The 144,179-nt window shown below is 41.5% G+C and overlaps 4 protein-coding genes across 5 annotated transcripts; 3 read left to right on the top strand and 1 right to left on the bottom strand.

Annotated features, from left to right (window-relative positions):
• Positions 1–61,891: 61,891 nt before the first annotated feature.
• On the top strand, positions 61,892–110,251 carry LOC117488625. The gene is made up of 26 exons (XM_034137631.1): positions 61,892–62,171; positions 69,355–69,494; positions 72,552–72,650; positions 74,648–74,779; positions 76,610–76,729; positions 77,119–77,157; positions 80,665–80,730; positions 83,171–83,230; positions 85,031–85,078; positions 85,407–85,518; positions 86,682–87,314; positions 88,593–88,720; positions 89,071–89,157; positions 90,672–90,737; positions 94,267–94,373; positions 95,430–95,553; positions 106,048–106,195; positions 106,732–106,873; positions 106,988–107,120; positions 107,243–107,440; positions 107,625–107,865; positions 108,385–108,513; positions 108,612–108,775; positions 109,173–109,326; positions 109,862–109,933; positions 110,038–110,251. Exons 1-26 carry the CDS (start codon positions 62,102–62,104, stop codon positions 110,190–110,192), a joined length of 3,567 nt encoding a protein of 1,188 aa, XP_033993522.1. The 5' UTR covers positions 61,892–62,101; the 3' UTR covers positions 110,193–110,251.
• A 350-nt stretch (positions 110,252–110,601) lies between these two features.
• Positions 110,602–117,350, bottom strand: c8a (complement component 8, alpha polypeptide). The gene is made up of 11 exons (XM_034137230.1): positions 117,139–117,350; positions 116,908–117,016; positions 115,705–115,852; positions 115,457–115,604; positions 114,785–114,974; positions 114,506–114,688; positions 113,789–114,029; positions 113,561–113,692; positions 113,291–113,448; positions 112,908–113,133; positions 110,602–110,814 (listed from the first exon to the last, which is right to left on the bottom strand). The coding sequence occupies exons 1-11, from the start codon at positions 117,246–117,248 to the stop codon at positions 110,663–110,665; spliced, it is 1,797 nt and encodes a 598-aa protein (XP_033993121.1). The 5' UTR covers positions 117,249–117,350; the 3' UTR covers positions 110,602–110,662.
• A 398-nt stretch (positions 117,351–117,748) lies between these two features.
• si:ch211-188c16.1 (uncharacterized protein LOC562677 homolog) lies at positions 117,749–127,191 on the top strand. Its single transcript, XM_034137250.1, has 20 exons — positions 117,749–117,918; positions 118,858–119,788; positions 119,902–120,090; positions 120,334–120,877; positions 120,955–121,070; positions 121,170–121,192; positions 121,286–121,326; positions 121,416–121,466; positions 121,660–121,792; positions 121,982–122,141; positions 122,407–122,530; positions 122,735–122,766; positions 123,930–123,993; positions 124,157–124,194; positions 124,428–124,491; positions 126,085–126,183; positions 126,327–126,340; positions 126,570–126,603; positions 126,739–126,829; positions 126,916–127,191. The coding sequence occupies exons 1-19, from the start codon at positions 117,910–117,912 to the stop codon at positions 126,806–126,808; spliced, it is 2,736 nt and encodes a 911-aa protein (XP_033993141.1). The 5' UTR covers positions 117,749–117,909; the 3' UTR covers positions 126,809–126,829; positions 126,916–127,191.
• A 975-nt stretch (positions 127,192–128,166) lies between these two features.
• On the top strand, positions 128,167–142,939 carry LOC117488555 (phospholipid phosphatase 3-like). Of its 2 annotated transcripts, none has more exons than XM_034137543.1 (6): positions 128,167–128,491; positions 135,016–135,173; positions 139,112–139,392; positions 139,477–139,534; positions 139,657–139,833; positions 140,527–142,939. In XM_034137543.1, exons 1-6 carry the CDS (start codon positions 128,362–128,364, stop codon positions 140,653–140,655), a joined length of 933 nt encoding a protein of 310 aa, XP_033993434.1. In that variant the 5' UTR covers positions 128,167–128,361; the 3' UTR covers positions 140,656–142,939. The 2 variants fall into 2 exon arrangements, with proteins under 2 accessions (XP_033993434.1, XP_033993435.1); XM_034137544.1 differs by lacking the exon at positions 135,016–135,173 and adding an exon at positions 133,972–134,126.
• Positions 142,940–144,179: the final 1,240 nt, after the last annotated feature.

The following is a 144,179-nucleotide window of genomic DNA, read 5'->3' as shown; positions in this document are numbered from 1 at the left end:
AAACATACCTAACATGTACGTTTTATTGGTGATCGCATGATTCCTTTTGATATTACTGCAGATCTGCTGTAAGCTAGCTAGCTAACTTAGCTAACCTAGTCATTTCAAATATACTGACAAAACTTTATAAACGTCAACAAGCGCTCTGGTCCCAGCTGTGTGATGCACCTTTCAGTGTCCCCTGGTTTCCGTTGTGTTTTAAGCATCTTGCCAGGTTTCTTTTTTTTTTGTGTTCCTAGGGTTTCGCTTATGCAGCACTTTAAATATACCTTGTCTCAAAGAGTTCGAAACATGAGTTGCTTCATTCGCATGTATTTCGGCATTTTTTGTTTTTATGTTTACATCTTTTTTTAAAGTGCAGCGCGTTTCTCCTAATGGAAGTGTTATTGGCCGTTGTAGCGCGTTTGCACTGGTCGGCCACCGTAGTAAAACACATTCACGATTCACATATAAAACAAATTCAAGTTTAAAATATGAAAACTGATCTTGAAACATTTATTTGAAATTGTGTATTTGCCCATAAGGCTGATACAAATCCAATATTCACTCTACTTTTAGCTACGTTTGGTTCTCCACCAACTCGAGGGAAATATCTGTGCCTGATTTCATAAAACCACTTAGGCTAAAGGATGCTTGGGAAAAGAATGAGTTGCATTAAATTACCATAAGCGGAGGGAAAATAAGGATGTTGTAAGTAAAAAACATTTGATCTCAGTTTTTGCCCTTAGCTACTTAAGTATTCTTTCATGTCTTGCAAAAAGGTCCCATACCCGTCTTATAAAAGAGAAATCGTTAGTGAAAAAAAAGATAATTGCAGAGTTTATGGTAATTTAAGGGAAGAACAAGATAACAAGACCTATTGTTCAGGACAGGGAAAACCAACTGGGAACTACTGTATGAACGAACTTGTAAGACTGTTTTATTGTACATATTATGATACCTACATATCATATTCTTTTCATCACTTGTTTATTGTATTGTCTTTGTGGTCCATTTTGGAGAAGCTATCTAACACTGACAATTATGCTGTCAAGTAACGTCAAAGATGCTTATTAAAAAAGATCACTATCATTTTTGCTGCCAATAGTATGAAATGATGACTTCCTGTCTCCAAAGTTTGAGTTGTCTAATTAATTTATGTTTTATTTTGCTAACATTAAAGGTCACCTTTTATGCAAAATCCACTTTGTCATGTCTCTTCTACATCAACATGTGTCCCCTCTGTGTAAAGAGATTCTGAAAGTTTCAGGAAAAAAGATTCTCTCTCTTTTTGTCCTGATCCATTTATATAAAAACCTGTCTGAAAATGAGCTGATCAGATTTTGGCCACTTTATGATGTCCTAACGATTTTTTGGCTTGTGTAACCATTAGCCAATCAGCAACCAAGGTATTCATTTCATTTCATAGCAAACCTTTATTTAACCAGGTGAATCCCACTGAGATCATCGATCTCTTGTTCAAGGGAGCAACTTTTGAACTTTTGGAAGTTGAAATGGCTGCCTGCTGTGGCTCAAAACGACTCAAGGAGAGCAGTGACACTCCGCCAGTCCTCAGGTGATGTGTGAAGCGACCCCTTCACTCACAAGCCGTCTCCATTTTATCCATTGCTAATATAAAATATTGATTATAGCAGCTTTAGAGGCATTACAGTAATGTACTGGCTTTAACGACGGCCGTTAAAACTGGGTCATCTTAGGCTATTCTCCCCATCTGTATGCTAATTACCCGTCGCAGTTACTCACATCATTGAAGTTAATGTAGAGCCATAGAAGTGGATATAGTTACTGTTTTACATGCTGTGTACTGACCCGCATGATGAAGAAAAGGGATTCTCATGTATAATCCATTTCAGCATGCCTCGGAAATCTTCATTTGAAGCGTATAACAGTTTTTTCACGTTGATTAATTTAGATTTATTACGTAAGCCAATATTTCCCACATTTGTAGTTATTTCGTGTTGGATTCAAGGATTCTTTCTATGACTTTGAAGCTTTGAACCTGTCCTACTTATTTCCAATGCTCTCCTTTGAGCATATGAATCTCCATTCCTTTAATGGAGACTAAAGATGAAAGGTGACCGGTGCTTATGCCGTGAGGGCCCCTATAGGCTCTTTCGCCTGAGGGTAATATTTAAAATGACTTCTTATACTTAATTGTACTGGTACGCCACTTTCCCACCCTTCATTTCACATTCCCGTTATGCATTTCCTCCTGTTACTTATTCATTTCTTACCCGTTTTTGTCTTAAGTTTTGAAAAGTGCTTCCCACGAATCATCGGCTTACATCATTCTTTTATATTAAATGCACAGTTAACGTTAATCCCCATAAATGCACATTATGACGCACGTTAAATGAAGATGAATCAAAAGAGATTGAAAGGATTTTATGTTTTGCCGAGGTGAGCAGAAGGCTGTAATGTATTTCGGTTCTGCTCTAACAGCTTCAGTATGTGTGTGTGATGCTCCAGGTTGTGACACTCTGTCGGCAAGAGCATATGGCAGGCTCTTACTCCGGTTTGTGGACCCTTTAATTAGCGCAGCAGTCCAAATGAGGTTACTGCAGTGAAGGAAAAGAAAACAAATCTAATGAAAAAGAGCAGGGGAGAGAGGAAATTGAGTGTGTGTGTGTGTGTTTGGGGGGGGGGGGGGGTGACGTGGGGCAGCTGTGGGGGTTGGGTATCCTAAGTGCAAAAACTGTGATGTAATTCAGTGCCTGGTTATGTAAAGGATCAATAGTGTAAGAAAACTCAAGCCCCCCCCCCCCCCCCCCCCCCCCCCCCCCCCCTACCTCTCTGCACGCTCACATGCTAATCATTGTTCTCCTCTGAAGTTCACGGCTAATTGTTTCTCAGGAGAGGAGCCTGGCATCCTCCGCCGCTCCTGCTGTGGAAACAGAGACGCTGTTACACGCTGTGTTGTCAGAGAAGCACAGGACGAGCCGCACAACTTGATTAAGAAAAGGTTTCCCCCCCCCTGTGCTTTTTTAACATGAAAGAGATATGAGTCAGTTCTTACGAAGTGACTGGCAGAAGACTTACAACTGACCGTATTAAGTGATAACACAGCACGCATGTTAGTCCTTTGTTAAATCACAAATCTAAAGGGATGCATTTATATTTCATACTTTTTGTTTCATGATTCTGCTTTTAACCGTAGAAAGACGTATGTGGACCCAAAGCAGCGTGAAGGACACTCTGCAGGCTTCCTTCATGCTTTTGCTTAAGCAGGCCCTATTATGCTTTGCTCTTCTCTGCAGTGTGTTATAGGTTTTTGTGCATGTAAATGGTCTTCAAAAGATAAAATCACAAAAATCCACTCGCACACATTCCCCCAGCCCCTCCCCCCGTCTGAAATGCCTACATTGGATCCCTTTGTTTACTCCTGTAACATAGTGACATCACTCTGTAACACTTGCAATTCTATTGGCTAGCACTCCAACACATTATATGTGATAGGCTAATGGGCGGGACATCTCTAAGCGGTTGACCAATCACAACAGAGCCGGCCAGCTAACCAATCAGAGCAGACTGGGCTCTGGTTTCAGACAGAGGGTGAAAAGAGGTGCTGCAGCACAGGCAGTATGAGACAAATAAAGAGCTTTTTGAACATTAAAGCATGGAGACATGTCACAGTAGAGGAACAGAATATAATATGAACCCTAAAATGAGTATACTAGGACCCCTTCAAATGATTAAATGTGTATACATTTTAAGGTTCAATATTGGACCAAATTAGGCAATATGGTAAATCTTGAATATGGTAGCAACAAGGGATTGGGTAATAGAGGATTATTTCGTAACAAGATAAAAAAAAAACACCTGCAAAAAGTTGGGTGCAGGGAATTTTCATCGTTGGGATAATCGTGAGTACATTCACTGAGTGACTTGAAAAGCTGTCATGGTGTAAAAGTGAAAATAGAGGCTAATTTTCTAAAAATAAAGAATTCATCATTATCATTCATCAATCCTTTATGCAGAGGGCCTTATGATTTATTACCTTTTTTAACATGGTTTGTTTTTCAATCAAAAAAGGATTTTCACTATCTGTGATTCCGTAAAAAATAGTTATCTTTTGATTTGTCTTTTTTAGATCCAGTCAATCCAGTATGTTTCCAACAATGCTAAGTCACTATTAACCCTTCATTTTGAGTCAATGGATTCATCTCAACTGACATCCAAATGGGATTTATACTGGGAAAAGAAACACTATTCAGATTTTGAGTGCTGTGAGGAACCCCAACTGAGTACAGTGCAGTGAACAATTGACATTTCCCTTGAACTGAATGTCTATATATGTGTGTTAGGAAGCCAACATCATGCACTGTGGAACTCTACATGACACCTGTCAGACCGGGAGATGGCTGTTCTCTGTTTCCAATTCCCCTGCTCCATCAGGGCGGCCTTGTTCCTTTTTCTCACTGCAGAGAGACGGATCACAGCGTTTCCTTCTTCTTACATCTCTCTTTTATTCTCACTCTCTCTTGTCTTATTTCCGCACTCTCTTTTACACCCTAACATCTTTTTCATTCCCCCTTCTCTTAAGTCTTATTTCCTATCTGTTTCCCTCCCTGCCTTTCGTCTCTTTCGGTGTTCTGCTCCCTCTTGGCTTTACCACCTGACTCTCAGTTCAGCTGCTCTGGGATTGTCCCTGATCATTCGACATCAAAATATCTTCTCCTCACTGCTGCCCTGTGTTCCCCTCATCTCGACCATGTAATATTAAAGTCAAGGTGGACATCCCCTGCTGTTTTCAATGAGTGCTTGTTCGCGGCAGAGAAGAGAAAAAGACGGAGAGTAGCAGAGGGGAAAGCGATGTCACCCACAGCCGAGCCGGCAAGATGAATGCACTCTGACTAAATCTCCCCTTTAGCCACTTATTATTATTCACAAAGTCCAGAGCCTGCTCTACCGCAGCTCTAAAGCTGCATATCAAATGTGAGGCGTGCATTTGTAGACGGTCAACAAAAGCTATTTAAAGGCGAGGCTGAGACTGAGAACAAGATCAGGCTTTTGATTAAGCACACATTACCACATTTAAATGACAAGTGTCTTTTTATTTGCAATTTCAAATTTGGGTCAGTCATTGCATTTTTGGAAAACTCTTTAAGGAAATGAACAAAAACCATAAAACGACACTACTACTTCACATTTAAAACCTTTCCTTTTACTTGTAGCAGTCCATTATTTCCAGGAGTTCACAGATCTCTTCTTTACTATTTCAGTTTTTCCATGGTAGTTTTTCCAATGTCCAACCAAGACCTGGTCCAGGAGGGTCACTTTTCAACCAGTTCCTTGTAATAGCCTTTTTACCTTCAAGTATCAAGATTTTAAAAATGAAACAAACCCAGGGTACAGTACATAGGCCGGGGTCACTAGGAATCTTGGGAACACGTAATATTTATAATATTAGTTGGGAGGTTAAACGAATGGTGTTGAAATAAAAAAATGCATGCCAAATTGGTAAAAGACATCTAACTGTGTAACGGATTACTAATTGATCACAGATGGCAACTAGACTCATTTGCTTTAGATGTGTTAGAAATGGAGGCAAAGGCATTATGCTGAAGCATGCGCAGTTTCTCCAAGTTAGGAGTAGGAGATAGCAGAAAAGATCTCCACGGTAGGAACAGATAGTGCTCGCAGCAAGAACACTACCATATGCCCTGTGTACTGTAGCGCACATTATACAGAGGGTGACCCCAGCGGATCTAGGTGACAGTTGGCTTGTCATGTCGATGCTTTAGTTAAGTGTCGGAAAATTGTCGGTCTTGATGCCATTAGTTCAGAAATCATTACATCTATTGTAAGATCTAACAATAACATTTTGCTTTATGATGTCCAGTGGTCTTCAGTCAGCTCAATACAGGTATCTTTTGCCAGTTCCTCCAGTTCCAGGGTTTCCCACACATAGACTTTACTTGGGCGACCTATTTAGGTGAGGTAAAGGACTCTCTGACGGAGCGTCTACACAGCAGCGTTAAAAAAATCTTGGAGGTGGGTGTATCTGAAGCTTGAGGATTTTTTGCGAGCAAGGCACGAACAACCAATCACATGAATCTCCCGCCCGCGACATACAAGCAAAAAAGCCCGAAGTAAACTGGATATAAACTCCCCAAAACAGGCGAAAACCTACCACTGTCTCTGCCACCTCCCTCCATGCCTGGCTCCTCCGGTTTATATCCCGGTAGGTAAATAGGGACTGGTCATAAAGCACCGGGTGATTCCCTACCGCTAATTTCTCCTCAATTTTTTGGAATATGAGGAAATGACCTGCGGTATGTCTCTCCCAGCATACATGCCGTTTGATTGGCTAGAGCTTGAACTGTCAGATTTGCGTACACGGGATTTGATTGGCTGACGCTTCCACCTCAGCCTCAAAAGTTGAACATTGTTCAACTTTGAATCCTGAAAATCCTGAAAATCTCCGCTCGCCTGCCCACAATGCAGTTCGGCGAAAAGTGAGGGAAAGTGACGTCACCCCATTCAAAGTGAATGGGCAGAAGCGTTTCAAGATTTTTTTAACGCTGCTGTGTAGACGCACCGTGAGTGTTTAGATAGTTAACTTAGTCTAAGTTCTCAGTGGGTATCAAACGGTTTGGTCACCATTTATGTAAACACATATTTCCATTTGAGGGGGTAGTGATTAGTAAAAAACGGCATGAATAAAGTTAACTAGGTGAAAAAAGGTAAGATACACTTTTAAAACTTGTTGAGAGCTAAAACTAGTCTTTGCTGCTGCCTCAAAGAGGAGCAGGAGGGAGAGGAGGGAGACGGGAGAGGCTGATTCAGGAGCCCAGACACACTCACAACTATAAATGAACCAAAAATAAATAGACAAGTTTCAGTGTTTTTTCATATTGGAAATGGTATGTTATTGGTTATGGCCATGATTTTATGATTATTGAAATGTATACAGTTCTGTTTCATATAGGAGTTCCCATAGATCTAGTCTCTTTATTTTCCCCTCAAAGTGCACCAGATTGATGCATTTAACTCCAAAATAAAAATCTTACCGGGGGAGCATGCCCCCGGACCCCCCTAGAGGATTTGAGGTCCACCCCCACTTAAAATCACATGGATAGGTTCCTAAATACATTTACAAAACTTTAAATAGTAACCCATGTCCATATGTTTATTTGCGGGTAGCAGATTTAAACTATAGGGCTATCACTACGGGCCCTGCCTGTACCTGTTCGCTCTGCCATGGCGTGAAGGGTCTGCTAACCAACAGAAAGGTTAATGTTAATGTTGTTGCATGTCACAAAGGCACGTCAACCCCCCAGCGCTAACGCTACCCCACCCAAGTATATTTCAGATCTGTGGGAAACACTGAGTTCCTTTGCCTTTTCACTGCCATGCAATTAAAACCCACACTGGAATTATTGGAGGATATCTGAATAATCTAAATAATTTGTGCTTTTTTTGATTTATTATTAAGATTTCCATATTAATCCGGAGCTACGTTGCATTAACATTGACACCCTAGTTTTTACATGCCGGGAATAAATGAACCTTTTGCTTTCACCCATTATCAAGAAAACCATTGGTGACTGCCTGCTGGAAGAAAAAGACTTGTATCAGAGGTACCTCTGTAGTGCAGCCCACCAATGAGGCTACATGGCAACACGTGCAATTAACGCAGGACAGATGGTCCAAGTTCACATCGTATCAATGACGGGACTGACATGACAGGGAGGGAAGTCCGCCTGGCCCCGTGAGGCCGCCACGCCTTCACTGTCACTGATGCATGGTCCACGTTGACACGTTTGATCAGGTGACTCCATGCAGAGCAGATCCACTTTGAAATTGAAATGCATGCCAACAGTACTTACTTACAGAACCCCTCCGTGTTGTGTAACACAGGTGGATACGCATTACCAAATCTATAACCTTATTTTTCTCTCATACATTATGCATGTGACATGCCATTAGTGAAGACAAGAAGGGGTTGGGCCAGGCAGGGGGTTTAATGAATTTTTCAGATGATGATGATGATAGGAGGATTTGCATTTGCGGGAGGTGACATTGTGTTTGTTCTGGAAAATTGGTTGAGATTAAGGTTCATGGTCATGCCGTGCCTGTTTCAACTAATGCTGTTATAAAGAACTGGAAAACATCCGGTTGTGCTTGTGTGTCGTGTATTTGGTTACATTAATTAATCTCTGCAGTAATCCCGACCTTGTTAGGTTAATTTGCATGCCAATGAAATATGTTATACTGATTGCTGATACTGATTTAATACAAATATGATACTTCGTTTCACACGGCATTGCTTCAGAGTCCATCATGTCATATTGTTGTAGTTTTGTATTTGTTGATTATAAGTTAGAATACATTACATAACCGTCAATAAAGCACCCAATCGAAATTGGCATTGGAAATCTTAAATAGCTACCTGTTTTAACAAAAATTCAATGTAGATTTTGGCATCTTCTGTCTTGTCCACGTATCATTAAACAGTAAGATATCGGATAAGTTTGACCCCTCTTCGTTGAACTTGACAAATGTTGACAAAACTATTTCAATTTAAGGTCCAAGTACTTCCTAGTTCCAGCTCTTTCAACTGAATTACATAGGTCAAAGTGATGGACTTCTTGCTATTCTACTCCTTTTCTATTACCCCTAGGACGGCAGGACACCATTAGTCCCAAACCCTAACGATCCTCATGATACCCATGGTTCTGTAGAAAAATACAGAGATGTACCGTCATGTTTTTGGAACCCGGCATCTACTCAGTAAGGAAGTATCGGTTCTTGTGTCATCCTTACTTGTAGGTAACATTAATGTCGGTACCAAATATTAATCAGAAGTCAATCCATCCAATAATAAAGACAATGTCATTCAGAATCAGTAACCTCAAAGTCATGGTGGTGCTACAGTATGTAACAAGTCAGAAGTCAACAAGGTTTCGTCCGTTTGGAAACATGAATGTTTTTACCAAAGTTGTTGAAATATCGTCATTGAAACCAGAGAACAAGGTTGCATGGCTTAAAAAAAAAATAATATCATTATATTTTGACACTGCTTTGATTGTATTTAACAGTGAAAAAGAGGGAAAAAGTTTAAAATGGATTTAATCAGGATAATAGAGTACTATTTTATAATAACATACTGCTGAACAACTGCATAGAAAACAAGTTCAATGGTTTATTAATGCAAATGTATTTCAAAACTAACTCTAGGTGGTAAATATTTTATGTTGCCCTGCCATTGGCAGCTGAACCAAAAAGTTAATTTCAGCCTCTGTCAGTCATAGATTTGTTATACACGATAATGTTGTAGCCTGCTCCTTCCTCCGTCAATGAAAAAGACATCAGAGGTTACAAACGGGTTCCTCCATTTCCAGCAGACTGTTAATATTCTACTAGAAGCTGTAGTTCTAAATCAAACAGCCTTCACAGAGTCGAATATTTATATCTCACCCTGTGTCTGTACGGCGTCTGCGCTCACCAGCCGTGATTACAGCTGAAGTGTTGCGATAATGACCTTGCTCCGGGTACTCGACAAAATATTAATTAGAGATTGCTGTGTTTATGAGTCAGCTGGGGTCGTTACACAACCCAGGCGCGCAAAACGGCCAACTGTTTGGATGTGAATTCACACACAAAATCTGGTGTTTGTCTAAGGCTGCTGTTACAAACCACACCATCATTAGTCAGTCGTTTCTCATTTTCAACAATAATATCAAAGCTAGAAAATGAAAAATCAATACAGTAAAAAAAGAAAGGGAATCTTCTCATTGCCAGTTTTTAATTGCAAGCTTGTGTGACTGTATCATGTTGATGATTCCCTTCAGGACCTGCAGCTATTTGCACGGGAGGGGAGGTGTTTGAGTAGATAGCATTATGAGCATCCTTGCTAATGAACTGTTATTAGTTTCCTAACCAAAACCTGCACCCCCTCCCCTTTCTCTCTCTTACTCCCCCTATCATTCCTGCCCCTCCTTGTCCTCGACAGTCTAATTTGTATTCAGGTGGTCTCCCCTCCTCCCTGTGTGTGACTCTGCAGAGCAGGTGTCCGTGGCTGTGGCTCAGACAATGATAGGCCACTGATAAGCTGCCTCGCACAGACTGATAGATGGGCAGAGACCCTGTGTTTTCTGTGAGGAGAATGACATGTTTTCTGCTGCCGGTTCTGCAGCTATGGAAGGTCATTTAAATGCAGGGAACATAAACTTGCAAATCCCCATGGATGCAAAGGCCTACAATACAGTATGAATACAAACACTTGCATGTCTTAAAGGTACACGGTGCATATCACTTTGTTTATTCACTCATATAAAAAGGTTGATTATGTTTGTCAACTCTTCATAGATGAAATAAAGCCCTGTGGAATAGTTAATCATTCTCTAAATGCAAATATTCACTTTGTTTCTGAGATTTAGATTACAGGATACAATGTCCCTTCATACATACAGTACAGCCAGTTAGCTTAGCTTAGCTTAGCATAAGGACTCAAAACAAAGCTTAAATGGCCATTGAGTAAAATGTAGGTGGATTTATTGGCAACATTTGAAAAGTTTTCCTTAGTTTATCATCCGAAGCATTGTTGTGTTTTCGTTACCCTATAATGAGCCCTTAGCTACACTAGCTCAAAACCAACATGATTGTCTTGTATTGCTTTTCACATTCTTACGTTCCCTAAAGCTACCGTTGAACGCTAACAACTGCCTGAAAGAGTCCCCAGCGTTACAACAGTTTTGCGTTCTGTAGCTCAATACCACACTCATGTAAGGGTATTCAGTTGGATGCAAACTGCGACCACAAGGCTAGATGCCGCCAAATCCTACAAACTGCCCCTTTCACACATTAAATCGGAAAAAAAATTAAATACAAAAAAACATTAAATTGACTGAAATAAATGTCACTAACAAAGATTTGTACACCGAAGTTGTTGTTAAAATAGATTTTTTTTTTTTAAATGAGATGCCTTGAAGGGTGTTTGTGTTTTGGCCTTCTTCTTATTGATTTCTTACCTCAGTAACCCTGACCAGTTTATGGTTTCACTTGCTAATTCAAACAGCATCATGTTTGTGTTTTTTTTTATAGTTGTGTAGTAATGTATATAGTTTATGTGAGTAAAAAGGACAATTAGGCAGGGTATGTTTTAGGTACCTTGTGACTGTGTTGTGTTTTGGGTGCTCTGTGTTTTTGTCATTGTTTACTCTTTCACAGAGTGTTTTTTTATCTAGTTCAAGAAAGCTATTTTCGACATTTCAGTCGCCCAAAAATGTATAGTTCAGCTTTTGATTGTACTTAGCTCCACCTCCACCATCTGAGTGCAAAATAACTAATATAGTGACAGCCAAAATGGCAGACCTCTGGCTTCCAAGCCAATATAACCAATTGAGGACAATATGGTGACTTATTCCACTTCATATACTGCTTATTATTATTACATTACATGTTACTTGTTAGACGCTTTTATCCAAAGTGACTTACATACATTCAGTACTGTGGGCAATCCCCACAGGAGCAACTTGGGGTGAAGTGTCTTGCCCAGGGACGCAACGACATGCTGACTGCAGTGGGGTTTGAACCTGTGCTCCCCTGATCCAAACACCAACGCACTAATCCACTGCGCCACAGCCTCCCCACAGCTTATACTGTTTCCCCCTTTTCCAGTCATTATTCTTTTAGCTAAGCTTCTGTTAGCTGTCATATTAATCGCACACACATACGAGGGGTATTGATCTTCTCATCTATCTCAAGAAATGCTAATTTGTAATTTCCCAAGATGTTATTCCTTACAGACATTACTGCTGAGAACAAGATTTAACAGCATCAAAATCTTAAAAACAGATTTAAATGCTGTGTTTTGAATGTTGGTGGTGAGTCCGTCCTTTTGTACACATTTGTATCACAGACTGTATCTCAAAGCCCTCTATAGCCACGTCTGGCAGACAGCGCTGTGTTATCTTTTAGCAGTTGTCGGACTTATGGACAGATCCCTTATGGTCGAAGCGCTCCAGTTTTCCCGAAGTGAAATGATCTGTGTGTGATGATATTGTGCCTCCTGATCCTGGCATCCGGCAAGATACCACAGCGATTATCTCCTGTAATCTTTAATAATGTCCCAGGGAGGAAGACGGAGTGCAATAAGCTGCATCTGCTCTAACTGGCCCTGGCCAAACAATATAGCAGATAAAGTGTTAGCCTTGATTTCTCCCATAGGTTTACTGTCGTGGTTGTTGCTATTTTCTTTTGCATGATATGGGTAACTGAATGGTTCCAAAAGGTTATTTTATTAGACAAAACTTTGGGTTAACCAATGTCTACGTATATTGGTTACGGAGTGTTTTTTTATAAGCAGTATTTGTTAGATCGTAACTTAAAGATCAGTATTTCATTAAGGCAAACTTTGTGACTTTGGTCACAGGAGTCATGTTTGCGTCTAAGTTTCTTTAACAAATGAGGCCTCAGGGGCTTGTCACTCCCCGCTGAGCTGAGACATTAATGTCACTGTGTGCATCTGGGTGTATAATTGAAAAATGACTACATATAAATTAAGTCTGCCACAGCAAGGCAACGTGATGTAAATGGGAACTGAAGGAAAAGATGGAAATGCTATCGCTGAAACAGAACGTAAATTAAGACATGTAGTTTGGACCAGCCATCCATCTTTGAACAAGTTTAAAGTTGACTTTTTACTTTTTGCTACTACTAAACTCTTAATATTTGCTGCTATTATAGTTGGTGGAGACCAACATCGGAGCTAAAAAAGAGGACTTATGTGTACATGTCACCATGAAAAACTGGCGATTCATAATGTATTTAGTTTCTCAACATTCTCAATGTTGTGTGTACAATTTATCTTGCTGTCCCCAAGTGGTCAGAAATCTACGTATTGCAGACCAAGATTGAATTATCTTTTGTAAAGATGAAAAGATGTGTTTTCTAGTTTTTTTTCCTCGGCTCAGTTATACTTATTTTCTTTTTGTCCATATCATAATGCTGTACACCAATTGTTGAAAAAGTATAATTACATTTGACAGCAGATACCAGTGAAAATTAGGGCTACAACTAACATTTTCTCATTTAATATCATATATATATCATAATATAATATCACTTTAATATCACCATTTTTCAGGCCATCTCAGTTTTTCAAAGTCCTAAGTGTTGCATTTAAATATATTCACTTTAATATGACACAGAATACAATTTGTATTTAACAGGCTAAAAACAACCTTCTTATTTTTTGCTTAAAAAATTTATTAATTAACAAAATATGTTGGTTTTTCTGGTAATCGAATCAAATAAAAAAATCACAGGGCAATGCCAGACTTTTGAGTTTAGAAGGTAACTTGCAAGGCCCTTTTTTAATTGTATATTATTACTTTTCATTATCTTCTTATCTTATATGGTGCTCAAATATCAAAATGCATGCAGGTATACTGTAGAACATAATGATGTGTTTCACCGTTTCTCAGTAAACTCTGAAGAAAAGCCACCAGGAGCCAAGACAAGCTGTCTGCATTAACTTCCTGCGCAAATAGAAATGGGCAAACAATCAAGAAGAAGCACTAAACCGACAGTATTGATCATGTAGTTTGCAGAGGGGAGGGGGGAAGGAGGGGGTGGCGTTTGTGGGTGATGGCGAGGTTTTTCAGCCATGCTGATCAGCTCATGTTTTTCTGCCTCTGATCATGGATGAAGATTCATGGTGGCCATGGCGGCTCCATGTCCGTCGCAAATCCAGGAAGGATATTTATGTTGACAGCCCTCCTTCTCTCACCAAGCCCGGGAGGAGGATCACACGAGCTGTCACTCAGACTGATGTCTCCCCTGGCCGCACAAGTTAAAAGGAAAGGAGGAGAAGGTAATGAAGAGAGGGTAGAGGATGGAGAATGCTCCCAGGGTTAGAGTCGTATAAAGACGATCCCTCGCCGCTGCATATCGGTATTCAATGTATCATATCGATGTTCACATACATACAAAAATACATACAGTATCTACTGGGAGTTGCACCCAGAGCGAAGTTGTGTAGAGGATTTGTTGAATATGTCTTTGATGTGTGGCCTTTTCAAGAGAGAGAGAGGGGGGGGGGGGGGTCCTACAATATGGATCAAATGAAAATGTAATGTCATACACGTTGCATACTGTTGCAATCATTATTTGTACCTAACTGTTATCCAGTCCAATCATCTTCAAAATGGGATGCTTGTGCAGGTGCGTCATTCAACCAAGAACACATTTCCCATCTCTGCGTGCTTTCATACGAGAAATGATTTGCTCTCATCACGGCCCCGCATTGTGCAACAGGCAATGTTTTACACGGTGATGGCCTCTACATAACGATGAGAGGAAACACAATGTCATTTCTACCGTCATTTACGGGACAAATTGTTCAAATGGAGTAATAACAACCTCGTCTCCTGCCCTCGCCCTCTTCCTCATCCTCTCTTGCATCCTTTCCTCGCCTGTTCCTGCCCTATTCCTGCCCTATTCCTTCCTTGAAGAATGCATTGGAAAGCATGCAAATGAGAACAAGTGAACAAATGAATGTTTCATGAATGCTTTTATGATGAGAAAATGCAAATGAGGATGAGTGAGCGAATGAATGTTTAATGAAAAGGACTTATTAACTAGAGCGCTGACTTAGCATTGCAGGCCTGCCACGCATGAAAGGATCGCATTATATTTTGGCAAGGAGGTGATACAACACATTTAGATGAACAAGCGCCGCTAATCGGTCGGACCTGACTGACAGGGACGGAGACATATTGAATTAGCATTTAACTGTCGCTCTCCCTCGCCCGCCCTCTATTTGTTTTGGATAATGCCGCACAAACATACAATCTGATGGAGTCAAATTGGACGGGCCGTGCCAACCGAGCCACATTTGTTGGCTTCTGCGTCTGAGCTGGGGATCGAGGCCGCTCACATGAGGGAGATATATCACCTCGCCTCATTAGCTGTTGTTGTCATATTTCCCCACGTCTCACACAGAGAGGTAGAGGGACATTATTGTTTCATTTCACCCTCATGTCCTCTAGAATATGCTCAGGAGAGTGAGATGTGTTTTGTGCTTCTTCCACTGCTTTGGTGCATGATGAATGTGTGTGTATGCCTTTAAATGAGTATAACCTTGGGTGTGAGTGCCTACCTTTTGCCTGAAAGTACCTCTAATCGTAATGTTTAGAGCCGTTGTGGTGCAACTCCTCTCCCTTTATGGGATCTTCCTGCTGCCTTCATTCCTCTCTGTAGACTGACCTCATCACGAGGTAAACCCAGAAGGTACAGTTGGTTGAAACCATGGTTGAAACACTTGAGCTGAGTATTTGCTTTTTTTTAACTTAGATAAAAAGATAAAGTAGCATAACACCCATTGGGTCCTTATATTCTACTATTTAGTCGCACATGCTATTTCCAAAAAGACAGTATTTTAGGGCTGAATCCAACATTTTTTTTATTCAAATGTTGCTGTTCAACACAAAGATTCAACTCTTGACAGCGCCGGGCGATATGTACAACCGGTCAAAATTAAATATGAATTCACCAAACTAAATGTCACCATTCATCTCTATTAGACCTTGGGCCTTCCTTGGTTTTGGTGACCTCTGTTTAGAGAGGCGGAGCATCATAAAACACAGTTTATTGCAACAGATATTTTGTGGACGGGTGATTCCACTCATCGACTTTAAGGAGGCAACCCTAGACATTTCCAAAAATATGTGAGTTAAATAAAATGATCCACTCTTGCCAAAAGTATCTGACATTATGTAGACATTATTTACAATGGGTGTAATAAAGAACCAGCTAAGGCCAGAGTTGGTACTTTTTCTGGTTGTTCGTTGGTCGGTTGGTCGGTTGGTCATTGGTCCGTTGGTTCGACCAGTCTTTTCTCATGAGCATGATATTTGAGGAAAGTATTAATGGGCTTTTCCCCACATTTGGCCCCATTGTCCACTTGGACTTGATTTTGATAGTCAGAGGTGTCTCTGTGCTAAAATCTGTCCCATTATCGTGATATCTCAGGAACTCCTCAAGGGAATTTCTTCAAACGTTTACTTGTAGAGAGATCACACATCTACAGTACTTCTGAACACACAGTTGATGATTGAACCAAAACAGTAAAGTTGTGGGCCCAAAGTCCAAAACATTGGGCTGAATAGTATTACATTACATTGAATTTAGCTTTTAACCAAAGCGATTTTGTTTAAGCACAAAAATAACTCCACAGATCTGAGGGTGACTGCAATGTATGCGGATAATTCTCTGTGGGCTTATCATTAAGGTCAACGCCTTCACGTTACACATTGTTAATTCATCCATTTTCTCTCAGTAAATATTGATTAGCAGATTTAAGAGACGTTTTTTCTCTTAAGTACATAGTAATTCGTTCCATTCTGAAAGTTTCACTCGAAACAGCTTGAGGGTTCAAGAGTACATCGTGTCCTTCAGGTCGGCCACTGAGTGTAAAAAACAAAAAGGCTCATCTTCCAATGGCAGGGTGGCACTGTTTCATAATCCCTGAATGAATTTAAATCTTTCCGCTTTAAACGGGACCATATTATTCCAATAATGGTCATTATCCCTCATATTAGCTTAGCGGAGAGAACACGCCAAATGGCAAGGGCCACTCTTTCTCCTATTTGACCTTCCACTCCCACGCTAACACTCGCCGCATATGCTCTCTTTCCCCCCCGCCCTCCCTCTATCTACCCATCTCTCTTTCTCTCTCTCCCCCGTTGCTACAGTTGCGTTAGTGGGAAATGGGGCTTAACAAAAATATTGTCAAACTGCCTGGAAAGCCGAGGGGAGGAAGCCGGGCGAGCATATCCAAATAGCCTCCATTTGAATTGCTAATTTGAGCTCCGAATTTTTTTTTTTTAAAGTGTTGACAGAGCGGAGCAGAGGAGAGATGGTCCTTAAAAAGCCAATGGTGTTAACTCTTGGGTGAGCGGCTACAGATCAAAGCTTTTTAAAACAGGGCAGACTTAAGCTTCTACCGAGGACCTCACTACACACCTCTCGGTTTCCCACTAATTCTGTCCCCTCGCTCGCTAGCCTCCACAATCCCCTTTTCTCACAGCTTGGGCTTTTGGATGAGAACCGCCACTTCCTCAAAGAGCATGCAAATGTGCGAATGTACTGTATGTGCGACAGAGACAGAGGGGAGAGGGGGGGGGAAGGCGAGCTTTGTTAGAGATGTCTAAATTGGGTTGCCTTTGTGCAAATCCACTGATCTCTTTCAAATGAAAAGGGAAACATGTGTTGTCCCTCTAATAGGCAGTCCACAAAGGAGGGAGCCACACATCAAAACACATAATTACACATGTGGAATAGAGGTCACTGTTGGAGACGCACAAGCACAACAGCACATGCACCCACATGTTTACTTTACAAGTAATCCGGGCTATCAAGTAACACAGTCGGATAGGGCTGTACATTTATGTTGTTTAGTTCACATACTGTTATTCAACTTGTGCAATCAAAACATTTACAATAACTACAGACCGTTCGAACACCCTCATCCAATAGTAAATAAAAAAATAGATGGATATATTCATTTTCACATTCAGTCAAGAAGAAAATCAATTTAAAAAATAAAATACTCATCATGGTCCAGTTTGTGTCAAAGTGCCAGTTAAATACAATAATTTGTCCGAAGATTTATTTAATTTAAATTCCGGATGATGACACTTAAAAATATGTAGACCGAAGTTTCATTCAGAAAACCTCAATAGAAGCTTTGAAAGTGAAACATTCTCCCCAGTGAGGAATGTGCTTCCTTTAACACAAGTTTGACTGTAGTTATGTAACTCCAGTCAGGCTGAGTCCTGACCGCAGCAGACCAGGTTCGAATCCCACCTGCTACTGTACCTTTTGCATGTTGCCCCCTCTTTCTTCCCCTTAATATTTAATTATCTGTACGATTGAAATTGGACAAAAGAAGCCACAATAATGACCTAAGAAGAAATACAAATAGAAATGTTCCTCCTTTAGCAGCTATATATGATAACAGTATTTTTTGCGTTATAATCCTACATTATCCTGCGCAGTTAAAGGTGGGGTAGGTAAGTTTGAGAAACCGGCTCGAGATACACTTTTTGTTATATTCCATGGAATGCTCTTAACATCCCGATAGCAATGAATATCTTAAGTGCTTTGACAAAAAATCCATAAAAAAATGTCATCTGTGGAAGCCGTAGTACTGTAAAAAGCACGACCAATCATCTGAGCCGGCCCGGCTAAAATAACTGGATGGCCTACCTGCCTGTCAGCCTTCCATCTGTGCACAAACTTATCTCGTGCCCTCATTGGTCATGTGCGCGTTCGTGTGTGTTGGAGGAGGGGCTCTGTAAGGAAGTAGCAGATTTTTTCTGGCTGTGTATTTTCAAATTCTAGCGCACTCAAGCTGGTTTCTCCAAAATGATCTACCCCACCTTTAATCTAACACATCCAATAGGATAGAGCCAGACCCTTTACAATGTCAATGCAGCTTTAGAAAACGGTAATTCAAGAGTCTTAGACCCTGACCTTTGTGACAAATATTGACCTTGAAAAAGTTTATTTTCCTATTTTTAAATTGAGTTTTAGACTGAACAATAACATGCACAGACATCAAAGAAATCATGTCTGAAACCCTGTTAGAAATTGTTACTAATTGCATTAGTATGCATCTTTTGTAATCCAATCACAAGTAGACAGCTCTTAGTATCTCAGTTCACACCTGGCATTTGAACGCATCTCCACTATTGTCGATTTGGAAGGAGATGATCTGTTGAACTGTTTTTTGATTCAGTTCATGCTAAGGTTTAGCCATTCAGTTCATCTTAATCATTGTACGTCTCCTATGTGGATGTCTTATTGTTTTGTCAAGCACTTTGTGACTTTGTCTGTGAAAAGCGCTTTATAAATAAATGTTACTTACTTACTTAACTAGGAAATTGTACTTATACCAAACAAACTGCTGCTGCCACTTTAAGCTCTTTTTAAAAATGCTCCTTGGCTAACACATCCAAGAAAAGCAACAGTAAGTGAGACTTTCTTTTGGCCAATTTAATGTCAAATTCTCTAATGGAGAGAATGAAATAGCCCAAATGGACACCTGCATCTCAAACCCTATCATAAACCAGATACTTCAGTCAAAGATGAAAAGCTTCCCATTTCTGGCGTCCTCCCACATCACACTCATAATTCCTTCACTCTCCCGTATCCCACTCCTCCCCCTATGGGAACCACACATTACAACCAAGATAAATCTGTCTGCTGTGGTATCACACAGAATAAAGTGTCCAAACCACAACATGACTCGAGGCTACACTGATCTTTCCTCTGTGAATAAATAAGGCTGCTCACATCTCATTTTGGCGTGTTGCCATATTGATTTCATTTTGATCACAGCACTGATGTGAAGGAGTGTATTATATATAATTAAAAACAAAGTAGTGGGGGGAGAAGTCTTGTAAATGGTGGATTCTGCACAAAATAACTTCATCGTCATGTTATCCATCTTTGTCGGTTTTAAAGTAATAACCTTGAAGATATTTGTCTCATTCTCTTCGTTATGGTGATGCAAGGTATTTGCAGTTGTGTTTGAGTTCTCACTCAAAGAGCTTTTATTTGTCTATTGAATGTAGCCACAGCTAGTTCGTAATACTTCAAATGCAAGTACTTTCATCAATTGGCCATCGATCTCCGAACACTTTGGTTGTCAGAATGATGACGATAAGCCATTGGTGGCCAATATTTAGGGTGTCGCCAGCAGATATCCAGGCCAAGACTTACTTTCTCTTTGCTTCTCATTGTTTAGTAAAAGAGGCAATAATAGAGTCAGACTTCACAGAAGACATATAAGGATTGTTTGACAAGTAGCCAGTAGCAACTAAAAGCTACAGTATAATGTCATGAGACAATAGCCGATCGGTAGGCAATTCTTTCAGGTTTTTTTCTAGAGCCTAAACTAAAGCCTTTGCAAATGAATACAGCAAATGACCCTTCAGACACCATTTTGTCTTTCTGCCTTTTAGATTGTGTATTCATACTGTATGTATCTGTGCATATATTGGTGGGCCATTGGCTTTTTTACAACTGTGTTACCAAACTGATTTAGCACACATGATGACTTTGACACATTTTGTCAATACATGTGATGTAAACTTAAAAAAAATGTTTTATGTATCTTGTGCTTATTTGCCTACAGCTATAACTAGAAACAACACGATTCCAATAAATGCCAGGATGCTTAGAAGCTCTCATTCCTAGGGTGTTTGTTTACCCTATTCAACGATCAACATTTAAACAGTGTTTTTCTAAGAAACAGAGCGTTCTATTTCTAAATGAATTAACAAACAAGTTTAAATTCTTGAGGAATATATTATCAATATGTACAATTGTTAATGTAGTGCCTCTTGCTTGTCAATTAGGATGACATTGTAAGAGATGATTATGACAAGGTCATAGCTAACGTTAGGAGTTAGACACTTAAACCTAGTTGGCTAGCTTCAATACTTTCTGAAATGTTTCTTGAATTACAGCAGCACCATTTGCAACATCAACAAATGCAAAATACCTTGGTTGCTGATTGGCTAATGGTTACAGAAGCCAATAAATCGTTATGACATCACGAAGTGGCCAACATCTGATCAGCTCATTTTCAGACAGGTTTTTATAGAAATAGGTCAGGACACACAGAGACAAATGTTTATAAAAGACATGAAAAAGTGGATTTTGCACAATAGGTGACCTTTAACATAACATTACAATCACTGAAGACATATGTTCAAGAACTGCATGTTCCAACAGCGCTCAACAGAGTTTGTTCCAAAAGTGCAATTGGCCGCTTAAAGTGACTATTTACAAATACAACCTTAGTAGGAATTAAATGTGTTGTATGTTATTTTAATTTTTCAAAATGTGTCTTTCTAAACTTCAGTAATTTTGTATATAGCTATAGAAACAATTATATGAGCAAGTAAAGTAAAACAACAAACGAGGTACCCTCTCAGTTCAGCAGTACTGTAGCAGATCTGATGTTTGTTTTAACTCTGTCTAGAGACTCCTGTACGCTGGAGCTGATCCAGGCTACATGGAGCGTAATGTAGGTCAGATGAGTGAGCCGCGGTGCCGGTTCACAGCGCTGACCCAGTAACAAGCCCTCGGTCCTGTTCCTCTGTCAGCCCACCTTACCTAGAGGTTAGGTTAGTCCCTCTGACTGTGTCATACAGCGGCCAGAGGAGCGGCCAGGCGGAGACATCCAGCTGCTGATCATCTGCACCAGCAGCAGAGGAAGGCAGCTGCTTCTCACTGTAGGGTCTGGAAAATGGGTCGTTATTATATGCTTATTGTAAGTAATGATCCACAAGATGTCTGCAGTCTGATGGGGCGGGGCAGGGGATGTGGTGATACTGATGGTGTCATCAGTTACAGCTCTATTCAGCAGCCCACATGCTCCCAAACAATACCATGATCTTGTTTGATTAAAGGTTACAGCTAGAGAAGGGACTCATTTATCAAAAACAATGTCTTAATGTGAACAACGCTTTTGGTCTGCTTGACATACATATATCCAACTTGTTTTAATCAGCATATGTGACAGCTGTTTGGGTTAAAAATCAAATGTGACTATAACAACAATTATAATAATTCCAACCAATGCAAATACATTTGGTAAAGTAAGATATGCCAACTCTCTAACCTGATACAATTGAAGTGTTAAGTTGCATTCACATGATACACAACTTGCTCTTTGCTTATTGCTTAAGGCTGGGCGCAGAGCCTTGCTGTAAAAACAGCTAGTTAAGTTTTGTTACTAAGGTTACGTTCTCTGCTAGCTTGCAACGCTACATATAGCTGTCAGCTAAATGGTAGTGCGATGAAAGGTCAGCGGTAAATGAGGTCAAAGTTGAAATAATTTAACCTTTTGGGCGCAGTGTTTGGCAAGCATTTTGAGCGGTGCGTGGCGCAGAGGGTATCACTTTCAAATAGCTGGCAGCACGGCTTCCTCCATAAAAACGGCAACATTAGCCCAGAGCTGGTTTTTTTGTATTGAGTTTTAGAATAAACAATAACATGCACAGACATAAAATAAATCATGTCTAAAACCCTGTTAGAAATTGACATTAGTATGCATCCTTTGTAATCCAATCACAAGTAGACAGCTCTTAGTATTTCAGTTCACACCTGGCATTTGAACGCATCTCCACCATTGTAAAAAATGTGTCCACATGCATCTTAAATGGCACCTTGTGATCTGAACTTGCTCAATAAACACATTATTTCTGTTTGAAAGACCAAATGAATTGTAATTAATAGTCCTGCATTTCTAGAAGGTTTCTGCAAGTTATTGGAAGCGATCGATCCCTCTATTGTTAGAGTATTACGCATTATGCTGTAATGACCTTGGAAAAGCTAAAGAATCACCTCTAGTAGAAATCCATGTAATAATTGTGGAGACATTTCCCTATTAAACTGTTGCTTGAAGTAAACCCATCAATGGCATCATCCTTCACTTCTTGACATCATGATGTCTATTGAACATTTCCTGGGAATCCATCTCTATGGCTACAAATAAATATTTCTCTATTTGTATTTGTTTCTCAATTCCATCTTGTTTTTCTATTTGGAACGCGATGCTCTATTGGACTTGTCTCTGATTAAATTCATGCTGGGGTTTCTGGGGGGCAGGTTTAGCGAATCAGTTAATCTCAATTTGGCAATTTTACTATTCCCAACAAACTGCTGCTGCCCCTTTTTGCTCCTTCTTAAAAAGCTCCTTTGTTGTCCAACCAGAAACACAATACAGAGTAAAACATGGGGTTGTCTGATATTTGTGAAATACACTTTATTGCTATCTATCGGGAGTTAGATTAGAAAGTAAAAACCACTCTCGTGTCTTCACAGTAAATATAAAACTGCAGCCTGTTAGCTTAGCATAGAGACTGCAAACGGAGGGAAACAGCTAGCCATACTCTGCCGAAGGTCTCTGGAGTAAAAATACCTCCTCATAGAAGTTATACGAAAATAAACATCTAATCATTTGAATTCAGTACTTTGTGTATTTAAAAAATATGAAATAAAGACTTTAAATCAATATATGCATTTACTTCTTTAAACCGTATAAAACACCATTAAATCAGGATGGCAGTTTTAAAGTTACCCCTATTAGGATTTTATGGTATGCCATGTTATGATTACAACGACCTTTTCACTTTCCATTAAAACTACTGTCTGTGTCATGTGATATTTACTGCATACATGCTCTTTCCCCCCCTCACAGGGGACACAAATACTGCGCTGATATGAGCAGCAATCAAACGGAATGTCTTGAAAAAGGTCAACCTCTCCGAGCTTCACGACATCATCACCGTGAAAAGGTAAACACGGGGGGGGGGGGGGGGGTTCATGTGTGTTTTATACCATACCTGTTTTTTCTCCTGTGAAAAATGGAATTAGCAGGTGGTACATTAAGCAGCTTATGTTTATTTTACGATCATCGCCCTCCCCCCTCTTTCTACCTCCGATTCCTGCTCCCACTTTTCTGACAGATGTCGAGTCTCTCCCCGAGCTGCTCCACCTTCCTCCTGTACCTGCCTGGGAGGTCCACCATGGCTCTGTATGTTTGTCGACTTAATGCTGGAGCAGGGCTCTAATCTGCCATTAAGACAGGGGGAAGAGAGGCTTACTGGTGTTTCTCTTACAAATCCACTTCCAGAAAACCCCCGGCAGAGAGGCTGCACTGCATCCCAAAGGATTAGTGACACCGACGGGAGGAGGGAAAAAAGGTCACAAAGAAAGTCAAAGTGAGGGAATGACAGAGGTGTGAGGATGGATGGAAGGCTTCAGGGACAGTAGCCAAGCAAGGTGAGAAAATAAGTGTGTCTCTGTGTTCAAGTGCTTTTGTGCATGTGAATGGTCTGCAAAAGCCAAAATCCCAAAGTTCCCTCCAAAGGGAGTTTCTCTCCTCACCTGCCTGAAACGCCTCAATTGGACTTGGTTTGCTTCCTCAAAATAATGACATCACTATGTAACACTCGCGCTTCTATTTGCTATCACTCCAACATATTGTATGCTAAGGGAAAGGACATTTCCGAAACATCTGTAGGCGATTGGCCAATCACAACAGAGCCGGCTAGCTAACCAATCTGGTTTCAGACAGAGGGTGAAAACAGGTGCTGCAGCACAGACAGTATGAGAAACATAGAGACCTTTTTAAACATTAAAGCATGGACATAACATAACAATAGATGTACAAAATACAGATATGAACCTGAAAATGATCAGAATATGTCCTCTTGAAAAAACTGTAGGCCCTGAAAGTGGTACAATTAGCTAATCGTATTTAATTTTCAAATTAGATAGCAAATTGGAGGCGGGGCTTGATTAATACACAAGTGCACATGTTCTATTATAACAATATGATACATTATTTAGTTACAGCGTTTTTCAAGGACTCAAAGTTGCTTAATGGACCCCATGGATGGGGAATAAAGGCGTAAGATCCAGGGATGATCTGATAAATGTTATTCTCTACAGTCAGGCCATTTTGGCATTAAGTGCCACTGAGCCACAGTCATAGGAATAAAAAGCCCCCCCCCCCTCCAACGCTGTATCCAGTTCTCTTTATAAATCCATGGTTCAAACATTGAATTTGCTTACGTGGGAACACACAGAGTGAAAAGGAAAATGACACAGGAAGGCAGGGGTGTAAGAGCAAGGACAAAAGGGAGCATGGAGAGAGGCGGTGGGGCTGTGTGGGTGCGCTTGTTTGTCGAACGAGGGGCCGTGGGCTGCTACATTTAATATCTAGTATCCACACCACGTTTACTTAATGTTCTGAGCAAATATCAGTTACTGACAGGTCCCAGCTCTGCGTCTTAACCCCTTTCAACCTGTTCAAATACACAACTGATTCTCTCCCCTCCATCCTCCTCTCTTGGCTCAGCCTTAGCTTCTAACGGGAGCCAGGCTGCGCGGCCCTCATACTGTCACTGTGCTGCAGCCCAGGCATGACTAACACCTTTCTGAAGGCTGTCCATCTGTGGTGGGGACACCGGAGAGCCAGAGCACGGGGGTCTGAAACGGAGCAGTCCTGACAGGCAGATGGCTCAGCTCCTCCGTGCCAGGACTGTGCCCAGTTCCTCTCTCCATCCCCGCCACTCTCCCCCTCTTGGCTCAGCCCATCTGTGGACCGGCCTTGAGGGGAATGGTTGGACCCACCTGGGCTTGACACGGGGGGCCAGTGTCCTTTTTTTATTCCGAGTCAGAGGTCTGTGAGAGTCTAAAACGTACTTAAACTGCCCACGCTCATCCGAGGAGCTGCCCCCTTCTAAAGGTAAGTGAAGGTTGTTGTGTTTTTTTCTTCTTCTTTCTCCGCCTGCTTTCCGTGGGCAGTTGCCATGGCTACGGTAAAGTAAGCGACCACCTGTGGGCTCGCTTCTGAAGTAAAAGAGGGAAGAAAAAAAAGAGACAAATCAACAGACTGCAAAGTGATTGAACCCTGGAATAAATCCAATATTTCCGAGACTCTGCTGTATCACGCCGGCAGATGAAAACATCTTGTTCAGCAGACAGGAAAGCCTCTGGATCAGACGGATAGGGGACTGGGACACAGTGGGCATCGGCAGCAGATTTTAGCCAGGGTCAGAGCAGCCTGAACCCCCCCGAAGCTACGCTCACCACAGACTCCTCTCCTGCAGGACATCAATCTTCAGAGCTGCTGTCTTTGCAAAGAGCAGATTTGATTTCTCCACTGAACAGAACTCAACCCTTGACCTTCCTCCCCTCAAAGCCCTGGTAGCCCCAACCTGTTGCTATGGTTACTGTAAAGCGAGCGGTGGTGCTGGTAGCTGCAGCCCGGCAGGATGCAGAGCCGCTGTGAAACATTATAGGAATCTATATACATTTCTACAAGCCCCCTCGCAAAGTGTAATTGAATGTAGTCAGGGATGCGGCCCCTGTCAATAAATTACCTATTTATTTCTGGCCTTGAACAAGGTGACAACGTGTAATACAGGCAGCGCAGTGTGCAGCAGAGGTGTTTGGAAACACAGTCAAGTCCCTGCTGCCGTGTGTGTGCGTGTACTCTGTGTGTACGTACATGTGTCCAAGCGTGTGAGGATGCGTTGTCTCGGTGCCAGTGGGTTTCCTCGTGCCAGCGCCGCAGTCTGGTGAGGCAGAGCGGCGTGTCGGCTGCACAGCTGCGCGCGGGCATCTCCCATTGGTCGAGGTTAACGAGGGAGAGAGCACATCTGCATCGGAGCAGGCCACGGATGAGTGAGGCCACAGCAGAGGCTGTCATGCTCTCTCTCTCTCTCTGACTCGCCTGCATGTGCTCTTATGAGATTTTCACGGTTGTGTATTTATTTGAATCTGAGGAAGGGTGTCAGTGTGCCAGTGGAAGGGAGGTATCATGTAATCTAGCACAGGAGTTTTTGCATTAGGCTCCCTAAGCATGTACTGCTTGTGTGTGCATGTGTGTGCGTGTGTGTGCATGTGTGTGCATATGTAATATTGCCAATGTGTGGTTAGGAAATATCGTTATTTAAATGCAAATAGTAGTTAAATATAACCAAGATCTTATAAAAAGAAAACGGGAACGCCTGCGCCGGGAACCGCCTGACGTCTGTCCACACTATTTTCCAATCTCAGGAATTACATGAGACAATTTCTTCAAAATTTGGCCCGTACGTTTACGTGGACAAAAGTCAAGCTAACTGTAGCCTCACAGAACACAATTTCAGCCAAAACTTGATAAATGATTAGCATATTATCACAATTTCATCATTTCATTGGATAAAATAAGGAGGTTATGATATTTTGGATGTGAAATGCAACTTGATTGAATGTTGGAGGCAAACAACTCGAAGCAGATATTCTAGTTTAACCATAATTTGTCTGGTTTTACAAAACAATGCCAACTTAAAGTCCTTATACTAGGGTTTCCTGGTGCTTTCAACCCCATCACATGGTCTTCAAACGTAAATGTAATTTGCACGGTTGACATGAAGAAGATCTGTTAAGCTTCGTAAGTAACTCGTACATTGAACTGTTTGAACTTATTATCCATTATGGCACACAAGTAACAAGAAAATGTAATACTAGACCCTTAGACTTATTAGTTGGACAAAAAAATTCCAGCCCATAGTCCGTCTCCTAGGGTTTTTCATAGCTTTGATCACATGCATGAGCTAGCTTTTATGTTATTTTATCCATTTAACCTGGATCCAACATGCACTGCTCAAAATAACTGTATTTTGACCTTTTCAAACAACAATAGAGCTTTAAGATCCTAACATTAAAGGAAGCTGTATAAAAGATTGCATTTCAATGAACACTGCCTTCCCTGTAGGACCTGGATTTGGGAAATAAAGTCAAAAAAGCACATGGGGATATAATGAAATGAATTCTGTAGGGGCTTACTGGAATAGAACGCTGCCATTGTTGATGTTTATTAATAACGCTTGTGCTTTTCCTACTATTGCTGCATTCACGCATTGTCAACAGAAAAGGAAGACTTGGTAGCACTAAAGCATTATTTCCAATGCTATCCTTGCAGTCACATTAAATAGCCTAAATGAGCCACTTCTGTGGATTTACAGTTCAACCCAGATACAAACAGTGTAGAGCTTCTTTTAATCAACTGTATTACTGTTGATAATAGGCTCTATTCAGATGTAACTACAAGCAGATGTGGCTTTGGGACCATTTTGAAACAGGTTTGTTGACACATCTGTATTTCCTTTCTTCAAATGGGAGATAACTTCGCTGTCAAAAGTTCCTGATAGCTCCGTCTCAGTTTTTTCCAACTTTGCTGCTCATAATTCCTGTCTTGAAGATGTGAGATATAAATGCTGTATATGACATGTCAAAATGTCTCTTCGGAATAAGATCTACATGCTAGCTTTGGAGTACTCCAGTTCCTGTGATCTCCTGCACACGTTCCATGTCACGTCTGCAGTGAGTGTTGGACAGAATGTATCATCGCTCTCACTGGTAATCAGATAAAGAAGTTCCAGCAATAGCGACAGAGTCCAGGAAGTCATAAAGCTGCAGTAACTCAATCTGTAGAGGAACACCCCTGAACTGATACAGAAGATCTGGATAATGTTGGAATCATGAATGAATAAACATGGCTGCTGCATGTTCCAGATAAATGTCATTCCCCCGAAGAAGATCAAAAACAGGATATGATTCAAACTGGCAGAGTGCGTATGACAGTATCCTATATCATCTTCAGAAAAGCCCTTGGATGGATTTCCAATGCAACATGAGCCGGCAAGCAAGGAGACGCTCCTTGAATTACAGGTGGATCGCTTTGAAAATCAAAAATCTGCAAACCTTTCACGGCGAGGGGGGCAGGCAACACATCCTGGGAATAAACATGTGAGAACTGCCTTGGCAAAGAGGAAGAACTGCTGATACGCATCCATTCACGCTCATGTAGTTAAAGTGGTTTCTTGAATACCAATGCAGCTGTCGAATGCTTCTTTTAGGCTTACAGAAGGTTCTTAAATGGGTGAAATAATTCAGAAGTATAGAGGTGACAGCCATGATGGAATTTTCTAAATTATAAAGAAAGGTGCTTACCTTAATCATAGGACTCATTGGACCAACCCCTAACCAAAGAAAAGTGAATAATGCTGTCCCACAAGTCCTTGCTGCAGATTTAAACGTTCTTCTTAGTATATGTAATACTGTTGTACAGCGTTAAGTTTGGTACTGTACTCGTTTTCTATAAATCATGCTTCCTTTTAGAGCATCCGTCATGAATGCAATCAGATTATCTTAGCACTTTGGGTTTCTTTTCCTAAATCCTTTGGTATTCTTCTTCAAATCCTTCCTTGACCTCGATCAGAGTAAATGTTCATCCGCTCAAGAAGTGGAGGCTTTCACTGTGGAAATATTGTCCTATAACCCAGTAAAAATGGTCCAGGTTGACGTACCAGGAACTCTCCACATTGGGAACGTGATCTCACTGCGAGTCGATGGAACACCCTTTACCAGAGGAGATAATGGTCTCCAACAATTCCTTCCTGCAGTAACATTTAAATCACCATCACTGTTTTAATAGTACACCATGGATACTTTGAAAACAACCTTCTTAGTAGATGTAATTGTGGCGAGGTTTGAAAATAACTAAGACTAAAAAGGGTAGAATTAAAATAGTTGCCGACAACGCCACCACAAACAAATAAAGTTGACAACAGTTTATTATTTTAAAAATAGAATAAAAATGCCCCAGCCCAAAGTCTCTCGAGAGGTCTTGCGTCTCGGTCTTGTCCCTCCAGGTAGCGCTCCAAGATCCCCTGAGCGGATAAAAACAATATAATCAAGCCACTGGGTGAGACACACTCGGTTAAAAAGCCACTCCACAAAAACACTTCACTGCACATTTAAAAGTCTAGGGAGTGTGTCTCGATTATCCAGGGTCCCGTGGTTGTTATACTAAAAGTTTATAAAATAGGGCTAAAAGCAAGGACTAAAATGCTCCATTTAAAAGTGTTAAAAAGGCATTTAAAAGTGAGGGTCAAAAGGCTGAAGAGATCCAAAAGGGTACTTAGCTGAAAGAGGGGTGAATCGCAATTACACCCCTCTGTTGTTCCACGTCACTTCCCCTTACTGGAGCCGCTGGTGATAATCCTCCTTACTGCCCGCCTCTGCCCGTCACTGACAGTCCGCCTCGTCCTTCCTGGATGTTAGCGTCTCCTGCTTCCTGGCCTTGCTTGTTGCTGCTGATCTCCGTGGGCTCGTTGCTTCCTGTGTTTTCCCGTCTGCTCGTTGCCTCCTGCCTTCTCTGTTGCTCGTGCTGCGCTCTGCTGCTTAAGTCCTGTGCTCCTCTTAAGCCTCTTACACACCAAACTGACACCAAAGAACACGTCCAGACGGAACGTCGCCTCACGTCTCCTGCGTCTTGGCCATGTTTCGCACTGGAACACACCGCAAAGACTTCAGCCGACGGCCAAGTTGCACGTACGAACTGTGCATGCGTGAGTGGCAATAACTCTCCTTACCAGCAGGCGGCGGTAGTGTGTATTCGTCATTCAAAAGAGGCAACAACCGGAAGACAGACTGCGTGATACACAGAGAGAAGAAGAACAGACTGCGTGATATAAACAAACAACAAATAGCGTGTGCGTTCCATTTTCACTCTACAGCGAGAAGCTCATGGGGCTTTCCCGAACCTGTGTCGAGAGCTGGAGTTAATTCTTCTTAATAGTTTGTTTGGGTCCCTCACTTCCGTTTCGCTTCTCATGCACTGATTAGTTAAGCTGAACAGCCAATCAGAGTGATTTCTTTGGCCGACAGCCTCCCGATTCAACATGTCGAATCGGCAGCGGAAGGTGTCGGCACGGCCGGAAAGACACAGCGGTACAGTACACACCAATCTGAGTAGGGCGACACGACGCTCATCGACGGCCCGACATCTATCGACGCCGATAATCGGCTCCGTGTGTAACAGCCTTTACACGCACACCGGTTGCGCATCGCACTGATTGCTGCTGCCACCGTTCCATGGTGCTCAGTTCAGGGGCAGTGGGAAATTACATACATATTGCTACAAGCACACACACAATTAAAACACAACAATACTTAATATAAAAACACATCAGATCCCATTAAAACTGACCCCGTCACATCATACCATTTTGGACGGAACCCCTAATTGAATTATACAGCATTGAGATTGTTCTTCACTAGTTTTCTATGCGTTAAAAACTTGTTTTAAAAAAAAGAATCTGCGTAATTGCAGTCAGACTCTTTTGGCAGTACAGTTTTATTTTCCTAAGTCTCTACGAATTATGCTTCATATCTTTCCTTGACCTCACAAAAATGTTTTACATCGGCTCAAGCAAAGGCTTTTATTGTGGATACAACAACTGCTTTGGCCAATAATCGTTGCATTGTACAGCGCTGAGTTTGAAACTGTATTCGTTTTCTATGCATCTGCCAAAGTGCAAACTGATTCAGCTATTTGGTTAGTCCTTGTGAATTTTCCATGACATCCTTTCTTGATCTCTATCAGAGGACATCTTCTCAAGAAGTGGAGACTTTTGTTGTGGAAATACTATACAAGCCTCCACTGAAGGAAATACAGGAAACTCTCCACATTTGGAATTTCACCTCAATGAGAAATCGCTTGTTTATGCATGTGCCTTGGCCTCACTACGGTCTACTGCAAAGAATGAATGTGAGTGTACTCAGTCATGCATAAATATGTCTTTGTGCCTAATGTTGTCGCAATGCACAGTAGTATCTATCTAGGACAGTAGCATGTAGTGATTGTTGTTTACACTGCTTATTTACATTAGAAAGCCCCGTAACAATAGACGGTCTCACCACGTAGATCCGATAGCCGGAGGTTTTAACGTAGAAGCCAACTGGGGGGGGGGGGGGGGGGGGGGTTGTGAAGGAAGAGAACGTATGCATCTGCTGCTGTTTGATCTAGAAAAGGAAAGACAGTGGTGATTGTTTGAGCAAGCATGCATGAATGCATATGTCTATTTGAGGACAGTGACTGAATCCGTATGTACACAGGACCCGATGAATGTAAGCAGGCCTTGATAATGTGCCGAAGCAAGTGCCTCCCTTTCTCGTGTGTGTGTGTGTGTGTGTGTGTGTGTGTGTGTGTGTGTGTGTGTGTGTGTGTGTGGTGTGTGATGTGTGTGTGTGTGTGTGTGTGTGTGTGTGTGTGTGTGTGTGTGTGTGTGTGTGTGTGTGTGTGTGTGTGTGTGTGTGTGTGTGTGTGTGTGTGTGTGTGTGTGTGTTGTGTGTGTGTGTGTGTGTGTGTGTGTGTGTGTGTGTGTGTCCATGAACTGAAGCGTGTGTGGAGAGCGAGATGGGGAGACGGAGAAGCGTGGAGAGGAGAAGGAGAGAGGGCAAACATATTCCTCTTTACCTTGGATTCACTGGCTGAGTCACTGCAGATGGAGGGCATTTTTCATGCTGCATTGCAACACAGTTCTCTTTACTGCGTTATTTTTTATGACACTCCTCCTCAAGGATGTTGGAGTCTCAAGGAGGCCCCTGACTGGGATTAATATAACAGGCTGCCCATTACCGAGTGACATTTGAGTTCTTCTCCTACACCATTACGCATCTGCCTCGTTCCTCATCGGGCGGGTTACAGCGACTGACGTGCGTCACGCTACAGTACATGCAGTTAGCAGAATATTCAAACCTCCATCTGGCTCTTTCTATAGTACCTATTTCTCATTTTCACTCTTCTAACTTTGTGTATCCTTCCGTCACTCACTGCTCCCCTCAGTTTCTCACATCCTGATTTGAAGACACACCTGTCTCAATCTGGCTGATTCCTCATATCTGATATTATTTTATTCTCATGTAGGGTGAACATATGGTATTACCTTGGTGAACTCCACTTTCAAACCTCACTTGTTTATGCTGGGAAAGTTTCTACTGCAATTAAAGAGGGGATTCACTGTTTATTAGGATTTTAGAGTAGTGTTTTGAAGCGATGCAACGTCCCCCGTGGAACAAATCAAAACTGGGTCAGAGCCTCAAAATATCAGAAGAGGAGCCTTATTATAATTTCTGTGTATTGTCGAGCTCCAGATAAAAAACTCTCGAAAACAAAAGCTTGGCACATTTAGGATGGAGATGAGAAGGCGTTGGGAGGAGAGGGAAACCCAGACTGTCGATGCCAGAAAAGTCTGTATGTGTGTTTGTGTTGGTCCAAAGCAGCCTCCAGCTTCTAAATAACCCATAGTCAACATTTTGGGAGGTTGACTCCAGCATGACGATCAAAGCCTCCAATCTGGTTCCCTGCACCAGTTAAAACTCCCTCAAATCTCTAGTGATTTTCCGGGGGCAGCCCTGCACACGTGGAACAATGAGCGGAAAAGCCCCGTCTGTCTGTGTCAGTGTGCCTCAATTTGCATGTCGCGTGTCATGTAAAGCCTGTGTGGGTGGTTAAATATATATGTCAGTCAGCCACAGAGAGGTGTGCAGCAGCTGCAGCCATCAGTCTGCATGTGCACAGGAGGGTGATGATGTGTATGTAGGTGCGCCTGTCAGGGCTGTGAAGAGGGAGGTCTGAAGGCATTTGGATGCACTTGATGGAAAATCGAAGGCGCCCTCCCCCACCCCCTTCTCGACTCCCTGTGCGGAGCAACACATTCCCAAAGGACCCACATCTTGGTGCCACGCTGCAAAACACACCCATCTCAGCATGTCATTTATCCAGGATTGAGTCTTAACATCTTGTTTTCCTTTTAAAAAAGTGAAACCATGTGGCATGAATTCAGAAAAATATGAATTGTTTACAACTTCTACAGCAGTTTCTAAAATGTGCTGCATTTATGTCAAGCAGTGGAATATAATGAAGGTACTTCTACTTTTGAGTATTTACATTTTTTGTGCTTATAATTTCTTATACTCTACTTCATTTTGGAAGCTGATATTGTACTCACTTAATTTATCTGATAGCTTAAAGGTAGGGTATGTAAGTTTGAGAAACCGGCTCGAGATACACTTTTTGTTATATTCCATGGAATGCTCTTAACATCCCGATAGCAATGAATATCTTAAGTGCTTTGACAAAAAATCCATAAAAAAATATCATCTGTGGAAGCCGTAGTACTGTAAAAAGCACGACCAATCATTTTAGCCGGCCCGGCTAAAATGATTGGATGGCCTACCTGCCTGTCAGACTTCCATCTGTGCACAAACTTATCTCGTGCCCTCATTGGTCATGTGCGCGTTCGTGTGTGTTGGAGGAGGGGCTCTATAAGGAAGTGGCAGATTTTCTCCGGTTGTGTATTTTCAAATTCTAGCGATCTCGAGCCGGTTTCTCAAACTTACCTACCCTACCTTTAAGTTACTTGACACGTTCAGATTATTGGCGAATATAAAATATAAATCAACTAATAAATATGTATTGACATATTATTTTAGGTTAAGATATCCAGCATCAATATACAAAGTAATTAAAATGAGCTCCATCTTTACCAGCTGTGATAGACACATTATTGCATTCATAATCCAGTCATTATATATATGATTCTGAAATGGACCATTATGCATAAAGATTACTTACATTTTTGGTACTTAATTATATTTTGATGCCAATACTTTAGTACCATTTTACTTAAGTAAGATTTTGAAGGCTGGAATTCACTCATACGATACGACACGACACAATACGACATGATACCGTGCGACATGGTGTGACACGATATGACATGATACGATACGAAACGATACAATACGATATACTTTATTATCCCTGCAAGAAAAAATCCTGTGGAACACTGTTTTCCACAGAAGACAAAAATCTTACATTACACTGTTCACGTTAAAACACATTAACATATTAAAACATGACTTGTGTACATATACACAGTATACACATATCCAAAGACACACCTACTGACAAAAGCGACATTTTGCACAACCCTCATAGCCACATTTACATCTATACATTTGAGTGTTATGAAGCTTAATGGACATACTGTAGGCAGAGATAACTTAAGTGTGTGTAGCAGTTCAGTAACAATGAGTATTTCTACAACATAGTACTGCTACTTTTACTTGAGTGTATAATAAAAGTACTTCTTTCACCTCTGATATCAAGATAATCACTAAAGTTGATACCCTCCTGAAAAAGGCATTTCGTTTTATTACAACAATCTTGTAGAAGATTATTAAACAAAGTCATAAAATGAACATTTTAGTTTTATTTTGATTGCTACTGTCAACATTTCTCTGAAAATCTAAAGAAAGTATTGTCCTTTAGAGAAATCATTTGTAAAAAAATCGTCTTTCTGGGCTTTTCTGACAGCTTCTGTTTGTTGTTTTTTAGAATCCAAGCAAAATGTCAAGATGGATAATTTGCTGTGCAGCAGTGACAGACATGATGTACAATTTGTGAGTCTTGTTTTTGAAAGTGGAGAGAGGAGGCTGTGGTTTCCTCCTGTCCTGTATTTACTGTCTTCAATTTTTCCATCTCAAAGAACATCAGGGAAACCCATTTCTTCCTCTTTCTATAGATTAATTTTACACTTGTGTGTATGTCTTGGGAATTAATGCATTGAGATGTGCAACATACACCCACACAGCACACTGAAAACACACTCACACACGCTGAGGCGCACAGTGTGAAACGCATCCGTACATATGCACAAACACTCCCCCTCTATGCAGTGCAGTAAGTACAATCATTGTACTTTTTGGCTCCATTTTCTCCAGGGTGGTGACAAGTCTTTTTTCCACTCACATGGTTGAAATGAAATCCAATTAAATCTGTAATGGCTCTCCAACTCTTCTTCTGCTTTGAAGGAGTCAGCTTGCTTGAGTCACCACAGTTGAACCCAAATGTGCTCAGTAAATCAGTGATGCGCAATGGCGCAAATGTGCAATGCAGACAGACGTGTGTGTGTGTGTGTGTGTGTGTGTGTGTGTGTGTGTGTGTGTGTGTGTGGTGTGTGTGTGTGTGTGTGTGTGTGTGTGTGTGTGTGTGTGTGTGTGTGTGTGTGTGTGTGTGTGTGTGTGTGTGTGTGTGTGTGTGTGTGTGTGTGTGTGTGTGTGTGTGTGTGTGTGTGTGTGTGTGTGTGTGTGTGTCTCTTTTTTAGCCTGCTAATATTGGAAAGTGACTGAGCTCCCATCAAACTTATTTTACTCTGCTAACTGTGTCACATGTTTCAACAATAGCTGTCTATTTGCATATTTTAATTAATAGCTGGAATTTAGAATTAATCGCTTCCTAAATTTATGGGGTAATTATATGGTGTTTGTCCTTGACTTGGCAGCGTCACCCAACCATGAATAAATTCATCATCGCCTTGTGATGGCAGACAAAGTTACGCTGACACCTGCAAACTTTGTTTCCTCCACTTACCCCTCAATTACCCTCTTTTACTTTATTTTCTGACACAATAAATCACATACTGTCACATTGTCTTTGTCATCGGGGCCCCCTGTGACAATTTGATCACAGTGATGTGTGGGTGGATAGAGCCTGTACAATACGTGCTTGTGTGTGATGGGGTTTCTAAATACTCAGTGCACTCGCTAAAATAAAGAACCTCTTTGACAAACCGGACATAGGCAGGGTGTCCTGTGTTTCCATGGCACCCCAAAGAAGCTGTAGTGTGCTCAGAGTTGCTGATTGGGTCAAAGACAGTACTACTTCACTTTTGTACATGTGTCTTTGAGTATTCAGACTCCTGTCACTGGAAATAGATTGATCAACTTGTTGGTATGTATGCCAGATAAGTGATTAAACATCTATTGGCCTTGGACTGTATGTAAGAAGTGAAATTAGTCACCGTGACATCACTTATCGGTTTATGGATTACTGTTTTGAAGACTCAAGTGTGGCATTTTGAACGTCGCCATCTGCGTTTTAGACCTTTGTTTTTTAAAACCAGAAGTGACACGAGATGTTAGAGCAAAGACATTTTTACAAAATGTTACAATTACCTTTAAAGAACTTTAACACACTGTGTAAAACACAAATCACCCAAAGAGCCCTCCAAATGTAACAACACCATGTAGTAGACCAGTCAATAACAAGCTTACAACCCTATAACTAACACTTATTTCTGATCTATTTACAAAACTTATTTTTAAGCTGTTGTGGAAAACACTTGAAAATAGTTGATGTCAAACTATTGAGACCATTTGCCTTTTTGAAAATGTGTACCAAGGTAATACATCTAGTGAGAAGCAGGGTCATTTTTGTATAGACTTCTTCACATTCTGACTTATTTTTCCCACGAGAGGACTCGCTGGCTAAAAGAGAGAATGCAAGATTAAGACATGCTCTGCTATTAAGAACCAGAGGTTGCCTAATATTTTTTAAAGAAAGTGCACAATACTGTATATCATGCATACAATAACATATGACATCAATACATTCAACATTCCATTAACACAAAACAAAAAATGGCATTAATGACGGGGGCAAAAAATGCAGCTCTGAAAAAAATGAAGAGACCACTGCAGCATTATCAATTTCTCTGGTTTTACTATGTGTAGGTATGTGTTTAAAGGTGGGGTAGGTAATTTTGGAGAAACCAGCTCGAGTGCGCTAGAATTTGAAAATACAAAACCGGAAAAAATCTGCCACTTCCTTACAAAGCCCCTCCTCCAACACACACGAACGCGCACATGACCAATGAGGACACGAGATAAGTTTGTGCACAGATGGAAGGCTGACAGGCAGGCAGGCCATCCAGTTATTTTAGCCGGGCCGGCTAAAATGATTGGTCGTGCTTTTTACAGTATTACAGCTTCCACAGATGACATTTTTTAATGTATTTTTTGTCAAAGCACTTAAGATATTCATTGCTATCGGGATGTTAAGAGCATTCCATGGAATATAACAAAAAGTGTATCTCGAGCCGGTTTCTCAAACTTACCTACCCCACCTTTAAGTAAAATGATTTTTATTTGTATTTTATTCTTTAAACTACTGACTATTTATCTGTGTTGGAATTGAACAGACACTGGAATGGAATGGCTACCACATGTAGAGGTTATGATTTAAGAAAAATGTGGAGTGGTCTCTGTAAACAACTGTATGTAAATAGCTCATGAGGTTTGCCAAATGTCTACACAATTTAGATGTTGATGCTCCAAATAACTTGCAGAAGATATCTGTACACTATTCTGTATCCAAATACTGTGCAGATGAAATGTAGCCACATTGTGATAACGCTCCTAATTACAAATGCATCTCAGCAGATGGATATAAAAGCATTGCATTCTCCCTCCCAAAATGAAAACTGGCACCTGTCATTGTCCATCTGCTTTATTTCCTGTTCTTGTGATTTAATATCAGTAGCTAATAAACAGTGATACCCTGAGCCTCGGCTTCCTTGATGCTGCGTTTAGACTGAGGCCCTAGCCACACGGAGACGGTAACAAAAACAAACCGAATTCGATGTCAAAAAAGTCTTCTGTCCACTCGCAATCGGCACCAGAAACGTGTCCGTCCACACGAGACCGCTCGACCCGCTGGAGCCGCTGTAGTACATATGCCGGGCCTGTAAGTGGCGCTGTACTTCCGCCACAAAATACACCAAAAGCAGCGAAGAAGACTTCCCGAGCATGGATGGTTGCCATGGTCATTCTCCGCGGTGGATTTAGCAGCAGAGGTGGGGAGAGGCAGGGCTCTGGCTCTTTTTCTCCCTCCCCGAGGCAAGCGTGTGCTCCTGCTGTAAATCTCCCCGGTAGTCCACCAGCAGATGAAAAACACCCACCTCTCCGCCTCTTCCAAGGGACGGCAGAGTTTCCTTTAGAATTTTTTTTCGCCGGTCAACATGTCCGTTAAAGTTGAAATCTTCTGGACAAAATTATAAAAGTGCCGGTCAAAGGTCTTCTTTGTTATTTATTGAGCTTTAAAACAAATGAATAACGACTCTATATAATAATATAAGAATAATACACTGAGTCTCTCTTTTCCTCCCCCTCTCCTGACAGCCCGTCAGTGTTTTCGTTATCAGGAAATTATCGTATTGGGCGTAATCACGGAGCCGTTTGGCCCCCCAGAGCGTTGCGTCCGCAGATCTACCCACCTTGGGACCCGTTATCGTTATCTGCGTTTCCCTGTCGGCCTCGTGTGGCCGAACCGTCTATATGATTGAGAACTGTAGCGGATACGACCAGTTTCGTCTCCGTGTGGCTAGGGCATGAGTCTAACACACTGCACAATCAGTTTAACCCGTTACAGGAGAGTGCAGAGTTGACATAGCTATATAGGAATGGTGCATTCACACTTGACAAACATCACAGTTTAACACAGCTGATGTTGGGAAAATTCCACCACTATGTTCAGGCACATTCAATAGACCCAAGGTTAGAACAAAGACACAGATGTGAGTGTTTTCTGAAAGAAAGTAGAGTGGCTACATCGCAGTTTCCATGGTCTGATTATCCTGTGTTTTATGAGCAGGATTTTCTCCACACCTTCCTGACCTTGATAAGACAGCTGGTCTTGCTTCATGTGTTTAATGAGCTGCTGTTGTGGCTTTAACACTCACATACAAGACACAACAATGGCAGAGAGCATCACACACATAGCTAAACGAGTGCCTCCATACACAGACACATATTTAAACCTGGCGAGCATCAGCACTGCATATGTTTCAGAGCTCTTTGGTTGCATTAATCTTCTGCTTATTTAACATTTTGCTTTTTCAAAATAGACATCTAAAGTGACAACTGAGAGGGAAAAAGGAAGGCGGCTGGCAAAACATCTAGTCTTTTAAGATAGAAAGTTGCTTACAGTAGTAGAACTAGATTTTTGTTAGCAGTTAACAGCTACCAAAACACACATTAACACAAAAGGTGATATTGGGGAATGGGTTAACAAACGGCTAAGAAACAACACTACCTTCATTTGGAGACATGTTGATTAATGGGAGTCCAATATTTAGTCTGTTCTTGCCTTTTAGTTCTGAACAAACTTCAGACAGGAAATATCTGGCTTGTTAACCGCTCAATGCTCCACTATGTTGATCATGTAGAGGCTAACTTTGTCTTTCTAATATCACACTACAAATACACTATGTTTACCAGAGCTTTTACGCCCCAAAAACAGCTGTAATGTTTTGGCCTGACAACCAAGCTGAAAGATGCTAAAATGCCCAATAATGCTACCTGGGATTGTTTCTATGTTCCCTCGGATCAGAATTCCACTTTGATATTCTTACACTAACATCCCATTCATCATTCGTTAACCCAACTACCCCAACTAACAAATGCAACAAGTGCTAGCCAATCAGAGGCAGATTAGGGTGGGTCATGCCTCCACCATAGTAGAGAAAGAAATCAGGAATTCTGCATATAGTAAGCAATTTTCTTCTTTTTGTTGTAGGGATTTGGAGATATTTGGGTTCTTGGTCCAGTGGGACATTGGGCTTTCAGGATTATAGGTTTGCTCAATCAATGGGCAATCGCTACATTTCTACCAATGTGTTAATGTTTTTGTCGCTGTATGTGAGTTTTTGTTTCCATTCCAACGAAGATATTGACGGAATATTGGGCCTAATATGGATTGAAATGATCAGGGGCTCAGGGAACATTGGCCTGTCTCCGGTTATCACCTGTGGTGCGTCACTACGACCAACACTTTGCTCATTAAACATACTCATTAGATGTCCTTCCAATGTAACGATTAGTGCATCTTTAAAACTGTTTTAGGAACATGCACTATTAATCTTTCATGCTGCTACAATATTTCCAAATACTTCTCTTCACTTTACTATGTTTTCTAGGGTTAGGTTTAGCAATAAGCAATTGTTAGCATGGCATACGTTTGTGAGTGCTGTATACATGACATGACGGTTGGCTTGAACAAACTGCTTATTTCCCAACGATAAAAAAATGGGTACATTGCTTTAACACAGGTGCTTCGTCCCCCGAGGAGCTTGGCCTCCACACCTGCTGGTGTTGGAGTACATTATGCTGAGCCCTACTACAGGAAATGAAGAGACCTGGGTGAGACTGATAAAAAGAGCGGAACTTTTCAGCAGCCAGAGCGGTCTGGGTCAATGGTCGCATGTCATTTATCGATGTCAGGCTTCTCCCCACTCTGAATGCTAATCACACACTGATACGACAATACGATTAGACTTGATTAAAACAGCTCATTAGCATAGAACGTAGCACAATAGTGAGAAACCGGCCCTCTTTCGTCGATAACACGCTCATTCTGTGGCTGTTTTCTTGTGTCAAGAATACAGCTGGACGTCCTAATTGGTGGTCAAGTCTTAAGCATGTTACAAGCTTAGAAAATAGCAAATTTGTGCGTCGTGTTTCTTCATTGAGCACGTGTTCTGCCATTGTAGTACGTATGTTATGTCGTGATCACAAAGCTGCTACTCTCTCATTGAAACCAGGAACTAGTTATTGATCAGCTTTCGCTCCAAGGTTCCGCAGGGGGGTGGGGTGAACCAGTTAACCACCTCTCCTCTGGGAGATGACTAATCATTTGGCAGGGTGCAGCGATGAGAATTTTGACTGCGGTAATCTCTGGATTGAAGATTAAGCGCCATGTGGGGTGATGACTCTCCTCTTTGTCTTTTTTTTGTTGTCTGGATGGGGATCTGCTCGCCTTATCTTATCGCTCTGCCTCATTTCTCCAGGGCAGTTCCCCGCCCTTATCAACGCAGCTCCATCTACATGGAAATCAAAGCCTTTCGCAGAAGTGGAATACGATTAGGGAGGGGGAGAGAAATCTAATCTCCCCCCTCCTCCCTCCCCTCTTTATTTGTGCTATTAATGCAACCTACTAAGAGCCTGAACAACAACATACATACTCTGTTGTTGTGAAGGTGGGTGGATGGATGGATGAACAAGGTGGCACCACAGCGATGGGTTGATGTGTCACTCGTGAAACATTTCATCTGTGAGGCTTCTTTTTGTCTGTGGGCCTTGGAAATGTGGATTAACGCTCGCTTCACAGGAGCCAGCTGCCTGACACTGACCTCCTTTGTTTTTTTAATGACCAAAGAGTAGAGTCCTGTGTGTGTGTGGTGTGTGTGTGTGTGTGTGGTAGTGTGTGTGTGTGTGTGTGTGTGTGTGTGTGTGTGTGTGTGTGTGTGTGTGTGTGTGTGTGTGTGTGTGTGTGTGTGTGTGTTGTGTGTGTGTGTGTGTGTGTGTGTGTGTGTGTGTGTGTGTGTGTGTGTTGTGTGTGTGTGTGTGTGTGTGTGTGTGTGTGGTGTGTGTGTGTGTGTGTGTGTGTGTACAAAGTGTCAGGGGTGGCCGCTAAAGGGAGGGCGGGTTTCAGAGGGGATTAGAACCCACAAAGCAGCCTCCCTCCCCAGTAAACAAAACGACATGGTAGGCCTACTGTACTTTGTGTGTGTGTGTGTGTGTGTGTGTGTGTGTGTGTGTAAACGCATAATATGCTATGCCGGTCACACCAGACAAAAAGAGGAAGACCGAGTCTATCTGTGAAAGCAGCGGGATTAAGCCATGCTCAAGCCAAGAGCTACACGTCAATCAACCCGCTAAGTGTGTGTGTTGCATACACAACTGTAAACACACACTGCACTTGTCCGGCAGTGGGGGAGGGGGGCACCCCAACACTGTTGTTTTCATTTGTAATCCGTGGGATGGAGTGACGCCAGCGATGCATCAATCACACTCAGCAGCTGCAACACAAAAACAACAAAATGAAAAGAACAAACTTTACTTTTTTTTGAACACGTGTGAACTCTTTGGTGCATCATCAGATATGACAGGCATCCTTTAGTGATGCACGATGTGAAATCACTTCAAAAAAGCAACAAAAACAATCACTTATTTTGATCTGCCGGAATGTCCCAGACAGTCTGTGCACAACCCCTTTGAAAAGTGCCCCCCCTGCCACCCCCACCTCTCTTACTGGTTGCTGTCTGTTTGAGAAGCTTGTTGTTTCGCTTTCAGGACCCTCGACTGTTTCCCCATAATGCACCAGCACTTCTACGCTGCACCCCGTTGCGGCCAGTCTGAAGCCACTGGTGTGGGGCCATTCACAAAGGTCAGGGCCTTCATACAGTAGGTGTGTGTGAGGTGTGGGGGGCATGACCTGGATGTAGTAGCCCCTTCGAGGTGGGGGGTCATCATGCCCCCACGTGCCTTGTACCACAGATTGATGCCGGCTCACTCCCCTACACCTTTTCACCCCAGCTGGAGGGGGGGGGAAATTGGAATCGATACGGCCTATGATGAGGAGGCTGGGGTGGGACGGGGTGGGGGGGAGGGAGAGCGCTGGGTTGACGGATGGCTGGTTAAAGGGGGGCGATCAATTACCCTGATGGATTGCTTTTTGGGGGATTTCAGATAAGAGACTGATCCCTGCTCCTTTAAGACCTATTGTCCATTGAAGGGGAAGTAAAAGGGTCATTTTGCATAACATCCTGCGAGGCTGGAATATCACTCTCTTACATCTTTGTTGTAGTGAGAAGTGGCAACTGGTCCCTCCTCCCTCCACCCAATCCTTTATTTTTTCGAAAAATGTTTAATCCCCTCCCTCCCCCCCTCCCTGCACACATTCTCCCTCTAACGGATCCCCTCTCTCTACATTATTCTCTGTGCATTTAAAAAAAAAAAATCTGTCACCGGGGGCCCAGTTTCCCCGCCCACTCTCCTCATTTTTGCCGGAGTCTAGAATAGTGGAGCCAAGAAATAGTTAATCTCTCCGGCTGCTGCTATGATTGGTCGCTGTATGCAGCCCTCAGCCTCCTTGAATGAGAAACGGGGGTAACCAGGCAACTTCAGAGCCGGAGAGAAGGGGCAGGAAAAAAAGAAAATAGAGCTTTTTACCGGATCTTAGCATTGTGGAAGAATTTTTGAACATGTAAAAGCGAGGCAATGTGATTTCACCTTGGAAAATGGAATTAACAAATGGATTTTCTTAAGCACGCCTCTCTGCCTCTCTCTCCATCTCTCTCTCTCTCTCTCTCATTGGGGGAAAAATAGAGCGCTCAAATGAAGGGGACACAGATGTGGATTAAAACGCATAAATGGGACACTCCGGAGAAGCATCCGCTAAGAAAAGGTGAGTGCAGTTCTGCTATTAAAGGAGTGTTTTAAAAAGCGGTGAAAGTGTCAGAGCTGCTTAAGGATGCGAGGCAGCTCCGCGACATGTCAAGATTTATGGATAGGATGCGTTGGCCGCGGAATGAAAATGGGTTGCGGAGCAGTCCGCTATGGATGACTGGGAAACAGTCTCATATGTGATGAAAATGAACCTAACGAGATCAGAAATTGTGCTCGTGAGGATGACCATCGATGGTTGCTTGGTGGATGTGAACGTGGAGTCCTTTAAAGCGTAAACGCCGGTCGCCTGTCAAATAAGCTGCTGTCCCATATTGAAATTGCGCAAGAATTGGAAATATGGTTCTGAATATGATTTCGATGACTTCCCTCGGTTATGTTGCTTTTTGTGCAGATAAGTATCAGGAAAAGCTTTGAGCTTCTCCAGCCACGTCTGCCCCCCCCCCCCCCCCCCCCCCATCTCCCTCCCTCCCTCCACAAATATTCAAATGAAGAGATGTCCTGCTGCAACAGCAGTAAGTCATCTTCAATCGACTGCTTGTTAACCGGCTCTGATGCTGAGTGGATGATGACGCATTCGTTGATAAATGTATTGATCGGTGCTCAGAAACGGTTAGAAAATGTTCGGCGGGCTGCAGCGGGGGGACCTGTGGATGGGAGCGCGCGGCGGCACCGGGCTGACCGGCAGAGCAGAGCCGGGCTGCCTCAGACAGCGCACAGGGCCTGGAGTGGGCTTTGGCTCTTTATTACCGATCATGGGTCACTGTGGTGATAAAAAAAGAATCCTGTGCTAATTGTAGAGTCGTCTGATCATGGTAGAGGGGGGGTCTGAACTGCGTTAGGGCATGCAGTTGTTGCGCCCACATTTGGTTTTTGCCCGATGAGAAATGGATGGATATTGGCCATTGATTTGATTATTTAATTCACTTTTATTTAACTTTTGTAAGTATTTTATTTAGATTTCATGTAACCATATATTGACATAATTAAAGTATTTACAGTAGTGCTGTTAATTAGTCATAATTACCTCTTTGAAAAAAAATATATATATAAAGCTAAATGGATTATTTGCAAAAAAAAACTTCTTTAGGTAATCTTAAAGTTTTTCAATTTGAAATGCAGGGGATATGATTAAAGGATTGCCACACACAGCTCTAAACATGGCAACAGGCAATACCTTGGCTAGCAGCTAACGGTGCTAACAGTGAAAACATTGCAAACAACAGCACCAGTGCTATCATAACTAATGGTGTAAACCTTAGGGGGAACCAGAGGTTGGGCCATACTTTACCAGTGAAAACAATGTGGGTCACTACAGCATTATCAGTGGATCTCCTTATGACTGCAGTGCAGGTTGGCGGCTGTTAGATAGCCACAAACAGGGACTAGCGTGCAATAACATGAAAACACTAGGTTCTGTGTGGTTATAGGGTGTTTAACCCCTTCCTTCCTTTCATGATTATTATTTTTATTTTTTAAAACCTATTAGGAGTCAAATCCCCCTTGGGTTTATAAGCCAACATGACCAGTTCAAATGCACAATTCAGTGCTTGGCCATATGTCTATCAGGGTGCCCTGAGTGCTCATGTAACACCAGGCCTCAATGGAAAATGGCCTCGGCTATTGCTGTGGAAAATCACTAACAACACAGCTAGCAGCTATAAAATGAGATCCTGATGAAATTACGTGGCTCAAATGACCACATGTTGTGTTCATGTCGCTGCTCGTCGGGATGTATGCAAAGGTCGGCGTTAGCTTTTTGACATTGGTGCCAAAGTTCATTGGTGACTCCTGCCAATGGTCCAAACTGCCTATAGTAATCTCCTTATAGAGGATGTTCTGCAACAGATCCTAAGCTGCACTCACTGGCTCGATTGTAGGACACATGTGGTGAACGTGCACACACACACGCACGCAAGCATACATTACGATTTCCAGTTGTCATCCCAAGACAGTTCTTTGCAGCCCAGTGTGAGTTGGGGGGCTTAAGATGGAGCTGAACAAAACACTAGAGAGCATTAACTTCTCCAGTATGGGCTTCTTTGTTGGGTCTCAGTGGATTCAAGACACTTAATTTAGCTCCTGACAGCAGAAGCTGCGGGTGGATATGTGAGCTATATCTTATCCGATTAAAACCGTAATGCCTTTTCCCCTTTCGCAATTATTGTACAATGGTGAAAGTGGTTGGGTTATTTTGGTTTGTTGTCCCAGCACAATTGCAACAAAGCAGGGACAACATTTGGGCTGTTGTTGTCTTGAACTCTTGCGATCCTTAGGGCTGTCTCGCCCATTCGCCTTAGTATTACCTCTTGCCTTTTGTATTGCTGAAAGGCATCCGTGTTTCACATGTGTTCCTTTCATACTGCATTGGCATTACCTCAACTTGAACTCCCTTAAGATTTCCCAAGTGCTCTGAGATAATGCATCTAACGAACAGGGGGATTACACCAACCTCAATGTAGCGTTTCAGCATTAGACGCACGATTGCCGGAGTGGCCTGAATCTTTCATAAAAGTAGCTTTTAATGAGCTCACAAGATTGTGTCTGAGTTCTCATTTTGCTGGTGGCCTTATCATATCCAGTCTACTCATTAATGGAGATGTCGCCCCTGGCAGTGGCAGGTCAGAGGTGATCCGGGTTGACTCCGTTGAACAAAAGGAGAGGATTGCTCAGATAGCGGAGCATGCGGGATGCTGAATGATGCTCATGCTCCACTGGGAGTGAAATCAACATGACAGGTGCATCTGAAGTTGAGAGTGCAACGGGAGGGTGGCGGCAACCATGTGTCAGAAGCAAAGTCTCTTAACTTACAAGCTGTAAAACAAGCTCAGAGTAGTTTCACATTTTGGGGAATACTTTTATTTTTATAAGGATTTTCTTATCTAAGTCTTGTCAAGAAAGCGAATCAAAGTCAAAGAACAGTTTGCTTTAAAGAGGTTATGTGCTGGATCATTTCTTGCCTCGCCACTGATCCTGGCCAAGAAATAGTCTGGCATCTTATTGACGTAAACGTTGTTTTGTGCACTTTAGGACAGATTGAACAATGCATATAAAATGTGAGTTAATGAGCTTTAGAGGTGCTCGTAGGCAGATTTTGTTACCTTTGGACAGAGGCCAGGCGAGCTGTTTACTATTGTTTCCAGTCTTTATTCTAATAGCTCCATTTTTTGTGTAATGTCGTGAAAGCATTGTCAATTCTAACATAAAGATCTAAAGAAAGCAAATAAGTGTATGTCCAAAAATGTATTATCTTTTTTCTCAAGCATCTTCCAAGAGAATCATTCTGTCAATAATAAAGTATTCAGTTTGGACAGACCTCACACTGGGCGATAGAATGGAAACAATCCCCACTTATTACTCACTCTCTCACTGACGTGACTAAGCGGATGTGCAACATATAAAACCTAAAATTGGAAAATGTTTAAATGAGACATTTCTTTCCAATATGTTTGGTCTGGACCTGTTTTAGTAAAAACAATAATAGAAATAGGCCTACACTTGGAAATAGAACAAATATTGTCTATGATTTACATTATAATGAGGCTGTAATTCGCAACTCTCATATCCATTTATGTGTAACTTGTAAATTAAATCAATTATTTCAAATATCCCTTACTGTATGCAATTAATTGGGCTTTTTCTGTTTACAAGGATAAAACCATATCAAAGTAGACATATGTTTAAATTAGAAAAAGTGATGTGAGCAATAATAGTAATCTTTGCTAATTGTGGTCAAAGCTTAATTTATGTTTCCAGTTGATATGTAATTAAGTCAATTACCAGTATATATGTAAATTGTACCACAACAGCAGTGAGGCTCCATTGACTACCAAGTGTTTCCCCGCCTAGTGTCCCTGGCCCTGTTGAGTTGACAATGAGGCCGCGACCCCAGGACTATAGAGAGTGTTACTGGAATCAAATGGGCCAGTGAATTGCCAGCCCATCAGACAATTATTTCCATTGTGTGGAGCCGGGTTGCTAGTAATGCTTGCGCCTTGACCTGTAACATCTGGTGAGTGAGTGAAGTGTTCAGTGTGAAGCCGGCAGTGTGGGCCTGCCTCCCGCGTTCAGCCGAGCAGCCGTCACTGCCCGCTTCACTTCCAGAGGACTGGGCTTCTTCAATGCATCAATGACACCAGCCATCACAAGGGACGTGTAGCATGCCAAACCAGTGATTCATTAGGACTCAATTAGCTGGGAGGCATGGGGCGCCCTGCCATATGCCTCAAGGTTCTACGCAATCTGTACCCACTCCCTACTAGTGTACTATCAACTGTCTTTGGCACCATGCATTTGTGTCGCAACCGCCTTTCCACAGTCGTCTTTGTACTATTAAAACAAATCGGTAGTATAGATTTAGCAGCTCCCGTCTCAAGCCACCCACCTTCCAAAGCTGGGAATGAGTCACAATGACCTTCAGCTCAACTCATGTTGCGCCAGTTGGCTCCGTATGAAATGCTCATCCATTCACTGAAGTATGAGGCTGCAGAGCTCCAGATACTGTAAATCTTAGGAGGTAAGAAAGCCCCCCTCCATCCTCCCCCCGCTCAATATCGACCTCGCCTTGCTTGCCAAGAGGCGGCGTGTGCTGCAGACAAGATCTATCCGCCCTCAAATCTAGTTTGTCTTCTTATCTGTGCCAAGGTAAAGGACCCCCATCACCCCGTCACTCCCGGCCCCCCCACCGCCCAATCAGACTCTTCCACAACCCGAAACTAATGAATTAGAGCAGAGAGATGTCTTGGGGCAATGAACATGCCAAGCTCATGTGATGTAATATGATGTGGCATATACACACTCTGGCCAAACATGGAAGCTGGCATGTGATGTGTTTGTGTCAATGATTGACATTTACACATTTTCTTTAAAGGTAGATCCTGCTAATTTGCTATGAAAGCCGCTGGCATTCAAATAATGCCATTCAGTTACCTTTTAAAGGCCCATTGAAGTAAATAACAATCCAATCATTCAGGATATGAATATGGAGTTATACGGTGCTTCAGAGGACTGTCCGTCTACACCCCCTTAATACCTCCAATCCATGATGCTGCTGGATATCTTCTGTAGGTATTTGAACAGATAGGGTCAAGTGTACTTTTACTTTTAACATAATGGGATAGCTTAGCTGCTCATCCCAAATCCCATTTGATTGGATACATTTGTCCGTCTGACACCAAGGACAGGATTAGTCATCAAAAGCCTTGGAACAGGGAGCAAAAAAGGGAATGGAGACGATAAATGCAACGACACATGATAAAACCTTTTGTTTTGAATGTCAACAGGTCTTTCCTTTTTCTATCGCTGTTTTTAGGCATAAAATATAAAATATGTTGGAGGAATTAACTTCTGAAACGAAGATTGATAAAAACATGTTTAAGTATTACACATTAAAGATATGAATTTTTGTTTTTAAATATTTACCTATTAGTAAATTATTGTTGAATTTTCAAAAAACAAGTGTAAAATGTAATAATGGTCTGGACAGAGACTCTGATCAGCTATTGACAACCTGCCTTTGTACATAACAAGTTCAATTTAAATATCTACCTGATACAGCATGTATTAGTATTATTGACTATTACTATTTGCCTAAATATATTCATCAACTGCGTATAATTGTTTTTGGTCCACCATCCGCAAAAGCAGCAAAAAAGACATTTATGTGACTATTATCAAAGGAGTGTCATCGAGAAATGGAAAGAGTGAAATAGTAATAGTAAATTCAGGGTGTTTCTGCAAATTAAAAGCGTAACTTTTCAATAAAGCCAGGAGCGCGAGAGAGTGAAATGGAGAGAAGTTGGAGCGGCTCTGCCCCAGTTGTATGCACGTGCAGCCACCCAACTGCACTCCTCCAGCGCTTTCACCGCATTACCCAGAAACGCTACGTTCGTGTGACCCAATTTACCAGCGCTCTCCTCCCCATTCATCTGCTCTCACAGATGCACTGCAGGAGGCTCCATAAGCAGCAGAGCATTCATCACCTCTGAGTAGCGAGGTCCTCTCGGTTTCCTCCCGTTGGCCCGCTCTACAGCCCTATTCCCCACAGGCGGGACAGCAGCTCCATATGTGGCTGATGATTGTAATAGTGTGGCTGGCAGCAGGCACTACAGTAGCCCTGATGCATTTGTGCGTGTACTTGTGTATGTGCCCCATAAAATATGTAATCAAATATAAGCTTAGCGAGTTTTTCTTCCACTGACATTCCATTTCAATATTGTATCTGCCACGGCTCTTTACTGCAGTGCTTTTTCAAGCCCCCCCGAGGTAATTGAGATGTTTAGTTCAGCCTAGAGGATTCAAAACTCAATTCTCATGTGATTTCACATCCCCTGATTCATGTTTTTTTTCTTATTGAGCACAGCGCATTCCCCATGTTTGGATCATTTACAGGTTTGTTTAACTTGTTTTTTGGTGGGTAGGAGTTTGATGTGAAAGAAACTTCTGAAATACAATACAACTCATCCTCTGAAATGAACATACCGTTGCATCAACACCTCTTCAAAACAGTTTATAACACTATATTATTGCAGGGCTTTTGTATTACACTGCATTATTTAGCTTTGTGTACCAAATAAACCGGCAACTGAGCGAGCAGTAGGTTGTCTGCTGGCTTTACTTTCATGTGGCCAACATTGAATTCAAGCTGATGGAACCAGAAAAGTCCATTATCTTTGAATATTTAACGCATCTCTCAGGTACTCAACTCAGTAGCAATTGCTGGAATCCAAACAACAGCCTCTGGCTTTAAACACTTCCAGTCATCTCAATCTTATCCTAATTTATAACAGCAAAAAGGTTTTGAGAAAAACGTAATGACACCTAAGTAACATTTTCCACGTAGGACGTATTTGCCAAATCACAAAAAATATTTGACTACATTTACATGCACAAAATATACTTCATACTGTCATAATTCCAAGGATTCCTTCTCAGCAGTTTAACATGGCTAATGCCAATGAATATTCTTTAAATATAAGTGTTAACATGCAGCCGCAACATTTACGTATATGTGTTTATCCTTACAACTAGAAATGAGTGCTTTTATTTAGTCCTGCATCTCTGATTGTTTTAGCTGACGCACAGAGCTGGCTGTAAACAAGTGGCCATCTGTCTCAGACTTTTGATAAAAATACTCAATTAAGACACATTTTGTGAATGCGTGTATACGGGTCCAAAGAACGAACCCTCAACCTTAAAAAATCTTCGAAATAAGGCCTACTTTTATCTAAAAACAAAATGCTATTTAATAATAGCAGAATATTTCTGTCAGGCTATCATTTTTAGGTAAGGAACATATCATGAGGTTAGTTAAAAATTAAACTGGTTTGCACCATTTTGCTAACCTTAGCCAAGGTACTTTAGTTGTATAAAATAGTCTGTGTGGCATACAAAACCAAACATTTCTTTAAAAAATAACCACTGAACTAAATCCAGGGCAGCCCTCATTATGTAATGCACAAAACAATTGTAGTACATAAATTACATTTCTTTAAACAAGGGAAGGTCACCCACTTATTCACTGACTATTGGTGTTAATTAGCAGGGCAACTACAGCTGTTAAATACAAATTGTCTAGAAAATGTGTTCAATAGAAGAAAAATGTATCCCTGATCTTCAACCAGATGACCTGCTGGGGGCCCTGAGGCGAAAAGAGTCCCGTTTCGAGCCCCCCATTGCTCTTAAGCTTGAAGAATATTCACAAAATAATATACTATCTGCATAACAGAGCCTAAGGATGATAATATAACATATCGTCTTCAGATAGCCCCATTATTTCAGTTTGCTGTATTTACTAATGCTTAGCTTAATGCTCGAAATCTAGTAGTTATCTTTGATTCCAAGTTCACTTCATTTCATTTCATTTTCATTTAATCGTTTATTTGGCAGGGACAATGCAAAGTAATGAACACTTAAAACATTCAAATGTATCAAGCGTAACAGTGCCAGATTTAGCTTTGAGCTCAGATCATTATGTCAACAAAAAAGTTTAGTCCTGTTTCCATTCACTTCAAATGTTCTCTTTTCCCGTTCTCTTCTTCTGTTTCTTCTTCTGAGTTTATTTTCTGAAGAATCGATTATTGTAATTCACCTGCCTCAACAACAAAGCCTGCTCATGCCTTCAAGTTTTACAAAATTCTGCAGCAACACTATTGACTGAAAGAAATCATAAAACCTGTTTTAGTCTCCCTGTATTTGCTTCCAGATAACTTCAGGATTGATTTTAAGGTTTGAATCTTTAGTTTAAAAGTACTTCATGTTCTAGCCCCGTCTTACATCCTCATTTGTGAACTTATTGGCCCCTTTCTCAGATCTCAGAGACAAACTCTACTAACAGACCCTGGATCAGAAGGTAAAACAGTCTTAGAGCTGTCTTCAAACCTTTTTTTCTATTAAATGTGTTGGATGTGTTTATTGTTACAGGGGTTTTGCATTTGTGAAACCTTTTGTAAAGCCTGTTTTGAAAGTTGATGCATAAATATAATTCTTATAATTATTGCCACACAATGAACCCTGTTTCACCGCCTCATTTCAGTCGCTGCTTTGACCAATTGTGTCTATTTTGTTTACTGCAGTGAGAGTTGCCAAGGACATTTGGTTGTACTTTGTATGATGACAACAAAGATATATTCTATTCTAATCCATTGAGTCAGAACTTTCCCTAAAGGGAGCTGACCCTTAGATTGACCTTTATGGACGTGAATTTGGTTTGCTTTATTATTCTTCATTTATTGGTGTTATTATTAGAAACGGTGACAGAAGGCCATATGTAACTCTGTGGCAATCAACTCAGCTATAGAATCTGACATTTAAGTAAAACGTAGAATGAATCTTTCTCTCATTACGGCTGCTGACGTTTGATACTCTCTGCTCGGGGTGAGTAATTCCAGTTGCTTTTTGTTCCTTCTTGTAATTAAATGGATATCTATCATGTAGTGATGCCTGCAGGGAACAGATTCCATACTGTATTTTTGATGCCGAGCTGTGCTGAGCGACAAGCATCTGGCACAGCGACCCGGTCAGCATGACGTCTTCAGACGAGTACCTTCAGATCGCTCCTCATCAGAGCGCCACAGTCGGGGGCTGCCCTGATGTTTTGCTCTAATCAGACATCAAGTGTCATATTCAGAAGGCTTCACTCATGCTTGTACCCGCCTCCACTCTGGGTTTACTCCAAAACAACATGAACAAAAAGGGAACGCGCCTCCGAGATAGTCAACATTGGCACCGTCGCTCGTCTGTATGTTCGCGACAAGATCTTGACCTTGTGAGGCCATTGTAATGAGAGGCAGTCGAATATTTCACTTATCATTAGCAGCATGATTAGCTGCCAATGGGCTGTGCCTGGCGTGGTTTAATCCTCTCGGTCTCCGGAGTGCGATAACATATGAGATGACAACAGTTTCACACCCGGTTTCACACCTCCCGTGGTTCCATACGTCGCAGCGGCCTAATCACTCATGAGAGATTAATGAGAGACGTTTGAGGTGTGCTGGGAGATTCTCTAATTACACCCGCACATATGGTACTATAGTCAGGGGAATAGACAGTTTATGTGCGTGTGTGTAAGCTTCTACCAAAGTACCGTTTTACGAGCTACCTGTTCCCTCGTACTGGCACAAGTTGAGAAACAAAGGCGCTCTCAAGAGAAAAAGGAAGAAAACTTTGTGAAAATGGTTTTAGCTAAAGTGTAGCTGCAACATAAAAATCACAATACTGCAAAATACTACTAATTGGGATGTCAACAAGAGTTATACTTTAGTAAATATGGAGAAAAAGTATTTCTGGGCTTTGAAAAGCTCCTGCAAGAACTACTAACGCAGTGAGAAATGTTGCACATGCTAACTATCCTGTGGATGTCATGTCAATCACTTCTATATTTTCTCTAAGGCGAATTTCTGCCAGACGCAGCAGTGTGTGTTTTCATAGCAGAAGTAAAGATAGAAGGGGGATTTGTAACATCTCAATTGAGTTCAACCTTTTCCCTCTTAGACCCCATTTACACGGGAGCGCAAACGCGAACTGACCGAATTCGTTATCAAAAAAGTCTTCCGTTCACACGCATTCGGCTCATTTAACGTGTCCGTTCACACGAGACCACTGGAAACGCTGTAGTACATATGCCGGGCCTGTAAGTGGCGCTGTACTTCTGCCACAAAATACACCAAAAGCAGCGAAGAAGACCCCCGAGCATGGTTGCCATGGTTGCCCTTCTGTTTATGCCCCGCGGTGGATTGAGCAACATGTAGTAGTTCATGTAATTCTCCATGTCCACTTGTTGCTGATGGTTGTGGTAGAGGAGCTGTAGATTTTGCACTAACATCTGTAGCATGGTCAGTAGCAGTAGCTACTGACCATGCTACAGCAGTGAGCAGCAGAGGTGGGGAGAGGCGGGGCTATGGCTTCATCGTTATCAGGAAATGATCGTATAGGGCGTACACACTGAGCCGTTTGGCCCCCCATAGCGTTCCGTTTGCAGATCTATCCACCTTGGGACCTGTTATCGTTTGCGGGGTCCGTTTCAACGGTCCCGTTACGGCCTCGTGTGAACGAACAGGCTATACGCGAGAGAAAAGTAGCAGATACAACCTGTTTCCTTCTCGTGTAAACACCGCCTTATACTCAAAAAGGTTTGCTCACTTGGGACCGTATGAAAATGATTAGTGTTGGGAAGGTGGCTGAATCTTGTTGAAGTACCAAGACCCTCGACAGCTTTATAAAAAAGTTAATGGACCCTTCCACTTGACAAAAAACATATAAAGAAAAAAAGGCAATGTGTATTATAGTGATGAAACCAAGGACAAATATTAGCTGATTCTCCCCTTGGCTTTACTGAATTTTGTAGGCAGTTTAAGCTCATTGTTTTGCATCCGACTTTACTGGTTGGCTTCACTCTCTATCGTTGTTTGCACCAAATGACAGACCATTTTAGGGATTAGCTGGTTAACATATTGATGCTTTTAGCTGCTAAAAAGCCACATATTTCCTTCAGGAGTTGGTAGAGACCGACAACAGAGCTACTCACGAATGAATTTACACAATTTAAAAAAGAAAAGGTGTAGAATTCTGGGAAGAATTGTGAAGCATTTAAACTCTGTATGTTAATTCAACAAAATGTAATAAATTGCAATTTTGGTAAAGTGCAATTACAGAATTCCTGTTTATCAAACACTGGTAGTACTCCAATTAATACAATTTGAAGATGCTCATTATCGGTCGAAGCTTGCGATCACAAGGCTGATTATTTATTTATAATTGTTATTCACTAAACCAACATCACAGAAGCCCGATACACCAACATGGCTTATTTACTTATAACATATTTTTGTTGGATGGATAGATTCAGATTTCTGCTTTGGAAATGCTGTTTTTAAGACCATACACCCCTTTCTTTTTATTAAAAATGTTTAAATATCTGCGTTATATATCAGCCGCACTGCTATTTGAATATACATGACTTATTTTCACTGTATGTGAGTAACAAAACTAAGCACTGGTGGCAGCTCTATGGTCTCAAAGGAAGGCTGAAATGATTAGAAATCTCGGGAGGAAAATAACTAAACTAGCGAGAGCCCTGCTCACAAAACATTAGCCGTTTGATTCTTTTTAAACCCTCTTTCTGTCTCTCTCATCAGTCCCTTAATAGTAGCAACATGACAACAGTAATTAGGATCTGAAACTTAAGTTTGACTTTCTTAGATCCAAAATATGTCACACTGCACCTCATTTACATTGAGAGAATCTCTTCCTCAGCACTGTGTGTGTGAGCTCTGTCCCATCATGACAGCATCAAAGAGACAGTGTGACAGGAGGTAGAAAAACAAAAAGCTTCCTGTCCGGTGTTTCCCTTCAGCTTCATTAAAGCTGTCTGGCAGACTGCAGGTAATGTTTTTGTGCTCCTCGGTTTTGATCATGGCAACTTTTATCTCGGCTTCACTAAACCTCTGATATTCACATTACCTGTCCATGGTGCAGCTGAATCAAATGTGCTTCTTTTAAGACATGAATGAGTCGGAACAACAAACAGCAAAACACTTATTCACAGTGGAGTTTCATAAAGAGGCTGCTCTCTTTTCTTAATTATATCCATGACCCGTGTGCAATTAAAGAAGACACCTTTTGGCTATTTATTTAGTTCAAAGGGAACACAGAGGGAGGGAGACAACCCTAATTGTCTCATTAATTACTCTCCTCATGAAATAATGACCAAAACCAAGGTATCCACAGTTCTTTTGTAACTCACAAAAGAAAGGCAAGGGTGGGGGTGGCAGCGAAATAACACATGCTTCAACCTCTTTTCACCAATAGGCATTATGTTGGAAGAGAGGGAGACAATGAAAAAGAGGGCAGGGGGGAACAGGGGTGGGAGGGAGAGTTAAAAAAGAAGGTTAAAATGAAATTGAAAGAGTACAAAAAAAGGCTGTGTAGACTAAAAATGATAAGAGTGAATCAAAAAGAGAGGAAATAGAGACAGAAGGAGAAAAGATTGGCTGTGAGGTAACATGGTGTTTGTCCAGGCCTTTTTGGAGCTAGCCCAGTTCTCTGTCGCTCCCACTGAAAGTGGTAAATAGGCTGTTTTAACACACTGTTCAGACGCTGAGACACAGCACAACAACAAACCAAATCAACGGTGAGTTAAAGACTCCTCTGGGAAGCCATCGAGTAACATCAGAGGAGGCGTTTTGGAGAGACAGATCAACCAATTAACGATTCTGAGCGGTCCAGGATTCTCACGCCGGCTCTGTTTCCATACCCGCTGTATGTGGTGGGTGGTATTAGATAAATAAAAGCTGGAAATGTATCTTGTTTGCATGCTATTGTTTACCGTCTCCATAGGGAGCTAGTGACACTCTATTAGCCTGAATATGTCTGTTATAGAGACAGAAGCAGCCTAAGAAATGCAAACTTTCAAAATAAACCCCATTAATATTTGCATCTTGAGACCTCAGCTGTGCAAGCGAGTTGTTCATTTATGTCATGTCTCACACTTGAAGAGACCACACACACTCGCACACACATTCTGCGCTCTTCTTCCGTCTAAATTGGGCCCAGTTATCCTGCAGCTGGTAAATAGGATAATGCGGGAGCACTTCAGAGGGCAGCGTCTCACTGCCCTCTGTCCGTGCCCGGCCATGTTGGAGCCACTCCTAAGTGAGTGCACAGCTCCAAGGCCTGTACTGACATAAATCGGCACGGCAAAGCAACTGTGTGGCAACGCTTATTTAGTTTACCAGCTGTAGCCGCTGAACCCGAAGCAATGAGGCTTCTCTTTGCCTCTGAAAGTAAATGAGAACGCTTCAAATGCCCAAACCGAAAATGTTATTTGGTATGTATTTTCTTCCCTCCCCTCCTTCTCCGCTCGCACACTTGACTGTTCCGTCGTCAGAGGCCCTCCATCTTGTCAGAATGAGGTGAACTAATGGGCCGTGGCTGAACAGCCCGAGCTCAGAGGCTATCAGTTCCCCCTGGAAGGCCAGGAAGGCAAAGGAGGAGGAGGAGGAGAAGGAGAAAGGAGAGGTCCTTCTTCATCTTTGGCTACAATATTTCAGCTTTCTCTCAGATAAATCATCGCAGAAATCAAAAGGAATGGTTTGGTTTCTAGTACGATGTCCCCATTTCTTCTGCTCACATATTATTCACATGCTTGCTATAGCTAAAAGAAAGATTGGTCATTTACTCAATTTGATCACAGATTTTCATTAGGCTGTCCTCTTTACCCTGCTGCTCCCCACATCCTTTGTTCTTTTAGTCATGCTAGCAGAGGGGCTCTTTAGATGACAGAGTCAGGCCTTTTGGCCAGTCTGTTGCTCCACCACTGGCAAACATATCTTCACCACAATTGGATGGATTGCACTGATATTTGGGCAATACTAGACATGATATTTTGGAATCATTCATTTACCTAGGATTCATCTGGTTGACCAAATTCACAGCCAAGGGAATCATCAGGTCAATGTCTGACAGTTTAAACCAACATACCTACCTAGCATTAGCATGTTGGCATGGTCAACAAGTCAAACAAGGCTGTAGTTCAGTTGCTTCTACTTGTTTTCAGTTGTTAATTGTGAACATTCCTGCGATTTGGAAGCTATTGTTGCCTCAAACTATCTGCTAGCTTTTTTTTTCACTTTACAGTAGTAGTAAGTATTTTTCTTCCCAGAAAAAGCGTAACTGCTGTCCCTTCCTACGTCATTAGACACGTCAGTGTCCTGTGTTCCAAACTCTACTTTTTGACCAATAAGAGTACACCATCCGGGTTCGAAAAGTGCACTGCATTTTGCCATACTTTGTGAACACACTTGTGAATACAAATATTAGGGCAGGCACATTTGTGTTGTTGCTGTACATTTTCATATATTTAATCATTTAACCTGCTATCTCTGTGCGTAAGATGATTAACCCCTATGACATGTGGTCATAGATGTTAATACATTCCAGTGTTGCCCCACAGACCTGTATGCCAGTCAACCATTCGCTAGTCAGGAGTCTAATTAGTATAAAAAAAGAAGCAATTTAACCTTATCTTTTAATCTAATCATAGGCTATCCGACACTTGTAAGGTCGCATGAGACGACCTTATCGTTGATTGTGAGAGTGCGATAGGAGCTGAAGCCGTGGAAAAATAAGACATTTCACAAAAGAAATGATTACAGTCTTTAGGTATGGAGGCTATATAATAATAGTTGGCCGGCTTTCACTGGTGACAAAAGGTAACACAGCAGGAATATTCAGAGCAGCTCTGCTAGGCCAGGTTGTGACAGTTGTGTCCCACTCCATAAGCTGGGGGGCGATTTGTAACAAAGATGACCAGCGCGAGGTGCCAAAGCCGGTCTGTCGAGCAAATGCTCCACCAGCCCAGGGCCATGCCAGCCTTGGCCAGGAAGAGATGTAGATGGTGCAGGGGAAGGGAGGGGGCCGTCCCCGCTCCTCAGCAGTCACCGCAAACCAGAAAGCACAGACTGCACCTTCCGTCGGGACCACAGTGAATGGAGGTGTAATTGGCCATATCCAGTGATAGATGGCTGTTCAACCTTTGTTACTCATCGGTGGCAGGATGCGCGGGGACCTGTCTCACAATATGAGGTTGATTGTGCAGTCTATTAAACACCGGTCTCAGGAGGAAACGTGACTCGCAAGAATGCTGGGGCTTAGAAAAGCACCTCAAGTACTGTATGATCTGATTTAAAAATCAACGTGTGATTGCCCATTATAGTTCTGAGACAGTAAACATGATTGAAAATCTGATCATACTTTAGGAATCGTTTCCATCCATCGAGAAACTGGGAAAATTAAAATCAGTATAATTGTTGCAAATTACAACCCTTTGTCTCTGCAGCATAAATCTAAATTATGGTTTTTATTGCGACCAAATTAGCACGTCAAGAACTGAAAGGAAAAAAAACACTCGTGATTTTTGATCATGAAGCCGATTAACGATGTGACGGGTTGAGTGTTTATTTAATTACCCACACCAAGGGTTATAGGAATCTTTCTGACAAACTGAAGATAACATGGTTTCTCTTCATGGAAAAGATTCAGAACACATCTCATGCCATTGCACTGAAGCTGCACGACAAGATGTATGTTTCTGCATGATGCCCAGGGGGTCTGGTTCGCCTTGTGAAGGTATACACTCCTGAAAAATCAATGGCTTGCATGATTGATATCTTCAATGTTAAGGAAGAGAGTGTTTCCATACATCAGGTTTTCTCAAAGCATTCCTGTTTTTGTTCAATAATCCGGCGACAGGGCAAAGAATCTGACGCAAGCAGGAAACAAACGTCTAAAGACATGATTTGTGAAATGCCGGCAGACGAAAACAAAGGCAGCGGCGGGTTGATGGAAGGAAATGAACAAATGCAAGCAGAAATGAAATTGACTTCCCTCAAGGAAGTTTCCGTTTGCACTTGAGAGAGGTAGCACTAAAATGAACAAATTAATAAATAAAGGGTGGCTTTTGTCAAGGGCTTTTGACATCCTCCAACTGTAGAGAGTAGCTGGAGAAACGAGTGATGCTCGTTAACTCTGACCCAAATCACAAGAGACACTGGGAGCTGTTAAAACACAGAGCAGATTGGGGAGTCTGGGTGACCTAGATAGCATTGGTTTTGACAAGCCGCCGTACATCACATTAAATCACTCTTCCGTCTAACGCAATGAGGCATATCTCTCTCATTGGTAATGAAAATTACATTCTGATAAGGTTCATTGTGACATGGAAAATACCTCTTCCATCTGTGGCACTTCGAGGCTCTTGTCAGAGACGTACTTATGGGAAGATTGCACCCTTTTGCCCGGACCTGGGTGAAATGATCTGCCTCATAAGTACACATGAGAGGTGACACATGGTCTAGACAGCCATGCACAAAGAGAACTGGTGGTGATGAACAACCAATATGAGCTGTTGTTAAAGAAAATGAAATGTGTCTTTACATCATAGCTCATTTTGGAATAATAGAAGGGTAGATGGACTTCACTGCTGGAGGGAAATGAGGATATAGCTGGAGACAGACTATTTCCAAGATCAGTTTGTCTTACGCATACGTACAGGAATGCAAAAAGCTATCCATATACGCTACAAGAATCTCTTTACCTGACCCAAATTGAAAAAGACAACATAATCTCACTTATTTCTAGAAGTATCTTCTAGCCATACAGCCCTATTTGTAACCTCAGTACTTTGTAGATGATTCAGTGGGTATATGGAAGAGTACAACCAGGCATAAGTCAAATGCCTAAGTCAAATATGATAGGGGTAAAATAAAATGTGTTTTACATTTTGATATTAAATCAAACTTTCAGAATGAGTGCTAGGCCAAATAAACATAAATTGACACAGGAAGATAGTGTACATTTTGAGAAAAACGTTTCCACATAAGGTATTTCAAATAAATCAAACTAATAGCGTTAAGGCTGTAAACACAGGATGTGAAAGTATAGTATTCAAATCTAGATTGGATTAATGGTACAATCTTAACAAAATGCATGTTTCCCCTATGGTTTGCTTAAGTTATACTTCTGGTTGCTAGCCATGCAGATAGTTTTCAGTTTCCACATGTTGAGATATCCGAGTATTCTGCCACTAGCACAATACAATGGATATGAATGGATTTCCATGTTGGGTGCTTAAAACATTGTAAAATTACATTAAAAAAATTCAACGGCAACAACAGTGTCCCAGTTACTCTGAATAATCTACTATATTCCATGTGATAGTCCCTAGGAATAGCTTTCCTAGGGACTATTGTTTGATCTAAAAAAGCAGTTCCGATGAAAATGTCTCACATTGAGGTCGGTGGATAATAATATGTAACAGGGATACTTATTCTGAACCATTGTCTCAACCTGGCCAAAATAAACATCTAAAGTACAAGGATATATATTCTTAATGTTGACCTTTAATAAGTCATGTCTATGAGTGTTTGTTTAACACCAGAAACAGTTTCAGTAATAGGCAAATATTGAAACAAGACTCACAATGTCAAACAATGTCAGACAGGATAATGTTTGCCCGGTCTCGATGTGCAGCAGCTCTGTACAGGCCGGGGACGGCTGAAGGCCTCTTCCCCCAACAATGGCCCATCACCATGCCAACAGAAGCGGTGCCAGCCGTTGTGCCAGCTTGGCACGGACCCCAATGTTAGCAGTGGATGATTCAAGGGCATTAAAGCACAATGTGGGGGGTTCCAGTTTATGGGCAACAGTGCCAGGATTTCCACCAACAGCCCGTCATCCATCGCTCTCTGCTACTTCCCCTCACCTCGAGCTGTTTCCTTGTGCTTTGAGCATTAACAATCCATCTTCTGAAAATCTACTTTGCACACACAGAAGCACCGGTCATGCTTTAATGTTCTATATTTACTCATAAAACAAGAGCCTCAAATATTCTGCCACAGGTCTCTGTCAAGAGCGGGCATTTGTTGTACTCTCATTAAGGATTGATGAATGAATTATAACATCTTTGTTGATTTGTTAAATTGCTGCCTGCCATTTTTGTCTTTTAAATTAATGAGTGATCAAGGGGGCATGTGTTTTTCATTTGAATGTTTAACCACCTCCAGCTTAACATTAACTGTCAACCCTTTCTCTTCGCCCTGCAGTGCTCGGAGCAAGTGACTGTGATGGGCTGTCGGACTGCATCTGAAGCACTCTCCCAAAGAATAATATCCACTCCTGACCTACTCTGAAGAACAATATTTGATTCAATCAATGGTGCAGTCTTCCCCCGGAGGGAATTACTCCTGAGTAAAAGGTGGACCCTCAGAAAAGAGCAACAGTGGACCATGTGATACTTGACCTTCAAAGAGAGAACTCAGGTACACTCCAGAAGATGTCAAATTTGATCTGAGGCTGCTCTCGAGAGGATCACACATAATTCAATCATCCTTTCCATGTGTGGTTCAGCATCACTCCAACACGATGGGCCAGCAGTGACGGAGCGTACTTATCAATGACGGATCTTCATTTATCGAGGAGTACCAGACATCTCATCATGGATTTGAATGAGATTTTCCCCACCAAAGGGCGACTGTAAAACGAAAAAGACTGGAGTGGGGGGAAATCGGACTCTGGGAGTTTGTGAGGATTAGTGTGCTGCTAACCCATGGTGGATCTGCTGTGAGGGGGACGAGGGACTCAGTGGAGGATGTCAGCAGAGGCCGAGCTCCAGCCGGGTGTCAAAACCAGCCAGCGAAGGGAGTCCAGGAGGGTAAAATGTAAGTGAGACTTTACTGCATTGGTACAAATATTCTGTCAATCTAAAATGTAATAAATAAGTGGTGCGGGAATGAGTCCTAAAACCTGGAAATAAGATGGCTTTTCCAACTTCCCAGTAACTCGTCAGAAAGTCAACGTTGTTTTGGACATGATTGAAATACGGTCTGTGTTTAACAAAAGCTTAAGAGATTTTCAAATGTTGTTCTACGACACATTTTAAATGTCCAAAGCTTCTATGTGTCATAAACATATGGCAGTTGCTAACAAGTGAATAAATGAGACTAATCAAAGTAATCACGCCGAAAACGAGTCCGCTTTTGGCTTAGCGATATTGATACGCACCCATGAAACTGTGATTTAGTTCATTTTTAAGCTTTTTGTTTGAACCTTGTTGGGTTTTTCCTCTGGCAATTGCATTTATGCTTCAAATAACAAAAAGTGGTGTAAATATGTGGAGATTATCCTGCTGAACCAAATGTAACGTGTTTGCCACAGTTCTTATCTTATTCAAATTACCGAATTCTAGTGGAAAAATGTAATCACTGAATCACTTTGGACAATACATCCACCACTATATTGTGGTCGTTTTTTGAGAATTTAGATAAAAGTCTAACGTTGAAGGAAAAGGGAGTCGGGACAAAGTGTTTTACTGGCAGCTATCTTATGTTTGGCAGGCAGTGAACATAACTTTTAGTCCTGTTTGTATGGAGCTAAATAACGCTGGACTACATGGAGAGAAGGCTCGCTCAGTCAGGTCTGCCGAGAGCTCCCTGTCTCATCCCGGGGATCCAGATGTAGTAACAGCTATCGCATGTAGCCCCAGGGTCTGCTAGCTCCCATGATTTAGGTGTCATGGACAGGGTAATTCACACCCTGTCGCTTTGATGAACAGCATAAGTGATGTAATAGGACGAGGCATTCTCCGAAACTTCACCAGGAGATTGAAATGGGATTGAATTGGCTGAGAGGAGTAAAGATAGGGAAGTAGAAGGACTGAGGGGGGAATGAAGAGGATGCCGTTTTCTTTGCCCTCCCTCTCTCCATCCCTTTTTTTTTTTACTCATTTCTCCATCCATATATAAAGCCACTGCAGCTAGTCCGGTAAATCTGGCTTCTGCGGGATGGCTGAAACGAGGCCGTGGGGCCAGGTCCTCTGTGGCTGTTTCACTGTCGGCTCGCTTAGATAAATGGCCAGGAGGAGGGCCCATTGATTTGAGTTAAGTGAAAGGCGGAGTGCAGAGCTAGAGGGGGGCTTTGACACACGTGGCCATGCGACGGGCTATCAGCACAGGCTATCAGACCCTGACTTTGCCATGCTAATCACATGGGCTGCAGGGACCATTGTCGCAATCAGTAAAGGTGCTATTTAGAGCCATATAAATGGAAATGGGGCAACATAAATGCAGGCAGACTGTCAGACAGCTATGCTAGTAGTTGTTTGTGAGCAGGCTGGGGCCATTTGAAGGACTCTACTGAGGATAACGATGATGACATGTATTTAGATAAAGCACTATTCAAATTTCTGGGAAGCAACACTAAAAGTTGATGAAGAAGAACGGTTTATTTCTCATCTCGTAAACAATAGAGAACTGAAGGAAGGAGTATGAAACCCGGGATATAGAACTACCTGTTCCCTTGACTCGAAGTCTTGGTTTTTGGTTATGTGCCTGAAATATGGTCTGAGAGTCATTTAATACGAAAAGCAAATATTTCGCCGCAAAAAAAGGGAGATCATTGCCTTTCGGCCATTTTGTACCACAAATATAAAAAGGCGTTAATCAATCAATTTGTGGGGAACAGTTGGAGTTGAGTTTATATTCGTGAGGATTATAAAATGACAACATGGAGACTCCTATGTTCCACAGGAACACGGCAAACGTTATAACTTCTTTCAATCTTGAAAGAGGCGACATTATTCCAGATACCATCCTTCCGTTCTTACCTTTCACAATAAAAGCCCTATACATATGTTAAGTATTTCACATTTTAATTTTTTCAAGCCTCTCAGTATGACAAGGCCTTTGGATACTTTTGGGCAACAAACCATCGTTTCCGATTTAACATTACTGAAAACATAGCAGTAAATATTTGATTCCATCTCTGCCAATAGCTCTCCCTAAATTGTACACACTGCTGCTTTTGAAAAATATTGACTATTCTACTACTTCTACTAGACCACCTTTCTTGTGCTTTGTTTTAGGGATTTCTTAGCACTTGTCATTCCTTTCAAAATCTGTTTGGAAAATTCCAACCTCACAGCAGGCTCTGAATGCCATGGTAAAGCCAGAGCTCCCCTCCAACTATCAACATAATTGCTTTACATGCGTGACTTTGCTCTATCTCCATAGCAACTGTTGCTCTCCCACTGTAATCTGTGCGCAAAAAAAAGATTCATTTCATAAAGAAAGACAAGGAATAGAGGACAGAGAGACATTGAAAGAGAGAAGTCGGAGAACGTTGGTGATGCGGCGAACGGAAAATGAAATGCAATCGTCAGGCACTTCTCGTTCTGAATGAATGACATTGGGAAGTTTGTAAGAGACAGTACAAATAGTAACCATTTCACCCTATTCAAACACGATTACCCACATTTGACCAAATCAATCGGGTTTCATATCCAACTGCTCATTCCACTGCTTTACAATGAGTGTTATAATGGCATCGTTGTGGAGCCTCTACCTAAAAAATGATCTTGCCCATTTCCAACCACTAGAACACATCAATGTATAGTCTACTGCGATCCAATGGTCGGCCCAGTACAATGTACACAATGACCCTCATTACCTTTGTAAGTGCTTTAACGATTAGTCTTTAGACCAGGACCTCGATTTGCTGTTGAATGTCAAAGTTGGGTGGAGGAATGTTGACATTGGTGTTGGGTGAGGGGCGTCGTACTGCTGTTTGTTATGGCAAATCTGCACGTTTGCAGAGGCTTATGGAAGTTATTTCATGCACATGGGGGAGGCAGGTGGCAGGGACAGATTTGCCTTCCCTGCTCCAAAAGGATATATGTAGGATTTTCATTTTTAACACAAAATAACGGTTAACATTACAGATTTACCGAATATCTTTTTAAGCTTTTATTCTGTTCTAATATTAAAAAATCCTTGAAAAATATTTTAATAAAATTATTAATTTTGATTAAATTAGTTAGTCTCTTTATTACCATTTCTCTTTAAAAAATAACTAGTCAGTGACATGCCTCCCTCTATGTCCAACAGACGCCAGTGCACATGTTTAACCGCAATAATACATGTCGTTTTTTTCAATATTAAAAATAGTTAAATAAATAAATTATTGTACATTTAGCTTTTTGACTTTGAAAATGTTTGGAACAAGCAAGTCAGAAGCAATCATCCATTACTGGAATATATTCCATCAAATGGTATTATGCTAATAGTATTAGCATAACCTTGCTTAATCTAACACTGCATAAATAGCGGCTTTAAACACAATAAATTGAATATATGAAAAAAGAGGAACTAGTGATTGGTGATTAAGTATCTGAATGTCAACAATATGAATGAGCTGAACTATTCAGAACAGCCCTAGTTAACATTAAACATGCATGTGCGTGAACTCAGAATCAGCAGGCATTGCAATACATTCAGTCTCATTTTATCTTAATGTGGCCTTGTAACAGACGGATATTGACAGGAAGAGACGAGCAGACACAGATACACAGTCGGAGCAGTTCAAAGGTTAAGCTGCTTCGATGCCCAGATCCCCAACAAAAAGTTTCCCGCTGCCAAGTCCTTATATCTAGAGGGGCACTTCTGACTCTCCATCTGCTGCCATCTGTGCCTTCACTGTCCCCATTCTAGTGTGGCAAGGAGGAGGATGCAACACTGTGATCAGAGACAAGCCCTGTAACAGTATGGAGCAGGGCGAACAGTAATTGTTCTCTCCATGGTCCTGGTGCAGGGCCTGTGTTCAGGTGGCTGACCGCAGCATTTGTTTCGAGGCACGTCTGATGTCCCGGCTGGTAAATCTCAGCTGCAGTTTTGGAAGATTTGGCTTTTCCCGTCTTTATTAGATTTCACCAAATGAGGTCAATGGGAAATATTAATGGGTATTGTTGTTACAAAGGTCTTAGAAATAGTAGTGCAGTGATGTAATATATTTCTAGGCCAAACTGGTATGTAACATTGCATGAGCTCCCTCAACAAAAAGCAATATGATTTTTCCATTGGATTATGGAATATTGCAGAAAATAAGATTTCTGGCAAAAACACGTTTTGTGATTCTCTTTTGTTCATCAGGATAATCTCCACATATTGATGCCACTTTTATGATTTCTGATGCATAAATGCAACTGGAAGATGTAAAAAGATAACATTATGCTATAAACAAACTACATCACGGTTTCACGGCTCGCATCCCAACCAGCTAAACTAAAGGCGGCTAATGTTTGGCGTGCTAATTTTAGTAGTCTTATTTAGCAACTTGGTAGCAGCCGTCGTTTTGAGGACACGTAGAAGCTTCGGGCATTCAGCCGGACATTACCGACGTATTTCATGTTGTAGAAAAATACTTGAGGATCTCTTAAACTTGTTTTAACCGCATATCTTATTTTGGACATGTAACCATTAAAAAAAAACTGTTGATTTCGATACAAGGGAACCGGAAGTGGTAAAATGCTAACTCATTACCACATTTTAGGACTTATTTCTGCACCGTTCTATTATGACCTCTGCATCTTAGACCACCAGGGCTCCTGTATGGCAGGCATGTTGTCCGATGTGTGGGATGCACTTAGACGCAGAATAATAGTACACAATGCTTTAGGCAGCCCTCTGTCAGACAAATTATGAGCGTCAAGCTTATGGGCCAGAAATATTGTGAGGACCATTCAACCTTGGGTAATTGTAAATCCAGAAAGCCAGAGGAGTATGTATCACCCCCAACTCCCCTCACCCACACACACACACACACACACACACACACACACACACACACACACCACACACACACACACACACACACCACACACACACACCACACACACACACACACACACACACACACACACACACACACACACACACAACACACACACACACACACACACACACACACACACACACACACACACACACACACCTTCCGCCTCTCTCCTCTCCTTCCTTACAGTTAAAGTAACAACATGAAACAGCATGCCCCGCAGCTCTTTAGTTTTCAAATACAGCACACTGCTCGTCGTGATCTGAACCCAGAGCACGTAGCGTACGAGTTATGCCACTGTGTCAAGACGCTCATTCGGTATGCAAGTCCTACTTTTTTTTGAGGATCTGTGCATAAACCTCTAAATCTCTCCTGAAGTGTTATTAGGGGGAAACGGCACGCTGTATGTAAAGAAACAAATGGCACAGAACATCTGGTTAAAGCTCATCTGAGAGAGCTGCACTAAATTGGCCCGATCGTGTTTAAAATGCAACTGGAGCAGCATGCATTTTACATTACATTAGTGTATGAGTCAGTAAAAACTGGATGGAATACATAACACTGTAAGAATAGGCTCCAGTCGCTCTATGAGGTATGGTTTGGAATAAAGTACAGCAATAATGATCATCCGCCCTCTCTTCTTTCATCTATCCAGCAGGCTTTGAAACAGCACATTGTCTACAGTTTGTCGTCTTAGTGAGTTTGTTATCAATGTGGGAATGTTAATTTCTCTACATGGTAGTGACAGGCTTAATGTTCAGAGGTACGCGGTGGCTGTATATAACACTCATTATCCTCTGGCTTCGAAACAAGTCTGAATTAGACCCAGATTTGACATTCACTTGCTTAGCGACTTTAATGACTTTAGCTTCTTCAAGCCCTCCCCCCCCTTTAGAGAATTGTGCCCTGATGAATTAGTGAGAGGGTGTGCATAGCCAAGACAAGTGCTTGCATTTGACGCTTTCTTTTTTCTCGCCATTTGCACAAACCTTTTTGATTTTCCTTGGAAATTGATTAGATCTTAGATGGAATTCCATTTGTGTTTGAGTAGATGTACGGTGTGTTTCTTGGTGGGAAAGGGTCATTTTGATGTAATACGTTCTTTGAGTTATTTGGCGGTCTGAATTAGGGATATTAAACCTTCTTCCTCTCTCTCACACAGCTCAGCTATCCTCTTAAATGTGCCGTTAACGGATGTACTGTATGGGACTCTTGACCTAGAAATGAGTGAGCAAGGGGCCTGAAAACTGTTAAATTCTCAGAGGTGATGGTGACCTTGATTCTGGAATCCCGCCGTGTAAATGTGTCAGGAGACGATGTTTTGCGGATAACAAACCCAGCTATGAGGGGATGGTTTATACATTGCATATGCACAAAACTGGGCTAGAGCTCGCATGTCATAATCAAAAGAGTTTGAAGGCAGGTAGCGTGGAGACAAAATGAGAAAACTGGCGGTGTCAAGGTGATGTCAGGGCAGTTTCAGAGATGATAGACAGAATAATCAGCAAAAGGGATGGGATGGAGAAGGTGAGGAATGACATTATAAAGCCTGAGGCCGGGCCAGACACATTCACATCCCCCCCCCCCTGTCCCACACCACCAGCCCACCACCCGACGTCCATCACCCAGGGAGGGCCTGGTGGATTATGGGTGAGCACTGGACCGAGATGATTCCTCTCAATAGCAGCCATTCAAGCTGGTTTGTCACCACCAATGGCACCCATGGGAACTGTGGGTGTGGGTCAGGAGTAGGAGTGAGCCCCCCACACCGTAACCTTCCGACCGGGCGTTCTGTGTGAATGCCCCACAATGCCTTGCAATTGGCGACCGCAGAGTGTTCTCAATGTTCCGGTTGTTTTCTCATTAAGTCCACCGGCTTCATTCAACTTCATTTTCAATCTCAAATTCAATTTTGTTTAAATTTTTGCTCGCTGCTGCTAATTTGCAATTCATTTTGCATTTCCTATTCCATAAATATTTATACCGGAGCAGCCAACTCTCACAACACACACCCACACACACACACACACGCGCACGCACGCACGCACGCACGCACGCACGCACGCACGCACGCACGCACGCACGCACGCACACACACACACACACACACACACAGCAGCTCCTATACCTCAAGCAGGGGCATGATTCTAAAGTTGTGTTTTGCAGTCGCGCTCACATCCTTGTTTCATGTTTTCTCCTCCTTATCTTTCTGCCTCTCTTTTTCTTTTCCAACCACAGGTCAGGACCGCACTGAGGCGGGGCTTATTAAGCGTTTCCGTGGAGATGGCGTGCGTTACAAGGCCAAGCTGATCGGGATTGATGAGGTGACTTCGGCGCGCGGGGACAAGCTGTGCCAGGACTCCATGATGAAGCTAAAGGTTTGTGAATGTTGGGGGGGAATCAATGAGCTCCTTCACTCATCACAGTCAGATATGGAAAAGGCTTGTCCGGTCATGTCTGTATTGTCTGTTGAATGAGTCATATGAGCTGTCCTCTCCTGTAAAGGACTCACTGAAGCTCCGTAAAGAACTGACCACACGGAACAAATAAAAGTCCAACCGTGTTATTCTGCAGCTCTTTATCACGTAGCTACTGTAAGGTTGGTTTTTTATCTGTTGCAAAATGTTAGCAGCCTTTTACTTCAATATCCCTCTAATAAGCGGCTTTATTTTTAGCATTGCTCAAACTCTCCATATTTATTCACACAGCTGTTTTTGACCTTGGAGGCAAACTGGCTTCCTATGTTTAAGACGCTTAAAGCAAACACTTGAGTTAGAAATTATCACTTTTTAGAACACCCTCCCTGCCTCTTGAATGTTTTCTCATGTCAGTCCCAGCCTTCTATTTTTACAGCGATGATATACTTGTCGCACATATGCAAACTGTGATAATGTGACCTAGATAATATTTAAGCCTGTGTTCTTTAGAATGTTGCAAGTAAAATTAGGTCAAATTCAGTTAGTTGAGAAAAAGTGTTAGTAGTGGTGATCGTGGATGAAAGGGTTGAGTGTCAACCAACCTATTTTGTAGTAGTATGTGTACAAACATGTACTGTTGCTAGGCCTTTCAAGTGTTCCATTCTCGAACATGCACTGTTACCCAAAAACAGGTGTTAGTCATTCTCAAAACAATGGCTCTTTGATCTCAGTCAGTGGAATACCAAAGCAATCCTCTCATTTATAGCCGCCTACCGTTGAAAAGAGCTAGCTACCTACTTAAAATAACAACACCATTTTGCCACAAGCTCATTTATTTATGTTTTCAGCTGACTCGTTTAAAAACCGGGTCTGTTCATTATTCCAAAGGCCCGTTGTACGGAAACCCCAATGGTAAAAAAAAATTCCCATTGGTCCAAAACCCATTTGTCCCACAGTCCATTACCACAAAGCAAACACCCATTCTCAGAGCAATGAGCCTTCAGACCGATGGGTGTTTGCTTTTGGGGTAAAAGACTGTGGGACCAATTGGCTTCCGGTCCAATGGGAAATGTTTTGGACTATTGGGTTTTCGTAATGATATTCCTGTGGCACAACGGCAACAAGAATCTTGCTCCTGCTATAATACTGTACTGTTAGTATGTTAAGGAAAAATGTCAGATTTCTCCATTAGTACAAAATCCTGATCGGCTGCTTTGACATAACCTATACAGTATACGCACCAAATATTGTGGATTTGTTAAATCCCCTGGTCATGTAAGAAATTATACATTTGGTTACTTTTGGCATAATGCTAGGCAGGCCAACATTCTAAACTTTGAAGCTTATGTTAGAACTTATAAACACTTATTAAAAGTAACAAGTTCAATCCAAAGCTTTAAAGACCCACCATGCCCAATTACGCTTGCTAATTTAGGTTTGACGTTTGCTGTTCGGATAGGGGTTTAGCTAACGTGCAATTATCAATATAAAGAACATATTACTGAGAAATAGCATGCTTCCTCCTCTCAAAATGTAATTCTGTATCCTCTTAAGTACCAGCTGTGTTTGGCTCCAAAGTAAAAGGCAGGAAATACTTATCACTTTCTTTGTTGGGGGGGAAAATAGCAGCACATAAGCATCTTTGCAGTAGGTGGCTACGGGATAAACCTTCCTCTAAAAGAGGACGTATACGCCATGGCTTTTTTAAAGTATCTTCTCACACTCTTTGCTGGGGCTTAAATGTGTGGGAAGCCCCAAGAGAAGAGGAGAGCAGCCGGAAGGCAAAGCCTCTCATCGCCTATATGTCCAATAAAACAACTTTTTCCCCCGCCCCGATGACATTTCAGCAGTGCCCTCCATATGACTCCAGTATTCACCAGCTAGCAGCCATTTACAGTCTATGGGGCAGTCGATACAGACCTGCTATTATCTGGACTGGGGATAAAGGAGGGGACGTGGTCTCTATTGAGCTGCCTCTCGTTGCCTTGAGGACTAATCCACCAAATTGAGAAGCCGATAGCTGATTGACAACATCCATCGACTCGCCCGCCCGCCCGCCTCTCTCTCACTTACTTCATCTTCTCCTTATCCCCATTGCTTGTTCTGCTCTTTATCCTCACCCTATTCACACTCCCTTGATTCCGTCAGCTCCTCTGTTTCTCATATTAAAGATACATGTAAAGATGGATATGCTGCTTTAACATCTCCCTGCGGAAGTAGAGCTCAACTGTGAATTATGTAACCCGTTATGTCTTTTTGGATATTAGCTGAGCCCTAAGAGAAAAAAATCTAAAGTGGAGGATAGCTGAGGTCGACCACTCTTCAGCGTTACTGGTCCTGCAGTTTTGTCAGATGTGTTCAGCACAGCAGGCAGGGCTTTCTTCTTCTCTTATCTGCTCTGCTCTTCTCTTCTCCTGCAGGCTTTGTTATATGAAAGACATGTCAAGCACACAGGTCGCGTCAAATGGAACACGGTGGAAATGTTAATTGTTTTCTTTATTAGAGCTGAGAATGTAAGAAAGAAAATGTGAGCTGCTGAGATCCATGGGAAAAAACGTACTTCAAAGGCTGGCTGCCGTGTTCAGTCAGCACTATGCGAAGTTGTCGAAGCGAGCTGGTCGGTCAGCAGCGATCCATTCTGTCAGCAAATCTCACCTTATTGTTGTTAGCTAGCACTTGTGTATGTCACGTTGAAGTGCAGTAAACCTACTTCAAGAAAAGGGAGAGAAAAAAAGATGCTTGGGAAAAAAAGAAAAGAAAAGGCCTCAATAATAATAACTCTTGCTCACAAGTCGACGTGTGAACTCCTCTGAGAGTGAAGCTTCAAGAAACGGCACATGAAAGAACATTCTGTCCTATCACACCTTACGTAACTACTGTCACCTTACCCTACAATATCCACCCCCCCATCTCCCACTGTCACCCTCACCTGAGCCGGAAGAGGCGAGGGCTCACCATCTTTCATGCTGAGCTCATATCCTTTCATCTCCTCATGTCGTTTCCTTTCATCTCCTGCAGGGAATGGCTTCCTCGGCGCGTTCCAAAGGGGAGCACAAGCAGAGAGTGTTCTTGACGGTCTCTTTCGGCGGGATCAAGATTTACTGTGAAAGATCAGGGGTGAGTAGCATGTCAGCGAGGCCCTCGCCAGCTGCCGTACTGTGAACCTACAGTGTAGGACATCCAGAGGGCAGACGCTTGCACGCTTCAGTGCACAGCGGTTGCCAACCGACGCCATCTTGTCAGCCCGGTTGACTTATTGGTCTCACTGAAGTACCTGTGTGGAGGGAGGAGGATTCACAAGGTTGTGCTGAAATAAAAACAATTGCATATGTATTCCAAATTCCTGTCCAAATATCAATGCGGAATGTTCACATAACATTTTGCCCTTTAGCTCATAAAGATTGAACTAAGAGCTGCAACTAATTGATTAGACGACAGAGGGAAACATAATCGGTAATGCTTATGCTGATAGATTTATTATTTAGGTAATTTTGAATTTAAAAAAAATTATGTTGAGCCTCTGAAATGTGGAGGTAGTTTAATTGCTTTGTTTTATTTCATATCAAAGTGAGGCTGACAAAACAAGAAATGTAAAGACTTTAAAGAAACTAGTTTGGACATTTTTCACAGTTTTTTGACATTTAATGGACCGGACAAATAACAGATTCCTAGAAAATATTCTGCAGATGTATGGAAATGAATGTTAGTTTGAGAAAATATTGAACTTGACAGCTTTACACTGCAGGTCTTGTATTTGATGTGTAACCCTAAGTAAACTGGGTTAACCCATTAGATCTAAGGTCTACTGCAGGCCCTTTACTGTAAGATCTGTCAGGCCCTGTCTGCTTGCTAATGATAGCGCAGTGAGCAATGTTACGGTGATGTTATGAGACGGGCTGTTTCCGCCTCCGTACTAGCCTCCATCCCCCTGGCGGGCTCCGAGGCCTGCTGTTCCATTACAGGATGATCGAGGGGGCCCGGCTCTCCCCTATCCTGGGGCGTAGCGTTGGCTGGATAGGCCCACTATGCTCATCAGCGCTAACCGATAATTAGCACTCAGTTCCACCCCTTAATGATCATTGCCGCTAATGCTAATTACACCACGGCTCCACCTCAGCTGTCGTTACAGCTAAACTGATAATTACGCAACAGCGTTTGTCCCATGGCTGCGACCCCCCGCCACACCACCAACCGTCTACTCCCCCCCCCCCCCCCAAAAAACCAACCATCTTTGATAACATCTTCTTTCACTGTTAATGAAAAAGAACATTAAGCCCTGCGCCACCACCAAATAGCTCACCAGCTTTCTGACAAGCCCATTTGTTGTTTTGGAAAATGCCCCCTAATGCTCCTCATTTTATTTACTGATTACCGGCAGTAAATAACACTCCACACTTAATATCCCTCTTGAGTTATTATGGGGGAACGGGGATCAGCAGTGTCAGCAACACTGTGATGGAAATACTTTATGTAAAGCTGACTTGATTCTGTGCTGAATCCAGTAGACTAGTCGTATTAGTTTTGTATTTTACATTAATCTGAGGCGTTACCAGCGACGCTCCTTCCCAGTGCCTAAGCTTATCTCTGCTAATAGAGGAACTGCAAGTGGGTGTGCCTGAATGACAGCTGAATTACTGCGTGTGTATATCTGGGTGTGTGTTTATGTTTTGCGAGGTTTCTTATACAAAAAAGTCATTGTTTCCTGATTTTGGATATCAGAGCGTCTCAAAACCTGCTTATATAAGAGAGTATAGTAAGGAAGTCCAAGAGGTTTTACATAATCTGACACAAAGCACAGCACAAACATCATGTGACTGGATTATACATTGAATATTAACCATAGTGCCTATAGAGTACTGTGTAATATAGATTGGAACACCCTTGAGTCTCTCCTCCCTCTGTGTTGGTTGCGTTTGGCTCCACAATATGCAGAGATGTTTAAAGTAGGTCTGACCTACTTTCCCTGCCAACACAGTGTACAGTACTTGTAAAACACTATTTAAAAATGGAACAAGACATGCTTTTGCATCTGTAAGGGGAGCAAGATTGTCAGATTTTCCGTTTTCATCAAGCCAATGTTGTCCTTTCTGTAACCCTTCACGTGTGCCATGTAGGTGCTCATGCATCACCACTCAGTGCACGAGATCAGCTACATCGCCAAGGACACCAGGGACCACCGGGCCTTTGGCTATGTCTGCGGGAAGGAGAGCCACCACAAGTTTGTGGCCATCAAGACGGCACAGTCGGTATGACATTTTCTGTTTTTAGGTTACTTTAGGTTAGGTCAAGTCTCAAGCAATAATAGACCAGAGCCAACATCTTCATATTCTGCACTTACATCATCGGGTCATGTAAGTGACATGTCTGACACAAATAATTTAGTTAATACATTAAAGAAATGAAAAATCTCAAAGGTCACTCAGCATATGAATTATATAAATGTATTGATGATTATAACACGGTTAATTCAAGTTCTTGTCACCTCAGTATTTTATTTTGTGGCTGAACTTTTTTAGGTTAGGTGTCTGATTGAAATAATTCTATAAATACATTAGACATTTGTTTATTATAAAGGCTAATTGAATTGATGATACCTGAATTCCTTGTCACTAGGGATGTCCCGATCACCTTTTTTTGCTCCCGATCCGATTCCGATCATTTGATTTTGACAATCTGCCGATACCGATTTTTCCCGATCCGATCTTTATGCAATGCATTAAGAGAAAAAAAAGGAGAAAAGCATTCAAGTTGTCCCTTAAACCCCACGTTCTCCACCACAGATAACAGCTGGTCATCCAACGCGATGAATTCAGCTATCTTGGCTGTTATTGTTTTGGCCTTTTCACTGTTCTGGGGCAGTTTCTCTTTCCTTTTAAAAGTCTCTGAAAGTGTTGGTTGTTTCAGTGCCGTTACCTGAATGGCCGCTGTGTACTCGTCGTGTTGTTGTTGTTGGTGTTTGTTTCTCAGGTGGCGTATTAGATTGGTCGTGTTGAACGTAGCTATGTTCTTTCCACCACGCGGAACCTCCGCCTTGCAAACATTGCATCTGGCTGTTACACTGCCTTCGCTTTCAATTTTATAATACTTCCAAACTCCTGACATTTTCTCTGTCCCGACTCCCGAGTCACCAGCCAGAGTAGCCTCTCGTTAGCTTACTGCTACTATTAGACACTGCGCCCTGCCCACTCTGTTGCCAGATTTGAGAGAAATAAGCAACCAGGTCTATGAAAACAAGCCCAAAAGAAGCAACACATACATGATGTTGTATAATTTTAAACCAAAACTAAGGCCTCAGGATGACTTTAAGACGTGAACATGGTCATTTTTGTTTTGTAACATTAAATAAAATAAGAAAAATATTTTATTAAAAAAAAAAAAAAAAAAAAAAAGAATTCCGATCCCCGATTTTTTTCTCCCGATTCCGATCTTTTGAAAATCACGTGATCGGCTCCGATCCCCGATCACGTGATCGGATCGGGACATCTCTACTTGTCACCTTAGGATTCTGTTTAAGGGTTAGCTACCTGTAATACAAAACATCACAAAGGCCAATCCCCATTATAAATAATAATAATTAATTGAGGTTAAATAAAGTCAAGCAGTTAGATTATTTGTCACCTCAGAATTGTGTTCAGGGTTTACTATTTGTACATAAGTTGTCTGACTGAAATAACTGAAATAAATAAATAATGTTTTAACCACAAAGGTCACCAGAAGAGGATAACACAGTTAAATCAAATCCTTATTATCTCAGAATTTTGAAACTATTTTACCCTTAGAGCTTTTTCTAGTTGTATTACTAAAGCTTTCAAAGTATTTCAGCAAACAAGTTAATTATCTTCCTGCCTTGTTCATTTTCACCCAGATCTTCTGGACCATTTTAAAACTCCTCTACCTCTGTTTCTTGCTGCTTTCCTCCACATGTCCATCTTTCAAAACACTGCTCTTCATTCACCTTGATCTCTCTGAAAAAACTCTTCTTTATTTCCAAATTATTTTTATTTATTTGCCCATTTCCTTTCCTTTCTCACTTCCCTCTTGTTAATATTTACATCCCCGTCTTCCTCTTCGCCCAGGCGGAGCCTCTCATCATCGACCTGCGTGACCTCTTCACGCTCATCTACGACATTAAACAGCGGGAGGAGATGGAGAAGAAAGCGCAGAAGGACAAACAGTGTGAGCAGGCGGTCTACCAGGTAGGACATGTTTTTTTTCTCAGTTTCATTTCCCATTCGGAGGCGAGATCACACATTACATCTCGGCCAGCAATTCATTCACACAACAGAAATCTTCCTCTGAAGTGCATCCCAGACTGTGTTTGTACTGTATGCACCATTGATTTCTATATTGAATATCTAAATATAATGGAAATGCAACAGGTTTGTTTTATTGGAGTCAGGTATGTGTGACAGGAAACGCATGTGTGTTGTTATGCTCGCTTGCAGGAAAGGACACATCAAATGTATTTTTTGTTACCCGTTCTTCCTCCATTTCCTTTCTAATGACTTTCTAAATTGGGCTGCACTGTCTCACTGTTTTAAAAAACCAAAACGTGTCATCTGCCTTGTGTCCCACCCCTGCACAGACCATCCTGGAGGACGAAGTGGACGACCCGGTTTACCAGGTAGGTCCGGTGGCACGCAGCGCAGCAACCAAACACTGCTGACCGTGATGCTTTCTAGCTGTTTTTTCACTCTTAAAGCTTTGCATTTCACAAGAAAACTCAATTTAAATATCTCCTCCAGTCACTGATCTGCTTGAATTAATGATTCATGATATTCCACCATTCCAGTAATACACTGAAGACCATCCTATGGACAGTTTTGTTCAACCATTCAACTCCCATTTGCCAGTGCAGTGTTGTAAAACCATATTTTTTTCAGTTGATCTGTGTCAATGTTCTTCCAAAGACATGCCCACCCCCCAACAGACTGGTTGTTACCCCCTCCCCTTCTTTATAGCCTTGTGCATTTATTTGCCTGACATGTTTTCTTTTTTTCTGTTTGCTCACACTGAATACAGACAACACTAACTCTTACTCTGAATGCTATGTTCAGTGGTACGTCCAGCCACCCCCCAGAAGTGTGTTTTGCATAAAGTCATTCCATGTGCAGCTTTGGATTATGTTGATGTTGGTTGACAAAACTCCACACTGTGGCCAGAATCTTAAAGGAGCACTTTGACATTTTGGGAAATTCACTTTATACTTTCTTGCCGCCGATACGGTTGGATACAATTCATTTTATTCACAAATACAAGTACAATCATAAGACATAATGGGGATATGTAAAATGGGACAAACCAAAACACTATTCTAAGCTTTTAGAAGAGGGTCCCATCAAACTAAAGAAAGAGTATTTACAGTGTATATAACCCATTTAGAATTGGAGAGACTTAATTTAATATACAGAAACATTACAAGCTAAAAACACCTAACATTGACCAAATACCCTCAAACTGTATCAGCAGTCAAAACATTAGATTTCAATCTTCAATTTTGACACATTTGGTTACCAACTGCTTCCTTAAGCTCTTTTTAAAGATCAATGGAGCCAGCAGCTAATTTGCCTAGTTTAGCATAAAGACTGAAAACAGGGGGAACTTTTAACCTGGTTTTGTCCAAAGGTAAAACCAAATGTGCTTAACTACACTAAAATCAAGCTACAGTGTTAACTTTAGCATTGATTTAGTTTTTTGTCATAAACTCTAGTCTCTTTTTTGTCATGTTTTTTTCATTTTGGTATCTCCCAAGCATTTTCAAGCTACAGCTGTTGCCATTTTTGTTGTGTACAGTTACCATGGTTACAGGGGTTTGTATTATCTTTCTCAAGGTTAGTGGTGAAGGACATGTTTGTGCAAACACAGTGTCCATGTTAACTCTGTTACAAGTAGGGTAGGTAATTCACTTCAGAAACACTTTTTGTTATATTCCATGGAATGCTCTTAACATCCCGATAGAAATGAATACATTAAATGCTTTGACAATAAATACATTAAAAAATGTAATCTGTGGAAGCCGTAATACTGTAAAAAGCACGACCAATCATTTTAGCCGGCCCGGCTAAAATAACTGGATGGCCTACCTGCCTGTCAGCCTTCCATCTCGTGCACAAACTTATCTCGTGCCCTCATTGGTCATGTGCGCGTTCGTGTGTGTTGGAGGAGGGGCTCTGTAAGGAAGTCTGAAGGAAGGGGCAGAGTTTTTTCGGCTGCGTACTTTCAAATTCCTACCCTACCTTTAAGTCATGTTGACAGAAAACAGACTCTCCTCAGTAAATCAATGTATCATTTACAAACACTGGCTGATTGAACAGGAGGCTCACCTAGCATTAGCATTCAAACTAGCATTAGTTCAGAAGCTAGATTCAACCACTTCATTTAAAGGGGACCTATCATGCAAAATGCACTTTTGTACGTCTTTTATACATGAATATGTGTCCCCGGTGTTCCAGGGAACTCACCAAGTGTCAGAAAACACAACCCTCTCTATTTTCCTCCATACCCAAATCTCTAAAAAAGGGGCTGCAACGGATCTGATAAAAACTGATCCAGATTTGAACACTGTCCTGACGTCAGGACAGTGGCGCTACGGCTATTGGGCCAACTCCACCAATCAGGAGGAGACAGCCACGGCCATTGCCGTTCGAAAGCGCTGGAGACGCTGTAGTACATATGCCAGGCCTGTAGATGGTGCTGTTCTCCCAGAATCAGCCCTTGCAAAAACAGAGCTAACATTTTTCAAATTGAGCGAAATGAGGCATGGCTAAAATGCATGATCTGTTTTGGTATATATATATAAGTATAAATATGCCTTATATAGGTATGGTCCTACACTATATTATTCAAATATAGCATGATAGGTCCACTTTAAGTGCTGTGGTTTTCTGCGTTTAGATCCAGCAGAGAAGCTCAACAGTTACGTAGCGTTGGGGTATTAATATAGCATCTTGAGGACATTTAAGAGAGTTGACATCCTTCCTAGAACCTTCTCATTCCTTCCAACATGAAATACACCCAACTTAAAGTAACGTAAACATGTAATTCTCCACACAATGTTACTCTCCTTTAAAAAAAAAAATCTGTGTGCTGCCTGCATGTTTTTGTAGTCCGGCTCAACTTTTTTGAGGCACTTCTTGTCTAATGTTCACTTAATTGTAGAATAATTTAGCCCGTAAATCTGTTTTTTCAAGACCTGAAAGCATCAAGGAACATTTTGACAGAGACATCATGTTCCTGGTTGAAAATACTTCTTGCTGAAGATGGCAGTGCAGCAGCTATAATTCTGCACAGGAGATTGGTTTGTAGCAGTGGAGGATACTATTGATAATCAGAAGCTAGGCTATGTGTGTGATTCTGCTTACGTAGCAGGTTGTTTAAAATGACTTCTGTTCATCAAACAATCATTAGCTCATTTGTCTGTCTTTCATGTTGTCCTTTAGTTTCTATTTGTTGACAAAAATGTACTTTTTCTTTTCAATAGTTAATCTTCATAGTGTTTTTTATTCACAATTAGACAGTGTCCTTTGTTTCCAGTCATAATGCTAAGCTAACAAAGCTAATCCATTGCTAGCTCCAGCTACACATTTATCGTACAGATATGAAAAAGGTATCCATCTTCTCGTCTTATCTTCGGCAAAAAAGTGAACAAACATATTTCCCAAAATGTCAAAAGAAAATGTTTTATTTGAGATCCATTGAGACTTTTTTATAAATACATATCTTAAGAGGAGACACTGACCAAAGTGAGACTTCACTCAAGTTGAATATTCTGACCTCTCAAAGAGGTGGAGCATCATATCATTGATGTTAAAAGGAGACCTCTAGCCTAAACCTCCACATTGCCTTGAACTACTGCCTGACCTATTATACTTGTGCTCTTTCCTCTTCCCACCTCAATCTTTTTTTATTTTTCTCCACTTCCCCCCCACCCCCATTCACCGCCTTTTTTTATTCGCTATTCCATTTCACTCCCTGCCCGACGCCATTCTTGCTCCCCTGTGCTTTCATTTATTCTCGTCATGTATCACTCCCTCGTTGTATCTCTCTGTTTTATATGCCAACCTCTCTCTCTGTCTTCCCATCTCATTGTTCTCTGCACCTCTACGCCTTGCCCACTACTTCTGTTCTATAGTACATAGTGTTTGAGGCTGGACACGAACCCCTCCGTGGCCACCAGTCAGAGGAGAGCGTTTATCAGGTACAAAGACAAGCATTGCCCCCCTTTTCTTCTCCCTTTTCATACCCTGTGATATAACATTATGGTAACAGTACTAACATGACTGTAAAGCACCTTTCCTAAAGAAGTTACAAAGTGCACGTTGTTTTTGGAGAAAAGGTTTTCTGAGGATTCAGTAGAAGGTCAAACTAGGGTTTCAGTTTTTAACATGGCTGAAGATAAAACACCATCTAAGACAGAAGCGAATACAGATAGGATCTATTAAAAGGGTTATATTCATGTTCAAGTTACAACTGGTAGCATTAAGGTTAAATCAACACTAACCATGGGAACAAATGCATTGCATTCCATGTGGCTTCTTCACAATAAAAGCCTCTGTTTCGCCAGTTAGTCACAGCAGAAGGATATTTGATTTGCATTAGCAGTAACTCAATACAGCTCTGAGCAATGTAATGAAAGGATACACTAAACAGTGAGGTTATCAACAAATAAAATGACATGCATGCATCGTCACTTTGCATAAGAAGGCAATTTGAATCCAGCATGGGATTGGCGGACTCCGCCCACTACCAATGAAAACTCCAACAAAGAAAATGTTAATACTTTGAAAGGCCATTTCCGAGAAAAATTATGGCTTTTGGTTTGATTTTAGGAAAATCTTTAGGATTATATATTTAGAGATAATAAAAATAAGCAGTTTACGTTAAAAGTACCAAAGAGAGTTAGGGCCAGTCTTCAGAATCGGCATAGGAAGATTTTTATATACATTTGAATCTCGAGAAATAAGTCAAACCAGATTATATGTGTTTATTCTCAAGATTTCAACACTTATTTCAACATTGAAACTATCCATTTTTGAAAACTAATTCTGACATTTTGATTCGAATCAAACTCATTTGTTTCCTTTAAGCCTGACCCTAACCCCTAGATTCCACCAGGTCCGTCTGCGCCGCGGTTTTGGTCCGGCCTCCTCCGGCGTCATACCCTACCAGGCGCGTTTCAGAAGCATTTCAGAAGCGGAGAGTCTTGCCTGCCGGCTCGCAGTTTTTGTTGATTTGGGCATATTTCCTGGACAGGCTACTTTGTACAGACAAAGTTAATAATAACTGTAATATTCCAGTTATAAACGACATGAATCAAAGATGTGTTGCTGTATTTTAGTGGTAAAAAAAATGCATTCATCATCATAATTATTCTATATATATAATTTACACAGTGCCTGTAAACCGGAGGAGAACGCTGGCATTTCTCCTCCTACTTGAAAGACTACGGAGGGATAGGGTCTGCAAAATTAGTTTGTGTGTGTGTATATATATATAGGTCTATATAGCTCTGAACGTTCCACTTCCTGCCTGCCCGACCTTACGTTACGGCTGCGCCGCGACAAAAATAGGATTCGATCCTAATTTTAGAAAAGCCCTGCGCCGAGCCGCTTCTGGGACGCTTCTGGGACGCGTCTGAGCCGTAATGCGCCGCGTGTGGTGGAATAGCACCCATTGACTAGAGTGGCCGCGCTCACCTTGAGCACCGCGGCGCAGCCGTAACGCGTCCGTAACGCGTCCGTAACGCGTCCGTAACGCGTCCGTAACGCGTCCGTAACGCGTCCGTAACGCGCCGCAGACGGACCCGGTGGAATTTAGGGGTAACACTCTTTGGAATAAAACATTTCTCACGTAGCGTCTAAAACATCTAAAGAAGAGTCAAGGTCAGTTGTTCAGTCTGGATAGTTCACCCAAAGCCTTTCATATCTCCAACACTTTGACCTTTTGGCTTTAGACCAAATGAAGGACTAGCTAGGACTCCAGAGACCTGTGGTATGGTTTAATCCTACCCTCCTCCCTCCCTGTCTCTCCCTTTCTCTCCCTCCTCCTCCGCCTCTTTTTGCCTCTCTGTATCTTGCGTTCCTCTGAAGATGAAAGATGCAGAGAAGGAGATTAATCACTTGCCATGCCATTTGATCTCAGAATGAAACAAGATCAATAGGCTTGAGGAAAACGTAAGGAAAAGTTGAGGGAGCGATGGGGAGACAGACAGCGGGGATAAGAGCAACAGATAGTCGGAATAAATGTGAGAGAAATATCCAAAGGAGGCCAGAGCCGAGGCGTTTTGATATTGTCAGATGAACCAGTTGAGACACACTGTTGCAGAATAACAATAGGCTTTGTTTTAACACTCCCAGAAACAGCTCGCACCATCTCCAGCAATGTTTGCAATCAATATTGATTTAAGTAGAATTGATTTAACGAAACAGCTGTAGAATTAGCATAATCCCATTGCTCTAAAAGATCAAACTAAATCATAGAAAAATGGACTAAATGGAAATGGATTCAGAATGCTATTTCTCCTTCAATAGACATGTCGACTTCTTGTTTTTTAATAAACTAGCCTGTTAAAAAAGAAAACGTAAAGAAAGGGTGTTGCTCTGTTTCTTACGGATGAATCGACCTCCAATCCAATGCAGGTCCCAAGCAGTCAGCAGAAGGACGGGATCTATGATGTCCCAAAGCGCCATTTCATGACTGTAGGTGTTTTTTTTGTTTTGTTTATTATTTGTTTCTTTACTCTTCTTCTTGCAAACCTCTCTTTAACATCCTCTTGAAGGAGGCGCCTCTAGCCCCTCTTGACGGTGCCAATCATTGGTAATGTCAAAAACACATTTTCCAAGCCTAGAATGACTCAGACTGTGGTGATGATGAAACTAATTTCCATTGGTCATGCCCAGCCTGTCTCAAGAGATAGGACGAATTGATTGGTCAGCCAAAGTCGGACATGTCGACAATTTCACAGGACGTTAAAGACGCCGGCTACGTATCCTAAATCCAATCCTGACTATGACGCATGTCCAACCAGATGGTGGAGACCAAATCAGTTTGTTATGAGGCCCACCGATCAGATAAATAAAGGGGGGGGCTGTTCCGTCCTTCCTCGGAGGATGAGGTGGAGAGGTTTGTAGTTTGGGTTGGTGTTGGTTTGAGCTGCATGCAGTACAATCTAACACTCATTAAAGCTGTACCTGAAAAACAATATACGGAAAACAGACCCTTTTTTCCCCCCTTTTCATCAAAATGAAAGTATATCTCATCTCATCCTGCTAGGTTTTATGAGTTCTTCACCACCACGCTATTACATCCCTCAAATCGCTTGTACAAACATTCATTCAGGCCTATTTCGCCCCAACGTTCACTGGGAGACAATTTCCCCACAACTTTTGAAAACAGCCCCAGCAAAGTGCTTCTGTGCTCTCCGCTGTTTGTACGCTCAACGCTCAGCATATCAAACAGATAAACTTCCCCGGCCCCCGCGCTATCTCACCCAAACAGCCCATGCCGGTATAAGTAGCAGCGCTTCCATATCTCTAAGTGTTACTGCTTGTCTGTTCATTCAGTTGGAGCTTTTTGAGAGCCTCCGCACACCCCTGATGTGTGTCGGTGCCTGCAGGGAGAGACATCTGTGTACACTGTTTACCTTTTCCCCAAATTCAGACTCATTCTGTGACCCTGAATGGTTCCAAAGTGCCGTGCAAACTGTGCAAACGCGCCATGTCCCGGCTTATTCAAGGAGGACATAAACACCCTGTTAGCAGCAACACTGATTGCTGCTAACCTCCCTTTTTTTCTTTCTTTGATTTAAATATATGTGTTTGTATCAGTTTCTTTGCAGCATGCAAGTCCTGTGTGTTTTTGTGCTTCTTTACGGTGATTCATTGTCTGCTTGTGCATGGCCCCAGAGACATTTCATGCAACTTAGCCATTCCATAGTCTATTCCATAACCGCGTCCCCCCTCTCCTTTTTAAGTAGTGCGAGTGGAGGACATGGGGGGACTAGAGCGTCTGCCCACAGGGTGAGGTGGCCTCATTGTCTCGGTCGGGTGGTTCCAGGAGCTTCTTCTTTTCATTTATGTGATGAAATAAACACACTCCTCTGTGTATCTATCTGCTCCCGGAGAAGAATCAGCATGATAAAGCAGCCCGGGCTCTCACGGGGGCCCCGCGTCTTGATTGGCAGACATAAGAATATCTAATCAGAGTCTGTTTTATGGGACTGAATAGCCTTTTACCCACTCAATTATAGCGAGCCATGAAAGATTCATTTTAGATCCATTTTCTGATAAGGGAACGAGGGGATAGTTGTTTCTTGCCATCCACAGCACAAACCGCCTTTGTGAATAGATTTCACTCCCCACTCCTACCCACCCATGCAACCGCCATACCCTATCTGGAGACAAATTCAAGGTTTCATGAGTGTGCAAATCTCATTGTCCGGATGTATCACTGGACTTTTTCTCTTTCTCTTTCTTTTGGCCCCTCTGTTCCACTCGCAGAACATCAACCACTTTGATCTTTTCGGCGACATGTCCACCCCTCCCTCGGTAAGTACTGACCCACGAAACCAAACCCCGGTTGTGTAATGGAAACATGTTTATGGAATTCATTTTATCTGTGACATTAGGTCATTTAATTAGGACTGCCGCAGAGATCTAAATCACCCGGCAGAAGTGAGGTACAGATGAATGTGCAGCCCAGTGACTTTTAGGTGACTTTGACAGAAGTGACATCTGTGTGTGTGTGTGTGTGTGTGTGTGTGTGTGTGTGTGTGTGTGTGTGTGTGTGTGTGTGTGTGTGTGTGTGTGTGTGTGTGTGTGTGTGTGTGTGTGTGTGTGTGTGTGTGTGTGTGTGTGTGTGTGCTTCGCCTCCCAGATGCCCCCATCACCTGCCAACACACTGGACCCGAGCCGGAGCAGCCGCCAGCAGCAGCAGCAACATGCTGCCGAGTTGTACGCCCCCTTCAGCCCCACCTCCATTCCATCAGGTAGCCCCCATCTCCTGAAACGTTGCATCTTTTATCACAAAGCGGAACATAGGAGAGAATAAAGTGCTGGTGGGGATGTGTTTCTTTGATGTGCAGTTGGAGAAAAACCATGCTAAGATTTACTGTAGAACAGAGATACAGTAAAGCAATGTCTCTTCAAGGACAAATACTGGTGGGTTGTGCATATTTTAGAAAATATATTGACATTGTGGCTTCCAAAGAACGTTCAAGAACATCCCAACATCCTTCAAGAACAGCAGCCTTCTTGAATGCAGCAAACATCATCATGTCACAATGTGTCTGTCTATGATAACACAGCTTATGAAGATGATTTTTGATGACAGACTAAGACATCTCAGATGTTTTTCTGGAAGCTTTTCAAGACAGCGTTTGCTTGCAAAAGCATTGCCATGCAACAATTGTTTATATTAACACAAATATATATTTTGATGACTGATCTCAAACTGCAAGATTCTGCAGGTTTGGTAGTCCTCCCAAAAATGTGGTCCCCAATAACAATATGTTATTTTCTGCCACTAGGGGTCTATCAATCAAAACAGACAGCAATGTTAAGTAGAATGGGATCATGGGAGGTATCAATGCAGACAGCTTCTCCCCGATAGGATTCCTTTATTTATGATCAATGTCTCTCCAATTTAGTTTGGCTGCTGCACATGTTCAACTTAGATCTAGACATCTGATGACTAACATTCTTTATGAGGTTAAAAACGATCAAGATCTAAAAAGGGTATCGAAGAGGTGGCTTGAAACTGGAAAAAAGTCAATTCATGACAGCTTCATGCAGACAACCACAAAGCAATGCATGCTCCAAGGGGATATCGCCATTACAGGCGACCAAATGAAATGAACAGATACAAATAACTCGTATATATAGGTCTGATCATTGTTAGACATAAAGTTATATATTATACCTTTAAATGTTCCCTTTTGCTTTTACATTTCAGCACTGAATATCTGTCGTTGTTTGTCAAATATCAAAAGACAACATGCTGTAATTTGGAAAATCGATGTATTGAATTTTGAATCACAGGATACTAAATGTGTTCTGCGCCCATTATAATAATCTCCTCCACTTCCTCTTCCTGCCTTAATATCCTTCAATCATTTTTCCTTCTCCCCCCTCCCCTCTCTCTCTGCTGCAGGCTATATGACCATGGGTCCGGTGCAGGCTGCGCAGTGGGCTCAGCAGCCGTACCCCGGCCAGGCCCAGACCCTGGCCTTCCCGGTGCAGGGGCCCCTCCAGGTGGCCCAGGTCCTCCCCGGGGGTCAGCCGCTCATCTGGAGCCAGGCCAACATTTTCCCGGCCACTCAGCAGCAGTGGGCGGCCATGGCGGCGTACATGCCGGCCCAGACTATGGGCGTGGGGGGGCACGCCATAACAGCTGCCATGCTCCAAGGCCTGGTGCCCATTACCACCATGTGCCCGCAAGCCTGCGACTTATCGGCCCCCTCCTCGGCCATCACCAGCCCCCAGCACACGGCCGACCCCTCCCTGCTCCACAGGCAGCTGAGCCTGGGCAGGGAGGGGCTCGGCGCGGAATCAGACGCAGGCGAGGGCCCCTCTACATCAGGAGTTGGACCTGGATTTGCGTCCGCATCGGTGAGCAGGTGTGGGACCCCGGGGCCCCTTGGCGTCCCGGACACGCTGCTCTGCAGTCAGCTGCTGCCGCCTTCAGCTGCCGCCACACAGGAGGAGGAGGGCAGCTGCAGTGACCTTGATCTCTCTCGGATGACCTTGAGCCCGGGTACATCCTCATCACCGTCTACTGAATCCCGTAAGTGCTCCTTATTATCTTAACAATCTATCATCTTTGTGCCATTATATGTAAACCTTGTTTTCATCGTAAGCTTTATCCAATGTTACGGACTGGACTATTTGAACAGCTATTAGATCTAGCCTTTGTTGCATTCATTGTTCCAAGAGGATGCATCATGCTTACTTTGATGACCCCTGACTTTTGAATTATATTTCTTGAAAAGGGTTGGATTATTATTTCCTTTCAAATTGAATACAGTGCACCAATGTAGAACAAGTACACTATTGTAAAGAAGCCCTGAGGAGCAAGTGAGAAAAAAACCTGGAGGTTGATTTGTAGTTTATTTGTGAAAAAGATGGGACAAAAGGTGGCAGGATTAAAGAGTTGTTAATAATAATAATCAATTTTATTTATAAGCGCACTTTTCTTTTCTTTTTTTCAAGTGCTTGTTGTCATCCATGTTTACCTAACAACACATAGAAACAAAGAAATAAATGGTTCAAGGCCAGAAGTAAGTAAAGAATAACAGAAAGTTAAGAAAAGAAATATTACAGGCCACAACAGAGTTACACAGTGTAATGTCAGCAGGGAGGGGATTACAAAGGAAGGAAAGAGACCTTTCAGCCTGCTGCCTGACTTTCATTTTGGGAACTGTTTTCTAAAGGGGGCCGGTTAACCTTTTTCAGGTTGATGTTTGTATTGTGTGTCTCTACTGTGACATGCTTTAATGTTCAGGAAGCTCTTTACTGTTCTCCTTCTACCTCTTTTCACCCTCTGTCTGACACCGTGATTGGTCCTGCCCCGTAGCCCATCGCAAAGGAGCGCTAGTCAATAGAAGCACGATTGTTACTTAGTGATGTCATTATGTTATGGAAGTTAACAAAGGAGTCCAATGAAGGCATTTCAGGCAGAGTGTGTGTGAGAGAAACTCCCTCTGGAGGGAACTTTGGGATTTCAGCCTTTGCAGACCATTAACATGCACATAAACCTATACAACACACTAAGCATAATGGGTCATCTTTAGACAGGAGAAAAGGGGTGGAAAGAAAGGGCGTGCACATTCATAAAGTTGTTTTTTATTTGATAGTGTGACGTCAGGTACAAAATAAACTAAAGTGGAGCGGATGACATGCGTTAAAGGTCATGATGTGGATTTGAATCGACTGCTTCTCTGTTTGTGGTTCATGCTAATGTTCAGATTAGCCTTAACCAGCACACTATGGAAACTGTTAAAAAACTAAGTTGAAATATCTTCTTACTGTATTTACTGAACATTTCTCCCTTCCTCTCCTTCAGCGTCCACCCCGGCCCCTCACCAGAGCTTGTCCTCAGATTGCCCCGCCTCCCAGGCCAGTGACCCCCCCACAGATCACTCCCCTGTAGACACAGAGGGCGCCTGCAGCAACGCCAAGGAGGAACAATCGGTAAGCCCCGCCCCCTTGTCAATAACACATGGATTTGAAACAACAAGTGACCACTAATCTATTATCGTCATATGGATGATCTGTTCTCGAGTACATCTCACACAGCACACGATTCATATGGCAAAATGGGATTGATTTTACAGAAAAATGTCAAGTCAATTAAACATAAAAGGTCAAAAATGATTTAAGTGTCTTGATAAGATCGTGTATAATAAGGTGAAATCTCGGTTCGAGGTAATTACAGTCATTATCTAAATGTTTGGCTGATTTTGATGGGAGAAGTAGGAGGAAAAGGTGAACAACTTGTCACCTGCAAAATATAAACGTTGACATCCCTCTTCCGCTCTCAGGGCTCTGATGCTGCAAGGTCGAGCTCTCCGGAGCCCAGCGGAGCTCCTGACGCTCCGCAGGATCAGACCTGTCCACAGGAAGACAGCTAGAGAACAACAGACACCCAGTGGGTATTTCATGGCCCCCTCCTCTCATTTTTGTACCCTTCAGTATCAACTACCTTCACATGGTAGTCATGTCATTTTCCTGTGTTCATCCCCCCTGTTCTTTTGTCCAACAACTTCCTCCCTCTCATGTTTTCATAACATTAACTTAAGTAAAGTAAAGGCTTTATTCATATACACATTAGCAACATCTTAGTTGTTGGCAATACAAATAATAATAGTTGAAAAAGCTCTTTATTTTTCTCATACTGCTGTCTGTGCTGCAGCACCTCTTTTCACCCTCTGTCTGAAACCAGAGCCTAGTCTGCTCTGATTGGTATGCTTGCCGACTCTGTTTTAATTGGTCAACCGCTTAGAGATGTCCTCCCCTTAGCTAGCAGGTTCATTTCCAAGCGTGGTCAATTAAGTTCTAGCTTAAGGTAGCATGTAGCTAACTTAGCGTCATTATTTGTATGATATCCATTATTTTTTAACTGTTTTGTGAATTAACGTTAGCATATTTCATGTCTGTAAGCCACCAGTTGCTCATCTTCTCATTGAGGAAGATAACGATGTTGGAGCGCTAGCCAATAGAAGCGCGAGTATTACATATTGATGTCATTATGTTATGGAAGTATACAAAGGAGTCTAATGGAGGCGTTTCAGGCAGGGGGGAGGAGAGTGGTGGGAGAGAAACTCCCTCCACACAGGGAGCACAGGGATTTTAGCCTTTGCAGACCGTTTACATGCACACAAAAATAACACACTACAGGAAAGGGAAAAACGCCAAAAAGCATAATAGGGCCTCTTTAAGATATTAAACAAATAAGTCATTAAAATGTGCATTAAAATGCAATAATGGTGCAAGTAATATGCAGGAACAAGCAAACTATATACATGTTACAGTAGGTCAAATGAGATAAAGCAATATTAAATAATGTACATTGGATATGTCCGGTCTAAAGTAATAAAATATAAATAAATGTTTAGATTATAAACAGATGTATGTGTTATATACATAAGTAAAGAACCTGCTTTCTTTTAGCTGATTTAGCATAATTGTTTTCCCAGGTTGCCTTTCCACGATAACACAGCTTATGCAACTCAAGAGAGTCACTGCTTGCAAATAAGTAACATGCGATTTTATGTATTTCTATTACATTATTTTGATTACTGATGTCAAACTGCAGTCTTCTGACTATATGTTCAATCCAGGCCACCAAATGAAATGCCTGTTACCTTGATGAAAATGACTGATCTTCAGCTTTAGAAAATAGTTGGAGACATTGACCCTGGTTTCTTTATTAGCTTCATATTAACATTCATCTCCTTTATTCCCTTCCCATGTGTGCTTTGCAGCCCATTATAAAAGAGCCTTGGTTCAATGTTTCTGTCATCGTGTTTCTCTGCATCGCCCAAACTAAAGATAAGGAAGGCACAACGTTGCCCCCCTGTGGTTAGATCTGTAACCGAATGAATGCAGATTCCTGATTTAGTCAATCCGTTTGTTCTTTCAGGGAATGGAAGCTCTGAAGGCCAAGACAGAAGAAGCTCACAAGAAAAGAGAAGAAGAGAGAGTGACTGTGAGATCTCTTACACTGTTTTTTCAACCTTTTAAAGGATATTTTTGGCAGTTCTGTAACAAGCTGGCTTTCCTAGGATCTGCTTTTCCTCCAGAGGCCACACACTGTACTGTACTGTACTGAACTGAACTGAACTCCTCAGCATGACAACCAGACTTTGGCTTTATCGTCCAATCAAATTACATTTCAACCAGGAAGTGACCTTTAATCTTTGATAAACACACAGCGGGAGGCGACTTCCTGTCACGGATTAATGAGTTTACACCTGCGAGGAAGCGTTAAACAGCCATGGTGACACTGATGATGCAAATATTTTTTCACGAGGAGCAGCGTCCTACTGTATGCGGTTGACCTTGGGTTTTGTCAACCGCCACCAGCAAAGACTGTAACACAGCAGATGGATTTTGCCAAATGTTCTCATAGTGTTGCTCCACCGATTCGTCCATTTGCATGAACAGACTCGATGTGGATTCAGCTGTGAGCAAAACTGTTCTCTGCGGCTTCCCTCCAGACCCGAAACATATAAAAAAAATATTCTTTTTCTTATTTTATAAGCTGTGAATTCTTAGCTGGTGTCGTTAGAGGCATCGGAATGACTACGAGGCATTGACGTGGAAATCAAAATTTGCCAAACTATCTATTTTGTAAATAAGAATCCCCCCCCCTCCCTTATACCTGAGCCTCTGTGCCATAACATAGCCTCTCTGATGCCAACTACCTGTGTTTCTCTCAAGCAATGCCCTACCAGCACATCCATTTTTTGACGTCTGGATGTTTGTTTCGCTTTTGCAGCCATTCATTTCTGAAAAATGTCTTTGTTTCTGTTGGGTCGGTGAGATATGAACTGTGAATTTGTGTTACATGGTCATTTGAAATAAAGCCTGCTGTACCTGTCTCGCTCTGTTTGAGCCCGAAAGAACGATAAAGATGGCATCAAGATATCCTGCTACTCTTCAAAGGTTACAGGTTTTTTTTTTTTAAGTAAATAGAAAGCAGATTTTCCTGCATCTTTTTCTTTTTTTTTTAATATTCTACATTTCCAGCTGAGGTCGCATTGTTTACAATTTGCCATTTTGAATCATATCTCTGTTTGGTTTCTTGGATTAATAAGCAGATTAAGAGACAGTAGAGTGCATTTCTATGCCTTATCAGGTTTATTTTTGTTGTCCAGTCACTGTTCTTCTTGTATACAGTAAACAGGTCATTGTTGTAACAAAGCACTTATCGTAGGTCTGCTCCACCCAATCCAAACGGTCAAAAAGAAGGGTTATATAATACGAACAATAGAGATATCACTATTAACTGCTAGACATACAATAACAAACAATTACTGTACCCCTTGCTCGTGTAAGAAAAATGAGAAATAGTCCAAAATATTTTGTAAATTTTATTTATGGAATTAAGAATTGTCTTCATGAAGAGAAAAAAAGGACTTTTGTACGTCTATGACTTCCCCTTACACTGTACCCATGCCACTGTTCAGTCACAAATAAAATATCATGTGATTCCCACCATGCTCCATTTTCTTATATTTGTTCAACCTGATGCTGTTCTTTTTATAAAAAATGATCTCTAAAGAGAACAAAAGCAGCCAACAGAGGCTGCTCTGCTCACACAAATACTGCAGTGATCTTTAACCATACTCATGTGACTGCTTATGTGATATAATAGTATAATCACTTGTTCTTTTTTTGTGCTGATCGTACTACTTAATCACATAAGCGGCCATCAAAATCATACTTAAGTAAAAGCACAGACATTTTCAAAGCAAAGTGCATTTCAAGAACCAAAGTATAAGTTTTAATGCAGAGAAATGGCCACAATTTTTATGTGAATGCTCAATTTATACCAGGCATTTAATTATAGCTGATCAAAGTGGATCTAAACAGCCTTTTATGCAGGTAGGAAGTGTTCTCATGCCTTCCACACAATCAATCTGAAGGGTCATTAAATTATTAATGGATAATGAAAATAAAAAAAAGGTTCTGCTGCACATATTTGTAGAGGTTTGCTTTTGTTGCGAAATATTGGGACATTTGACCTTTAAATGAAACCATCTGGGACTTTTATAACAGAAATCACTTTTTATGGACTTCTAATAACTCATACACATCTGCTTTTTGTCAAGGGATACATGCCAAATGGTTGGAAAGCACTTTATTTTACAAGAATATCAAATGTTATTTTGTGAGTAACTCCAGCTGTCAGATAAAGGCAATTATATAATTAAAATAATTGTACTTTTGTTACCACTGCTGCTGTCATAACAAACATGGATCTACAAATTAAATTGCTGTTCTGTTGCTTTGCTTCTCCAAGAGTAAACTATAGTTGTGGCAATAGATTGTGTAATTCTGTAATATCCAAAGTCAATGAAAGTGTGGAGGATACGTCCCCTCCTGACCCAGAAAGTGACGCAACTTCTGGCCCAGGCTCTCGTCATCTCACGCCTAGACTACTGCAACTCCCTCCTGGCTGGTCTACCTGCATGTGCCATCCGACCTCTGCAGCTCATCCAGAATGCAGCGGCTCGTCTGGTCTTCAACCTTCCTAAATGTTCCCACACCACGCCGCTCCTCCGCTCCCTTCACTGGCTTCCAGTAACTGCTAGAATCCACTTCAAGACACTGGTACTTACGTACCATGCTGTGAATGGATCTGGCCCTTCCTACATCCAGGACATGGTTAAACCATACACCCCAGCAGGTGCACTACGCTCGGCGTCAGCCAAACGGCTCGCTGCACCAGCACTGCGAGGGGGACCCAAGTTCCCATCAGCAAAAACACGTCGGTTTGCTATCCTGGCTCCAAAATGGTGGAATGAGCTCCCCATTGACATCAGGACAGCAGAAAGCTTACACATCTTCCGGCGCAGTCTAAAAACTCATCTCTTTCGACTCCACTTCGAGCAATACAATTACTAACAAAGCACTTGTATACTAAAAAAGGACTGGCTTATCTAAAGCTAGTTGAGTAGCACTTGAAAAATGTTGGCTCTATGAAACCTGATGTACTTATATGATTCTGTTTTCTTCAAGTTTGTATCTTCTTGGTCGAATGCACTTATTGTAAGTCGCTTTGGATAAAAGCGTCAGTTAAATGCAATGTAATGTAATGTGTGGAAAGTTTAAAGGTCAGAAGTACACAAACATTACTGAAATGTTTTAGAACAGGAATTGTCTCTATTACAAAGCCTTCATCTTCCACCAATGTCATCTATCAATACACTAAAGTAAGTTGTTTTATTAATCACATTCCCTCAGATTATACATAGCAAAGTGAATTAAGATGATTAACAAGATGCCCAGACTTCCTGGATTGCCTATTAAACTTGCCTGGCCTGCTTCATCTAAGTCCTGATGTCTGTGTGATACCTGTGTTAAACTCACACTGACACAAGACACAAGTCCTATATCCCTTTGTATTCTGAGGCCTGCAGGATTGTGTATTCAGCTCCAGCTCTGAGTTCATGTATCGATCAGTGTGTGTTTACATAGAGAGCTGAGCAGCGGTGTGTCCTCGTCCACAGTCAGTCACAAGTCAACACACAGCCATGCTTCCTGTGGGGATACGGATGAGTGCACTCACTTCGCAGTGCTGTCTAATCTACGCTACTTTGGGATTGGTGCTGTCAAGGTATGAGTTGTATTGCTCTGTTTAGTCATTAATTGCCTGAATATATTTATATGTTTTGGTCAAGTTTAATATCCATCAAGGGTAACTAATGTAACAGCCTTGATGTCATAGAATACTAAATGTTTCTATTGTGGGATTAAAACTAATTGATTTTATTTTGAATTCTGTATTATCTTAGAAGAGATGGCTTTAGAACATTTAAAAATACATCCAATTAAGCTTTCCGTATATGCGCTAATGCTAGGAATTTGAGTAGCTAGTAGTTTCAAAAGCTAGGAGTTTGAGTAGCTTGTGGTTTCTTTTATATTTTTTCACAGAATTGTATTCTGCATTATTCTCAAAGTACAAAACAAAAATCTAAAATTGAATGTCTTTATGCCGGGCTCTTATGAGCTTCCGTAAAATTAAAGGGGACCTATCATGCAAAATGCACTTTTGTACGTCTTTTATACATGAATATGTGTCCCCGGTGTTCCAGGGAATTCACCAAGTGTCAGAAAACACAACCCTCTCTATTTTCCTCCATACCCAAATCTCTAAAAAAAAGGGGCTGCAACGGATCTGATAAAAACTGATCCAGATTTGAACACTGTCCTGACGTCAGGACAGTCGCGCTACGGCTGTTGGGCCAACTCCACCAATCAGGACAGCCACGGCCATTGCCGTTCGAAAGCGCTGGAGACGCTGTAGTACATATGCCAGGCCAGTAGATGGTGCTGTTCTCACAGAATCTGCCCTTGCAAAAACAGAGCTAAAAAAATGTCAAATTGAGCAAAATGAGGCATGGCTAAAATGCATGATCTGTTTGGTATTTTGAAAAAATAAAAGTATAAATATGCCTTATATAGGTATGGTCCTACACTATATTATTCAAATATAGCATGATAGGTCCACTTTAAATGTATTTTCTCTGATTTTGATCTATTTGTAATGTAAATATTTACAACCTTATTCTACAGAAATGTAGTTAGAAAAAATTGAAACACATTTGCTTCCAAATTGATAAACATGTCTGTATAATAAATGTCCATTTGTTTTAACTTGATTTTCTACCAGCAATGCAGAGCCCAGTGTTCGTGAAGCTCGGTCAGCGGGCGATCAGCTGGTAGTTCAGCCGGTGGACTGTGTTCTGTCAGAGTGGAGCTCGTGGTCACGCTGCGACACCTGTCAGAAGAAAAGAGTAAGTCTGATGACAGCAGACAGGTGACAGTGCAATACATGACATGTGTTGGTTGACCCATTAGGACACCACCATGTTTACCTGATAATCTGTCATCAACATAGAATGAGATCACCTGTAGCTGATATTTTCTGCTAATGTTGATCACGTTTATATTCATCCACTTAGGGTTCTGCCTGAAACCATCACTGTGCATTGTTTAGTTTTTTTAGGCAGTGTATACCATCATGTGATATCAGAATTTACCATTGAACGCGTGTGAATGAGTTATTATCTTATTTTAGCACCTTCTTATAAGATATATATGCTATATTTAAAGGTAGGGTAGGTAAGTTTGAGAAATTGGCTCGAGATACACTTTTTGTTATATTCCATGGAATGCTCTTAACATCCCGATAGCAATGAATATCTTAAGTGCTTTGACAAAAAATCCATAAAAAAATGTCATCTGTGGAAGCCGTAATACTGTAAAAAGTACGACCAATCATTTTAGCCGGCCCGGCTAAAATAACTGGATGGCCTACCTGCCTGTCAGCCTTCCATCTGTGCACAAACTTATCTCGTGCCCTCATTGGTCATGTGCGCGTTTGTGCGTGCTGGAGGAGGGGCTCTAAGGAAGTGGCAGATTTTCTCCGGTTGTGTATTTTCAAATTCTAGCGATCTCGAGCCGGTTTCTCAAACTTACCTACCCTACCTTGAAAGGGATTTAGTTTAAGGAAACTTGTTATTCCTAAGAGTTATTAGAAAACTATCATTCTGGTATGACAGAAGCAAGGCTACATGTGGCGGCTCAATCCCCAGTTGCGTTTGAGTCGCCGAGAGGCTAAACTTGGCTATAAACTGTGACGCGTTTTCGAAGATAAAGTCCATAGTGAAGCAAGATAGTTTTTGGGATATTTAATAAACAAAATCATAACATGGACAAAACGGTCAACAGAAAAAATGACAGCACAAGCTCACCCTCTGTCATCCGCACTCGACATGAAACAGGTGACTTAAATACACAAACCACACCCATGTGACAATTACCGGAAGTGCTCAACAAACAAATAAAAGTGATGTAAACAAATAATACAAATAATGAACTTGGGCTAAGTAGCATTATGGCACCTACAATACCGGCCCCTAATTATCATTTCACAAAATTATAATTACACTATAATAAATGACAATACACACAATATACGTCCAGATCTCTTTCTTGAATTCTTTTTGTTCAGAGTTCATAAATTGCAGTCTTTTTGGAAAAGTGATCTTTACTCACTAATCAGTATCAGTAAAAATGCTTGGTGTGGTTTGTGTGTGTGCAGGGGGCAGGAGACAAAAAATAAAAAAAGACAAAAAATAGTCCGTTTAGACTTGGAAAAAGTCCTCTGCCTCCTGAAGAAGGCTAACTTCGTTAATTGGTCTGCTCAAGAAACCATTCTTGGTCTTGATCCGAAGCATACGTACGAGTCTCTTTTCTTCTTGTTTGCCACCATGTTCTCCATCCGAGGGATCTCAATCCTCTTTTCCTCTGTGGCTTTTTAGACTCTTTAATCGTTGGCTTCTATATATTGACACTATTTCCATATTCGCACAAACATTTCATTAAGCTGGAAAAAAGGAGGAGTTTCAAACGTCTCTCAAATTTGACTTGTTCCAAACTAAGATGGCAGCCGGAAGTGTAAACTTGTCTTATTCTTCTTCCTCGTTGGTTTCGCTTGCAATTTAATATCTTGTAGTTCCTCTTTGATAACATGTTTTTCTGCTTCCATTCCTGGTGCTTTTTGATTGTTCATCTGGATTTCAAGAGCCTTATACGCTTCTTCTTGTGAAAGTTCATATTTCAGGTTTGACATTTGGCTCATTAATCCGTGTACCTTCAGCTGTTGACTGGCAATTTGTTTTTCAAGCTGCCCTCTCTCTTTAGCTTCCCTCTTCCTTCTCTTCTTATGTTCCTTCATCAATTTAGCTTCCTTCCTCACCTCATTCTTTTGTTCCTCCTCTATTTCTCCACCTTTCTCTTGCTCAGGCTCACGGTCTTCACTGTCAATGGGAGCACGGATAATTCTCTTGCTCTTCTGGGCCCCTTTCTCTTTCCTATCACCCTTCTTTTCTGCCTTTTCAGTGTCCATCTCCTCTCCGCTGAAAGCAGATAAGACCAGCGCTTCGGCCATGTTTACACTTAATGAAGTTTTGTCCCGAGTATTATCAGGACATCCTCCTAATGGTCCACTAACTGTCCATCCGAGCATGGTTTTTACGGCATAAGGTCCATCCCCCACACTCCTGATTACATCAATTGGTTCAAGGGCTTTTGGAACATCTGAACCAATCAGCAACTCAATTTCAGCGTCAAGTTCAGGTAGACAAACATCCCTCAAATGCAACCATTGATTGATGTCGGTTTGACGTGGAATTTTCCTTTGTGCACGGGCATAGTCTTCTGAGTGTATATGCCGGGGAGATCACAAAAGTTGCTGTTATGCAGTCCAGCAACCTCTAGGCCTGACACAATGCTGGTTTCAACGACCTTCCTTTGACCCATAGTTCTCAGCAGAATGTTTGACCTTCTTCCTTGGAGGTTAAGTTTGTTCATAAGGCCTAATGTGCAAAACGAAGCAGTGCTGCCTGGGTCAAGAAATGCATAGGTATGCACTGTTGTGTTCCCCTTTTGGGCTTTAACTTGGACTGGTACTATGGAAAGTTTGCAACCATCTTCACCGGCCCCAGTAAGGCCACCTGTCTGAATTGAGGCTTCAGCAGTGTTTGCCGATGCTTCTTCCATTTCCTCCTGCTCGTTTTCCATTTCCTTCCTTTGTTGGTAGATGTGCAACATTCTGGGATGATTTAGATTGCATATGTTGCACCTCATTCGTTTCCTGCAGTCTCTACTTATGTGGCAGCCAAAACAAAGACCATTTTCTCTAAGAATTGTGATTTTTTCATGATGTGTCCTCCTTCCTAACTGTGGACACATCTCCAGAGCATGTTCACATCTACAATACAAACAGTTTTCTACAGTGCTTCTGTCATATTTATTTTCTGTAACCTTCACGTTGGTTGCAAAGATGCTTCCACTTGGATGAGGCTGTGGCCTTCTCATGTCTTTGCTTACGGGAGGGGGGTCTTTAATGTCCCCAAATATGGGATCTGTAGCAATTTTTACTTGCCTTTCAAGGAATTCCACAATATCCTTGAAGGCAGCTCTTTGGTGGTGTTTTTCCTGGATGTCACATGCTACAGTTCTCCATAAATCCCTCAGCCTATATGGAAGTTTCTTTAAAATGGCTAGCATGTTTGCTGGAATGTTGAGCTCAAACATGTAGTTGACATCTTCCATCGCATTGCAACATCCTCTAAGGTAGACCGTGTATGCCTGTAGAGCCCTTGTGTCCTCAGCCCTTATTAATGACCATGAAAGAGCTCTTTCCATGTATGCTGTAGCAATTTTATGTTCATTGCCAAAGTTCTGTTGTAGTAACCATTTGGCCTTACTGAATCCACTGTCTGAGGCCATATGTTGGCAACTCCGTACAAGGTCTCTGGGCAGTCCTGTTGTATATTGCTCCAGGTAGTAGAGGCAGTCTCTGGGGTTATTGTTTTTGCTTTCAATATTGAATTCGAAAGATCTCACAAATGTTTGGTACTGAAGTGGGTCACCATTAAACACTGGAATGTCTTTCTTGGGCATGGATGATAGACACTGTTGCTGGATTAATAAAGCGGTTATTTCATTTTGTTTTTCCATGACTGAAAATATATTGCACTTGTCACTGTTGCTTGTGGCAGTTACTGGATCTGGAGATGTTACATGTAGATTTTCATCTAGATTCCTGATGCCTGCATTGGGTGTTAGGGGAGCTGTATCAATGTTAGTGACAGCTCTGTCTGTGGTGGTTATGATTGGTTGTTTTAATGGTACAAACTGTATTTCCCTTTGTCCCGTTTCAAAATATGACTGCATGCCATTGGATGATATAGAACAGGGGTCTCCAACCTTTCTTCATCTGAGAGCTACTTTGAAAAAATGAAAGTGGCCAAGAGCTACTTGCATCACATCGCTTACATTTAGGCCCCGCTCACACGGGACCGTTTGCGTTTATGCACAGTATGCGTATTCAAAAAAGTCTTCCGTTCACATGCATTTGCTTCATTTAACGTGTCTGTTCAAACGAGACCGCTGGAAACGCTGTAGTACATATGCCGGGACTGTAAGTGGCGCTGTAACTTCCGCCACAAAATACACCAAAAGCAGTGAAGAAGACTCCGCAGCAGCCCCGCAGCAATGTTGCCATGGCTACCCTTCTGTTTACGCCCCGCCGTGGATTTAGCAACATGTAGTTCATGTAATTCTCCATGTCCACTTGTTGCTGATGGTTGTGGTAGAGGAGCTGTATATTTTTGCACTAATATCTGTAGCATGGTCAGTAGCAGTAGCACTAGCAGTAGCTACTGACAGGAGGAGGAGCATGTCTCCGTGGAGAGGACTCGCTCAGAGAGATATTCTCTACAAACACCGGGTGAGATCCTCCTTTGTCAATATAATGGATCAATGCATGAAATCTGACTCTGTTTATTTTTGTTTAAGGAGTATATTGGGCGTTAACAATTCTGGTTTGCCTTTTATAATATTATTTCATTCAAGAACCCCTTGTGCGTTTAATTAACACAGCCATGCTACAGCAGTGAGCAGGAGAGGTGGGGAAAGGTGGGGCTATCGTTATTTTTTCAGGAAATATTCGTATAGAGCTGATTACACGGACTCGGTTGACCCCCCAGAGCGTTTTGTTTGCAAATCTATCCACCTTGGGACCCGTTATCGTTTGTGGGGTCAGTTTCTATCGGCCTCGTGTAAATAATAGGGCTATACGCACGCGAAACTATGCAGATACAAGCAGTTTTCTCCTCGTGTAAACGGCGCCTTATTCACATAGCCCTCATCAGTTGAATTAAGCTACTTTTGTACACATGTGAAATTGCAATACCTAAAGCTTATAAAAAATCTTAACTTCACATCAAGTTCCAAGAAAACGAAAATTTCTCACATATTATTATGGCCCACATAATAAGTACATCACTTAACATTCACATAAGTGTCCTTAATCACCACCTTACAAGCATTTCACTCTTTTGTTAGTGAGATGAATGGCACTGGCAGTCCACCATACAGGGGTCTGCTGGAGTGTACCCACTTAGGTTCACTCTAATAGAGTAATTTAAATGTTCTTCAGTCAGTATTGTTCTGTATTTAGATTTCATTCAGAAAAAGCTGCTTCACAAAGGTATGTAGAACAGAACCAAATAAAGCAGACATTTTCAGTGCTGCTTGGTGAATGTTCTATAGTTTTCTGGGTCTACAAGGCTCCAGAAATGTTGTGAGTTTTGCTGAGACTTAAGCTGAACATGATTTTGGAGATCTCCACAGGATTGACACTGAACAGTTGTTCAGCCATCTTTTTCTTCTTCTTCGTCTTGACATTAAATTATAAACCATAATAAATCAATTGTATAGCTCTAGCCTCCCTATATCTGTGTGTGAAAATGGTTCCATCCTCAAAAACTAAAACTTCTGCAGTCTAACTGCAGCTTCTAGCTACGGTCTTCTGTTAAAAAAAAGACACTGAATGTCCTGAATGTGGCATCACACACATGACTTGAGTCTGAACACAGCAGACAACAGGAGTATTTACAACAGCATTATAAAAACAAAAATAGTGCATGTGGGTGCACACTTACATTCTCTGTCTTACTGTTACATAAATCCCATGAATGTATGAGATTAAGTTAGCTTCATCATATCTCAATCAGTGATTAAGTGAATAATAAAGTTTCTCTCGGGTCACTATCAGCCTGTCACTCATTATTTTCAGGGAGGGGGCGGGGTTTGGAGGAACGGAGAGGAGACGGTGATCGCGGAAGCTTTCCTCCTGCCTTCACAAACTTTACACAAGTATATATCAACTGAAAATAGCAAGAGGACATTCATACTCTGCAATCCAAGACTTGATTAAATCCACCAAAAACCTGACATGACGATAACGAGTGTTTTTCAAAAAACACAAATCCCTCCCTGTGTGTCTCTGAGCCGCAGCGACAGGGCCTGATTCAGAGCGGGTCATTCTGCTGTTAGTTCTGGACTGGTGCTGGTGGAGAAAGCAGACGTGTGTGTGTTGTCGCTGTGCTGCTGTCACGTCTGTTCCTAGATCTCTGCGTCACCGACCATTTGATATTCGTGTGACAGAAAAAATTCTAAAATAAAAAAACGTTATTGTCCAGCCGCGGCCGAAAAATCAATAAGCAACCTTACTACGCTATAATCGATAATCGAGCGGCGAGCTACTGAAAAGCTGCCCGCGAGCTACCGGTAGCTCGCGATCGACGTGTTGGAGAGCCCTGATATAGAACAATTATGGCGCATTTCCACTACACGGTCGGCCTCGACCACACTCGGTACGGCTCGGTACGGCTTGGCCGCGTTGGGCCTTAACAGGGCCGACTCACTTCATGCTGCGCTTCCATTACAGTTTAGGAACTGGGGTAGTTACTATAGTAACGCAGTGTAGGCGGAGCCGTGACGTCATCTTCAATGAGAAATCCAGAAACACAACACAACCGTTAGCTGTTAGCACTCAGAGCTCACAGCTCCTTATATATGTTCAGAAACTCGACAAAAGTTAAACAAGTACACACCACAGACTGCCTGTGTCATGGTGAATACAGTCGCTGCTTTATTTATGTCTGTATAGGCCGTTGTTGTGAGTGTGGACGGTCGGGGCATATACTGCGTTAGCTTAGCCAATCTCCATCTAGAAAAACACGAATTTTAAAAGGTTTTTCGCCTGCCGTCTGTCTGCAGACTTGACAAAGCATTAATTCATGGTTTTTACTAACCGGTATCAGTATGTTGTTACTTCGGCATCATTTTGAAACGTGTATTACAATTAAATCACGGTCAAATATGTCCATCTTGTTGTAGTTCTAGCCCTCTTGCCAGCGCTCCTCTCTCTAGTTTAGCATACTCAGCCCGACTCAGCCCTGTTTGTTGGCCCCGATAGAACCACAATTTTCTAGGGCCAGAAAAGAGGGGAAAAAGTGGCCCCGCGCCGTGCCGCGCCGGAACGAGGCCTAGTGGAAGCACAACCAAAAAAGGGGACGGCACGACACGGCACGCTTAAAGCGAGCTACGCGCTGCAATGGAAATGCGCCATTAGCTGATCCCCTGGGGGCTGCTAACACTTTCATTTTTGCAATGGTGGCAGCAATGTTTCCTTCCAATTCCATTTGCTCCTTTTTCTTCCTCAATTCCTGCTCCTGTGCTTCCAGGACATGTTTGTCCTTTAGGAGTTTTTGGAGTACTTTCATGGCTGCCACTTCGGCCTCAGCTTTTATGTGTGCAGATGCGGTGCTGGAAACTCTTGAGCTTTGCCTGCTTTTTCTGCTACCAATGTTTGATATGCTGTCACCAGGTTGTATATCATCTTGTGTGCATGATGTAGCCTTCATGTTTGACGGGGGAAAGAGAACGTCCTGCTGAGCCTCAGTGTGTTCGAATTGCTCCTTTACATTGGCAGGTGCCTTGTCTGGTAGAATGAGAGGAATATCTGTGTTTGCAGCGATTGGTTCATTGGCAGTCACATGACCTGTTTGCAGAAAGGGTCTCCTCCCAGTTTCCAAGAGCCATTGTCGTACATCCTCCATAAAATCATTGTTATGTTTTGTTATTTGTTGATACCAGTTATTTTGTATTTCCAGGTCGTCTTCGGAAAGCAACATAATAACTGATTCATGTGCTGTTTTTGCATTTTCATATTGATGAATTAATTTGTCCAGTTTGAGTTTAACATCCTTTGCGTTTTCATCATTTTTCATTAGATGTTTGATTTCCTGTGTGCGTCCTTTAATCTTCTGCACGTTTGACTGACATTCTTTTTGCAGTTGTTCGATTTTCCAAGCCAAGGCTTTACTAGTAAGCTTGACAGTCCTTTTTTACATTCCATCGTTTGTGTCACTCATATTTGATGCAATATGTGTGGTGCTTTAGCATTTAAAGTAACACGACAGTGTTCACTGGCATGCAACTTAAACCAGCGGGGCCCGGCCGCCACAGCAAAACAAACAATTCGAAAACTTCCGCTGCTCACGGCATAACAAGCACACACCACCGCCGCTCACAGCACATAACAAAACTTCCGCCGCTCACGGCATAATAAACACACAACAAAAGCCAAAGTCCCCAATGGACAAACGGTCACGCTTCCCAAACTGTGTCCAGCAAAATACACAAGAAAGGAAATAATCGTGCCTACCGCTTTTAGCTTGTTGTGCGATGCAGTCAATGAGTGTCCATCAGTGAGTCCTCGTGGCTACTCCAATCCATATCGATTAGGGAAAAACGGTCCGTAAGCTTAGGAAGCCGGCCGGTCCGTCCAGTTCGGTCTCTGAATGCGAATCACGGTTTGTATGCATGTAAACGGTGTGCAGAGTCAAAACCCTCAAATTACACCCTGTAGCGAGTAAAACTCTAACACAGAAAATACCTCCCCAAAATGCCTCGTTGGAGATACGTCATTGTCCATTTGATTCTTCCGGGTACGGCATGATGTCAAGCCGTACCTGGAACGAAATGGACCAATCCGTGGAGCCGTTACGTTACGTCCGCGGAGCCGTTACGTTAAGCCCCCGCTGATTGGTCCAAATTGACCAATCCACGGACTTCCTCACACACACATCTGTGTGCAGGGAGCAGGCAGCTCTGCTGATTTCTCCTCCCTGGCTGCAGGCTGATAACAGACAGTTGGGATTGCGGCTAAATTCTCTCTGCAGACCCATTCTCTCTGCAGACCCATTCTCACAGCGTTTATCAACCTTTTTCTTACTCAATATCAAGCCACACTTATTGTTTTTACTTCGGCTGTGAGTTTGTGTGTGCTCAGGATGAGTTTGGCTGTGTTTCGCTATGTATCCTAAACAAGGAAACAACACCTCCACGGAGCTCAGCGCGATTCACAACGTCCCGACCAATCAGAGCACACTGTGCTCACAGGGAGGGTGGGGGCTGGAGCTATTGGAGCTACAACGAGCCGTTAAAGGCAGAGAGTGAAATTCAGTGAATACACGTAGTTTACAGAGATGTTGTATGAGAAACCAATGTGAGTTTGGAAAATTGCACAATATAAATCTATGTTAGTATACCTCAACAATGGAATTATGATCAGTGGAAATGGCCATGACACCTCTCCTTTAATGTGGGCGGCTCAATCCCCAGTTGCGTTTGAGTTGCCGAGAGGCTAAACTTGGCTATAAACTGTGACGCGTTTTCGAAGATAAAGTCCATAGTGAAGCAAGATAGTTTTTGGGATATTTAATAAACAAAATCATAACATGGACAAAACGGTCAACAGAAAAAATGACAGCACAAGCTCACCCTCTGTCATCCGCACTCGACATGAAACAGGTGACTTAAATACACAAACCACACCCATGTGACAATTACCGGAAGTGCTCAACAAACAAATAAAAGTGATGTAAACAAATAATAATACAAATAATGAACTTGGGCTAAGTAGCATTATGGCACCTACACTACAGCTAGCAGCTAGCTAACTTAACTTAGACATTTGAAACAGGAGTTAGTGCTAATTTGGCTCTATAAGTTAGTAGAATGAGTCACTAGCATCCCTAAAGACTTTATTAACACCTTGTTTTGTATAAAATAATCAGTTTAGGCAATTTTTGGCTAGTTTTAGTGACTTCCAGGAGTTCCACGTAGTTGTGCCTGGTAGGCATTAGGCCTACTGACCAAAAACCTATCGGTGGTACTAGGTGGATGTTGCTTTTAACAGTCACACTATCTGACCAACTCCATTCCCTTTTCAAGTTCTTAGCGCTAAGCTAAATTAGCCCTTAGCTGTTGGTAGCTTTAGCATAGCAGAGTTATACTAATCTTCTCCTCTAACTCGCGCAAAAAGTAAATTAATATATTTCCAAAACCTCAGACCTTTCTTTTGACTTAAAACAAATGGTTGACCTTAACTTAAAAATAAAGCAAATAAATATAATGTACAAAAGAAAAGGTAAGGTTTTGTCTGCTGCAGTAAACTAAATAGGCCTACATGTAAGTAAGTTGATCCAACTATTGTAATGCGCCGTAAATGAGATAAGATTTGGTACAGTCAGTTTAGAGAATGGTGAATAAATCATTCCCAAAGAGCTAGTATTGAGAGATAATTTTGCAGTGTGAGGCATTCAACATTTTGACCCTTCTGGGCAGTTTTTCTGTGAGGCAAAGGTCTCAGCGGATGTACTCCAGTGCTCTATCTCATCCACTTTACAAGGAGGGGGATTAATAACCTTGACATGACAAAGTGAAAACAGCCCTCTAATGAGATTTCGGCTGTTATAGTCCCCCGGAGCAGATTCCGAGCTCTTCCAGCACCTTTATTGGGCTGTTAGGAGCCGCTCTCGGTGTTTCTCTGACCGTTTATGTGTTTGTCTCCCTCACCCATCCAGTATCGCTATGCTAAACTGGAGCAGCCGTCTCAGTTTGGAGGGCAGCCGTGCAATTTTTACGGCAGGGAGGAGGAGGCCTGTACCGTTCCGGACCGCTACACCTGCGACAATGTTCCCTTGTGTGAGGGATTCCTCTGCAAACAAACAGGTATATCCATAAACTGTATACTATGGGTATATCATACAGGGCGGACTGGCCATCTGTAGAATCTGGAGAATCACAGAACGGCCAGTCGTCAAAGGCTGTTGACGGCCGGCTCGGTTCGCTGACGGCCGGCACCGTTCGTTGCATCATCGAAATAGCCCCCCCCCCCCGGGCTGGGGGAGATTCCAGGGCAGATTTTTTGTCCCAGTCCGCCCCTGCATACAGTCCACATATAATATTACACTGCTTCTGTCTTTATGCTAAGCTAAAGTAAGTTATTTAGTGGCTCGCTTTAGGCACTGTTCCAACATCTTAAGGCAAATAAGCATTGCATATGTGTATTAGCATTTTTAAGACTTTATTTTTGGACAGATGTTTTGATACTAGGCCTTATTTTTGTGAAGTGAATTCAATGTTGTTTAAGACTTTTTATGAATCCACAGGAAGCCTGGCTGTAGTTCAGATCTAGAATGCCAAAAGTAGGTAGGTAGGAGGTGAGGAAGGGGCTAATTGCCATCCACATCTGTCCTCTCCTTCAGGTCGCTGTATTCCCAGAACTCTGCAGTGCAGTGGGGAGGATGACTGCGGGGACATGTCTGATGAAGCCGGCTGTAAGACAGTTTCCAAGCCCTGCAGACAGGAGGCCGAAGAGTACTGGGGAATCGAAAATCTCGCCAAAGGGTTAGTCACTTTCCCATTAGTCTACAATATAAGTGTCAGTTATTTCAGGGGACTTGAATACCTCAAACATGATGTTCTTCCCACAACAATTTGGTGCTGTTACTTATCTTTCAGAATCAACATCCTGAACAGTAACCTGGAGGGAGTGGTGCTTGATAACAGATACTACGCTGGCAGCTGCCTGCCAGACTACATCCAGGATGTCAGATTCAGGAAGCCTTACAACTTACAACAGTACACTCATCAGGTGAAACCAGCTGCCAATCACACATATGAATGATGTTTTATTAAGGAACCACTTTTGTTTTATTAATTTGGTCCTCCTTATTACAAAATGTTAAGGACATTTTCCCTCCCATGTTTTTACAGACAAAAGGCTCTTATGATTTCAACTTGGAGTCTTTTAGCTCATACTCTGAGTACATGGACCACACCATAAAGGAGCGCTCAACCCAAACCATTATTTCCATTGGTTTTGCCATTCCAGGCGTAGTTGAATTTGGCTTCAACTACAATAGTGCCAAACATACCAAGTCTGAACGGAAGATCCGGCGTGCTTCTGGCAAGGTGAGTTATTATTTTTTTGTTGCATTAACCCAGTTAAACCTAGTGATCTCTCAAAAACAGAATAAAAACCTTCAAGGATTTATCATATAAACTCACATGTCAACTATTTTATCTGTCAATTCAGACTCCAATCTTAACCTTAAAGCATTAAAGTGTCCATTAATTGCCTCATGTTTTCTCTCAGACCAACAGCTTTGTGAGGGCCAAAGCAGAGCTGGAGCTGGCCCAGTACATATTGAAGTCAGACGATTTAATGCTTCACCCTGAGTTCTTGCAGCGGCTACGCTCTTTGCCGCAGACCTATGTTTATGGGGAATACAGGCAGATCTATAAGGACTATGGCACCCACTACATCACAGAGGCAGCCCTCGGTGGAGACTTCACACACACTATCATCCTGGATAAGGAGAAGCTTGAGAACTCAGGTAATCAGTTTATGAGGCCTCGGTCAAATCAAGCTTGGTTTGAATGCTGAGTTTCTAATTGTACTATGAACACAAGAATGCATATCAAAACAAGATAAGTATCATGATCATATACTTTGGTTTGGCAATAGCAGTGACATCCTCTACATCCCGTCATCTTCAACACTGATACCTGGTGATCAGTAGTAACAGATCAAATAATATATATCTACATTTGTATTAAACCTAGGTTAAAAAGAAAGTGCTTCACAAAAAAAAGGATCCCAAATTTGAGCCCTGAGGCACCCCACAAATAAAAGACGCAAAGTTGGATAATTGTCTTCAGTGTATACAAAGTACTTCCTGTTGGATAAATAAGAGGGACACCAGTTTAGTGCTACTCCAAATATCCCCTGTCAATTTGAATATGGTGGCTGTCAAACGTTGCAGACAGATTTAAAATAGTTACAATGGCAATTTCATTATGGTCTAGCTGCGTGAGATTAAAATATAAACTCCCTGACTACTTTGTTGTTCTAGAATATTCTTTGGAGGACTACAAACGCTGCACACAGTCAGGCCTAAAGGTCGGGGCCAACATATATGGTGTTTATGTGTCTGCCGGAATCGAGGGTGGATCCTGTGATGGCCTGCTCAATGAGATGGGAGGTGAGGTACCACGTTCTTACCAAAGTCCCTGCAGGATATTTTCTGTTCTTCATCAGACAAAGGAACTAAAACGTTGAGGTCTTACGGTTTCTCCACAGAGGACACAGTGCATGGCAGCATGGTGGAGGACTTTGTTGCTGTTGTAAGAGGTGGAAGTAGTGAGTCCATCACTGCTTTGGTGTCTAAAAAACTTCCCACCCCGCAACTGATGGGACTGTGGGGTGAAGGCGTACGTTTCAACCCAGATTTTCTTCGCACAACGGTGAGTTTCTCTGCTTTTTACTTAATGTCATGTTTTCCTTTTCGCTAATTTCTTACCTTGTCTCATTCTGTGTTCTTTCACATTATGATACATGCTATAAACTAAATGCTAATATTCTCCCATCAATGTGTACTTAATAACTAATCGATGCCAGAACATTCAGCAGAGAGTTGATCTTTGGAGTTACCAATATTTGCTCAATTACAAACAGGCAAAGTACAAATTGGCTGATCAATAACACATTTGAGGACAAACTGCAAAGACGCCAAATAGTAATTGTGCCAAATACAAACAGGCTGCCTCCCTCAGACAAGGCCACGTTTCAGATTTTATTAGAGCTCTATCATTTTTTTTTTAAATTGAAAATAATTTCATAATGACATTTGTTTCTCATTAGACACGGCCCCTGTATGCGCTGGTCACTTCGAGAGACTTCTCCCAGGATGCCACGCTGAAAAGAAACCTGAAGAGAGCGCTGTCAGAGTACCTGGCAGAGGCCAGCCCGTGTCGATGTGCTCCCTGCCACAACAACGGAGTGGCCGTTTTGAAAGGTACCTCAAAGGATATTAATGTTGGTATTCCCATATCCAGAATTTATAGATTGAAAGCTCATTATCAAATTCTGACTTTCTTTTCTGAGCTATGTTTTGTTATTTTACGTATAGTTTTGGGCACAATACTTAAAGGGATATGTGGATTTCCCCGTGAAAAACAAAGCTGTCCTCAAAAATCAATGTTTTGATATACAAATAGTTGTTTTGGGGTGATGGATTCCTTTACTCTTGGCAGAAACTATGAGAAAGAGCAACATACAGCATAGTTTAGCAAGAGAGGTCAAAATGATGCAAAGAGTTTTCAGTCTTTGGGGGTGACCTTTGTTTTTACTTAAAGGGACATTACGTGACCTTTTTTATCTTCAAAGGATGACTAAGCAAGCTGATTTCACCAATGAATCTTCTCTATTTGAGTTTTGTTTCCTAACACAAGATAATAGTGCGGAAAGTGAATCTGACGATGTTTCGGTTGAGATAATGATGTTAGTTATAATGATGAGAACGAAATACATATCTCCTACTCCTTCAACAGGCACCAGATGTGACTGTGTGTGTCCTGGTGGCTACTCTGGGCCGGGCTGTGAGATCACTAATAGGCGAAAAGGTTAGCTCTCAAGATCCAACACAACATGCAAACAACATTTCTTTCTCTCTTTTTGCTAAAGCCTGACATATTGATATGGAATATGATGTGGTCTCTCCTGACAGATATAGCCATTGAGGGCAGCTGGAGCTGCTGGGGTGCATGGTCATCCTGCAGTGGGAGAACGATGGCGAGGAGCCGTCAGTGTAACAACCCAGCACCTGGTAACGGAGGCCTGCCCTGCAGAGGACTGCAGCAGGAGTCTACAGAATGCTATTAAAATCTGCTCTGACGTCAACATTGACATGGACAATTATTAAACCCTCCTTGAAAATATTAGATTGGTCTGCTATGTCTTTGTCTTTAGACTTACAAGGTGAAACAATGAATCATATTTGATTTAAAACCAGAATGCGATATATTCAATGAATATTTCATAAACAATAGTAAACCATGTCACTTCTGAATAACTGTACCATTTAACTAGATCAGTCTGAAGCACTGACCTACATTCAGCTCCTGTTTGAATTCAACCTTCACATTCAAAGCATTTAAAGATTGGAATACAAAGCATCTACACACACGTGGTAAAGTCTGCACATCATTGCTACCTTGATATACAGATTAGTATAGTCTGTGTCCTGATAAAGGCATGCATTTCATCTTTTTATTCAAAGCTCAGACAGATAAGCAGGGTGGAAAACCAGTTTTTATTCATTAAAAAAACATAGATTTTCACGCTGAGTGAGTTCAACAGTGCTGAGCCTGAGTGGAGGAGCCTCTGCAGGTTGCTCCGCCCCCATCAGGAGCAGGGTTATCACAGGTCCTTGTCCGAGTCTTCCTCCCCGATGCACATGCTGTCCAGGCCCCCCAGCACGACCACGACCCATCCGTCCTGGTATCTTTCGATGAGAAATTAAGGGGTTTAACCTGTTCCACTCTGAGCCTGTTTTTCAGGTCTCAGGCTCGAAAATGACATTCCCAGAACAAATGACCATATCTTCCCTTCTAAAAGGGTTAAATTAATAATCTTTTTTCTCAAAGTAATGATAAACCTGTGAGTTGGATGTAGAAGTGTCAGAATCAATATAAATGTTTTTTATTTTAAAGAAAATTCAGATTTTACATAGTAAAAAACTGTAAATTATAGTGTCCGTCCAAAAATTATTTTTTACAGATAGTGAAAACTACCCTTGGATGATGGGTTAGTAGACTAAAAGCTTTAGGAATCCAAAGTACAACATATAATAAGTACCCTGTATCAAGATTGATGCAAAACAAGTGAAATTTGACCTTTTTAGAGAGATTTAGCCAAAAACTGGGCCATCTGGGGTCATTTGGGTGGATTTGACCTATCTCTGGCCCCCCTTGCTCGATTTGGTTGGTTGACATACCCTTGTGACCGTTAGAGCCAATAGAATCGAAGGGGGAGGACAACACCCACACAAGCTGTAAAGAAAAAATGTGGGCGCTTCGCGTGTGGAAAACGAAACCAAACTGGAGGAATGTCTCCTTCTGGAGTTTGGAAACTAAAACGCAGTTGTATTGCTTATGGATTATCAGAAATAATTTCAAAGAAGGCACAGACACATAGGATGAACCTATGGATTAACTGCAGCATCGTTTTTTTATCGTTTTAATGCCATTGAAGACCACTTTTGACCAAGGTAAGCCATATTTACTTGTTTAGCTTCTTAGCTCCACATGTGATGATGTACGCTTTCGTTGATAGCGTCGCGAATGTTTATCACTGAGTGTTGAGGTGGGCACCGGTAGATTCAGTGTCTCCAGGACACTAAAAACGAGTGGTTGGCTGTGCATCTAGGATAAGTAATAAGGGAGTTATGAGTGAGTTTAAGTGCCTTTGTAGGTCCCGTTTTTTCGATCGAGGCTAATTCAGAGGCTGAGTGCTAGCATTGTGGTTTTTTTTTGAAAAAAATAATTAAAAAGATCAGTTAGCTGAGTTTCTTCCCGTTACATGGATATAACACATTCATAGTTTTATTCAATATTAAGATTCCTTAGACGTTGTTTCCTGCAAATGACGCGTTTATCCGCCCGGTACCGGGGGGAAGGTGTGAAACAGCCAAGATTAACAAAAGAACACAAATACAGAATGTAAACATGTCGGTAATGGTTTGAAAAATTATGATTATTAGTTGGTACATTTAGAAAAAGTCAACATTTTAATCAAATGTCAGACAACTCCTTTTAGTGTACAATTGCAGCTGGCTCTCGCTGATCTTTTTTTTGTTCTTTCTTTTTAGCTGCACCAGTTTATTTATCAAATGGTCTACAAACATTTCTCATCCCGTTGGAAGCCTCTTTATTTGCCCTGAGAGTGAAATATTGCATGATTAAATAGATCGGTGGAACTGTTGCATGCCCAAGTGACGCAGCTGGACAGTTCCCAAGCGGCTACCAACCTTTGATGGCACCCACCTGTCACTTGACGCATTTCCCATAATTATGTAAAACTTCTGGCCTAAATTTTATTTTTATTTTTTATTTAACCTTTATTTAACCAGATACAAACATTGAGATAAAATCTAATTTTCAATGCTGACCTGGCAAAATATTATTTAAAACTGAAAATGAACATAAAATGTTCCTTCTGCGTACATTTGTCATTCCATTTCAAAAGTCGCTAATAACACCAAAACGGCTGTAAACGTGTTTTCTCTGCAGTACAGTTGGGCCTGTGCATTGGATTGCCTTTAGATTTTGAGCCAGCCTCAAGTGGCAATTCAAGGGACTGCAGTTTTTGGCACTTATGCCTTGGCCTACTGTTTAACCCTGAAGGTTGTCGCATGGTCAAACGCCTTTCTCTCTCTCACCCATTTAATTAACAATGTTAATGTAAACAGGCCGGGACACATGAAGTAGTTAGCTTAATTTAACATAAAGACTGTAAACTGGAGGAAAAAGCTTTATCTTTAGCAAATTATTGTAATGTGATTTGCTCTGCTGTATTTACTCATGAAAAACTTCTCACCTCCTCTGAGAGTCTCTTCACAGGCCTCTCCCTGGTAGCCGGACTTACAGATGCAATCACAGGAAGTACCGCTGAGGACAGGAATGCCATTGTGCCTACATGGGGCGCAGCGGCACGAGTCGAACTGTTGCAGATACTCATCCAAGCCCCTCTCCAAGTTGGCCAGTCTCGCACCTGAATGTTCGGCAGCCGTGCTAAGGCGCACAAGCTCATAAATTGGCATGGTCTATGAACGGACAGAGATAGGAAGAGTAGAAAAGTTACTAAAATGCATATGACCACGACAGCATACGCACAAAAGCAATGTGAGATCATGAACAAAGAAATTCACAATAATGTATGTTCTGTAAGATAGCGTTATCTCAAATGATATTTCAGGTGACCTCGTATTCGATGAGTGTTGGGTTGTATTTAAGGGATGCTCCCCAGTTCCTGTAGGTGTCAGGGTTCCTGATAGCCAACAGGCCACTGCTGCTGTAGGTATTTCCCCCCTTCACCAGAGTAACAATGTCCTCAATTAGAGCAGAATCTGAGTCCTTGCCTACAATTCAAAAGAGGAGAGAAATAAAAGCTTTGATAACACTCTACTGAAACAATTTTTCATATCAGATGTCGATAGAAACAGTTCAAAATAAAGATTTTTGATGACTTACCTGCACTGAATGTTCCCTTTTTGTTGCATCCTTTCCCACCCACTTTGAAGTCTACTGAATTAGAGCCGGCGATAGGATAGCTTACACCAATAGAGCCACCAAAGCATTGCCCAGCTTGTTTACCATTAATATCTGTAAGAGTAAGTAAAGAGTATTTAATAAAGGTTACTTCACGGTACCTTTCCTATCAATTGACATATATTAAAAAAACTGTAGGGCCGACAGTACTTGAGCTTGCCATGGACGTTTTGTTGACGACAACAATGTATTCAAGGGTTCCTCCCATAGTTCCCTCTGTGACATAGTGGGTGCCAAATGTGCTGAAGAAGCGGGAGTACATCCCAAAGTCATACTGCTCCGGGAGCTCCATGAGTGAAATGTAGAAATCTTCATGAAGCATCAACTCATTACTTCTCATTTTGAAGTGGGCTGTTTGCACTTTGGAGAAAAGCCTGATGAACCCTAGGTCCTGAGGACAAAGAAAAACGTTTTTTATAGACTTTTCCTTTATATTAAGCTAAGCTAGTAGTATGGTAGCTAAGCATTCAGACTGGGGCAAAACATCGAGCTATGACTTTGTCTAAAGCAAAACAAATCCACTTACCAGTTCACAATTGACTACTTATTCGATTTCAGTCTTTCAAAAAACAAGCTGGTAGGCAGAATATGTACATTTTGGACACGACTAGGCTAGACTAGGTTTCCCTCTGTTTCCAGTCTTTATGCTAAGCTAAGCTTACTTGCTACTGGCAGTAGCTTCCACTGTGTAGCAGTGGAAAGGCATGAGAGGAATCAATCTTCTTGTCTAACTTTTGCCAAGAAAGCCAACAAGCATTTTTTCAAAATTGCTAATGCTTTGAGAAATCCGCAAACCCTGATCTCAAACATAAATAGTTAAAAAATAGTTAACTGCACTTCATGTAGAGCTTTGTCAACAGATCATACCTGACTTTTATGTTGCGTTATGTTTTTGAGAAACTCAGATTCTTGACTTGCAGTCAGTCCAACTTCCACATGATAGACCCCAACTGTGAATCCAGCGTTGGAGGAACTCATAGTTTTTCTTGCTTCCAGGACGCTCGTCATATCTTCATAGTATTCATGAGAACCCTCTGACGTAGCTTGAGCCTGAAATCAATACAACCGTCTTGTCAAAATCAAAATGTCTTAGTTCATTTATTCATTTATTAAAGACACCCCAAAAAAGTAACAACATTACAATACCACCAAATGGTAAGTATGGTAGTTGTAAGGTTTCCTGTAGTTCTTCTCGTCTTCATTGTAGTGCAGGTTCTCACAGAATGCGTCGTAAAGGAATTTCCTCCATTCACCATTATAGACATATTCACACTTTCCACCAAAGTACTTTGGGTCAAGTACATGATCCACAAAGCCTCCAGTCAAGCTGTTGTAGCTGTAGACAAAGAAGTAATTTAAATCAGTCAGTAAAGTGATATGTCCAAGATTTTAATTGAAATACATGTCTGTTAGGTTACTTTCTAATGTCAAATGAGATATTCCAATGAAGATGGCCCACGGGTGAAGGCCCTTGCATTTGAAGTATTACAAACTGAGAAAAAAATGGATCTGTGGGAAGTAAGACCCAAAAACACACCTTTAACTCTCGCCAAATAGAATAGCTCTCCAAGATTGAAGTTTAAATGGGACACATTTGTATGAATATTGGCGTAATTCTAACTATGTAGATTTAGGATGTTTTTAAGCAATTTGAGAGAGGAAGATATTGTGTTGACGATGTATTTATCCTGATGCTGTATGTTCTTATAATTTATTACAACTGTCTTAGTAAGTCATTTGCAATGCTTTAAATAAATGTTCTTCCTTTTTGATATAAAATCTAAAGAGAATAATAACACCATTATATGCATTATTTACCCCTGAGTGCCACGTTCAGCCCCAGGGATGGGTAGAAAGGTTGAACATTTGTCATCTCTCCGCCTGATTTCTTCACAGTCGTCTTCGTCAGAAAAGCCCTCGCAGTCCGACTCTCCATTGCAGCGAAGGGACTGGCTTATGCAGCGCCCTGGATACACAGAAACACAGATTTACTTATACTGGATGCACACGCAAACATAAAAAGCGTCTTCTTCTTAACAATAATATGTTGCGTTGGAGGGACTGGCCTGTTTCGTTGCAGGTGAAGCTCTCTCCGCAGTAATCTGTCAACATACACTGAGTTGTCACTGTGGGACATGCCAACTTGTCCCAGAGTGTCTCAAAGCACTCGGTGCCACCAAACTGAGAGGGCTTCTCTATGTGTCTGAAACGGACCTAAAACAGAGCCACACATTAGTTAGCATCAAAATCCCCCATGTTCATTCCTTTATCATTCATCATTGGTGTACAGACATATAGTATGCATAAACACAGAAGAATGCCACATTTTAAGGCATGACATTTTGTTCATACTGTTGCCTTTAAAAACATATAAATTCAAAAAATGTTTCCCATTATTTGTACATTACCTATAAGTAGCTATATCAAATATTTGGTATAAGGTTTTTGTTAACTTACTGATCAATCTGAAAAAAATATTTTCTCAATCGTTTGGTCTATAAAATGTCATAACAAATTTAAATGTGTCCGTTCCAGTTTCTCAAAGCAAGATGATGTCATTCAGTGTCTTGTTATGTCAGTCTAAAACCAATATGATATTAAACAGAGAAAGCAGGAAATCATCATATTTTGGATGCTGAAAACTACATGTTTGCCATGTTTCAATGGCAAAAAAAGGTTACTTGCGTTAAAATTGGTTGATATGTTTATTCCGTACAAGAAATGGAGCTGGTAGATTTTGTTTAGACATATAAGGATATCTGTTTTATCTCTGTTTCCAGTCTTTATGCTAAGCTAACCATACTGGCTGTTGGTAGTAGCTTTCTTATATGCACTAATTGACAGACATAAGAGGTAGTAATCTTCTTGTCTGAATCAGCAAAAATGCATTCAAGTAACAAATGTATTGCAATCAAATGAGTTTGCAAATGGTTTTTTTCCGTGGATCGACTCATAGTTGCAACTTTAATGTACAATGGGTTCTGGCAGCTTCAAATTTTGGAGCAGCATTGTAAAATTAAGGCCGACTTGTATTGACCTTATTAGAGCAGATGTGCTGTTTTAGGATAATAATTTCACCCTTTGGACCCATTGATCATCTCATCCAAATATTACTGATCTGAGCTACCAAACAGAAAACTGTGTCAACACTAGAGTTTAAGCTTCACTATTGCCAGGTATTGCACAAGCCACTCATAATATGTAATACCAATTTGTATACAACATTTTTGCATGACTTATTAATTAATGTATTGAGAAAACAACATTACCTTTTGTTCTGTGCAGGAGTTACATGGAGTCCAGGATGACCATCTCCCGAGTTTACAGTTGATGGGATTTGGTTTGTTGACAGCTCTGGCACTCCTTGTCGCAGCCAAACTGTCACCCCAAAAGCACTTTTATTATCTCAGTTCCTCCTCTTATATCCATGGAATATATTAAACCACTACCAAGATGTAATCAAGTGAATGTAAGATATATTAAAGGGAGGAATACTGCACCTTTCATCAGCAGTTGTCCATGGCGTCCTGGATGCACTCACAGCTGGGCTCAAATGTAAAGCAAGATGCAGCGTGCATAAAGTCAGGAGTAAATTAAAATATCTCTCCATGCTGCAAATGAGTAGCTAGTCCTTAGGATTAAAATACCACATCCAAAAACAGCCGTTGTTTTGTGACTTCTCTTCACTGCAGTCTTGACCAACCACAGTGAATGATTGATGAAGAGTAAACATGTGCTCTTACAACAGTTGGGAATGTTTTTTTTGTATTAATCTATAACCCCAGAAAACACTTATATAAAGCCAGAACATGGCGTCCCAATATGAACAAAATATACACTTTTGATGTAGGCTAACAACAGCAAAACTATTTAATACACCTCAAACTGTAACACAAACGTTTTCCTTTTTACAATATCTGCAGTAAAGAATATCATTTATTGTTTTAAATGAGATTATTATTTTCATGATTATTTGTATTGAGAATACTATTATTAAAAAAGAAAAAACAGTGGCGCTGCCTCTTTGCACTACTACGTGACGTCGAGTTCTGATTTCTCAATTAAACGGCACGAACGCGCACGTCATCAGGTCACGCGCAGCAGGTACGTTCCAGGTGCGTCTCGCAGCATTGCTTTCAAATTGTTTGTTTTTGCTGCCTGTTTGTTTCTTCTCATGATTTCTCAACGAAGCCGACAGCTTCCACGTTACCTCATTTTTGACCGCTTTCCAACGGTGACAAGCTGAACAGGGATGCACAAAACGAGCTACAATGGAAGAGGTGACTTTTAAAGATATTTTTGTGAATTTACTCGAACAACGTTCAAAGATAGCTTCATTTAAGAAGCATACCATGGTATAGGCTAACTGTTACCTCATGTTGGTTCACGCACATTACAAAACAATGTATCATTCACTTCTAGTGGTGTCTAGCTATAATCAACAGATAGTTTGGGGTGTCTTGGCCCAGTTTCTCAAAGATATCAGTCTCCATTCCCAAACGATGGCTGCAAATACAATTTATTTTGTGGTGCTTACAGTATTTAAAAATATTGCATTAGAAAATCAACAGCATCATATTCTTTTAGAATAACATTTAAACATGGAGAAATATAAGATAAATGTGGGCTGCCTTTAACAAAAGAAGAAAACTCAATCAAAACATTGATTTACAAGTGTTCTTCCCTCTGTTTTTTGGTTCTTTGTTTACAATGGAGGCACGTTTTTTCAGAAATTCAAGGTAAAACAAACAGAATAATGAATATATAAAATGGTAATGATTGTGGTTTAATTGTTCCCTTATTAAGTCAATGTATTAGTCTTGTTCTATCCACCTAACTGTTTAAACCCTAAACATATTCATTTTAGAATCATCCCCATACATACACACACATACAGATCACCTTTCCTGTCTTTTTAAAATATATTTATAGTTATTTCCATTGTTGTTTTTTATTATTTTGTACATTATATTGGGTTAAAGGCAGAAATCATGGAGAGAGATATTTCAAAAACCCCATCATGTAAATCCAAAACTAAGTAATTATGTGAGATGTTTTTTGTAATTTTGGTAAACCAACCCTTAAATGATGTTGTGCCAACATGCCAGCATTGGGGTTTGCTACCATAAATAATAATGTAAGTACATTTCCTGTGAAAGTAGTCATATTTCTATTAATCTAATTATTCATGATTCTTTTTCTCTTTTTTTCCAATGGAGGGACCGAGCGGTTTCAAAGCTCTGAGGGCCAAGTTTCAGGAAGAGGCCCTCTTGGCTCAATCCAGACCTAGTCGCCCAGCTGTTGCAGAGAAACCCAAATACCTTCCACCTTCCGGAGGACACTTCAGCTCTTTGGTCAGCAGTATTAATATTGCTGTGGAAAACAAGCCCCCAGTTCCCCGGGTCATATTCAGAGATGGGCTGCGGGCATCTGGAGGTAAGCGACCTATATCCTTTCCACCACAGCCTCAGCAGACCTTCCCCTCATCCCAGCCGACTAATGGAGAGGCAACAATAAGGCATTCCAACAAAGACAGACACATGGCTCTGGTGCTTCCTCTCCTGCATGCAAAAGAGAAAAAGACAGAACCGCCGGTCAAAAAGGAGCACAAACTGGAACCAGAGCCAGAGAAAGAAGTACCGCCACGAACAAAAATCAAGAAGAAAGGTTTGCTGCTTCCTTTCAAGTCAACTAAAGCTTCAAAGATCAGTGCAGAAAATGGAAATGAGCCTATGCATGCTGATTTGACCATCAGACCCTCCAGTGCTCCTGGTGAGTTGCCCTCCTTGGAAAGACAAACCATAGAAGATGGGCTTTACCTCCCAAGCGACCAATCAACCGCCGAGTACCCCCTGTCCAGCCCCGATATCCCAATCACCCCTCCTTCTGCAGAGTCAAGTGTCGACTCCGAAAATACATTTATGAGCACCTTGGAGAAAGCCAAGAAGAGGTTTTCACGCAAGCAGATGTTGATCTCTGTTAAAGCTAAGAGCTGGCGTTCCCCTGACTACGCCTTGAGAGACAAGGCGTTTTCTTCGCCGCCAAATAACTTGGTGGAACCTGAACTACCCATACCCTCTCCCGTCTATCTTCCACACCTGGCTTGCTTATCGGCCCGGCCGTTCTTCAAAGCAGACTACTCACCACACAGTAAGTTACATTCAGAACCATTTTTTGTCCACGTCAGACACCCATTTCATCCTATACTAGTTTCTCGATAAGATATCTAATGTGTTTGTGATATTGTCTTTCCCAATGGCTAGAGTATGCTAGAAATAAGCAGTTTGGCAGAGATAAAACTCTTCCCCATGTCAAGACTGGTGAACCTCATCCAACCTTTGCCCCTCGAAAGGAGCCTCTGCCTGACTCGATGTCACTGGGTCCATTGCCCAAAAAGCCCCCCAGACCTCAATTTGTGGATCTCAGCTGTTACCATCGACCCACAGTTAACGGTTTGTTAACTTTTCTTCATTTCTGTTTCTTTTTCTTCTCCATTTCAGTAGCTGTGCTTCATTTTAATATTATTTCCCCCAACCCCCCTTTTGTGGCTGACGGACTGAAGACTATATTGGCAAAAAGTTTGATTTCACTTTGACATCGCTCACTGTGTGTATTCAGTGCTGCGGTTTACATTATACTTTCTTGTGGTTAGGCTGAACATCTGTTCAAATGCTGATCTTGGTTTCTTATTATAGAGGTGTCACCAGGTCTGAGCCAAGCACCAAGCGCAGAGCCAAAGGCCAAGCACCCATCCATCTCCCAGTCTGTGCTCGACGCTCCAGAGTTTCCAGACTTTGAGATTTCTGAGATTGAAACGCCAGACGGTGGAGCTGTTGACATTTCTGCGCTAGAACTGGAGGCCTTAGACTTAGTCAGCACTGAACTTCCTGTGCCAGATGACTTCGGGGTCGCTGATTACGAGGATCCACAAACTCAATTATTAATGTGCGGTCCTGTAGAGCCCTTTATGAGCACCACCGTCCAAGATCTGAACCTCGGCAGTCTAAACATAATGCCTCTTGATCCGGCCAGCTTCCCTGAACCAATAAACCTCCCAGAGTTCCCAGACTCTGCCGTGTCAGAGCAGTGGTCTCAGAGCGAGGAGGTGTTCATGGATCCTCTTTCAAGCACTAAAGCTGACCAGACTGATCCGGGAGATGCTGAGTCCAACTCTGCTGTGCAGGAAACAGTCAATAGTAACCACGCAGCATTGTATGATGGGAGTCAACCACATCCCGAGTGAGTTTTATTCTACTTTCAATCACATTCTGATAACATTTCCTGTTTGTTCAATCTGGTTGTTTTGCTTCCTCTAGTGTATTTTCACAGGACGGTTACTATGAAGCGTGCGATAATGTGTACGAGGATGTCGAGAACATCAACAAATTCAGCTTCGGCCAGAACTCGCGCAAATTTAAAGCGGGACTGAAGAGTAAGAATGTTTACTTATTACGGTATTTCTTCCTGATACAAGTGCTTTTCGCAGATCATTATTGTCCCTGTTTAACTTGTTTGTTCACCATTTTTACAGATCCATACGTTAACCGTGCGACGGTAACTCCTTTTCTTAAATATCATCTATCTTTTATTGAGTACGTTTATGAAGAACAATATGTGGCAAATCAAAAAATAATCTTTTATTTTCAGAAAGAGGAGGCGCCTCATCATTTATGGCAGCGGAATCCATGGTATGTATTCTTTTAAACATACAGTACAAGTCTTGTGTTTTATCTTTAAAAAAATTGGCCAGCCATTGATTTTTGTCTTACTGTTGTAGGGGTAGTTTGCCACGAGAACCCTCTCACCCGAGCTTTATTCATGCCCACAGGTATGTCAGAAATATCCCCTCTCATACAGCCATATACTTGTTCCCTCTGTTTACACATCGGAAAAACCTTAGTTTTTTCTAATTCAGTTATTTTTTACTGGAATGTGGTTCCATTTATATTCAGGTGGAACATGTTATCTTTATGTAAAATGAGTTTTCTTTGAGGCCATTGAACAGTCTGATTTGTTTTCAGTAAAGAACGCAACAGCCCTAACACAGCTGAACATAAAGAACAGAAGAAGAGGGAAAAGCAGCGACTGGAGAAGGAGAAAAAGGAGATAAAAGAGAGGGAGAAGAAGGAAAATGAAATGAAAAAGAAGTTCAAAGTAAGTTAGGCAAATACTCAACTGATAAAAAGTACTTTTAGTCTTGTAGAGCTTTCTAAACTGCTTCTGGGAGGCCCTTAATGGTCCGTTTTTAACTTGCTCATATTCCATCCTGCATTTTAAAGAAACGTTTTAGTATCACAATGATAAAATGAAAAAGTATGACATTACTGAAACGTGTCTCTTTAGGTGACCGGTGAAGAGAAGGCCATGTACCACGTCAAGGCGATGGTGGCTAGCAAGGTTCACAAGAATGACCTCCCAGTTCAGAAAGGAGACACTGTTTGCATCATTCGCACCACCAACTGCCCCAAAGGCAAATGGTTAGCCCGAGACACTAACCACAAATGTGAGTTTGTACACATACTGTTGATTTTTTCCCCCCCCCGATAGATCGCAATAATCAAAACAAGGATTTGAGATATTGTGATTCATTGATGTTGATAAAAGGTTCAGTCACATGATTTGACCTGCACTAGTCTAAGCATGTGTAAACTTGAGTTGAATCTTGAACTGAAAGCAGGCTAAAAGTAATGTTTCTTTACATAAAAGTAAAGAGATTTTTCAAAATGAACATCACAGTTTCAGTTGTTTCTCTTTCCTTGGTATTGCAGATGGTTATATTTCCGTGATGAACGTAGAACTAAATATCAAAGAGATGCTGGAACTTGGTAAGAAGGCCCACGCAGCTGGACGAGGGGGCAACCTGGAAGCAGACACAATCAGCATTGGGAGCAGGTGCTGGATACTGCGCTGATAAACATGCTTTCTAAAAAGATTTGTAACCATGCCGATTCTCACAAGTATATCAGCGTGGGGTTGTGTAATGATATAGCCTGTGACATAAGATTTTCAACTGCATAATTACTCTGTAGCTATGTCAGATTGACAATAAAGAACCTTGAACCTTGATGTCTAATAACTCTTTTCTTTGTTTTGCAGATCATCTGGTCACCTTGTACTAACAAGCAGTTGTAAGTATAAGCCTCTGCACAAAAGAAATATTGAAGGGATATTTGACATCTTTTAAGTATGAGGTACTTTCCATATTCAGTGCATTTCCTACAGAAGACACCCCTACTGTAGTTTGGACTCTGAATATCACACAGGATCAAAGCAATGTTCTGTGCAACGGGAGCACCAGCAAAATGTATTTGAACTTTCTAAAAAAAGGCTGCCAAATAAAGAAAAATCGATATCAGTTTTAGTGTAAATATTTTCACCGCTCGACTTATAGCTCTTTCTGGTGGGGAACTGAAGCCGTTATCTATGCTCTCTCCAAAGCCACCAGTCTCCTTTGACAAAAGACCCTCCAGAACACAGAAGTTCCTGGTCTACTGCTGCCTTGATCGCTTAGTTAATTTATGTAATTACGTGATGTTGGTTCATCTGAACTTGGTCTTAAAGAACACCTAAAATCACACAATAACCGAGACTAACCGCTAGAGGCAGTGGTAGACTATCAACTTTCAAGTCTGGAGAGGTAAAGTAAGTGTTTCTGTCAACGGGGTCTGCTGGCTTTCGAGAGAGCATAGACATAAACTGTAAAGCTATCTGACGGCAAGCAAAGTGGTGAAAATGTTCTTAACGTCCTGTAGCTACACGTACTGTATCCTTTTACATAGGTAGACTTTTCCTTTTAGGTGACTAAAATAAGTGGTACTTTTGTCTGCTTTTTGAAACCGGGGTGTGCTGACCACCATAGGTAAAAGAGTGACTACAGATAAGTATCTCTCACAACCCTACTTCAACACATCCTAGCTTTCCCTTCAGGCTTTATGATTCAGTTCATATTTGACAGCTTGTGCGGTCACCTCTAACCCTACTTTTACATGAGCTTCTTCAACATCTCAAAAGCACTGTATCCTTATAAATACATCAAGTTAACTGGTTGATTTCATGTATGGACTGTTAAATGATGGAGAACAGTTACACAGAGGTTACTGGATACTACCTAAGACCAGCGCAACACAATACTTGGCCTTAATTACTTAAAGTTAGTGTAGTTTCCTTCAGCTTGACAGCCGTGTGTTGTTTTATGATTGTGAAGGAGTTCCATGTCAGCTGGGGTTTTTAGTTTCTACCCTGCCTTACATCTATCATCAGTATTCACACCAAACTAATGTGTTTCCCACAGTCACAGATGACAGTGAGGAGTGGGCATGTGAAGACGAGACCCTCTCCCCCGTCAATGAGGGCCAGTAAGTAATGTCCTCTACTGTGGTGTAAAGTTGCTTTTGAATCAGTGTTTTCTAAGAAAGACGGAAACCATTGACCACATCAGAGTGCCTTTAAGTCATTCCCTTTGAAAGATGGGATTTCATTCATGTGGCGGGTATTTTTCTTCCTCTTCTTTCTGCATAGTTCCTTTCCCCATCAGACGTTCGCACTGCCCGAGATGTGTGAGTACATTTTTATATCCGGTCTAAGTGAAAACATGAGAACAGAACATGGGTTTCTCAACCTTCTGGTTTTAAGGGAAATGGAAGCTCTGCCTGTGGTTGTTTTATTTGAGGCATTGATGTATGGCAGACTGTAACATGCCTCCTGATGTACATTTACCATGTGGCTCCCTCCCTCCCTTACCCCCCCCCCCCCCCCCCCCCCTCTGCCCTTCATGTGTTCCCTTTGACAGCATGCGACTATGTGAGCGCCCATCACACTCTGAGCGTTGCCAACCTGGAGGACCTACACACACAGTGAGTCTCACACACAGGTGTCAAAGCAGATACCTTGGCATGTTTGTTTTGCCTAACAATGTATACATTAACCTTTGTACACCCCCCTCTTCCTAAGGCAGTGAATGTGTACATATGATGTATTTCGACTAATGGATAAACCATATAAAAATAAAATCCTGTTCTGAACATGGGACTTTTATTTAACACAATAATAAAAAGGTGACTAATATATATTCTGTAATTTCCCCTAAAAATATCAAACCCTTTGAAACTCATGAAGAACTCTAGCTACATGAGTCATATTTCGGGAGGGGGTGTTTTACCTTTAAAGATGAAACATGCTGTGTAAATTACACCGAAAGGTTTTTGATTGTTCTATGTCCCCCAGTTGAAGGGGGTTGGTGGTAGAGTTCAGAGGGTTTTGTTGGGTTCAGAATTCCAGAAAAGACAGACAATTTCTAAGTTTAACTATTTATTGTAAAGAGAGCAAAAGATATATATCACTTGGCCAAGGACTCGTCACGTCTTTGGAAATCACAGGCAGCAAAGCTGTAATCTGTAACCACCATATCCGTAAAGAGCCTCGAACCTCGTGCGACAATACATTTTATTACACAGGGCGTTGCCCGTACATTTATGATTGGTCAAGACTAGCTGAAGAGATACCGCGGTTTAGACTTGGTTCTCTTTGGTTGGTGCACAGACTCAGACAAGAGTCTCTTGGCAACACGATCCTCCAATCAGCATTCGGCCGGCTGGCGAAATCCGTCCCTACTCTGTCTCTATCATACGTAATTTGTTTTCGTTAACGTTTCTTCAGATATAGTGGAAAACCATAATGTTGCTTCCTAGCTTTGCGTGGGAGTGCGGCTCCCATACAAGTCAAGGCCGGTGCGATGTGCTGTTCTGACTACCTCTTTGTATTCTCTCAGTCTCTGCACTCCACCTTGCTACTTTCAATATTGCAAGCTAAACACTTTCTCATGTGACTTTTCCCTTCGTTCCTATCCTGCCCATCAAAACTGGGGGGGGGGGGGCGTGTGTGTGTGTGATTGACTCTATTTATTCCAAAGTCACAGCCACATAAATGAGCACAATAAGCTTATAATGTAATAATAAGAATCAGTCTTTCTTATGTTATATACAAATAGCCTCCACAGTTCTTATAAGTTATTGTTCTATAAATAAAAGTAAAGTTAAAAGATATGTTTCATAGTTAATTCCATTCCAATAATATAATAATAAGTTAATGTGTTCAAATTAAAAAAAAAACAGTCGGAATCAGAAACAAATGACAAAAATAAGCAGGATATCGGCACATTTGAAAAGCTGAAACCAGCAGATGTTTAAAATGTTTGCTTGAAAGATTATCAATTATATTTTTCAAGTCATATAGTGCCTCAAACAAATACTTCCATACCCTGTTAAATTGATTAGTCTATATTGTTATAGTGACACTATATCTTTTCTATGATTAATAATATAACAAATCTTCAGGTCACTGTATTGGATTGTGATATAATGTATAGGTGTGCCATGCCCCCTATAGGCTACTAATGAGTATGAACATAGTTATCCAAGTCCTATCACTTTCTTGTCTTTCACCATAAGGACGAGACATGACGCCCTGCAGAAACTAGCCATCTTCTTTCAACACAGCAAAGAGGAATTTGATGACATTCCTGATGGCGGCGGAGTGACCCCTACAAAGTACAGTATTCTCATATTCATGACCTCAACAATATCTTAAAAGTCATCCAAATCTGCAACCAACAACATCGTTAATAATATCAAAATGTTTTCTCAAAACATATTTTCATTTTTCCTTTTTATCCCTTCTATCCTGTGCAAAGTGCTGAGCCACCAAGTAAGTTCAGAGTTGAATTTGTTCCATGACCCCTCTGTTTGTCACCACTCGTGTCACTCTCACTGATATTGGTGCAGCTAAGTGCAGGGTACTTAGACATCTCTTTGAGGGCTCCACAGTCAGGTTATCTTGCAGGAGGACATTTATCTGACTCCTGTAACCGGGAGACGTGCTGCGGCGCGGTTCAAAGTTAACGTGCCATTTTGTATCTGCTCCTCTTTTTACCCAGACTTCTTGTGTGCTGTCGAGGAGCCTCCGTATCCGTAAGTGTTGACGGCTTTCCTTCTTATCAGCAAAATGAAGCTTGTAGATTTTCCCAAAGGAGCGCAGCCAATTATTCGGGAGGCTTGGCATTCTCCTGGTGAACTCTGACGACCCTTCATGTTTTGGTCTGACAGGGAACAGGAGGTTGACTTCACAGAGCTGGAGATCCTTTCTCCCCCTCTGCTGTATGCTGACACCTTCTGAGTACCACATCGCCAAATGAAGGAATGTATCAAACTCAAAATATATAATTCACTCAAGAAATGTGGTACCATGATTCATATTTTTTTTAATATGTGTTTCCTCTGCAGTGAAGAAAAAGAAACGATCGTGAATGGAGCCGCTGCTGTTACTGTATTATAATTCTTATCACACGTTTTTGTTGAGTTTGTCTATTTCACAATATGTTCTTCAGTTCTCTTGGAACTGTTATTAATTCACAAATTGAATCATTGCACTTCATCCAAAGAGTGATGACATAAAGTAACTCCTCACTTGTACATTTAGGGATTTATTTGTAAATGTGTTCTTTGCATTTTGATGTCTTGTTTTGTTTGTTACATCCAATTAAAAATGTGTTATTGATTCACGCTTTTGATTACATTTTTACCCTCATTGAAACAGACTGCTGGATAAATCCAATGCATTAAGTGCTCCTGTACACCTGCACGAGTGAGTCCTGGAACATGGAAATTAGTTAGCTTCCTTGCACTCTTGGTTCCATTTTTAAATAGGTTTTTGGTTTGATTGCTGAAATAAGGTCTGCGGTTATGACAAGTTTAAAAGATGTACACTTAACGGTCGCCTATTATGCAAAATCCACTTCTCTACATCAACATGTGTCCCCTCTGTGTAAAGAGATTCTGAAAGTGTCAGGAACAAAGATCTCTCTCTTTTTGTCCTGATCCATTTATATAAAAACCTGTCTGAAAATGAGCTGATCAGATTTTGGCCACTTTATGTCATAACGTTTTCTTGGCTTGTGTAACCATAAGCCAATCATCAACCAAGGTAACCCCCCCCCCCCCCCCCCACCTTATCACCTGAATCTCCTCCTAGAGCACCATTGTGTTCTTTTTAACCAAATATCTCTCAGAGGGGTGTGGGGAGGGGCTCCTTATTTTCATCTAAAGTAACAGACAGAGAATCAGCACTTTTGAAACAGGGCTGAAACAGAGGGGATTATGGGATGCTGCAATGATCTGTTTGGTGTTTGGAGCCAAGCACTTCAGAGACATGTTTTGTATATATGCGACACCTATAATATATTGATGCAAAAGAGTATACAGTAATAGGATTATATTTTATTTTATATTTTCACCTTATTTTTCAATATTAAAAAGTCCATTGGGCTTAGATTTGACCCTATGCTCTTATTCTCGGTTATTTCTCATTGTTCTGGGCTGACGTTGCTTTGTGAAATCCCCGTGTGTGTGTGTGTGTGTGGGGAGAAGCTACCATATGGCATTAATTGAAAGGGGAGGAGCTGGAGGAGTGGCTTTCTTGGAAGGCTGTCACAGGACTCTAACTTGGGAAGGAGGAAAGGATGGTTAAAAGTTAGTAGAAAGTGAGCAGTGATTGTTAGAAGAGCTAGCGCTAATGTTTGGAGAGGGCGTATTTGCTCAATTAGTTTAGACCTGCATGACGACTGCTTAAGATTCAAGTAGAACAAGCTAGATAGTAAAAAGAAACGTACTGCGGTAACTTCACCAATACTTTTATTCCGTTTTTTATCTGAACCACTTAAGACTTTTTAAATGCAACGCTGTTTGATATATGAGAAAACCATGGCAGGCGAGACGAAGAACTCACTGAACAACAGTAACTGCAAAGACCACAGCAGGAGGAAGCTGCTGGTGGGAGTGGACCTCTTCTGTCTGTTCCTAGGTAAGACCCCCACTGGATGCTAATGACAGTCTAACTTGTGTGATATGTTTGTATAAAGTGTATTACACGAGAACGTTTTGGTACTATGCACTGAATGTATGGCTGTTTTATTCGCATTGTTTCATTGTAATACGTTTTAACTTTACAGGCAGAGGTGGAAGAAGTACTCAGATCTTGTTAAGTAAAAGTAGAAATCCAAAAGTGTAAAGTAAAAGTTCTGTATTCAAGATCTTACTCAAGTAAAATTATAAAAGTAGTGGCATCTAAATCTACTGAATGTACCACAAGTACTCATAATGCAGGATTGGCCCATTTCAGAATCATATATTGTTTTCTTATAATGTTGGTGTGTTTATCAAGTTGGTAAAGGTGGGACAGATTTCAACTAATTGTGAATTTAATCCAGGTGTACAAAAGTCTTAAGTGTTGATAATATGTGTTATCATTAATCCATATCTGCAAAGTAATTAAAGTACTACATAAATGAAGGGGGAAAATAGTACAATATTTACCTCTGGATTATAGTAGAAGTACAAAGTACCTCAAAATACTACTTAAGTGTTGTATCTACTTGAGTAAATGTACTTGGTCAAAACCACTGTTTACAGGATGTGTTTAAAGTTCTTATTTTTGCTTCTAAACTCTTACTATACAATTGTATTTCCTTACACATTGCTATAATGTGTTATTTTCTATAATATTGTTTATGTTTGACATTAAGCTGTATTATATGAAACTTTCACTTTCTACTCATGGTGTCCTCATAGATTAAGTGAGCTTAATATAATAAAAACATAATTATTTGTAGTTAAAAACTATTACATTATTTATAAAATGGCACACTTTTTAGTGTAGCTACACCAGCTCGTCAAGCTGTGTTTCCTAAGCAACAAGTGATGTCTTATTACAACGGCAGCCTGCAAATTAGCTACAACAGCTATTAAGTTAAATATTTTCCAAAAATACATTAGCTTAGCTAGTAGTGGAAGTATGTTTTCCTCAGTGGCGGCCAACCCCTTTAAAAAAATAGTGCTGGCAGAGGGGAAAGTAATAAATTGCTCCAGGAGGGATATGTTTCTTTGGTCTCCAGCAGCCACACCTGTACTGTAGCTTACTCTGCTTTGATTCCTTATTATATTTTCCAGAATGGCTCACATTCCTCACCAGCAGGAATTCTCTTGATCTCAACATCTGGCATAATATATTGTGTGTGTGGAGTAATTAAGGGAAGTGGTAAAAGGTCAGACCTGTAATGTTAAACAGCTGGAGAACACTAGCTTAAGGTTGTTAAATATATATTTTTTGAACCCAGAATGTTCGCCCAACCTTGAGGCTTAAACCTTTGACCGTTCACTAATTTCACCCTGTTATTATCTTCCTTAACCTAATCCTGCATGGTGTTCTGTGGAACATCAGTGTAAGAAATGGCAAAGCAGTGTTTCACTTTGGAATCAAAACGTTTCAACTGCATGGGAAAGCACCAGCCATGCTGTTGTCAAAATAATCCCATGAAAGATCAACAGTGTTATGTATTTGTTTGACCACTCCTTTCGTCTCAAAGGAGGGTAAATCCCCATGATTTGCTCTGTGTATGTACCTTACCACAGAAAAGCTTGTCAACAGACCAGCAGTGTGTTTCTTGCTGAAGATGTGGTTTAAAGAAAGCAACCACAAGGAGGAAATGGTGGTCCAGTACTGGTAATCACTCCTACTTCATTCTCACAGTGATTGCAGTTCTAGTATTTCTGCATCTAGGGAGATCTCTCTCTGCTTTCATGAACTATCTCAGGTCACTGTGATCCCAGTAGACCACCAGTGCCAGTAACAATAACATTAGTCACTACACTAGAGGAGAAATCGACTCTGATTTAGTTGTGATTGGAACTAAATCCTGGCAAATAAGCCTAAGAAAAGCGGAAAGCTGCAATTTAGTGTTTTTGCCTGAACCCAGGGGGGGTTATCAGGTTCAGTTTACATTAAGCCGTAGCAGGTGGGTTTCCTGTTTTCCAGTTAATCGTCTTATGTTTGTGTTTTTGTTCTGCATTGTGCTTAAGGTGGTTCAACAGTTGCACCTTTTTCAGTTTTTGAACACAGGCCTTCCTTCTTGATGTAGAAAACAGGCATAAGTGTGGATAGTTAAATGGTCAGTTCTCCAAAATGACGATATAATGTTGTGGGTATCTAATTCCTTTTGTAATGCCTTTTAGGATGGTAGAAGGCCAAGGCACACAATGACATGTGCTCTTTTAAAGGCTTGAGTTGAGTTGACTCTAAAAGGCATTCATCCTACAGTCACAGTATATGCACATACAAGGTTGTATAAGGTATGCGTGTAAATATATCCTTTATGTGACATTGTCGTGTATGATTTATTTATGTTTATGTTCATGCATTGTTAGTATTTTAGTTTGAGGGGTTGTGGGAGTAGACGAGGAACAGATATGTAAACTGCCTCTTGTTTAACACCAGATCTTCCAAAGATTTGAATAATAAATAGATGGAAATACTGTTGAAAATCAGCAGTAATAGCCGCTAACAATTCAATGCAAATGTGCTTTTGTGTAACCCAAGAAGGCAGGTAGTTTCTTTCCGTAGTGGAACTCTGAAGTACAGCAGACTGACAGACAGGGGGTCGGTTGTGTGGGGGCTGCTGGGAGTAAAAACAACTGCATCTGTGTATACACCACAACTACCTCAGACATGTATACATTTCTATGCCAGACACAGAGAGATCCCTGCAAGTGGAAAATGTGCGTCTATTTATTTTAATAGTCACACTCGGTGTTTTGGCGAAAGTCTCTAAAATATGGTGGGGATTTAATCCAGCGTGAGTACACTGATTCTAGTTTCCACAAACTGCAGCTACACAATTTACCAATTCTAAACTGGGGGGGGAAGGAGTAGGAAATTCTACCAAGTGTGTCATATTTTGATGTGAGACGGCTCTTGGTTACGTGTTGAAAGAGCAGCCATCATCATTCTTAATTTACAGTGTTTGCTTGTTTTCTGGTCCCTGGCTGATTGTTAAGCAAACTGCTTCAGGGTCAAACCGGATAAAAGACACCTGATGTTAACATTAGTAACTGAAAACTCACTTGGGGGGGGGGGGTTGAAGTCATTTTGTTTGCTTCTGTTGTCTTTGGGTCAAGCTAATGCAAAATGCAAACCCACGCCTGCTGACTGGTATTGTCGTTGGCAAAGCGAGGACAGCCTCCCCCCTTCCTCCTCCTCCTCGCCCCCCGGCTGTTTAGAAGCGGGAAAAGGAGGAAGAGGGTAGGAGGGGAAAATCCTAATGCGCTGTACTCAGTGCTGACGCTGCACTGTTGAGACGGATGGAAAGGGTCGGAGGACAGAAAAAAAAACCCCGCTGGGTGTCGGGGAAAACAGGAACTGACAGCATCTTGGTGTGCTTGTGTTTTCCTGGTCTTCTTCGCAATCAGCTGTTTGAAACACTTGACCCGTGCTGGTTCCTTTTGAAAAAGCTGTGGTCTCTTCAAAATCGCCCCCTCTTGTCTCTTTCCATCAATCCCTGCCCTTAACCCCGGGCAAGGGTCAGGACTCTTGGGGTTTCACATCCAGTCCTTTTTTTTAACGATACATATATACAGTGTATCAGCAGTTTTGTGAGGCCAAAGTCTTTGTTTTGGGAACTCTTGTGGGGTGGTGTTTACGGCCAGGCTAAGCAAACTGAAAGGATCAGATGTTGAAGGTTTAGGGTGCTGTAAAGTAATGTATATTTTCACGGTTACAGAACTCTGAGACATACCACCATGCGCTTTCTCTCGCCACCAGACTTCCTCTGGAGCTGATTTAATCTGCCGTCTAGGTATTGTTTGGAGAGCGAGAATGAAAAGCGAGAAAGTTAATAACGTGAATCCTGCTGAATGTGGAGGGAAGGACCAAATTCCGAGGTTCCCATCAGGAATCGGCGCTCCGTCTGTAACCTGAGCTCAACCCAGCTGGACCTTCAAAGGCCAAAGTCAGCTGTGTGTGTGTGTGTGTGTGTGTGTGTGTGTGTGTGTGTGTGTGTGTGTGTGTGTGTGTGTGTGTGTGTGTGTGTGTGTGTGTGTGTGGTGTGTGTGTGTGTGTGTGTGTGTGTGTGTGTGTGTGTGTGTGTGTGTGTGTGTGTGTGTGTGTGTGTGTGGTGTGTGGTGTGTGTGGTGTGTGTGTTGTGTGTGTGTGTGTGTGTGTGTGTGTGTGTGTGTGTGTGTGCGTGCAAGGGGTTGAAGGGGCTCAGCAAGTGAAGCGTGTGTTGACATTTGGTTTTGAGAAATCATACCCCCCCCTCATTCACCACAACCCTCCCTCCCCTCGGCAGCTCTCGGTGTTGACCTCTACACACCGGTGCTTTTTCGCTTTTGAGACAGAGGAAGGCAGCGTGTGAGAAAGTGAGCGCCCATGTTTGTTTTCCTTTGTATCGCCAGATCTGCAGATTTATTCAAAGAGTTACTTGAAAGCCCCACCATCAGTTAAATGTCGCTTTGAAGTGATATGAAAGTGCAGTTTTTCCAAATTCTGTCAAGAGATTGGAGGCCTCTCCTGGGTACCAGTACGTCCACACTCACATTTCAAAGTCCTCCATTGAAGCCATTGCTAAACGGGGGAAACAAGCTGTCCTTTTTGGCTTGCATATTGCTAGCACCCACTCTGTTTGTTGTCTGTAGATAAATAAGATCTCTTTGCCACTTTAAGTGGTGAAAGACACTAAATTGATCAGACGCAGACACCCCCCGGAGCATCTTAAAGTGGGCCTTTTTTAAAGTGCACTTGAAAGCCTCGGCAGGAGAGGAGAGATGGCTCTGATACTGTTTGTGGTTTTTTTCTTGTCAGCTTGCAGCAATGGTCTCTAACTTAAAAACACAACACATCCAATGTTGTTAGTGCTAACTCAGCCGGTTTGAGATGAGTTGATGCTATTCTCAGAGAAAAGGGTTCACTTAAGTCCAAGACAAAGATGCAGCTTCAATTAATTCCAATGCTTATTTACTCATGACAGCATCTGTGTGGGCTATTAAAAGCAGGATGGGATAAATGACTTGACTACATGTCTGCTGGGAGTTTATAAAATGTTTGTCAACCTCCTTCTGTACATCAGTGTTTCCGTTAGCTTGTACTTAACGGACTTTGACCGCAATAATCTGTTAAAATCCGGCAATTAAACATTGCTCCAGTCATAATGTCCCCTGAAAATAATTCCCCTGAAGCAAAGTTAGAGTCGACAGTACGCCTTACAGGCCTTCATGTATTTTGGTTTCTTTACAAACATTTTTTCTTTTTTCAGATACAAAAAGAAAGGGAAATTCTTTGTGTTAAAAATGTACAGCATAGGGCTATCATGCTATTCTTTTGGTGTTAGGCACAAGTCTAGTGACTGGATTTAAACCTGCGTTCAATGTCATTCTTTAAATAGAACACTGCTGTACATGTGTGTATTTCCTATTTACAATGTCTGTTGATACAGCTGACCTCTGCCCATACAGTTGTGCTTGTTGGTGCGTTTTTGCACAAATCTCCCTTCCCACCGTACCGGAGAGGATTCTTCTGCAATGACAACAGCATCGGGCTGACCTATAAGAGCAGCACGGTGTCCACCACGGTGCTCACAGCCGTGGGCGTCACTGTGCCCGTGGCCTCAGTAAGTCCTGCAGCGGTACTGCAAGACAACCAGAGGGAATATGTTGGGACACTCGGTTCATCCAACGGTTGGCTGGTGACACGATTGGCTCGACAGGCTCTGACTCACACTCAGTGGTTATATGTTGCACTCCATTAGCTGCAAATCATGTAGACCGTGCTTTACAGCCAACCATTTTCCAAAAGCTATGTTTATTATCATAAGCTTTTGGATTTATTTCCCAGTGGCTGCCATTGGTTTCCAATTGTAAGAAAGGGTATTACAAATAATCTTTGTAGAAGTGCCTAAAAATTAATTAATTCATTGTTTATTCCATTAAAAAGTCAGAAAATAAAGAAAAATGGCATGGGGATAAACAAACTTAAATTGCCAATTTAACTACAAAAGAACACTTTTACAATTAGATAATACTTGCATTTAAGAAGATACTTTTTGGTGAAGATGACTAAATAAACTTTTGGAAGGATCATTTTCTGTAACGTGTATTTCAGGATCTTTCTATTTCCAAAGTTCTGCTGCTCTTTGTAAATCTACAGTCACATTATAAATGGAAACCAATGGCACCCTGAGGAGAGTGTAATACGTAACATCTGATTTGGAAAGTGGCCATCAGCAAAAGCAAAATAAACAGTTTTGGCCCTAATAAAGTCTCTAATAATACTGAGAATGAAACAAACTTGGAGTCATTATTTCTTGATCAGCCACAGATCACAGCCACAGAATGGACCGAGCCTGTCCCAGATGTTCCCTAGTTGCCTCTTGCTTGTACCTGCGACCTCTGTAATTTGCCAGTCATTAACCCTGCACCTCCATCTCTCCCTCCCTCCCTCACCCATCCCCCCCACCCCTCCTTTCTCTCTCTGTGCTGCTCACTGCTTCTTCACACTAGCCGGCCTGCCTTTCTTGGTCATTGAGACCAGCGCTGTTCAGCCCTACCGTAGAGGGTTTTACTGCGACGATGAGTCCATCAAGTACCCGGCCAAACACGGAGACACCGTTAGCGACGGTGTGCTTAGCGCTGCTGGCATTCTTATCACCCTCCTCTCTGTAAGTCACCTCACTCTGATCACTAATGTCATTATCATCACTCTGTGTTTTTTTCAGCAGCCTTCACCATTACTAGCAGCACACTCACTGTCACCATATAACAGATCTAGTAAATGTATGTCAAATTCAATACTATAAATGAACTCGAATTACTAACATTTGAGATGACACACTTTAAAAACTGGAATAATATAAGTTTCATTGCTTATTTGGGGAAACAAAGAAATGTGAAGCAAGTAAGGGAGTCATTCATCCAATCAACCAATCACATTTCAGACAGTTAAATAAGAAATACGTTAATATACGTCCTGTTTTGGACACTTATATTTGGCAAAAATATCATCCTTGGATCTTGAATGGTGATATAAATGTCTTAATTTAGAAACACATACCGTACACAAAATATACGCTTTCATCCAAATCAACACAAAGTCCATTCAACCATGAAGAAACCTACTCAATAAAGCAAGAATCATGCAGTTACATTCGATTTGAATGAGCAAAAAGTATAACAATATGATAATGATGTAAGGATTTTCAACTGCTGACTCAATTACACTTGCAATAATGTGTTCCTTTCTCCAATGTATCCATGCATATTCCCACTGCACTCATACCCATGTTCACACTCCCATCAGAAAGCTTTCTAAACTGAGATAATCCTACCTGATTACTGAAACAACTCCTCCTCATACCTGTGCTATCAGTCCCCCTTAATTGGCTTCAACACATTCCAGATAAAAAGCAGTCAACAACATTTGTTCAGGGCTTTTCTCCTGGGGGGGGGCTTTAGATGTCTCCATTGATAAGAGCATTCTAGCTATCAGTGAAGTATTGGGTAGTTTGTTGCAATGTCCTTGGAGAAAAATGGTGAGGATACGCTACCCCCGACATCCTGTAATTCAAATTGAAGTGTTCTCCAATTGAACCGTATATTTTCTTTTGCCATGGTTCTCGGTTATGCTGTTCCATTTCCAATGCCTCTGTCCACACGGCTTTGTGATGGCTAGAATTGCAGTTAGACTTAACACAGACAACGGGACCCACCGGAGTGTTTTTTTCAGTTTTCGTTTTATTCCCCCACATCTACAGTACAGTAGGTCAATGATTTGAGTTTTTTCTCTGAGCTCTCTCAAAACAATTAAATTCAAGAAAAATGCAGTGTCGATACTGTACAACTGCTTCTGTTGTGCCGCTCTAGCCTTTTATAGAAGTCCACTCTAAAAGAAAATAGAACATAGGTTATGGTAATATGTTAGTGTTGTCTTTTTCAGTTTGAAAACATTTGACTTTCCACAGTTTCCTAGACTATTCTAGCTGTTCTTTAACCACTTCCACAATCCACATCACTGATTATTATGTATCTGAATTCTCATTTTATTACATTTTTCAGTGTAAGTATAAATGATCAATTCTACATTAATAATAATAATAATAATAATAATACATGACGCTTTTCTAAAAACTCAAAGACGCTTTGACAGAGAATAAAACAGCAAAGAAAACAAAGAAAAATACAAAAACAGATAAACAAAAACCGAAAATTGTCACAAAATCAAGTATTTGGTAGTTACAAATGTGCGTTGTTTTGTTAATATCTACTCTCATGTAAAATCTGTTAAAGTTACTGAGAAGAAATATGTGACTAAATTCAGTTACTAGTTAAAATGTTAGTTGTTACACAGAGGTTACATAAAAAACACAAAAAATGTATATGTAGTACGACTGTACAACTGTTGCTCTTTTTCAATCTTAATTCAAGTTCTTTTGACTTTTAATGAAAGTTGGACAGAAGCTTCAAATTGAAAAAAAATCTAATGTTAAAGTTCCTTTACTTTGATGAAGGCATTAGAATGTTCGGTTCGTATTCCACAGGGTAGCAACTAATCACTAATTACATTTCAAAAGTAACCTTCTCAACTATGCCAAGAGGCCAGCAAAAACAGATTCCTTGGACCTGCACTAAGCAGCAGTCACATTTGAAAATTCTTCAGGGACAATTTAGTTTCCCATTGATGTTCCTCCAAACTTGCCATAGCATGTGCAGTTGACCCCTGGAGGACGTGCCACGGGAAGGTGCCTTGCCTCCTGACATGTCCCGTCTCCTTCCCTATAGCCAGTAGTGCCCCCCCTCCTGAAGGGCAGACTGCTACCAGGCTTGGGGCCACAGGGGTTTTAATGGTGAGAACGAGTTCTGGCCCCATGTAATTATGGTTGACGCAATGGTTGTTTGGTTAGATACTGTAATTGGTCGGGTGTAATTGTGGTTAGTGTCCAAAACAAGACTTTGCCAGATATCTCATTTTCCCCTCACAAAACCCCCTGGAGTGTTGTGGCTAGAAAACACCAACATTATGTCATTTAGTGCTTTGTTTCCCACCGAATGGAGCTGAGAATCACAAGAGGCCAAGTCCTTTATAATTTATGCAGATCTTTTCAGAAGAAATGAAAACACCATGGTGTCATTTTGGAAACACAAGACATTTGAAACAAGCCGCAAATCAGCATCTTGCACCCATGATTACCTCTTGAGGTTTTAGAGTAACAGCTCTATATCCCACAATGCCAATTCATTTATGCATTCACATGGTTAATTCTTTCTCACAAGGGGAACCAGATGTGTTTTTCTCCCCCTTCCCTCTTTTCCAATGAAAGCAGCTGGGCTTTACCGAGCTGGCTCTAAAGGCCTGGATGGTGGAAAACAACACACTCTATCGGCTTGCTAAATCTCCGTCGGGGCTATCCCTCTGCACAGAGTGTTTCCCAGAATGAGACTTAGTTCTGCGCCCCTCGTAAGAATGTCTGATGAAACGGAGATACTAACAGAAAACAGCCAGACATCCCGTGTGAAACCGGAGCCAGTTCAGAGAGGCAGCCGGAGTGGTGAAAAACAAGCATGCCCCCGACGTGCGCCTGGTGGAGTCCCGCCACGAAAATCAGACACGTCTCCTAGCTCAGCGTTTCTGCTGATTAGAACCGGCGGTGCCTCCCCCGCAGCCTCCCTCATTCCTCCAATCACCTTCCATTTTATTTCCCTTTCTCCTCTACTCCTCTAAAGCTTTCTGTCCTCCCCTCCTGTCACTCCGATTTCCCCATGAAACTCCCCGAAACTCTCGTTCTGACTCTTCTACCACACTTTCATTTTGGAGCTGTTGGAAGACAACGAGATGAGGGGGTTGGAAAGTGTTTTTTGGGCTTGAACAGCTGTTGCAGGTTAAGGCTGTCTACCCCCCCCCCCCCCCTTAGTGCGCCTTAAACGTCAGTCGTCGGTTTTAGACGGTGGTTTATTTACACTTACTGAAAACTATACAAGGCGGACAGTTTGATTCACCTCCCACGCCGCCTCGCTGTTTTTCTCTCAGAAGTAGGATGGTACAGGTAAACACGTTCAATTCGAAAGTAGCACTTTTCAAACCACTTCAGGAGAAGTCATGAATTCTATTTTAGCTGTCATAATAACATCTTAACCCAAAAAAAGGCGCGTACATTAATTACAACTCTCCACTCTGACCATCAACCTGCTCCTAAATGTCCACCCTTGTCGAATCACATACTTTGATGTTCATTTCTATAGAAGCACAATGTTCAAATGTTAACAGGGTATTTCTAAAAGTATGACACAAGATCTCACAAGAACAAAGTTAATAGGCTTCAAATATATTCAGATAATGACAAAAAACTCTTAAGATTTAATTGTATTACATTACATGTGAAATATGAGTATGACACTTAGCTGATCAAGCAAATCCTTCTGTCCAAGCAACATCATCTAAAAGTGCTCTCCCATTCATCATAAATAAAGTTGTCTCTTCTGCACTCACACACTTTCAAACAGAACACAGTAGTTATGATTAAAATGCTTTGGAATTAATGGTTTCAATGGGATTATGTTAACATCATGATATTAACTGACGTCAACATCTCTTCCGTGCCTTCAGATCATCATCGGTGAGAGCTACAGGATCTACTTCTTGAACGAGGGATCCAAGTCCTTTGTGGGGAACCCCTACATCTCCGCTCTGTACAAGCAGGTGGGCGTGTTCATCTTCGGCTGCGCCATCAGCCAGTCATTCACTGACATCGCCAAAGTGTCGGTGGGCCGCATGCGCCCTCATTTCCTCGATGTGTGCAAACCTGACTTCACCAACATCAACTGCTCCCTGGGCTACATCACTGACTACGTGTGTCAGGGGCCAGAGAACAAAGTTCAGGAGGCCAGGTATTATCATAAAGCGAGAAACAATATATAGAAACGTGCTTTAAACTGTTTTCTTACAATGCTGATTGTCCTTTATTCTTTCAGGAAGTCTTTCTTCTCTGGACATGCATCCTTTTCCATGTACACCATGCTTTACCTGGTGGTAAGTTATTCAATTGTACACACACACATTCTCTTACTATATATATTATAAACCCATTTCCCTCCATAGATTATAAAGATGATTGTCATCAGTATCACATCACAAATGGTCTCTTTTTACAGTTTTACCTGCAGTCTCGGTTCTCTTGGCATGGAGCTCGCCTGCTGCGCCCTCTGACCCAGTTCACCCTCATCATGATGTCTTTCTACACCGGCCTGTCCCGTGTGTCTGATCACAAGCACCACCCCACTGATGTGCTGGCTGGTTTCGTGCAGGGAGCAATCGTGGCCTACTGCATAGTAAGTGGTTCTATTATGTTGTAATATTGTAAACGTCTATATTAGATGAGATATTTAATCATTAAGAATTGTTGATTCATTTATATTTCAGTGGCCTCAACTATAAATACACTTTATACTGTTTTGTTTCTTACTTTCGATTAAACGATAATATCATTATTCTCTTTTCTTAAACAGGTTGCAAATCTTTTTATAGACACAAAGAAGAGCATTTAAAAAAAGAAAATAGTTGAGTGAAGTAAGGGGCTTGATAATTATAGCGTTATGGTGCTGCAGATACTGTATGTCCTGGCCCTCAAATAGTAACCACAAATCTATTTCTGGTAAAGATCACACCATGATCTTTTTAATATATATTTTTTAATAAATAATAAGAATATTGCAAAAATAATCACTCCCTTAAATTATGTAAATCATATTGCATTTGCAATATTAGGCAAAATAATCGCAATTAGATTTTTTTTCCTCATAACATTTAACCCCACTGAAAATCGAAAACGGAAGGGGACCTAATACAGAACCTTGAGGAACTCCATATTGTATCCATAAATTAAAGGAAGTTGCATTAAATTGAAAAATAAACTCTAAAGAAGAGAGAGGAACAAGATTGATTTCATAAGTGTATCTTGTTCGATTTTGAAGGTGTCTCCTTTGTGAGTAACATTTTCTTCTTTTCTTTTTCTTCTTCCGCAGGTATTCTTTGTGTCTGATTTGTTCAAGCCCAAAGGTAGACGCTCTACACTCTTGCCAACACAAGTGAAGAAAGATCTTGTTCCTCCAGCAGACATCAGTCAGCGGAGCAACCACCTCATCATGGCATAGAGAAGACTGCAAACTGACTCTACATAACCCTGTACTGTGCCATTTCAATCACTGCTACAGCCACTGGCCGATACTGGATAGAACCAACTCTCAGAAATATGGATAGTGCAGCACATGGAATCTTGAAACACCAGACACTCAGAGGATGTCAAATTTCGCTTTCTCGACGGAAATCTTCTCTTTCCTCAGTCTTACCAGACATTTGAATGTGAAAAAGAGACGACTAAAGATATTTGTACCTCCTCTGTTATGAAGATTATTTAAGATTCTCCTCTGTCGAAGCCTTTCCATGGACAAAACTCTGAAATGAAACTGAGAAACGGCAGCTGTAAACAAAGCTGTGTGTGGCTTCTTTTGCCTTCTACCCTCAGCTGCATCCAGCATGGGAGCTACACTAATATTCCCGCCTCTCACTCACCATGTGACTAATACAAACAAATCATGACGAAAAAACGGATTCCTTGATTTTATGAAGGATGTTGTTTTTGTTACGAACATAAGAATTGTATGTAGGCCCTTACGATAACTTCTTCTGTTTGACGATATATTGTCCAGAAATGACTGCGATCAACAATAATATTGTAATTTTAAGACTTTTATTCCACTGAGGTAATGAAAATGATAATATAATAGGAGGACAATGCAAATACACCCTTTGCAAGAGATTACCATATCATTCTTAAGAATATTCACATTGTGGAAGTACATACCTGTACATTGGAAGACATGTAAGGGAAGGAAGAACCCTAAAGTTTATTCTGATATCAGTTTAGGCTAAGATGTTGGTACAATTATTAGGTAAACAACAGCATGTAAACACAACAGGCAAAATGATCAAGGTCATGTCCAAAAATCACCATTAATAGATAACCTCAAAATTATCGAGGTCTTGTCCATGTTTCGTACCATAGGTCAATAACTTCATAAACGATCACCGTAAAAAAAGTGAATCAAGTCATGTCCATACATCAAATGCGTCGTAAAAATAATCAAGGTCAGGTCAATATTTTCGTACCATGAGTCGGGAACGTAATTATCGTGAGGGGCCTAATTACATGTGTGAATTTATAGCACTATATCAGCTTGACTCTTTACTGGTTTTTTGTACCACTTGATTGACCTGAAGTGAAGCTTTTGGAAAGCTTTGTAAGCGTTTATGTCCATAATGTGGTGTTCCTTAGAAGGTGCACATAAGTGTTGGATGTGGGCCTCTTTCTGCTGGCTAGGACGAGCCCCCATTGAGCCATTTAATGAAAGTCCTATCTGTTATATGTACCAGGCGGGTGCTCATAAGTGTTAGGTCAGAATGTGTGTGTGTGTGTCTGTGTGTGTGAGAGTTCCTTGCATTACTTGTGTGTTAGAGTAAGGTCTTTTTGTGAGCCTATGTGTGTCCTAATGTCATTTCTAAATATTTCAGTGTTAATAGCCTACAAGTGTGCCTCTCTTCAGTCAGAGAACAGGCACCGGCTCTAACAGACATATGCATATTGAGACGGTAACACTGTGGAAAAAATGCATCACATGCAGTACATGTTCTTTACTGTTACTAATCAGAGCAATTATATTAATCACTGAGGAATCCTGTGATAAACTGTATGCTACACAGGCATAAATAGACTTGGAGTAACTACAGGGGCTTCCTAGTGAAGTGGTTACTTACCTTAGCTTTTCAGAGTAAAAGCACAATAAAGCAAAACATTTTTGGCACATTGTAACCGCTTGAAATCTCAAGTCTTTTAAAGTAATACATTATGGTTGGTAATAAGGATCTGCATTATAATAGACACAAATCATTACATTGAATTTTAAAGTAAGTATGTGTTTTCATGACATTAATGAAATTAACTTTTTTTTGCAAAAAACAACTTTAAACCACTTAATAAAAGCATCATCCTAACTCGGTTTTAGGTTACTGAGACACATTTTGAAAATATCTTGAGATCCACTTTATACAGCATCAGACAATTCTGCATGCTACCATACCTTGTACATTACTGTAATATGTATACATACAGAATATTTCTTGAATAAATGCCCACTACGACCTGTGTGTCGAGACCTGTGTAAATGTAAAACATGCTGCTTTATAGAGGCAAAGCTTGGTGGATGTCATTCAGTAAAGTTGACACATTGTGAATATTACGTTTTTTTTTAAAACATAGCTCAGTTTATAAAAAAAAGTTGCCTTTCAATATTTTTGTATTGTGTGAAATGTTGTACAATGAAACTGTAAGACGTATAAAAGATAAAATGTCTTTCAATAAAATACTAAAGTTCAAAAGCATTGGACTGTGATGTTTATTTCACTTTTTTGTCGTACATGGTTTGTGTTAAAATCGGACTTTTGTACTATGATTCAGTAGTGGGCCAACTGTGCGTGCGATGGAGAGATCTGGGCGTGGGGCAATAGTAGACTTCCATGCTCGGCTTCCTGTGGGGAAATAGTGTACATTCCTGGCTTTAACCCCTCTCCCCAATGGCTCTCTGAAATAATATAGACTCCCACAAAAAGTATGCCAGAGTGGCAAAGTACATTCACATATGAGAATGCTTAGAAGTAATGTAATTTGCCTATAGTGTATTGTATTATCCCCGCAGATGGCTTTGTCTCCACATAAAACCTAAATAAACCATATAAATATATAAAGACCATCTTCAGGTTGTACCATGTAAAGTTACTGCTTGTGTCAGCATATCTTGAGCCTGGTTTTGGAACAGTTTTCACATGGTATTTTAAGCTGATTGATTTTACTGTGGATCAGGCAGAGTGCCCAGATTAAAGTTGATTAGTTTAATAAGCTGCAAAATGTGTTTTGTATTTATGACCATGCTAGGGGTGATCATTTTGTGCAGCAGCTGCCTTGTGTTATGACTATGACTGTTTCTAATGGCTTGATTGGGTACAAGACTACACCCTACAGAGTGCACGTGCTCTGGTAGAGTTTAGTTTTTCTCTACTTTGATCCCATACTGAAAAATCTCCACTATTAAACGGTTTGCCATAAAAGTCATTCATGGTCCCTAGAGAGGATGAACATAATGAGCCGCTGACTTTTTCTGTAGCACACTATGAGGTTGTAACTTTTAGGTTTAGTGAAATGTATTTAACTATAGAATGGATTGCATGACATCTGGTACAGAAATACCTTGTCCCCAGGGGATAAAACCGACTTACTTTGATGGTCAGCTGATTCCCCGTCTAAGACCAGCAGTTGGCCAATGCCTTTTCCTACCCATTAAAACATTTCTACATCTACTACAAAGGTTGGTTAAGCTATGTCCCTGGCTTCTTCTCTTGCACTCTCTTAAGGCTGACGTTTGTGCTTAGCCTATAAGTTAAATGTTAAGTTAAAGGAAGGCGTGTGGCGCAGTGGGTTATTGCGCTGGTCTTCGAATCAGATGATAGCAAGTTCGAGTCCCACTGCAGTCAGCATGTCGTTGTGTCCCTGGGCAAGACACTTCACCCTAAATTGCTCCTGTGGGGATTGCCCACAGTATTGAGTATGTAAGTCGCTTTGGATAAA

The sequence above is a fragment of the Trematomus bernacchii genome, unplaced genomic scaffold (assembly GCF_902827165.1).
Source record: "Trematomus bernacchii unplaced genomic scaffold, fTreBer1.1, whole genome shotgun sequence".
NCBI lineage: Eukaryota > Metazoa > Chordata > Actinopteri > Perciformes > Nototheniidae > Trematomus > Trematomus bernacchii.
This window is presented reverse-complemented; position numbering and strand designations above follow the sequence as displayed.

Excerpts from the sequence above, each read along its gene's own strand:
- LOC117488625 (XM_034137631.1), top strand. The coding sequence starts at position 62,102 with ATGTCAGCAGAGGCCGAGCTCCAGCCGGGTGTCAAAACCAGCCAGCGA. Across the intron at positions 90,738-94,266 it reads GAGAAGAAGAGAGAGTGACT|TCAGTCACAAGTCAACACAC; the intron begins GTGAGATCTCTT and ends CCTCGTCCACAG. Across the intron at positions 107,866-108,384 it reads GGAGAAGCTTGAGAACTCAG|AATATTCTTTGGAGGACTAC; the intron begins GTAATCAGTTTA and ends TTGTTGTTCTAG.
- c8a (XM_034137230.1), bottom strand. The coding sequence starts at position 117,248 with ATGGAGAGATATTTTAATTTACTCCTGACTTTATGCACGCTGCATCTT. Across the intron at positions 114,030-114,505 it reads TAACGCAACATAAAAGTCAG|GACCTAGGGTTCATCAGGCT; the intron begins GTATGATCTGTT and ends CTTTGTCCTCAG. Across the intron at positions 113,449-113,560 it reads AAAGGGAACATTCAGTGCAG|GCAAGGACTCAGATTCTGCT; the intron begins GTAAGTCATCAA and ends TTTGAATTGTAG.
- si:ch211-188c16.1 (XM_034137250.1), top strand. Across the intron at positions 120,878-120,954 it reads GGGAGTCAACCACATCCCGA|TGTATTTTCACAGGACGGTT; the intron begins GTGAGTTTTATT and ends TGCTTCCTCTAG. Across the intron at positions 121,071-121,169 it reads ATTTAAAGCGGGACTGAAGA|ATCCATACGTTAACCGTGCG; the intron begins GTAAGAATGTTT and ends CCATTTTTACAG.
- LOC117488555 (XM_034137543.1), top strand. The coding sequence starts at position 128,362 with ATGCAACGCTGTTTGATATATGAGAAAACCATGGCAGGCGAGACGAAG. Across the intron at positions 139,393-139,476 it reads AACAAAGTTCAGGAGGCCAG|GAAGTCTTTCTTCTCTGGAC; the intron begins GTATTATCATAA and ends TTATTCTTTCAG. Across the intron at positions 139,535-139,656 it reads ACACCATGCTTTACCTGGTG|TTTTACCTGCAGTCTCGGTT; the intron begins GTAAGTTATTCA and ends CTCTTTTTACAG.